Raw genomic sequence first — 144,179 nt, forward strand, 5'->3', positions numbered from 1 at the left:
TATAGTATGATGACTTTAATTCTTCAGGATAAATATTGAGATGTGGTGTAGCTGGGTTGTATGGTGTGGTTCCATACCTAGTCTTTTTAGGAACCTCCATACTGTTTTCCATAGTGGTTTTAGTACTTTATAACCTACCAATAGTGTAAAGCTGTTCCTTTTCTCCATATTCTTTCCAGCATTTATTATTGTTTGTATTCTTGATGACCACCATTCTAACTGGAGTGATATGAAATCTCAGTGTAGTTTTGATTTGCATTTTCCTAATTGCTAAGGATGTTGAACATTTCTTCATGTATTTGCTGAATACATGTATTTCATGTATTTTTTCTTCTTTCTTTTTTTGGGGGGGATGAGTGGGTACTGGGGATTGAACTCAGGGGCACTCAACCACTGAGCCACATCCCCAGCCTTACATTGTATTTTATTAGAAATAGGGTCTCACTGAGTTGCTTAGTGCCTTGCTATTGTTGAGGCTGGCTTTAAACTCGTGATCCTCCTGACTCAGCCTCCCAAGCCATTGGAATTCCACGTGTGTGCCACAGAGCCTGGCGAATATATTTTTCTTTTGACTAGTGTGTGTTTAATTCATTTGCTCATTTATTAATTAGGTTATTTGTTTTTCTGGTGTGAGGTATTTTTTTGGTCACTTCTTTATGTATTTTGGATATTACTCTTCTGGCAGAAGAGTAGCTAGCAAAGATATTCTCTCATTTTATAGGTTCTTTTTTTTTTCACATTCTTAATTGCTACCTTTGCTGTACAGAAGCTTTTTAAATTGATGTCATCCCATTTATTATGTCCTGAGCATTATGTCCTGAGCTTTAGGGGTGCTATTGAGAAAGTCGTTGCCTGTGCCTATATGCTGGAATGTATAGATTTCTTTAAAAATACATCCTGTAAACCAAAAAAGCTATTAATTAACTGGATTTATGCTACTCTAACGTTTATTGGACCTTTTAAAGAAATCTATACACTGAAGGGTATACATTTTCTTCTAGGAGTTGTATAGTTTCTGGTCTAAGGTCTTTGATTCATTTAAGTTTATTTTTGTTCAGGGTAGGAGGTAAAGATCTAGTTTCATTCTTTTGCATATGGATAATCAGTTTTCCTAGTACCATTTATTTAAAAGACTGTCTTTTCTTCCATGTACATTTTTGGTACCTTTGTCAAAGATTGAATGACTGTCTATGTGGGTTTGTCTCTGTGTCTTCTATTCTGTTCCATTGGCCTATGTGTCTGTTTTTATGTCAGTATCATACAATTTTGTTGCTATAGCTCTGTAATATAATTTGAATTCTGATATTATGATACCTCCATCTTTTTTTTTTATCTTAGAATTGTTTTGGGATCTTGACTTGTTATATTTGAATATGCAGTGAAGATTGTTTTATTGTCTTATGTTCAGTTGGCATCACGCTGTTGTTTGGTAACAATTATTTGAAGCAGAAAAAATTTACAAAAATTGCAGTAAACTGAATTCTATGTGAAAGAACTCAAGCCAAAAAATGATATTCTGTGTCACTGGATGATGCCTGAGGTGGTCTCTTGAAGGGAGAAAGGTCTTCAACTTGGCCTGGCAGATTTTTGACTTACACCATGGAAACCAATTTTAAGCTGCATCAAAAGAGACACAAGTGGAGACTTGTTGAGGAAAGCCAGGTTCATTCAGAAAAGCAAACTATAGCACAGGATACCGACTCAAAGGGAGGAGTAGTGTGGACACTGAAGAGGGAGACATGTTTTGGGGGTCTCAGGCTTCTTCTTTTGAAGGAAACCTTGCAAATAGTGATCATGACAATCATAAGGGGATGGCATCAGCCTGATGATCTCAATTCCTTTGATTGTGCTGCACAGAGTAGGTCATGGTGGTCTGGTTCTTCGTAAAGTCTTCTGGTTAATGTTACTAGTTACTATATAGCACTTGGACTGTGCCCACATCATGGGTCTTTAACAATCTCTCTCTCTCTCTCTCTCTCTCTCTCTCTCTCTCTCTCTCTCTTCTCTCAGCTTCTTTTAATCAGTCTAAAAATACATTCTTTAAACCAAAGAAAAGCTACTAATTAACTGGATTTATGGTACTCTAACATATTTGATCTTCTGGGGGTGAAGCCTAGGGCATTAATGGAGTTTTAAAGTTACAATCCCACTTTCCTTCCCTGTTGGTCTCCTTTTAACCTAACCATCCCGCCCCCCGCCCCCCCTACTACCTCATTATGTAATTAGTTCATCTTATCAGAGAGGCATGGGGAAGAAGTTCAGTCTGATTTATTAACCTGAAAAAGGATAATAGAATTCTAGAAATCTTGACTACTTACTAACATCTCTGATATTAGTTTCCTCATCTTTAAGATGAATAAGTAGCTTTAGTACCTTTAATAGTCTCTAACATCTATGATTTACCATTGTTAATAAATAACAAATGTTTATTGTTGTATTAGAAGTATTAAATCTAAAACGTGTTGGAAAAACCAGTGTTATTTCTAGAGTAAAAAAGTTGTGATGACAGAAGAACATGTCTGATGAGCTTACTAAGTGAGGTTGTGGGCCTTACTGATACTTCTCCACTTGAGTGGCAAGAGCTCAAGAGTTTTAGATGGGGGCTTCGGGCTTCAGATTAGTAGAAGACCAGGGCCCTGAAAATGTGGCTCTTGAGCTATTTCTGGGACATTGTTCTCTGAAGCCACTTCACTTCACAGGATGGCTCAGTTGTATATAATCTGGATGCAACAGACTCTCCTAAGGAGTTTTGCTACAACACACATGTCTGGCCCTGCCTTTCCCACTACAGCAGTACCTGCACAGCCACCCACCCCCATGAGGAACTCAGCAGGGCTGGATTTGGCCATTTCCAAGGTCTTTTCACTTCTGAAATCTTTAGACTTATGGTTTAGCAACTATTGTATCTGTCCCTGCACAGGATCCCCCAACATATACTTTGTTATTTCCATATGTTATCTTCATTCTAACCTTTATCAGTAATAGGAAAGTATTTACCAGTACTATGAAAGTGTTTTTAAACTCTTTTATTGAAGGGCTTTGTAACAAAAAGGACAGTGCAGTGAATTACCATAAAATGAAGACACGTGTGTAACCACCAGTGCAGGTCAAGAAGGAGAACACAGCCAGCACCTGGAGTCAGGCAGAAGCAGTGATGGGGGAGGTGAGTGCAGGGCTCCTGTGTGCTGGTCACATTCTACTTTTTTTGCAGAGGGCACTACTGGGGATTCAATTTAGGGACACACAACCACTGAGCTGCATCCCCAGCCCTTTTTTTGGTATTTTATTTAGAGATGGGCTCTCCCTGAGTTGCTTATGCCTCGCTGTTGCTGAGGCTGGCTTTGAACTGGAGACCCTCCTGTCTCAGCCTGCGGGGCTACTGGGATTACAGGTGTGTGCCACCACACCCAAACACATTCTACTTCTTGACCTGGACTGGTGGTTGCACATGTGTCTCACTCCATGGGTTGTTTTTGAAATGACACTGTACTTTGCTCTCTGTTGCTGTTATCAGAGCATCATTGCAGCTCAGATTTGTATTCTAGTGTGCACATATAGAGACTTAACCTTCTTCCCACTTTTTTTTTAGCTCTATGTACATCTTTATTAGAAAAGAAATTAACCATTACCACTAGTTACCACAGAATGAAATTAACAATCTTGCAATTCTAGAGACAAACTTCACAGTAAGGGAGTCTTAAATTTCCAACTTCTCTGTGTGTGTGTGTGTGTGTGTGTGTGTGTGTTATTTAGGACAGTGTTTCTCAAAATTTGGCTCCTTTCAGACATACTCTTGGAATTTGTTGGGACATATCAGTTTTCTATGCCAATGTTTTAATCTTATCTTTTAATTTTGCTTGAATCTAAATCCAATGATACACAGTTGTTCAGAGTGATCTGGAACGTGTTGCCACATGTTTGCCTCTTGCCCTGCTGCCTCTAGCCACATGACCCTGGTGACCACATGACCAACCCTATGCTCAACTTTTCCTCACAGGTTCTCAAATTGGGTCCTCATGCCCTTTCAGAATTGTGGAATGTTTCCAATGAGATGTGTGAGATGGCAAGGTGAGAACAATGGCTCCATGCAGTGATCCTCAAGGTTAGATGGGGTGAGTTAGGTTTGAAAAAACACACTCAAAATATCCGGGGATTTCATGATACAAATTGCATAAAGTTATGTTCAGCAAAATGATTTCAGCTGATGGGAAATGGCAGGAAACCAACTGTAGTTTCATCCTTGGAGCATCTGGATAAATATGGTTGAGAAACACTGGCTAGGAGGTAGAGGCATGCTGGCACACACAGAACGGTTAATAAGAAACACAAGCTAAAGAGAAAAAGAATTTTTTTTGGATCAGTGAATACTAAACCAGAACTTGTCATGGTTTTCTGGAATCCTAAGGATAAATCTAGAAGAAAACAGGGATGATCCATCAACCTTCTTGGCCCTGTGGTTAGGGACAAATTGATCCACTTTTTAATATGGAGGCAAATGAAGAAAAAGCCATTTGTGCTAAAAAATCCCATCCACCAGGAAATGCTGTCCATCTTTGGTGCTGCCATCCAGCTCTGTAGGAGGACATTGGTGTGGCCATTTGCTCCCACTGTAAGTACTTCAGAGCTCCGATCTGCTTCAGCCGCGTCAGCAGTTCCCTGTTCTCTTGCATAGTTATTAGATCACTGCATCCGCCTATACAATCTTTACCAATAAAAACCTGAGGTACCGTTCTCGCACCTGTGAGCTGTTGCAAATAATCTTATATTTCATTTGTGTCACCGGTGGCTGTGATATCGACAAATTCCAGAAGCCCTTGTTTGAAGGGCAGTTGACTGAGGATCTCCTGGGTCTTTCTGCAGTAGGGGCAGGTGGGCTTGCTGAACACAACGACCTTCCCTGGCTGGATTTTGCCGTTCTCAAACTCCTGAGCCATGTGGACAGGTTGCAGTCTCCTGGGAGGAATCCTCAGTTGAAGGTATTGCTTGGAGTGTTAAGCCGCCTTCTTCCCACTTTTAATAAATGCTTAACTTTGAAATAATTTTAGTTCTACAAAAAAGTTGCAAAGTATAGGAAAAAAGTTGCAACAGTATAGAAAATTTCTTGTGATGGTTTCAGGTTCCAGTTCAGGAGATTATATATTACATCTAGCTACCCTTCTTGAAAGCACATGCTTGCAGGAATAAGTGAGCTGGAATCAGTGGGATAGGAATCACTTAAGGCTGTGGTAATCTTGGCATATCATTTAGCACATCAGTGGTGTCCTTCCATATTGCTGCAATGAGTTTGGGGACAAAGCTTGATATTTTTATGTTTGAACTTTAAGGAACATATTTTTGTTTTTATGATATTTGATTAATGCATCATCTCACAGTGTAATATGTTTTTCCTATTTATTATATGAATGTCTAGCTGAATGATTTTTTCTGTTTTTGGTACCATCCAGTTTTTTATATAATCATACCTTACTCACAGTACCCTGTATACATGATTCCTTATTACACAGAGAAAAAATATACATTTATACTTGATGCACAAACTATACCCACCAGAACAAAGAACACAGTCAAAGTTACTAATGCTAACTTTTAAAATAAGAATTTAATAAGAATAGTATATATTTACATATATACTATTATATTTATCCCCTATTGTATTGTAATTGCCTTTTAAAAATTATTATTAGTTGTTCAAAACATTACATAGCTCTTGACATATCATATTTCATACATTTGATTCAAGTGGGTTATGAACTCCCATTTTTACCCTGTATACAGATTGCAGAATCACATCGGTTACACATCCACGTTTCTACATATTGCCATACTAGTGTCTGTTGTATTCTGCTGCCTTTCCTATCCTCTACTATCCCCCCTCCCCTCCCATCCCCTCCCATCTTCTCTCTCTACCCCATCTACTGTAATTCATTTCTCTCCCTTGTTTTTTTTCCCTTTCCCCTCACTTCCTCTTGTATGTAATTTTGTATAACAATGAGGGTCTCCTTCCATTTCCATGCAATTTCCCTTCTCTCTCTCTTTCCCTCTCACCTCTCGTCCCTGTTTAATGTTAATCTTCTTCTCATGCTCTTCCTCCCTGCTCTGTTCTTAGTTGCTCTCCTTATATCAAAGAAGACATTGTAATTGCCTTTTTATATACATTTTTATTTTGGTAAGAAACACATAACAAAATTGATCTCCTTTTTAATTTAAGGATGTTTGTAAAAGTATGTGCTCATTTCCTAAAAAAGTAGAAAGAAAAATGTTAATTTATAAATGTTTACTTAAGAACAGGTATATATTCTTTACAGCTTTATTTTTATATTTTCTTGGATGTCAGAATGAATCATGGGAACAAGTCAATTTGATTTAAAATAAAAGAAACCACAGGGACAATTGAATTCTAGTTGCTATTTATACTCTAGTTACTCTTATCAGGCTGTAAAGCAAGAATGCAAGAAGACTGCTGACATGGAAGGCTTCCTGGGGAGTTGGGAAGGAAGGCAGAATTAGGAGCAAAAACTAGTGGTTTGGAGAGAGATGAGAGATGTTCAAAATGAAGTGCACACCTACCTCTTTCCTTGTCTTTGAAGCCATCCTCCATGATCTTTAGGTTTGAATTTTACTAACATGTAAAGCATTTATAGATATTTGAAAAGTAGCATCTCTCGCTCATAAGATGTCTTTGGCCTACTCCCGTGCTTGCTCAATGGGCTTTAGAACAGAATTGTTCTGTGACAGGTGGGGCTGTCACCAAAACTGATGTACTGAGGGCTATTGCTGGTGCTTGAGCTGACAGCAGGGCTGATGCTGAACTTTCTCCATGGTCCTGCCCTTTCTGGAGACCAGACCAGCCAGAAACTTTGTGTCAAGATGACAATATTCAATGACTGAATGATTGTCCCCAATGTCAGTGAGGATCAGTGTCTTGGACTATAGGTCCTAAAGACAGCATTAACTTTGCAGACATTTTTTTGTATTATCTATGGCTATTTTTTTTTTTTTTTGCCCTTTGATAGCCAAGTAGTTGTGACAGAGACCATTGTCACTCACAAAGACTAAATTATCTACTATCTGTCCCTTTATATTTAGTTTATACACCCCTACATTAAACCAAGGAGTTCTGCTCCCAGTAGTTGGAATATCCAGGTCTGTGAACCAAGCAATATTGGTGTCTCTCCATACTGTTTACATTAACTCATTTGTAGAATTTATATTCCCATCTCTGAAGCTTTTGGGCCAGTTGGATTAAATATTCTGAATCCTAAAGAATAGAGGGGGAGATGCACCTATAAATGTAGTAAGCGTTCCATAGAATCACATAGTGTCTGCTACTTGGCCACTTAGGAACTTTCACACAGTGGAAGAGCAGTGAACAAAGGAGTTAAGTTCTGGCTTTCCCTGTCATCTTGAAGGTTCTGGTTACTGCTGCATAATGGGCATCGAATTCACAGAGGCATCTTGGTGTTTCCTTCAGCCCTCAGGACTGAAGAAGGTTGCTTAGTAGAGCTTGAGTATTGGCCAAGAATGAGGAAACTCTGGAAAAGATGGTAGAAAAGAGAAGCAATAAATAGTGACCATAGCCTGTGAGGGGCAGTAGCAATGGCCAGCTAGTATTTTTTTTAATGTTTTCTCAGTTGTTGATGGATATTACTTTATTTTATTTATGTGAGGTGCTGAGAATTGAACTAAGCACCTCACACATGCTAGGTAAGTGCTCTGCCATTGAGCCACAACCCCAGCCACAGAGACCAGTTAGTTTTATAAACCCTCTGGTATTTTGTTTTCTAGAAAGTATAAATGGCTTCTCAGTCAAATAGTCTAGAGTGGAATTCAGGTAGATGTAAGTGTTTAGTAAGGTGGATCTGAGTGATGTGATGGACGGGCTGAAGTGGGTGCTGTTGTACAGTCATATCTCCTCTGTGCTCCTCCATGTTTGGTTGCAGCTGTGGTGGACAGTTCCATATGAGCTGAGATAATTCAGACAGCATCTGTCCTCCAGCTGCACCACACCTCTCTCCACTTCTCTGCTCTTAGACCTGCTCCTAATCTGGAAGACACTTAGCTTTTATGCAAGCATAGCTGGAAGGTGCAGGGGTTAACACCCCATGAGCACCCACAACCAACAGGTATCAGGCCAAGGAGAAATGCCCCAGACTTACTGTTTTTCAGTGATTATGGGGGCATTCCTTTCTACTGTCAGAGAGGAATTCAGCCCCTGCTGCCTACAGAGACCAAGTCAACAGCACACCTGTGTATAGGTTTTCCTGATGCACTATGTTTTTTACTCCAGTTTCCTAATAAACCTCCCAGATAAGCTACCTATATCAAGTTCTTATCTTGGCTCTTCTTTCAAATTATTATGTTATGGTTAGATATTAGGTATCCCTTAAAAGTTCATGTGTGATACAATGCAAGGGGGTTTAGAGGTAAAATGACTGGGTTATGAGAGTCTTAACCTAATCAGTGAATTAATTCCCTAATAAGGAATAACTGGGTGGTAAACCTAGGAATGTAGGGTGTGGCTTCAGTAGGTGGGTAAGTGGGGACTGTGTCTTTAGGGTATATATTTGTCTTTGGTGGGAAGAGAACTTTCTCTGTGCTTCCTGGTGCCATGTTCCCAGATGCTTTCCTCTGCCACACACTTGAGCCACGATGTTCTGCTTCACCTCAGGCCTCAAGGAATGGAGTCAGCCATCTGTGAACTGAAACCTCTGAAACTGTGAGCCCCAAATAAACTTTTCCTCCTTAAAATTGTCTTGTCAAGTCTTTTGTTAACAGCAGTGAAAAAAGGTGACTAAAATGGAAACAGGTCCCAATAAGTGGGGTTATTATTGTGACTATTTGGTTTGGAAGCTTTTTGGAATTTGTGGGAGAAATTTTGAAAAGTTTAGAGATGCAAGATGGAAAAGCTTTAGAATTTTGTAAGCAGAGCTTGATGGGCAATTCTGGTGGGTGCTCAAAAGACCAGAATGCTGATAGGACTCCAGACAGTAAAGACTGGACTCATGAGGTTTTAGAGGAAAAAGGGGAGTGTATTCTGTCAGCGGCCAGGCTGACGAGATGAGCTGGGTTCAGAGGAGTTGGCTGTATCAATAACTATGAAAATGGCGAAGAAACCACACAAGCATGAAAATACCTTTTTCTCAATTGCTAGAGTCGGGGACTACTCTGAGACCTCAGATATCAGCTCCCATGCTGGAGGGCAAGGGGAGCAAGGGAGGCAAGAGGAAAGAGAGAGAGCACACCCCAAACCCCTCTATTTACTGGGGGGAAGGACATTCGATAGAAAGTTCCACCTAAATAAGGCAAGGGATTGGGTTTTGAAGGGTGGAGTCTTGCTTGGTGATGTCTGTGGTCAGCAGATTGATTGACATCTTGGCAAGTCACTCGCATCACTTCACATCTGTGTGGGATTATAGGCAGATCAAGAGAAAAGGCACACTTGTGTGGCACAGCCCAATCAATGTGCAACACCAGACCAGTCCCCTCATACACTCTAATGCACATAGCTTATACACACAGCCCTTGGAGGGCTCACAACAGTATTGGAAATTGAACTAGAGGCCATTCCTGTTACATTATGGCTAAGACATTGTCTAAATTTTCTGCGTGTACTGAGACTTTGAGACTCAATTTAAATGTGACGAACTAATTAATCTGGTGGAGAAACTTTCAAGAAAGCACAGCCTTTGTGAGGTGGAATGGGCATTGCTGGCAGGTTTTAGCCAAGTTTATTGTGATAATCAGGAGCAGACAGCAATGCCGAAGGATTTGAAAAACTTGCAGTTTGGCCAAAAAGCTGTGAGTGAAACTTGGGCTAAGGAAGCTGTAGCTTTCAAGGACATTACAACCACTAAGGACATGCTAACAGCATTTTGAGAGACAATAAGAAAGATGGCCTGTCAAGGGCCATCTTTGCTTGATGATGAGAGACAATGGAAGCACCTTGCTTATAAGAGGTCAGGGTGGTGGTGGCTAGGAAGTTGTTTCACCATGCTCAGCTGAGAGGCACTCAGAGGCTGGCTGCATCCAAGGTCCCTAGAGGCTTGACCTGGTGACAGACCTTGAGATCAACCACAGGTGCTGGTTCTGCAGGATTGCAGGATGCTGAAGATATGGAGTCAAGGAGGCTTCCACCAAGATTTCAAAGGAAGGCCTTGGAGGCCAGGTAAAGCACATCAGGGTTGGAGTCCCTGTGGGGAGCCCCTGAGAGAGGGAAGGAAGCTGAAACTGCAGGGGAGACCTCCAAGATTAAGAGATGCCAGTAATGTGGCAGTAATGTGGAATGTCTGCCAGTGTAAGCTTCAGGAATCAATTCTGTGCTCAAGCATAGACAAACCAAGAGAGAGGCCATGTGGGCTGCAACTGAGAAACTGATGTGACTCCATTTTTGAGAAACCAGCCTCTACCTCAGAGCAAAGCCTGTCCGAGGAAGGGGGTATGGCCCTTGTCCTTGGAAAAATCCACAGAGCACTCCTAGGCACATACCCACCCTGCTGAGTTGTTTGTCTGTAAATAATGGGAGAGATCTGCAGTGCCAGACGTCCCTGACTCAGTTAGTCTGGGTGAGGACCCATAGCAACCCCCTAGCAACCACCAATCAGCATGAGACAGGGAAAATACCTGAGATACTAGATGACCCCCCCAGTAGTTTATGGTGGTTGATGACCTGTTGGGAAACCACGAGTTCAGCACGCACATCCCTCGTGGTTTAAACCAATCGGTTCAAACGAATCGCCCTCTTGTACTAACCAATCACCCCTACCCAACTTGTTCCTGCCAGTGAATGTGCTAATCAATGTTAAGAGTTGTTTGATTTTCCAGCAGTGTGAAGTGATTTGCTGTGTGATGTTGTGATGCATAGAGCATCCCCCAAAACCTATAAAATCTCACTGAACAAAGGACCAGGACTCGCTCCCTGGGACCACTGCATCGTGAACGGTTGTGAGTCCAGGCTCGAGCTTGCAATAAAGACTCTTATGCGATTGCATCGGATTCGGCTCCTGGAGGTCTATTGGGGTCCCAAGAATCTGGCATTACACAACCAGCAAAGCCACAGGGGCAAAGCTACACAAGCCCTTTGGAGAGAATATCAGGATGCCATGTGCTCCAGATGCCAGACATAGAACTACCAGACTTGTTTGCCCAGCTGGACTTCAGTCTTAATTTGGTCGAATCCCTTCTTTCTATGCCTCTCTTTTCCCCTCATGGAATGGAAATTTATAAATTGGATATATGTCAATTGCTTTTGATTTTTACAAAGGCTCAGAGTGAGAATTTGCCTTGAGTTTCAAGGGAGACTTTGGACTTAGACTTTTGGGCAATCTTGGAACTATTGAGACTATAGGGACTCCTGAAAATGGACTAAATGTATTTTGCATTGTGAGATGACCATGAGCTTTTGGGAACCAGGGGTAGAATGTTATGGTTTAGATATTAGGTGCCCCTCAAAAGCTCATGTGTCAGACAATGCAAGAAGGTTCACAGGTAAAATGATTAAATTATGAGAGTCTTAACATAATCAGTACTGAATCCCCTGACACGGAATAACTGGGTAGTAAATGAAGGCAGGTGGGTTGTGGCAGGAAGAGGTTCATCATTGGGGGAACATGCTTTGGGGGTATATATTTGTCCTTGTGAGAGGAGAATTCTTTCTGCTTCCTGGTGACCATGTCCTGAGCCGTTTTCCTCCATGACACTCTTTCGCCTTGATATCTTGCCTTATCTGGAGCCCTGAGGAATCGAGTCAGCTCTCTATGGACAGAGACACCTGTTTAACCTTGAGACCCCAAATAGATATTTCCTTCTCTAATTGTTCTTATCACATCTTTGGGGCACAGCAGTGAAAAAGCTGACTAAAAACACAAATTGAAACACACTTACTCCCATTAAGGACAGAAACAAGCATGTCTCCTGTGAATGCCATTCCCAACACAGTACTATCTTTATGTATAGGAGAGATGGACAGGGCTTGGCATGGTGGCACACACCTGTAATCCCAGTGGTTTCGGTGGCTGAGGTAGGAGGATTGTGAGTTCAAAGCCAGACTCAGCAAAAGTTAGTGCTAAGCAACTCAGTGAGACCCTGTCTCTAAATAAAATACAAAATAAGGCTGGGGATATGGTTCAGTGGTCGAGTATCCCTGAGTTCAATCCCTGGTACCAAAAAAGAGAGGGGGGGGCAGGATGTTCTATAGATAACACAAAGAATCAACACAAATCCATAGCTAGTAAAGAAGTTCAACAAATGTGCCGAATGTAAGATTTTTTTAAAAAAATTAGTTGTTTTCCTTTATAATAGTCATATCAAACTGAAAATATAATGAAAGACAAAGTTATTTTCATCATAGCAAAACCACCATAAAATAGTAGTAAAATCATAGTGGCAACAAAGATTCATATTAGTTAATGCATAATATATTTAAAATTTAAGAAACAAAGTATATAAGGAAGGATCTGGATGAATGGAATACTATCATGTTTCTGATGTTATAAAGATGACAACTCTCTTCAAACTAATAAATCCAACACAATTCCATTTAAATTTCTGTAGAATATCTTCTTCTTTTTTTTTATTCCCAGGAACCAACCATACTTCTTTGAACATTTGTGTGGGAAAATACAGTTCATAAAAATAACAATTGATTTGGCAAAACAAAATCGTAGAAAAAAAAAGAGAGGATCACCTGACTATATATAAAGATGTACCACTTCACTTTTATGGATCTATATAGAAGGAAAATTAGTTCAAAACCAGACATATGTATGAGTGAATTTGAAGCTGGGCATGGTGGTACTCACCTGTAATCCCAGCTAGTTCAGAGGCTGAGGAAGGATAATTGCAATTCAAGGCCAGAACAATGTAGCAAGACCTTTTCTCAAGAAAAGGAAAAAAAATGTGAACTATGGGGAATGTAACTCAGTGGTAGAGTGCTGGCCTAGCATGTTTGACCTTCTGTGTTTGATCCCTAGTATCTCAAAAAACAAAATCAAAGCAAAACAAGAAAATCCAGTGAATCTGAACTGTATCAGTGATACCATGAACTAGTAAAAAAATGACTTTTTAAATAGAGCGTTGACAAAACTGGCTCATTATATGAAGAAAAATACCTATGGATTATGTTATACAAAGTCATTATTAACATATAGTCTATGTGAAAGTTTAATAAAAAGTTTAATAAATAAGAACATCAGGACCTTATGAAGGTCTCTTTAAGACTCTCTAAAACCCAATATAACAAGAAAAAAAAATTGAAGGATTTGACTACATGAAAATGAAGGCAACATTGTCAAACTTACCAAATAGAGGACAGGTATTAACAGTGTCCAGGACTGATAAGGGATTAATACTAAAAGGATTAATAATAAAGCCATACAAGAGATTTTTACAATCAACAAAAATGACCTTGACTCAACTGATAAAAAGGGGAACAAGAGCTTAACAACTGTATGAGGGGATGATCAACCTTATTAGGAATCAGAAATGCAAAGTAAAATGAAGTCTTACTTTAAGACCATTCCTTTAAGAGATGAGGAAGCTGGATCATACCGATGCTGCTGAAGGTGTGGCTAAAACTGGTATCCTCAAGCTTCTATTGGAATTAAAGACTGGGAAGTCACTCTATGGGCAGCCTGACAGATCTGGGGAAAAGTATCTATACACTGGCGTTCCAGCACAAGAAACTTGTGAAAGTCAACAAGGGAATATATGTACAAAGATGTTTAAGTGGAGGCATTAGAAGCAACTGTTCACTGCAGGTCTGGGTGAATAAAATATGATGGTGGCTTGCTAGGAATTACAACACAATCATCAGAATACTTGGTAGAACTATGTAATACAAAATACACCCTAATAACATAGTATAAGTGAGACATAAAAGTCCACTTATTTAAACATATATCAAAAATTATCAGAATTGGCTGATATGAGGGAAATGACAAGAGATGGGTATAGTCTGGAAATGAATAAGAAAATATAGTAGTCATGAACTGAATAAGATGTCTAGTATTTATTGGAGTTGATGTGAAAAGCATATGGCATAACATACTTCAAAAATATACATTGTTGCTGGGGATGTAGTTCACTAGTGGAGCATTGAGCATTGTTTTTTAATCTGTCTCTGATTTTATATGGACATTCACATTCAAGGGTGGGACCTGATGTCCCCTTCTAGTCATTCCTACTTGGTGCCTAGTTTTTGTTTCAAGGTATTCTCTCCCATTTTCTATGTGTTAAAGTATTTTTGAAGGGGGGTGGAGGGGGTCAGTTTTTGTGCAGAGGTTGTCATTTTGGTGTGTTGTGTTCAGCTATGGAGTCTCTACTATATGAACTCATAATGTACCAGTTGCTTCCCAGCCCCTTCAGGAAAAGGGAAAGCAAGCAATAACAACAATGGTGGTGATCAACATACAGCATTAGAATAAATGTTTGGTGTCTACTGTGGCATGTACACTAATAACTACCACATAAAGAGGACTGGCAGGGTCAGTCAGCATTTAGCCACAGCAATAACAATCAGTGAACATGAACTAGATATTGCATTAAAGTATTCAGCAGATGTCAACTGTGCCCTCCCTAGTAGGAATAACCAAAGCAACATGAAAAATGGGAGCATGAATTATATAAATTAAATCATTCTTAAAGGTAAAATTATAGCTCATTAAGAGAGAAGAAAATGGGATAGGAAGGAAAAAGAAAGTTTAAAATATTCAAAAGTGCATGACCAATGTGATTCTGCAACCTGTACACTCAGAAAAATGAGAAATTATACCCTATCTGATTCAAATGTATGATATGTCAAGATCATTGTACTGTCATGTGTAACTAATTAAAACAAATAAAAAAGAAAACAATATTCAAAAGCCAAACAGTTAATCAGGAAAGAGGTAATTAGAGATGTCTATAAAGACGCAGTAAGAAATAGCAAAAAGAAGTAAAATAAACAATGAGAGACAGAGACAAGAAGCATATTTGGTTATTGCAGGAGGAAGAGAGAAGGAAGAATAAGAGAAATGAAAACAAGAACCAAAACAGACAACAAAAAGATAAATCAGAGCATAACAGCAACAACAAACCCTACCCCTCAAAAGTCAAAACAAGGTGAAATAAAAGGTTTAGCAAAGAAAAAGAAGGAAAAAGCGATAAAAATGAAGAGAAAAAAGTATACATGAATATCACCAAGCCAATCAGCACACCTTAACACACATACACACGCACACTCATACTCATACTTGATGGAAAAAGAAGAAAAAAATATCTTAGGGGCAGGGAATAGAGGAGGAAGGAGAAGGGATGGGAAAGTGGAATGAAATTGACGAAATTATGCTGTGTACAAAATATGAATATATCACTGTGAATTGCATCTTTATCTATAAAGCACTAATTTAAAAAAGTATAAATAAATAAAAGCCAAACCAGTAGAATAGAGGAAGGGGAACAGGGTGAGGGAGAAGAGGAGGGAAAGGGGAATTACTGGGGCCAAAGTGGAGCAAACTATATTTCATGCATGTAAGATATGTCAAAATGGACCCTAATATTATGTAGAACTATAATGCACCAATAAAAGCATAAAAATGAAGAGATTATCTCTGCTGAGGTGGTCAAAACTGTTGACAAGAATGGATGTTCACTGCTTATGTCTCACTGTCCTTTCTGTTTCTTCTTGGGCTGTGTACTCCTTTTGAAGAGTGAGGATTGCAGGTTGTTAAACCCTTTTTCTGTGAGTTGCTTACTAAGTTGTCATCTGAAGTGGTATGAAAACTACAGAACACTAAAGAAAAAAATGGAAAAAGACTTTAGAAGATGGAAAGATCTTCCATGCTCTTGGATAGGCAAAATTAATATTGTCAAAATGGCCATACTACCCAAAGCACTATGCAGATTCAATGCAATTTCAACTAAAATCCCAACATCATTCCATTTAGAAATAGAAAAAGCCATCATGAAATTAATTTGACAAAATAAGACACCCAGAATAGCCAAAGCAATCCTTAGGAAGAAGAGTGAAGTAGGAGGCATCACTATATCAGACCTTAAACTATATTAAAGGTATAGTAACAAAAATGGAATAGTATTGGCACCTAAATCGACATGTAGACCAATGTAGAGAATAGAAGATACAGAGACAAACCCACATAAATACAGTTATCTTATATTAGACAAAAGTACCTAAAACATACATTGGAGAAAAGATAGCCTCTTCAACAAATGGTGCTAAGAGAACTGGAAATCCATATGCAGCAAAATGAAAATAAACCCCCATCTCTCACCATGCATAAAACTCAACTCAAAGTGGATCAGGGACCTGGGTACTAGACCAGAAACCCTGTGCCTAAAAGAGGAAAAAGTAGAGGTCTGGGGTTGTGGCTCAGTGGTAGAATACTTGCCTAGTGTGTGTAAGGCACTGGGTTTGATTCTCAACACCACATATAAATAAATAAATAAAGGTCCATCAACAACTAATAAAAATTAAAAAATATTAAATAAAAGTGGGCCCAAATCTTCATCACATTGGATTAGACTCTGATTTCCTTAATAATACTCCTAAAATACAAGAAATACAATCAAGAATTGATAATGGGATGGAATCAAACTAAAAAGCTTCTTCTCAGCAAAATAAACAATCAACGAGGTGAAAAGAGAGCCTACATTTTGGAAGCAAATTTTTGCCACATGCACATCAGATAAAGCACTAATCTCCAGGATATATAAAGAACCCAAAAAACTTAACACCAAAAAACTAAACAACCCAATCGATAAATGGGCTAAGGAGCTGAACAGACACTCATTAGAAGATGATACACAATTGATCAACAAATATATGAAAAAAATGCTCAACATTTTTAATTAGTAATTAGAGAAATGCAAATCAAAACTATTCTAAGATTTTATCTCAATGCCAGTCAGAATGGCAGTTATCAAGAATACAGAGAACAATAAATGTTGACAAGGATATGGGGGCAAAGGCACACTAATGCATTGCTGGTGGGACTGAAAATTGGTGCAACCAATCTGGAAAGCAGTATGGAGAATCCTTAGAAAACTTAGAATGAAACCACCGTTTGACCCAGCTATCCCACTTACTGGTCTATACTGAAAGAACTTAAAATCAGCATACTATAGTAAAATAGCCACATCAGTGTTTATAGCTGCTCAATTCACAATAGCTAAACCGTGGAGCCAATCTAGATGCCCTTCAATAGATGAATGGATAAAGAAACTGTGGTATATATACACAATGGAATATCACTCAGCATTAAAAGAGAATAAATTTAAGGCATTTGCAGGTAAATGGATGGATTTGGAGAATATCATGCTAACTGAAGTAAGCCAATCTCCAAAAAATCAAAGGCTTAATGGGGGAGGGCATGGGAAAAACAGAGGAACTTTGATGGGGCAAAGAGGAGGGCAGGATGGGGAGGGTGCATGGGGGCAGGAAAGATCGTGGAACAAGATGAACATCATTACCGTATGTATCTATATGACTGCACATGTGGTGTGATGCTACATCATGTACAACCAGAGAAATGAAAAGTTGTGCGGCAATTGTGTACAATGAATCAAAATACATTCTGCTGTCAAAAAAGTACATGAAATATTTAGAGAAGAAGTAAATATTAATAAAACAATAACAAACAAACAGCTGGGCAGTGTGCCGTGGTGCACACCTGTAATCCCAGCAGCTCTGGAGACAGGAGGATCCTAAGTTCAAATCAGCCTCAGCGACTGAGTGAGGCCCTAAACAATTCAGTGAGACTATGTTTCAAAATAAAATAGAAAAAAAGGGCTGGGGTGTGGCAAAGTGATTAAGTGCTCCTGAGTTCAATCCCCAGTACAAATAAATAAATAAATAAATAAATAGATAGATAGATAGATAGATAGATAGCTGATTCTTGGCAATATAAGTTTTGTAATAAATCAATCTTTCAAGCTCAAGTTGAGTAATGTGCTTGTCATGACACTTCATTAAGTGTTTTCTTATTGAATCTCATATAGTCATTAGCCCATCAAAAGCCTTAAGGAGCTCAATTTTATTCCAAAGCTATTGAGAGTAGAGTCAAAAACCTACTCCAGAGATCTCTGTCCACAGAGCCTGTGCCATCAGCCTTAAGTTCCCATGGCTGCCTTCCCTGGTAAGTGTCTGTACTCAGGGACTAAATGGTTGGAGATTCCCCCAGGGAATATTACAGCCAAAGGTAGACAAATCTACCAAGTGCCTCACAGTTTAGCTTTCGTTTTCTCATATGATATGAGTTTGATGCTATCTTGAGGTTTTTTTTTTAATATATTTTTTAGTTGTCGGTAGACACAATATCTTCATTTTATTTATTTATTTTTATGATGCTGAGGATGGAACCCAGCCCCTCACACATGTGAGGCAAGCGCTCTACCACTGAGCTACAACACAGCCCTATCTGGAGGTGTTTTGAGAGTAATAAATGAGATAATATATCTGTGAACAGGTAATTTTTTCTGGCACAGAGAAGTGGCAAAGAGTAGTGGTTATGAGATGATGAAAGATTTTGGAAATGATACTAGAGATTAAAGGTGTGCTTATGCTTTGAAGAAGCTAGAAAAAGGGGCATGAGAAAGTATAATCACTTTCATAAATTGGATAAATATCTTTCATTATTATTTAGTGTTTTCCTCCTAATACTATGAATTTTCTATATTGTTTCTAAATCTAGTACTAAGTAAAGTGCACACAAGATGGCAAATGAAAGTAACTATGGTAATTCTGAAAGTAATAATGTGTCCTTAATTAATACCCAAGATATTGAGGGTACGAGTAACAAAGGTCACCCAAAAAATCTCTGCAAATATGCACATGTACTAATAAAAACTTAAAAATCATTAATATACATTTGAGAAGGATGGGTTTTAAGCTAGACAGAAAACTGCCTCAATAGCTCACAGTTTTTTTTTTTTTTTTGGTACCAGGGATTGAACCTTATTGGTGCTTAACCACTGAGCTACATCCTCAGCCCTTTTTATTTATTTTGAGACATAGTCTTGCAAAGCTGCTTAGGCCTTTGCTAAGTTGCTGAGGCTGGCTTTGAACTTGTGATCCTCTTGCTTCACCCCCCACCCCCAACACCCCTGCCTCCTGCCAGCCACTGGACTTACAAGTGTGTACCTCCATGCCCAGAAATAGCTTGCACTTTCAATACTTTACTTTATGTGAGGGTTCTCTGGGGGAAAAAAATAGAAGTACTATGAGCCACCAGTCTCATTAGGTTCATACATGAAGGTAGTGAAATCAGCATATTAAAGAGACCTCTGTATTCTTATGCTTACTCCAGTGCTATTCAGAGTAGCAAAGGTATAGAACCAACCTAGGTATTCAGAACTGATATACAATGGGGCAAGCTCTACCAGTTGGGGACCGATTCTTTAACACAAGAATTTTTGGAGGATATTTAAGAGCCAAATCATTGCAACAGGTAAAATGAAATCAAGGTTTGACTCTTGGTCATATTCATTCCTGCCTATGTGACCTGAGCAGTTGACTTAAACTCTATGAACTTCATTAGCTATCCCATGAGATTGTTGACATAAATAAAAATAACTCAAATTCATAGAGTGGGGGGGTGACACTTAACAAATGTCCAATAATGGTGCTACTTCCTCTCTAACTGGGTTGCTACAAAACATCTATTGAAAATTTGAGCACTTTAACAACTACTATCTTGTGGTGCAATCTAGTGATTATAGGTGTAATATGCTACAATTCCTATGATTAGCTGATCAAATTCTTCAAGGGGAAGGGATATATTTGATATTTCTTTTGGATACAATGCTGTATCTTATCAGGTTATTAAGACTTATTCAATTCTGTAACAATTTTCAGATATCATAAAATGCATATTGAATCCTGTATTAAATTATTTGAGGATTAAATACCATTTAGTTATCTATCATATACTCTTCCCTAATCTAACATGCATATAATTAAAATTACTAAAGGAAAGAAGTTGGTAAGAGTGATCCCAACATGTGCATGTTTGGCAGTTCATCTCAAGCAAACAACTGATAATAAATATACACAATACACACAACTTGTGTAATGTATCAGGAAAAGTATGAATGATTTTCAGTACTCTTAGTTTGGTTCCCTGTTACCCTTATAATCCTTTTAAAATAGGACAAGAACAGTCTTCTCCAAATGTTACATGATCTATCATTTCTTAAACTATTGGACTTAAGTTAAAGGTTTAGAATTCTAACACATTCACATTCATGGAAGAAATACTGGAGATGAAGACGATCGATCAGGAGGTGACACCTCCTTCCAAAAAAAGAACTCATATTGTCCTCCAAGGAAGCCTGTCTTCTCACCTCTCACCAAGAGGTGGACACAAATCTAATATACTTGGAAGAACATTGTGATTTCAGAGCCAATTGATGGGACAAAGCTGATGTGAAAGAGGGATGTTTGAACTCTCCCCAAACCATTTAAACAACTAAGTTGGTCGCTTTCAGTTAAAGTGAAACCAAAATACACCTTGGATGGATTGATTAATATAAAACCTTCTGTTTTTGTTTTTCCTGTTGTGCGTAAGAACCCATGTATTGACTTTCTGTTTTGAAATTTTCAGGATCTGTCTGTCATCACTTTCTGAAAAAGGGAAGCAACAGATTCCCTTGGGGGCAGCACCACCTGCTGGAAGCAATGCCCTCCAGCTGGGAACCGTATTTATTCTAATAGCCCTTTAACTGGCAAACGTGAACTGTCTTTCTGTCCTTTGACAGGACCTGGGTTGTCTCAGATGTCTCTGATTGACAGTTGTACATACTCCAGGACTCAGCGCACCTTGAGTTTCCATAGAAAGTCTGGTGGCCCTTTTTCAGAATATAGTGTTCAGCCTTAATTGGATCCAATTATAGCAATTTTAATTATAACCCAACCCTTTGCCGAATTAGCCAATCACATAGATTGCAACCAACCCCGAGCTCCTCCAATCAGGGTAAAGGGCAGTACTGCCTTGGGATATAAGCAGACACACTGGCTGCCCAGGGTCTGTTGTTTTCCCTTCTGGCACAAATAAAAACTTTTGCCTTGCCAGTCACTCTCTTCTAAGCATGTGTTTGATTTTTTTTTTTTTTTTTTTTGTGTATGTGTATGTGGTTCTTCGTTATTTCTAACACAACGACCTCTAGTTTTGGAGTTAGGTGATTTGTGTCAGTTTCAGGTTTGCTCCAACCTAAAAATCTGCCTAAGGTGTACGTGAGTATACGTATTGGTGCCTTGAGATCTTGGATAGCTACTGACTCTCCGGAGTTTAAATTATTTTTATTTTTTATCTAGGAAATGAGCATATCTAAGGCTTGTATGAAGCCGAATTAAACAAAGGTCTGGGAAGACAGTGCACACTGTAAAATGCCTGGAAACGTTACCGCTACATCAATTTTTGGTGGACATGCGCGGTTTGCGCGCATGTCCTCTGTCTGTCCCTCTCCCTCCCTTTTCTCCCTCTTAATGCTGCTTCTCTCTTTGTTAACCATCCATGCACCTTCTGTTCACTTTTTCTATCTGTAAAAAACCGGGAGTTTTTGATTGTGCCTGTGCACTCAGTGACCCGGGTTCTCAAGTCCTGGTGTTTATTTTAGCATTTAAGGTTTGCCCCCTTCTCCTTCCTTCCGCTTTGCTCTCCGCAGGGCAGGGCTGGCCGCGCTGGGGTGGTGGTGATTGTGTCCCAGCCAGGGAAAAGCCGCAAGGCACTCTGGTTCCCTCAACCTCAGTCTCCCGGTGAGTGCCCCCCCTCTAGGGTAGCGGGCGTGGTGGGCTCTTTCTGGTCCTGGGAAGGGCTCTGACACGGCTGCGGGCCATGTCCAGGGTCCGCACACACAGCGTCTGCAGAGCCCTGGAGGAAAGAAGAGCCCCGCGCGCTACCAGCCCCGCACGCCACCACTGAGGTAGGCTTGATGCTTGTGACTTGTAGAATGGAAAGTGAATCGAGCGATTGCTGATTCACGTGGAGGCTGTATTGGGACCTCTCCTTAAACCAGAAAGAAGACGCAACTCTAAGAGTTATTATGCTGGCTCTTGGAATAAGGAAAGGGGCCAGTTTTTATCATGTGTAGGGGTTTGCAGGGATGGGCTTTGTGGAATTTAGGAATTTTCACTGGTTTGGGGCACAGTTTCAAAGGGTATTCCTTTCCTGTACAAACAGTGGGGCCTGGAGGTTTGGAGCCCAGGGGCATTTATGTTCCTCCAATCTGGACCACAGCCTGTATAAACCCTGTGGTATGTGTGAGTCCTGGAAGCTGTTAAGAGAATACGCAGATCAGGTAGAAGAAAGCACAAGTTATGCTGAGTAACAAGTTAAAGGTGCTGAGAGTTTCTTTGCCTTTAGCCTTTTGTGGCTTAAGGTTTCAATTTTGAACCAACAGCGGCCAAAGTTTTCATTCTTTTGTGTTGTTTATGCTTGGAGATATGTTGGTGAAGGCATACTGGTTTTAGTGCATCTGGGAATTGTTGCAATGCTGGGGATGGAACCCCAGCATATAGCAAGTGCTACACCCCAGCCGTGGATCTAGCTTTTATGGTCCATAAGACTGAAGAAGTAGTTAGGGAAGAACACACAAACACATACCATGCTTTTAATGGCTAACAGCCTCTGAGTTAATTGTCCTAGAGTGTTTTTTTTTTTTTTTTTTTTTTTTTTGGTGGTGGTGGTGGTGGGTGGGGTTTGTGAGACTGTCTCATTTCCTCCCTCAGAGTTTCTACTCCTTTATCTCTTAAGGTGCACTGTTTTTCCTGGGGATTGCTGATTGTCTCAGGGAGACTCATAAAGGAGGCAACCTGGAAAGGAGGCAGGGGTGTTGGGGGAAAGCACTTCAGGAATTGCACAGCACAGATGCCTGACATCATTGTTGAGAGGAGGCTCCTTCTTGGGGCCTGTTTGGAAGGTCCACAAGATTCCTCTCAATGCTTATATCAAGGACTGTTAATGCTCTACCTCTGAGCACACACATCCTGAAACTGGAGCTCAAACTGTGTGTGATTAGGCTGAATGAGGAAATTTGTATGGCAGGAAAAGTGGGGAGGTATTGTGTGCACATATTGTTAGAAAATAGCACAAATAGCAAGATTATCAGTGAAAATCAGGAAAGTAAGTTTAACTAGTGTAACTCTACTGGAGAGACAGAAGACCAATGTTTCCAGCCCTGTCTTGGGTACTGACATGAGTTTCTAGATTATATAGACAAGGTGACCAGAAATACATCTTGGTCACACTGTGGTCTGGTTGTTCATTATCTCAGAATTGGTCCAGTTGTCCAATCCTTACCTTGTCTTAGGTATGAAAGTTGCTATTGCCGGCTGGGGGAGTGTAGGTTCTACTTATTGCAAGACATTTATTAGTTAAATGTCTTGTTCCCAGAATTCAAGGTCACTGATCCAAAGAAAAGGGCACAGATGCAAACTGGAGGAACAGAGGCCAAGATTTTTATCCCTGCTTTTAGTTGCGTATTGGACACTTAAAGGTGGAAAAAAAGAGTCTAAGTCCTTGTTCATTGGAAGTCCTGGTAGCTTCATTTGAAAGTGAGTATGAAATACAAATTGACAGTTCAGAGTTGTTTTTCAGAAAAAGATGTGGAGGTGCAAATGATTACCATTCTGGAAGTGTATTATAAGTGGCTCAGTGAAGGTAAAAACCTTGCCTGTCTCCAAATGTGTGCAGGCAGAATGGAAATGGGATAGATAAAATCTTCCCAAGCTTAGTTGTTACTCCAAGTGGAGGAGAAATTTTGTTAATATTTTAAAGGTAGTTCCTGTTTTCATTGGCTTCCCAGTGCTATTAGAGATTTTGAACACAAATGTATGAAACTAACTTCATGAATGATAATTCTTTTTTGTAAGCTATATGAATTCTGTTCATAGATCTTGTTTAATTTGGGGGGATTTACCTCATTTATTTTGCTTGAGGAAGAAGATTGAGTTTAGCTAATAATGGACAGTTTTACAAAAATAGAAGCATTTTCTTTTAGACTTTGCCACACTTCCATTTTTTATAAGTTTGTTTTTCCTAAACTGAAGCATATGGTACTTTTGTTACTGAGCCTGCAGAATAAGAATCAAGCAGGAACACTATATTGCAGTAACAATAGAGTTTTATTTTTATTCTCTGAAACCAGGGAAGCAGCAGGTGAGGACAGAATTCCCAGGCAGATTCCCTAAGAGAAGTGCACAGCTTTTATAGCATCTCTAGGGCAGGCAGGGACTTTATCTTCTTTGTGTCATTACATGTAGGTGTGGAGTCTTAGTTGCACCTGAGCTCGCCTTCATCATGGGTCTTCATGAGAGGCTTATATCATTATCACCTTAGGTTTCTGCACCAGGATGTGATTTTTACTATGCTAATTAAGTAAAGGTTCTCATAGGTTATTATAGTGAGTACTGGGTGTATGCTTTCCCCCTTGTAATCAATACAGCCCCCAGCATTGCATTAGAGGAAGATAAGCAATTCTTTATAAGTCTTCCTGTGTTTGATGGATAATTAACTTAATGTCTGTTTTTCTTAATCTTTTCTATCATGATATGTTTGATCCCATTTTCTTGAGGACTGACCTAACAGAAATTTCTCACTTCCCTAGTTTTATTTTTTTTAGCACTTTCTTATATTTGAAAGAAAGATTATACTATCATAGCATTGTACTCTTTTGAAACCTAGAAAAGAATTTGTTATAAGACATGCCAAATGTATGTATCTTTTATGGCTTTACAAATTGCTTTATTTATAAATAAACTGATAATGAGAAATACAATTTAAAATCATCACCTGCATCACCAATATGGTAGCCCCAGACATACATGGAAGTTGAATTGAAATCAAGTAATGTTAAAAATTTAATTTCTCTGTCACATTACCATTTCACGTACTAAGTATCTACTGAATGTATCTAAATAGTGAACAGAATATACTTTCCCTTATTTTCTTTCCCTGTGTGTTACTGATGAAAGTAGAAAGATGCAAAACATTATATTGAGCTGCTTTGGGCAGTCTTTTTTGTAGACTTCTTTTTATAAACGTAGAATAATATTATTATAAGTAATTTGTTGTGTACTTTGTGGATAAAAGGAAATTGATAATTTTTAACTTTGCAAGTTCCATGCCTCTAGCTGGTGCTGCCTAATCTCTGCAGTTTCAGACTTAGCTCACAGACTCATTCCTTGACCTTTTTTGTCTGTAATGCAGGAAGAACATTTGCTTTCCCCTCTTGAGTGTCTATAGGCATGTGAATTTAACTGACAAAAACCAGTTTGGTTCTATGTTGTGGATTCCTCAATTCTTGTCTTCCTGAAAGAAAGATTCCAGTCAGGATATACAGCAAGAATAAGCAAGTACAAAGGGCTTATTTAATGAAATGAAAGTACACTTCAGAGAATGTAGAGTGGGCTGTGCCAGGAGAAGGGGTTTGGCCTTGTTTCTTTTGCACTCTGGGTTTTTATAGGCTGCCACCCCCATGAATCCTCCAACCTATGATTTTTTTCTTTGGGATGGTTACAGTCATTTCCTGCCTTGACTCAGTGGGCTTCCATCAACTCTGCCATGTCAGAAATTCTCCTATTAGTACTTAAGGGAAAGCCATGGGGAGGTCAAAATCACAATATGAATAGTATCACAGTGAATCAGGGACATCCAAAGGACACAGCCTCAGTGTTCTGCACATTCTCACAAGTTGGAAAGTCCCTTAATATGGTTCCATCCAGTTCTTTTTAGTTTTAAGGAGGTGGCATCTGGCTGTGAAGGAAATGGTTTATGAATAGGGTTCTCTGTCACCCAATGTAAAGTTCTGTCACTTAAGATGTAGTGAGAACTCCCTGCATGTGTCTGCCTAACTATCTACTTTAATATGATTAGGAAGAAAACTTAGCCATAGATTAAAAAAAAATTGAGTCTCAAAGTAGCGTCTAGCCCATGTCCTGCGCAGGAGGTGGAATTTGGGTTTCCTCTGCTGCATAATGGGCTGGCTGCGAAATAAAGCTAAGAAAGACAAAATGGCAAAGAAACCACAGGACACAGGAAGTAATTTTAGAAGATGGGGATGGGTCGGCTTTCTGATCTTAGGGATCGAGCTTCCCCACTGGGAAGAGAGAGCAAGAGCCCGAGTTCACTTTATTTACTGGGAAGCATCAAAGGTTTTCCATGGAAAGTGCCAAATGAGGTAGGAGGTGAGCTGTCCAGTTTCCAGTGGGTTCAGAGAGCAGTCTCCCTAGCTAAGCAAAGACAGAGGTCACATACCTTGCACAATTCATTGAGTGGGAGGAGCCACAAAATAGTTTGCAATGCCAAACCAAAATCTTCCTGGCTCAAATAATGTTTGGGTGGTGTCCCACAGTACTGTTTAGAATTTGGGGCCTATTTATCATCTTAATAATGAAGGGGTGCTGGGAGAAGGGCACTTATAGGAAAACAAATCATTTTGATACCGAAAGCTCTGGCCTTGTCCTTGATGCTGATCCAATAATATGGAAAAAGTTTTGAGAAAAAGGAAAAACAAAAATTCCCTTTTGCTAGCAAAGAATACACAGTAGGCTTCTGCCTCAGAGGCTGTGATTCTAACTGCCAGGAGGAACAAGAGATACCCAAAGGCTACCCTCCAGCTTTGCCCCAGTCAGGAGTCAAAATTCATTTGTAGCCTTGAGAGGTAGCTATTTCTTAACACCTCCAGTGCCAAACCCTAAGACTGGATTCCTTCATTCCTGGTGGTCTGTGAGCCAAGATACAGAATCTCAGCTTTGGATAGGAAGAAGGTTAATCTTACTTCCTCTGTGGTTAGGGAGGGACAGAGAAAAAAAAGGAAGGGAAAAAAACACACCACTTTTAAAATAAACTGCAGTGGCAGAGCAGCATGCCATGGGCCCCTATTACGACTGTAAGATGAGTGGATCCTTAGGACAGTGGATGTGAGGCGTGATAGTTTTGTGAAAATGTCTGGTAAGAGTTACTCTTCCCTGATTACTCCTGAGGGGAGGGATTTATGACAACTGAGTTCTTTGTGGAAGCTCTGCTTTTAGGCAAATCAGGGATTTTTGGATTTCGAGCACCTTAAACACAAAAGTTACTCCCAAACTTACCCTTCCTAGACTCAGGACTAAAGGCCCTCTGAGCTTCTCTAGGATGTATCTGATGAACTCTAGACCATGTGAAAATCTAGCTGTGTCCAAATGTCTAAAACTATTGAGAGTAAGAGAGGTGCCTGTTAATTAGAATGTCTTACTGGAAGGAGGAAACTGGAAAAACAGGAGTGATAGGATGTTGAGTTATTTACAATGAAAAGTTGGGACAATGCTTGACTGAAGGGAGCAGTTATGATCCTTATTGGAGAGAAGGTGGAGGGTTGGAAAGTCACTGACAAAGAGCTTCCGTATGGGTTTTAAATCGCCACAATTGCCAAAGTGTTCAATGTTAACATTGTGTGTGACAACGTAAATCCACTAGTGCAGATCTGAAAACAGATCTATCAAACATGGGTCTGTGTTGAAAGGTTCCAGAGAATTCTACCTCAAAATATTTCTCCTTGGTATTTGGGTTCTGTGTGAGATGGGAATTTAGGGGATACAGAAAAAAGAAAACTAGATTGAGTCTCAAAAGAGAAGCACCCATGAACTTTTGGAATGCAGGAGATACCCATGAGCCTTTGAGGTGCAGAAATTGCCCATGAATTCTTGCAACTCATGAGCTATCCAGACTGTGCACTTGGCCTGTGCTCTTGACCCATGCCCTTGCTTACACAAAATAACATTAGGGCAATGTGCAAAGATAAGGGAATTGGTGCAAAGTTGTGTAACTGCTCCACCTCTAATCTCTCCCCTAGAAACTGTCCCTGTATGAATGGACCCCTGTTATAGCCAGAGATTGCTGCTTCTCTTTCTGGAGATGGCCTACATTCTCCTTTGAATGTGTGTTCCTTGCTTCATTCCATCAGCTTCTCACTTTTGAGAAAGCCCACATCGTTTCTTGAATGTGCCATGCTTCCTTTGTCTGTGTCTCTGACTGGCACATGCTGAAATTCTTTGCCATCATGTAATCCAAGAACCCTACTAGTCCTGAGTGGAGGTTACCTTGTTTGAAACTCCTTGAACCTCTGATGATAGTTGAAGTTTAAGAGAATTGAAAGCTCTTTACCTTTCTCTGATTATTCTACAAATATTGTATAAATTTAAACTTTTCTAAAGCATATTTACATTTATTTTATTTTATTTAAAATTTTTAATCTTTATTTATTCTTTTTAGTTACATTTGACAGTAGAGTATATTTTGACATATTATATATATATGGAGTATAACTTTCCATTCATGTGGTTATACATGATGTGGAGTTATACTGGTCATGTATTCATATATGAACATAGGAAAGTTATATCTGATTCATTCTACTGTCTTTTCTTTCTATTCCCATCTCCTCTCCCTTCCCTTTATTTCCCTTTGTCTAATCCAATGAACTTCTATCTCCCCCCCACCTTTATTGTGTGTTAACATTCACATATCAGAGAGAACATTTGGCCTTTGGTTTTTTGGGATTAGTTTATTTCACTTAGCATCGAAGTCTCTAGTTCCATCCACTTATTGGCAAATGCCATAGTTTCTATTCTTCTTTATGGCTGAGTAATATTCCATTGCGTATATGTACCACAGTTTTTTTTATCCATTCATCTGTTGAAGCGCACTTAGTCTGGTTCCATAACTTAGCTATTGTAAATTGCTATAAACATGGATGTGACTGCATCACTGTAGTGTGCTGATTAAGTCCTTTGGGTATAGACTGAGGAGGATAGCTGGTCAAATGGTGGAATCTCCATACTCCTTTCCAGAGTTGTTGCACGAATTTTCAGTCCCATCAGCAATATATGAGTGTACCTTTTCTCCCATATCCTTGTCAATATTTATTATTACTTGTATCCTTAATATTTGCCATTCTGACTAGAGTGAGATGAAATTTCAGTGTAGTTTTAATTTGTATTTCTCTGATTATTATAGATGAACTAGTATCAAACTAAAAAGCTTCTTCACAGCAAAGAAAACAGTCAAGAGCATGAGCAGAGAGCCTACAGAATGGGAGAAAATCTTTGCCCCCTGCACATCAAAGCATTAATCTTCAGGATATATAAAGAACTAAAAAAACTTAACACCCCTCCCTTAAAAAAAATAACAATAAAAACAAATAACCTAATCAAGAAATGGGCTAAAGAACTGAACACACTTCACAGAAGAAGAAATACAAATGGTCAAAACTATATGAAAAATACTCAGCATATTTACATTTATAAAGGAAGTTTCCATTTCTAACAGGACTTCCCAAGACAGTCCTACCTTACCATACTTTTCCTCCTTCATCTTCCCAAAACTTGCTGCCAGAGACCCAAACTATATTCCTTTAGCGTAATTCCTATGTGCATGCAAAATTCCTATGTGACCGTACATGAAGTAAACTTTTTCTTTTATTAACTGTTATCAGTTTTTTTTTTTTCTTTTTTGAACCTCCAGCATGCAAACCTGTGCTCTACCACTGAACTGCACTGAATACACCTTCTCCTCAGTTTAATTTCCAGGAACTCAGCAGGAGAATTTAGAGGGAAAGGGGAAAGAATTTTGCTTTCCTCAAACAGCATTTAAGAAAACCCAAGAGCAACATGAATGCATAACAAAAACCCAGAGAGGGTGGAGAGGCTCACCATCCAAGAGTATCTTATTCATTATTCTTTGTTTAAATAAAAGTTTATCTCTTTGGCCCTTGAATTCGATGTCCTTCCTGCCACCACCCAGACCCATGCCCCTTGTCCTAGCATGTCTGCCCAGATTTTTGATACCAGCTCCCTACTTGGTCCTCATTTCCACAGTTGCCTAGCATTCTCCATAATTGATACCATGAGCCTCTCCTGATTGAAAGGCCTCAAGCCTCTTACTGAGTGTATATATCTTCCATGATCAAGTCTCTTCCAACCTGTTCAAAATATTTCTCCAGATAACAGTTGCAATCATATGAGGTCCTAGAGCACCTGAGTGGATTGACTTCAAAACTACTTACCAGGGGCCTTGAAGTACATAGTCAATCCTGGCTGCTTTAGGGTGGATCTGTCAAATGAGAGACAACATGAATGAAAACCAAATGCAAGGGATAAATTTTGGAATTTAAATTTACATTTTGTATTTCTCTTCCTTTCTATTTACAAGTTGAAGGAGCCACCTGACCGTGACTTGAGGCCCCTAACTCCTTGTCAGGATTACAATCTCTTGAATTTTTTTTTTTTTTTTTTTAGAGAGAGAGAGGAGGGAGGGAGGGAGGGAGGGAGGGAGAGAGAGAGAGAGAGAGAGAGAGAGAGAGAGAGAGGAGAGAGAGAGAATTTTTTAATATTTATTTTTCAGTTTTCGGCGAACACAACATCTTTATTTTATTTTATGTGGTGCTGAGGATCGAACCCAGCGCCCCGCACATGCCAGGCAAGCGTGTTACTGCTTGAGCCACATCCCCAGCTCCACAATCTCTTGATTTTAACCTCAACCAATAATTTAAGGAGGTGCTTAAACAGGAACCTAATGGCTCTGAGGCAGAATTCAACTCTCCTTAAACTAGAATCATCCCTAGGGAGGAAAAAGGTGAGGCCCTGGGCTCTTGGCCAGGTGGCCAAGAGGTGGCCCTCCTTTATTGAACTAGTACATAGGTTTAACTGGTGTTATGGTTTAGATATGAGGTCCCCCCAAAGCTCATGTGTTAGACAATGCAAGAAAGTTTAGAAGTGAAATGATCAGGTTATGAAAACCTTAATATAGTCAATGCATTAGTCCTCTTAAGTGGGTTAACTGGGTGGTAACTATAGGCAGGTTTAGTGTGGTGGGAGGAGGTAGGTCACTGGGGGTATGGCTTTGGGATGTATATTTTGTTTCTGGTGAGCTGAGCTCTGTCTGCTTACGTGGCTTTCCTCTCCTTACCCTTCTGTTGTGATGTTCTGCCTCATCTCTAGTCCAGGGCAATGGAGTTGGCCAGCTGTGGTTTGAGACCTCTGAAACTCTGAGCCTCAAACATTTCCTCCTTTCAATTCTTGTCTTTGTGTGTAGCTAAGAACTTAAGATCTACCTGGGTACTTTTTTTTTAAACCTATGTGTTATTTTCTTTGTATGATACCTGAAATTTGCACTCTGGTTAGAAAAGAGTGCACAATATGGTAGAAAGTAAAATGTAGAAAAAATGATGTTTTTAATGCAGATTATTGTTATTATTATAGGTATAGCAGGATATAGTGAAGGAAAAGGTCTAAACTTTTCAAAAATGTGAAAGTGTGACTTCACTGTTTAGAATGTGATAAGAGGGGAGGAGAGGGTGGTATATGTAAGTAGAACCTCAGAAAAGGTGTGACAGGCCCATTTAAGATTAGAAAATTTCAAAGGAGCCCCCAATTTTTTTCTCAGCCCCCAACTATTTCTTGCTAACTTGTTCTTTAGAGTATTTCCTCCATCCCAGCTTCCTACAGGCAGTTATCTTGTGCTGAGAATGGAAGCCCCAAGTGCCGCCAAAGCACTGACCTGGCACCAGTGTTACCAGATTCCTAAGTCTGGACAGATCACTGTCCTCTGTCACACTATGCCAGTCAGAGTATTAGAAGTGGTAAATGGAAGGAAAAGAACTTTAATTACTATGACCATGCTGAGAAGAATACATGTAGGAATACAGAGACCAAACCAGTCTTTAAGGGGCTGGAGGAAATTTTGATATTTGGTAGAAAATTGTTACAAGAATAGGGTTGGAGGCATGTGCAGCTGATGGGTTTGCGTAGCTGAAAGAGTAAGTCATCCTGGTCTCAGGCCGTGGTCTGGTTGTTCATTATCTCAGAATTGCTTCCGTGAAGCTCTGGAAAGGTCATAATCACTTGAGGAGGTGGTTTCATTTTTGTCATGAAATGATTACTCCTGCTTAGAGGGACAGTCTCAGTTTTATCATGGGGCAATTGTTCCTGCTTAGGGGGGCAGTCTCAGCACAGGGTGATTTGTTCTGGGAGTCTCACTGGTGCTTGGGGGATAGTCTTGATCCCTTGTCACAGAAATTCTTATAAACCAGGCCTGTTTTAACTGAAATTTGAGGTAAATGTAGAAGGAAGTGACTCAGAGGAAACAAAGTTAAAGAGGCAAATAGATTTAGAAAGGGGCAAAATGGAGTTAGTAAGGGATAATAAATCTGGAATCATCAGTGTTTAGATGAATATTCCGAGTGATTAAAATGACTACTTGCAGAGCAGAGAAGGGACCTAACCCCAAATTGAAGACGACGAAGGAGACAGAGAGGAAGTGAAAGCAGAGGTGCCAAGCTTTTTTCTTGCTTTAGTTACATATTGGGTATCTGCATGCCCAAGGGAAGGATCCCTGCTTTTAGCCAAAGCAGCTTCTGATTCTCTGTTACCCTAGGAGGGTGCAGCCAAAGTTAGAGCACTGAGAATGTCACGTATCTCTTGGCTCCGACAGTCTCACTGAATGGATATGTGTCTATTTCCTGGCTTTTTGTACCTATAAATTGTAATGCTTCTGTGAGATGAGTGAAGGCACATTCACTGTCTTTCCAGCTTTGGTCAAACTGTCATTAAATTCATTTTTCCTTTTTATAGGGTTTTCTCTTATAGCTGATGTAGGTGGATGAACAAATCCAGTCAGTCAGAACCCAAATTCAGGCCTCTATTCTGGCCACCAGTAACAACTCATCATCCATTTGGAAGGGCTTTTCAAGTTGGCTAAGACCCATCATCAACACAGCATGAGTAGGCGTCAGGGATTGGAAGGTGGGTTGCAAAGTTTTTTGGAGGCTTTTATCTAAGGACTCCAGGTCTTGGCAATGAGTCTGGGACACAGTGAGAAAATTTCAATTAGGATGAGCAGGAACTTTGGAAGCCAGCAAGCAACAAGAAGGTGGGCAGCTGATATCTGTCACACGGAAATCTAGATGTGATGGATATCCTTCTTTACATAAAAAGATTAGTCTAATCCAATGAGAGCTGTATATGTGACCAGAAAGTTGCTACCACAGGAGAGATTACTGTTCATTTGAAAACAGTTATTACCTTTTGTGAGTCACTGAAACCCAGTGTACTGGATTAATTGGAGATTGGGGACTTTGAAGTTAGCATGATGCTGAGACATTGTATTTTCTTTATTTTTGGTTTCGTCTTAGATTAATGCATTGCTCTATATTAGTGAGAAAAATGGACTTTGTTTCTTTCTTTTCCTTTATGCATGTTTTTCTGGTAATACAGCATTTCAACTAGATGTTTTGATGTTTTGCATTTGTTAGACCAATTTCATCACTTGTTATTTTTTGACTGGGGAATTATAAAGGCCCTATATCTCGTTGAGGAAGATTCCTAGCCAGGAACTGAGCAGCTGCTCAGTATGTGAGTTATAAATTTAACCCAGTTACAGGGAGGGAAACTCTACACATGCTTCTAACACTGTTACTTTATTTATATAATTTTTAGCCCACTGTTTTGCAACAACATGGGTAATCTTTCTTGGGTATTTTAGTTCCAATTGTTGTCTTTTATTAATGGCAAACCTCAAAATGTCTAATTTACATCTTGAGTCAATGAGGTATTTAAAGTCAAGCAATTGTTAATTCCTTGCATCTTATCAAATCATAATGGAATGAAATTAGAAATTAATATGACAAAACCTACAGAAACTACATAAACACATTGTGATTGAACAATGCTCATTTGAATGATGAATTTTTGATAGAAGAAATCAAGGTAGAAATTAAAAGATTCTTAGACTCACATAAGACTAGTGATACAACATATCAGAACCTCTGGGACCTGATGAAGGCGGTTCTAAGAGGAAAGTTTATAGCTGTGAGTATGTATCTGAGAAAATCAGAAACATTCCAAATACATAGCTTAATGATGTATCTCAAGTCCCTGAAAAAGAAAAACACACCAATTCCTAAACCAGTAGAAGGAAGGAAATAATTAAAATCAGAGCCAAATCAATAAACTTGAGAATCAAAAGAACAGTACAAAGGATTGGTGAAATAGGGATTTTTTAAAATAACTTTCTTTCTTTTCCTTCCTTCCTTCCTTCCTTCCTTCCTTCCTTTTTTTCTTTCTTTCTTTCTTTCTTTCTTTTTATGTGGTGCTGAGGATTGAATCCAGGGCCCTGCACTTGCAAGGTGAATGGAATCCTCTACTGCTGAGCCATAGCCCCAGCTCCCCCGAAACAGAGATTTTGTTTCTTGAAAAGTTAAACAAGATTGATAAGCTCTTAGCCAAACTAACCAAAAGGAAAAGAAAAAAGAAAAAACAAAAACCAACCAACCAACCAAAAAAACGAAATTAATAAAATTAGAGAGGAAAAAGGAGAAATCACCAGACATCTCAGATCCAGCAGATCATATACTCTAAGAAATTGGAAATCCTAGGAGAAAGGGATACATTTCTAAACAAATAAAATGTGCCAAAACTGAATCAAGGAGACAGAGAAAACCTAAACAGATCAATTAATAACTTGTAATAAAGTACAAGCAGTAATAAAATGTCTTCAAACAAAGAAAATCCCAGGACCAGATGAATTCTCAACTGAATCCTATGAAACCTTTAAAGAATAACTAATGCCAATACTCCTCAAATTATTCCATGGAGTAGAAAGAGAAATAAAACCTCCAAATTCATTCTATGAAGTCAGTATCACACCTACACCAAACTAGATAAGGACACATCAAGGAAAAACAACAACAAAAAACTACAGACCAATATCCTGATGAACATAGATGTAAGAATTCTTAATAAAATATTAGCAAATTGTGTTCAACAACAGATTAAGAAGATTACACACCATGACCAAGTTGTTTTTATTACACAGATGCAAGGATAGCTTAATATATGTAAATCAATAATTGTAATTCATCACATAGATAAAAATAAAGACAAAATCATTTATTAGCTCAATAAATGCAAAGAAGACCTTTTACAAAATTCAGACACATTCATGATAAATACATTGAAGAAGCTAGGGATGGAAGGAACCTACCTCAACATATAAAGTTTACATATGAAAAACCCCAAGCCAACCTCATAGTAAATGGGGAAGACTGAAAACATTCCTTTGAAATTTGTGACAAGACACTGTCACCACTATATTTAATATAGTCCTAGAAATCTAGCCAGAGCAATCAGGCAAGAGAAGGAAAGGAAAAGGATGAAAATAGGAAAGGAAGATATCAAATTATCACTGTTTTTAGATGATATGATTCTTTACCTGTGAGATCCAAAGAGTTTTACCAAAAGATGGCTAGAGCTAATAAAGATCAATGAAGCAGAATAGAAGACACAGAGACAAACTCACACATCTACAGTTATCTGATCCTTCACAAAAGTGCCAAAAATGTTCACTGGAGAAAAGATAACCTTTTAAACAAATAGTGCTAGGAAAACTTGTTATCCTATGTAGAAGAATAGAACTAGACCCTTTCTTCACCCTTCACAAAAATCAACTCAAAATGGATCAAAGACATAGGAATTAGACCAGAAACTATGCAACTCCTCGAGGAAAATGTAGGGTCTAAACTCCAGGCACAGAGAAGGACTTTCTCAATGGGACCCCTAAAGCTAGGAAAGAATGGGAAGAGTACCCTAGTGGGATGGCATCAAATTAATAAGGCTTCTGTACAGCAAAGGAAACGATTGGGAAGGTGAAGCGAGAACACACAGAATGGGAGAAAATCTGTGTTAGCTCCTCTTCTGCCAGAGAATTATATCTAGAATATATAATGAACTCAAAGACTTCACACCAAAAAAATCCAATAACCCAATTAATAAATGGGCAAATGAATTAAACAGATACTATTCAAAAGAAGAAACACAAATAGCCAACGAGTATATGAAAAAATATTCAACATCTTTAGCAATTAGGGAAATGCAAATCAAAACTACACCGAGATTTCATCTCACATGAATCAGAATGTCAGTCATAAAGAATACAAACAATAAATGCTGGAGAGGATGTGGAGTAAAAGGGACACTTTTACACTGTTAATGGGATTGTAAATTAGTATGACCCCCATGGAAATCAATGTGGAGATTCCTCAAAACACTAGGAATGGAACCAATATATTACCCAAATATCCCACTCTTGACACCTAAAGAATTAAAGTTATCATACTACAGGTTTCCAAAGCTCCTCATGTTTTCTGACACAATACTCCAGTTGTATCTCCCAGCTGAGATGCATACCCATTTATAGAAGTACAATTCACAACAGCCAAACTATGCAACCAGTCTGGGTATCCATGAACAGATGAATGAATAAAGAGAATATGGCATATATACACAATGTTTTTTTTTTTCTACCATAGAGACAGGAAAATGGATCAAACTAGAGACCATTATGTTAAGCAAAATAAGTCAAATTTATAAAGTCAAGAGTTATATGTTTTCTCTCAGATGTGGAAGCTAGAGAGGAAAAAGGAAAAGAAAGATGGGGAATATCTCATGAAAATCAAAAGGAAATTAGTAATGAGACCCAAGGCATGGTAAGTGGGGAGGGAGGGAGGAAGTGGTTGGGAATGATGTTGGTCAAATTACATTGTTATATGGTGTACATATATAAATATGTAACAATACATCCCATCATTATGTACAGCTACACTGCACCAATTAAAAAAAAATGTGTTTTCGGGAAGGAAGGCCATCACTAGATGTGTTCCTTGACCTTGAAATCAGAATGATGAGCCAAAATAAACCTCTTTTCTTTATAAGTATAAAACAGAAATAAAAACAAAAAATCAAAACTAACAAAGTCAAACAGTGTGTTCCATAGTTCTCTTAATATATCATAGGAGGTTGGAAAGATCCTCAGTGGTTGAACATGATGCGGGGGCTTGGGTGGTGGTGGCAGTAGAAGTGATTGCAGGTGTTGGAATTGGCGTGGGGAGATGGCTTACAGTGTTTTAAAAGTAAAGGTGCAAATTTCACATATTACTGTGCCACCTCTTTCATTCCTTCAGGAGCATGGAATTCTGGCTAATTATTACCATTCATTGTGTTCACAGATGAAAACTCAGCTATTTACCTTTAATATCCTATGTGCCAATATTTAAATGGTTTCTTTCTTTTTCAGTTTCCAAAATGAATAGAAAGTTCTAAATGCTAAATTTGGGGTATAAAAACAGTTGTTCAGAGATTACTCCCCCCCACCCCCGCCAGATTAACTGTGACACGCCTCGCCTCTGTGTTTCTTATCCCTACTGGTTATGCTTCTCCTGTTTCTTGTCCCTACAGGTTGTTGTTAAATCTGTAGCTCAGTACTCTCAGTTTTGGAAAATACTTGGGCAGTATATCTGTAAATATTGTTCCTGCCCCGTTTTTCCTCTTCTTCTTAGTTTCTGGACCCTTTTCATCCTGTCCCATGTTTCTTTCTTTTTTTTTTTCTTTTTTTTTTTTAGTTTTCGGTGGACACAACATCTTTGTTTGTATGTGGTGCTGAGGATTGAACCCGGGCCGCACGCATGCCAGGCGAGTGCGCCACCGCTTGAGCCACATGTCCCATGTTTCTTGTGCTCTTTTATATAGTTCTGTTCCTTTTCAATCAGGAGCTTTTCCCCCTCTTTTTTCATTTACTTATATGTCCCTCCCTCCCTCCCTCCCTCCCTCCCTTCCTTCCTTCCTTCCTTCCTTCCTTCCTTCCTTCCTTGTGCGAGGTGTTGAATTTAGGCCTTGAGCTTGTGTTTGACCACTGAGCTATAATCCAAGTCCCCTTATTTTTCTTATAAGTGACAGGGTCTGGCCATGTTGCCCAGACTACCCAGGCTAGCCTGGAACTCAGTCATAGTGCCTGAACCTCTGGTTTAGCTGGGACTGTAGGGGCCTCCTTGTCCATAGCTTAAATTCTTAGTTTTGATTTTTTTTTTAAGAGACTGGTTCTTCTGTGATAATCTAATTTTTCATTATATTCATGAACATATTAATCGGTGGTTTTAATCCAGTTTGGATTACCTGTGGTCTGCATCTATGTTCTTGTTTTGGGAATTTTAAGTTCTGTTTTTGGGCATACTTGTTATGTTTTTTTTTTTTTTTAAATTGAAAAAATAATTGAGAGTGGATTTAACTTTCTTCTAGCAAAGTCCGAGTAGAGCACATTGATTGAGCCAAGGCTGGTTTCTTTTTAGTTTGTCCATATTCACAGACTGTAACACTTCTGATATCTTAGAATCTGGGGTTTCCAGGGCTCCTTATGTTTTCTGACACAAAACTCCAATTGTATCTCCCAGCTGAGATATTTGCTCAGATATATTAGAGGCTTTAGGAAGATGCCTCTAGCAGTTTCTCTGCCTGGTTGTCCTGAGTGTTGTCCCATGAGTGTGCAGTCTGCACATGCCCATACCTGGAGAGGTGTCACGATCAGCAAAGGTGTGACTTATGCAGTCAAGCGGAAGAAATAGTGTTCATGTGCTTCTGCCCTTTTCAATGCTACATTCATTCAAATCCTCAATACAATTTCACTCTAGAGGTTCTTAATAAAAAAAAATGAGAATCCTTAATGCTAGACACTGCAATAGACATAACCAATTCACAGCAAACAATTGTAGATTAATTCTAAACATTGCAAACACTCTTAATCATGACAGGCTCATGAAAGACATTCCCTCTGCATGTTAAGCTCAAGTGCCAGAACTAAGTCCAGCAAATGCATATCGCTCAGACAATGGTGATCAGCTCAGGAACTGAGGCAGGTTTCTCCTGGGGTGGACCTGACAGTTGGTTGAGGAGAGGGTCATACAGAGATACTGCATTTCTCACCCGGGTCAAGATGTAGCTGTAGAATCCCCAAAAAACAAATGCTGAATGTTTTCTCTGATTTAAGGTGGCTGACTCATAGTGGGGTAGGGACGGGGAGCATGGGAGGAATAGATGAATTCTAGATAGGGAAGAGGGGTGAGAGGGAAAGGGAGGGGGCAGGAGATTAGCAAGGATGGTGGAATGTGATGGACATTATTACCCAAAGTACATGTATGAAGACACAAATTGGGTGTCAACATACTTATATACAGAGATATGAAAAATTGTGGTATATATGTCTAAGAAGAATTGTAATGCATTCCGTTGTCATTTAATTATTTTTTTAAAAAATCAATTAAAAAAGTATTTGTCCAAGTACAACTAAAAACCAAAATATTAAAAAAAAAAGAAAGAAAGAAACTAGTACCAAAGGGTGTGTCACAGTGAGAACAGTTTCTATTCCATTTGAGAGCAGTGAGGAAGATGCAGAGGATCGGGCAAATGATGAGAAGAGTTGGGATGTCAGTCCAGGTCCTCATCAGGCTCTCCAGCGTGAGGGCATCAGTGTCGGCTGGCTGATTTATAGTAAAATTTTGGGGCTTCTGACTACATTAGCTACTGGATTTCTCAGTGATGTCATCCGCCCTGAGGTTAAATCATCTGGTCTGGTGGTCCCCACCCTGATTTTTTGCCTCTCACCCTTATTGGGATGAGGGCAACATGACAGAGACTTCACTCTGAGTTTGTCAAGGTGGGGAGAAGTGACTTGTTTATGTCAGGGCTGTGCCTGATGACCCTTTTGGAGGGCTCTGTAGGTGTTCCTGGTGAGGCTATAGGTTTCAAAGTGGAGTTTTAAAATGGAGTTGCTTAGGCTAAGGCCTAAGGCCATCCTTACAAGAGGGAAGGTTATGGGGTGCTGGGACTGCCTAGTGCTGTTCTCTCCTTGCTAGGACTTTAGTTTCTCAAGTCCTGGTTGGTTTGTTTGCTCTCATTAGAAAACTCTTCACATAGCCACTTCTTATATTTTGTCCATTTTTATGTTTATTCCCAGGAGGATGATTAGTTTGGAGCAGCTAGTTCACCATAGGCAGAGAGAAAGTTCTTCATGGATGCTTTTGGCTCTTAAAAAGGAAAACTAGGTTTATTGCAGTTAGCATTTCAAACCTAGTTTGCAAGCTCAGTTCAACATAATGTAAATCTTTTTCAGGAGCCTTTTATAAGTTGTTTAATGAAATATTTTAAGCTTCATTTGTAAACTTAGTATTCAGTTTTTGCTTTAAAATCTTGAGTTGCTTAAGTATTAGTATATTTTGCTTTAATTATTTTCATTCTTATGGCTTCTTAGAATTTAAATATGTTTGCCAACTAAGGAAATGATTAAGTCATTGCAAACAATGAGAGTTAGTCAGCTTTCCATTGCTGTGATAAAAGGCTGAGAAAATCAACTTAAAGAAGGAAAGGTTTATTTTGGCTCATGGCCAGCCGGCTCCATTGCTTTTAGGCCGGTTGTAAGATAGAAACATCATGGTAAGAGGGAATGGAGGAGAAAATCTGTTCACCCCAAGGCAAACCAGAAGCAGGGAGAGAAAGTAAGGGAGGGACCAGTGACAAGATATATACTCCGAAGCACAGCCTTAGTTCATGGCCTTTGGGGACATTTATTACCCAAATCATAATAGCTTCTTAGCTAATTATGCATAGCAACCAGAGATGTAAAGTCTGGGACTTTAATTAAGAGAAGTTTTTCCTGTCCCTGACTGGTTGGCTAAATCCCTTTTGGTCAAAACATTATAATAGTCTCTAAAAATTAAAGAAAAAAAGGGGGGATATGCAAACGATCATGTCTCTGACCTTTGGTTGCATTATGGTATGCATTTCCACCTTTACCTGTGTTTTTCCTGCTTTATAAGTATTGGGTAATTTTCATACTACTAACCCTTTACTTATTAGGAATTTATTCAACATTGAATTGGAGTGCAGCTGTATGAAGTGTGTCTTCCCTCATTGTAGGTTCTAAGGTTGTTCTTATCACAGTGTCATGGGCCATTCGTTGAAAAGGAATCTACTCACTGGAGCACAGTTTAAAACAGCTTGTTTTGATTGTTAACTTAATTTTTTAATTGTTTTGTTATCTAATATTTACCATCTCTTTTATGTGGACAGTCAACTTACTACTGCATTTTTCTCTACAGAAAATCAGAAACTTTCCAGATGACTTCCAGTAATGACCAGATTTGGATCTCAATGTTACAAAGGAAACCCAGTGACCTGCCTTGGATGACCTCCAGTGACATGCAGACATTTTCTGAAGGGCCTGTGTTGAGTTTTCAAAACATCTGCTATCGAGTAAAAGTGAAGAGTGGCTTTCTCCTTGGTCGGAAAACAGTTGAGAAAGAAATACTATCCAATATCAAGTATGTGCTTGAACTTTTTAAAAGACCATTTTATTGGCCTACAATGAACTTCACAGGTTTGCCTATTACCAGTAAGCTACTGTGAGCCTTTGCATTTAAGTCTTTGTACATGTTGATACATGCTTTCATTCCTTTTGGCTAAAGTAGGACTGAAATGATTAAATCACTTATTAAGTATATGTTTAACTTTGAAAGGAACTGATGGAATTTTTAAAAATGGTTGTATCATGTTTTAAGAGACTGAGCAGTTTTTGTGTCATTTAGTTTTTTAAGTGTGGAGAGAAGGACCATGTCTGTAGAATCCACTATCAGGTTTCTCTGTGAGTTTGCAAATGTTAGTCTTTATGTGTTTTTCTTTTCTAGAGAATAGAGCTTATATTTTTCCCCTGTGGTGACAGGAAGTGAATTTGGGTTAGGCCAGACAGCATGCCCTATGTGTCATGTTTTTTTTTTTTTTTTCTTTCTTTCTTTGGGTAAATTATTACTGATAGAAAAAGCAAGCAACTTTTTTCTGACTCTCCAAGGAAAGGAGTTGGGGAAGTAGTTATAAAAGGGTTCTTTCACCCAGTGTGGATGTGGATCCATATAAAGTCAGATGTGTTTTCAATCTTAGTGTCTTATATGCTATATCACTGCAGTCTTTCATGTTAGTTGCCTCCAACTTCCTTCAGAGGACAAGGAAATGACAAGTTGGGTACATATGTTTGTATGTGGGTGAAAGAGAAATGATCAAGATCTGAATTGACTGGGCTGAGGCCAAGAGCACCGTGCAGAACTGGAACTCTCCATGCTGCACATCTGCTGTTGTGCCTTCTCATCTCTTTCTTGTATTGGTTTGAAATCCTGACCAGAATAAGGAGAAGAATGGTGGATGCAAAGCTATCATCTTTTTTTTTTTTTTTAAGATAGAGTGAGAGAGGAGAGAGAGAGAGAGAGAGAGAGAGAATTTTTTAGTATTTATTTTTTAGTTTTTGGCGGACACAACATCTTTGTTGGTATGTGGTGCTGAGGATCGAACCCGGGCCGCACGCATGCCGGGCGAGTGCGCTACCACTTGAGCCACATCCCCAGCCCAAGCTATCATCTTTTACTGCATGACTCACTAGAATTGTCTGAGAAGTTGACACACATTTTGTGAAACATAATCAAGTACATATTGGTCCCTTCAGATTTTGCGCTAAAAGAGGTAGAATTGGAATATGTGCAGGTTTGAATAGATGTAAAGTGCATCCTGTGCGAGGGTGCATTAACTTTGCATATCTTCTCAAGCTAGTGGACTAGTAACTCACTACACTAAATGTCTCTTCTGCTCAAGGCTTCTCAATGTGTGTATTTCTGACTGAATAGTGTGTGTCTCATTGAAGGAGGAGGTCATTGTCTTATGTTTTCCTAGGCTCATAAAAGTGCAATCAAATCTTGTGATTCTTTGAATTTTTATAATTAAAAGAACAGTAAGGATTGACATTCATGCTTACTTATATTTATGATTTAGTTATCCCCGAGACTTTGGGATGGGAGAAGGGTTGCTCTCATTATTTTATTTTTTGATTAATATTTGATAGCATCATCTGAACTCAAAATGGTAACTTTATTTCCCAAACTGTGAAGAATCTTGATTTTATTTAGTTTTTCCCCCTTCCTTTTGTAAGAAGAAAATAAACAAAATTTTGTTCATGAGAATTCCAAAGATTTTCTTATTTTATGAAAATCCTTTATCTTATGTGCCGTTTGTTTCCATAATGAGCACTTGAGCTTTCCCTCACCAGTGCTGAAAATCTATGGAAAAAAATATTGATTTCAGCAGATGTTGATATTCTATATTCATGAAGGAGATTCATTATATTCTTTGGGAAACTTAAAAATTAATAATTAAAAATGGAAATAATTTTGAACATGAACCTGCATGCACATAACCCTTTTACCAGAGTCCTTGACTGTCCACACTGCACTATGTTTGCTCCTATTAACTGTGTCTTTTTTGTATCCATTGTCATAACTTGTTTTGGGGAATCATTTGAGAGCAGGCTGCCCACATGATGCTCCTTTATCCCTAGCTCCTCCTTCAGCATTACTTTCCAAAAAGTTGGTCTCTCATTTGTGTATCGCTTAGTTTGGCAGCAGCCGAGAGGGGACATGTAGCTTCAGAAAGAAGGCAGGCAAGATCCTGAAGGCTGCCTGTCCCTGTGCTCCTCATATATGTGACTGACCACCTTATCATGTCTCTTCGGACTCATCCAGCCTGCTACTTTCTAGCTGTAACCCATTCCAGGTGATGTTAAAATTGATCACCTTGTTGTGTTTCTGTCTGCCAAACTTCACCATAATGCTACCATTTTCCTCTGTGTGCCTGATTTTTATGAGGGGAGAATGCTTTGACATTATTCAGTATCTTTTTCTTCACTAAACGTACAAGCATCAGCTCCATTGATGACTCCTGTTTGATCAACAGCCCCTGTGATAGATGCCAAAGGGTGATTTTCCATTTTATCTTCTAATAGTTTGCATTCTAGGAAATAGCTTTATTCGTGGTCTCTTCTTTCATTTTCTGTATTGACTCATGGATTTCTATTTCTTTCAATAGTATTCAGTAGTTATTGTTATACATATTGATACTTCTAGTATCCCTTATTTGGTCAGTGGAACACCTTTCAAAATGAGTTCTTTTTGTCCCTCATTCTTTTAACTCATGTCCTAATTCTTGAGGACTTCCTTGGCACAGTTTAAAAGTTTCAGATTCTAATGGGCATGTTGATGCTGGTCTGTAATCCCAGACACTTAGGAGACAGAGGCAGGAGGATCACAAGTTTGGGGCCAGCTTGGCAACTTAGCTGTCTAAAAAGGGTTGGGGATATAGTTCTGTGGTAGCATGCTTGTCTAGCATGCACAAGGCCCTGGGTTCAATTCTCAGTACCCCATTTACTTCAAATAAAGAAGTTTCTGACTCACTGTGTGGTTATCCTGCTAGTACTGGAGTCAGCTGATGTTTATTCTTGTGGAGGATGTTTATTGCAAACCAACATCTGGGTACACATCATTGTCCCCAGGCCTTCTCAATGAACATGCCTAGGGAATACATGTATGTACATACACACATGCATGTGCATGCTCATGCATCTCTATTTTTGTTCAAGAGAAACAACAATAATGACAACAACTGCCTCTGTGTGTAGATGCATATGGATCTCATAGGAGGAGTAAGAGGAGCAGTGGGTGGCAGGCAGCTGTCCCTGCAGCACCCTGAGAGTTGTCCATATCTACTTTTATAGCTTTCTATGTAGATTAAGGCTCATGACTTCTCATGAATGCAGCAATGACAATTCAATACTTTGGATTCTTTCTATATTTCCATATTTGTCAAATCTTCTCAAAAAAATAAAAAAACTGGCTGTTATTATTTTTGTTATTCTTACTGATTTGCTAAGTCATTTTTTAAAATTCCCTAGTATAAGCACCTGCCCTACCTCTGACTTGCTTCTCTTTTCCTCTCAACCTCCTTGCAGCCTGTGTTCCTGGGTGCTGGTGGTTGCTCTCCGCCACCCAGATCTTTCATCATCTTCCTACTAAGAAAGGAAGGGGAAGGGCAAGTCTAATAGGATGACTGATACATTATGTGAACATAAATTCACAAATGGGAATGTAACTAAGTTTCCTTTCCAGTCAGTACATACCTATTTTTGGTAAGCTATTTCCTACTTCTTTTTTAATTCATTGAATTTTTTAAAAAAAAATTTGTGGTACTGGGGATTGAACTCAGTGCCTTGCAGAGGCTGGCAAGTGCTCTACCACTGAGTTACATTCCCCAGCCTTTTTTTGATTTGCTTTTGGTACAGGTACTCCATATGTTGCCTGTGCTGGCCTCAAACTTGTGATCCTCCAGCTTCAGCCTCCCAAAGAACTGGGATTACAGGTGTACACTATCAAAGCTGGCTTGAATTTATTTTTTTAACTCATACATAAAAATGTAAAACTTGCACATCTTAATTGGGTCATTTCCTACTTCTTGAATTGTGTGTGTGTGTTTTTTTTTAAATATATGTAAGAAGTTTTTGGTGTCTTCAGAGTAATTTCAAATTTACAAAAATGAAGTCACTCATTTATTCCACAAATGTGGGTCAATGGCTACTGACATAGACAACTCCTCTGTTCTCATAAGTATTATAGACTTATTAATAGATTTGGGCAATAAGAAATAGCTTTTGAGGGATGATAGATGGGTGAGGAAACCAGAAAATTTTGAACATGTAGCAGAACAGGGGTCAGCAAACCTTTTCTACAAAGGGATAAATTGTAATTATTCTCTCTCTCTCTCTCTTTCCCTCATGCTACTGGGGACTGAATCTTGGGCCACTCTATCACTGAGCTACATCCCTAACTCTTTATTACTTTATATTTTGAGGCCAGGTCTCACTAAATTTCTTGAATTTCACTAAGTTGCTGAGGTTGGCCTTGAACTTGCCATCATCCTGTCTCAGCCTCGCGAGTTGCCGGGACTGCAGGTGTGCGTGGCAATTTTATTTTCAACTTTCTGGGTCATACTTCTGTGTTGCAATTAAACTGTCTTTGTAGCATAAAAGCAGCTATAAGCACTATGTAAACCAGTGGGCACGGCTCTGTCCCAGTCACAGGCTTTATAAAAATAGAGAAGAGGTGATCTCCTTAGTGTATCCTGGACTACAATGTAAATTTCAGGAGGGCAAAGGACGTTGTTTTTTCATTTCTTTATCTGCTTATTTTGTTCTCAGCTCTATTCCATGTCCTAGAATTTTGTTCTCAGCTCTATTCCATGTCCTAGAAGAGTGTCTTGTCTGTATGTCATAGACACTTAATATCGAGGTGAGTCAAGGAGGTGGAATTAGCCTCTGCTCTACATTGGAACCCTTGATATGTAGTTGTACATTATTGTTTTTAGAACGATAGAGTTTAGTGTCAAAGCAAGCAGTCTTCTTTGTCTTAACATATTCAAGTTTAGTTTATGGTAGAAGAATTCAGGATTGCTTGGTCTTTATTTGAGTAGGTATTATAAAAATCTGGAAAACTCTTCTGGCTGTGAAGCCTTCATGAATACCAAGCTTGTTTCTGGTGATTTTAGTAGCAGATACTAGGTAGCTGGTAATAGAAAAGGTGCATCGAGCACTATAGATAGATATACCTTACAGTTTACCCAGTCACTGGTATGTTTTTTCCCTTGGGAAGTGAAAAGACACAAAATAATAAGTGATGTCTTGTGTTCTGGCTTGTTCGAGCTTTATGGGGTTCTGTCTTTAATGTTTTAGGGAGAGGTATCTCAGTTAATGAGCAAAGCAAAAAGTACATTTCACTTCAGCCCCCACTGGCCACAGTGCATTTGTGACAGCTCAAAGGTGAGTGCTGAGGTTCTCTTGGATATAAGCACTGTGGGGTAACTACATTGGGAAGTTCATCACTGATGACAGTTAAGAAATCATAGCATTGACCTCTGTGGGAATCATTACCTGAGAATGCAGCTGTCAACTTGGAACTCTCACTGTTACTATTTTTCTCTGTTGAATACATCTTGACCTCCTTACATATTCTCAGTGGGCTAAGCCAGGCTCTGTTTTATCATACCTGTGTAACCCATGGTGGCTCTGCTGTATTTTTCCCCCCTTCCTGCTGTATCTGAATATATACTATCCCGACTCATCCATTTTGTTTGAAACATACTGTTCTGGGACTGGACATGTTTAAAGATATCCCCTACTGGCGCAATGGCTCCAAATTCTAAATTGAGCATTTTCCAGTTGTTCATGCTGTGCACAAGTTTTAGACCTTTTCTAATCCATAAAACATTTTTAAAAATATTTTTTGTTGTCAATGGACCTTTATTTTATTTATTTATATATGGTGCTGAGAATCAAACCCAGTGCCTCACACATGCTAGGCAAGTGCTCTATCATTGAGCCACCACCCCAGCCCCAGTAAAACATTTTTCTCGAGTTTCAATTGCTTGTCATGCTTTCTTATCTTCTGGATTGCTTCATGCTAGCCTTTGGGTTTCTATCTAAGATACATTGTTTTTTGGTCTGGTTAGATTTTAGTAATGAGACCACTGCTGTTGATATTCTATGAATTAGTCATTAATTTATTGTGTAGGCCTTGACTACATTGCAGTTGAGGCTATTGAAGAATATTGGTGTTCAAACTTTTCTCAGAAGCTGTTACGTACTTTACAGAGTGTTAAGAGGAGTAAGTGGGGGGCTGGGGTTGTGGCTCAGTGGTAGAGTGCTTGCCTTGTACATGTGAGGTACTGGGTTTGATCCTAAGAACCACAAAAAAAAAAAAATAAACAAAATACATTCATTTAAAAAAGAATGAAAATCATGTCTTCATTAAAAAAAAAAAAGTGGAGTAAGTGGAACTCTGAGGCTTCAAGAGAATCTATTAGTTATTTCAAGAAACTTTTGTTGTTATTGTTGCTGGGGATGCAACCCAGGGCTCCTGTGTGCTAAGCACTGGGTCTTGTGTTGAGCTGTATCCTCAGGCTAATTTGAAGAAACTTTGATCATCAGATGTGCCACTTTCCAAAAGGAATAAGTGGTTTAGAAAACAAATGAAAGGAGATGAGAGGTGCCTTATTCAGCTTTCTTATAACTCTTGACTAGTGATTGACACCTTTTGTCTACTAGGCTTTTATTAATCGATAATTATTTTTTCCACTTTGACTTAGTTCTTGTTTTCTGTCTGCAATTTCATCCACCTTCCTTGAGTGTATTCGATGCAGACCTCAACTGAACTTTGTTTAAAGTGTAGCAATATATTGATATATGTTTTTGTGTTTCCAGTGGGATCATGAAACCTGGCCTCAATGCCATCATGGGACCCAGAGATGGAGGCAAATCCTCGTGAGTGTAATAAAGTATAAGCAAGTCTTTTCTGCACTATTTCATTGTGCTTTAAAAATCAGTTTATGGAGCAGATGTTGATTGAGACTCTGCTGTGCATGTCCAGTCTAAGTGCTGGGGATTATATGTGGTCAGGCTACCTTGTGGCTTTATTCCAAGTAACAGGAAGTATTATTGGGTCAACTTTATAAACACAGTATGATAATGTAATTGATATTCCATTGTTGGTCATATTATGAGCTAATGAGGAAGAAAAGAAAGGGGATGATATGAAAGCAGGGAGATGGAGCTGAAGGTATATTTGAAGACATAAGTCTTAGAGAAAGTGTATTGCCTGGGTTGGATTCTCCAAGATCTGTCAGTCACAAGGGTCATTTGGAAGATATGTGCTGGATAAGCCAGTTTGCCTTGATTTTATATTTTCGGGTTTTCTTGCAACTTATAATGAAAGGTAAGGTGAAAATTTAAATATATTCATATGTGTTATATATATATGTGTGTGTTTGTGCACATATATGTATATGCAAAATTTTAGTTGAACCATAGACTTTGTGACTAGTTCATTGTCCAACTTGCAGAAAATTTTAATTCAGAATAGCTGAGAGGTATGGCATGTGTACAGGGAGAATAAGACCCATAAAATGTCCTTTTATAGGTTGTTGGATGTCTTAGCCGAAAGGAAGGATCCACATGGATTTTCTGGAGAAGTTTTGATAAATGGAGCCCCTCGACCAGCCAGTTTCCCATGTCATTCAGGTTATGTGGCACAAGTAAGTGGGAAATTCAGATTTCCCCTATTTCTGTATGGGCAAGAGTCTTGGCTTATAGTTTACCATGCTTCCAATTGAATATAGGACATGATCCAGGAACCACCTTTCTTTACACCAGCTTTTCATAATCTCCCATAAGATTGAGGGTGGAATTAAATGAAAAGACTGAGAGTACCTGGAATATGACCCCTGTAGGGTGATGGTGTTGATTCTAGCTGTGGTATTATTTCCAAAATTATCTACTCTTCTCCTTTTTAGCCTTTCCTGCACCTTTCTACTTCTGGGGGGCCAGAAGATGCATTTGTTAAATCCTCATACTAAACAATCTGGAAGTATCTGGATAGAGTGAGCATACCTACTCTTGCTCCATCTGGGTGTGCAGATAGGGATGAAATGCCTCCTTTAGGCTCTGCAGTTGTCTGTAGGTGGAAGCTCTGTAATTTGTGGAGCTGAAAGTTTACCATCAGCTGTAACTTTACCTTGGCTTTGTTATTTTCATGGACTAAGTTACTTTTGCTGGAGGGATAGTCTTAGAAAAGACTCAGTATGTCTCATTAAAATACTGTTTGCCTTCAGGATGGTGTTGGGATGGGCACCCTGACAGTGAGAGAAAATTTACAGTTCACAGCGGCTCTTCGGCTTCCAACAAATATGACAAATCACGAAAAAAACGAGAGGATCAACAAACTCATTCAAGATTTAGGTCTGAGTAAAGTGACCGATTTTAAGGTAAAGTGACAAAGCCTGATAGAATCAGCCAGCAAAGAGGACCTCCCTATGTGGACAATGTGACCTTAAGCAGAAGTTTCCTAAGGTCTGTGAGGTCAAAAGTGGCTGCTTTCTGTAATGATGAGAAAAGTCAAGTTACATAATATGAAGGTGGAAATGAAGCTGGAGAAGCAATCTTAATGATGGTTGAATCCCAGGAATGCGCCATGCTCCTCACACGGCCTTTTCCATGTGGTCTTCTCACCCTTGTTGTTAAGTCAGGGCTCTTTGACGTCTTTCCTCTAACTTTTCTTCTTCCTTTTTTTAATTATCCATTTAGTAGTTCTTCTCCCTCTTCCTCTGGGCTGACTTTGTTCTTATGCTTTTTTTTATGGTATATTTCTGGAATTGATAAGTGATAGGAATCCAAGGATTCTAGTTCTGTGGAGTTCATTTTTGGGGTAATTTGGCTTTGAAAATTATATTTGGTCACATTAGGATTTAGTTATAATTTGTGTAGTGATCAAGTTATTTTTCTATAGCCTTTTTTTTCTTTGACATCCCCTGTTATCACCTTTCCTTAGAGGCAATGAAGAATTAAGGGGCTGTCCTCTTTGCTGCTTCCCCTGGTACCTGTTGATAGTATTTTATGTGAAGTGTACTTTGTTTGGAAGAAGAATCCTGGGATGCCACCATTTAGCACTTATTTTTGTTTTATGAGTCATTGAGTTTTCTTTCCTTTGGCTCTTTATTTATTTGATTTTGCCTTCCCAGTAAGGTAGTCTTTTGCTATGTTCTTTAACTTTAAGCGGGCACTGCTCAAAGTTACTTATTTGGGTTTTTCAGGGAAAATATGTTAAGGCAGTTATTGACTTGTTATAATTTATTTGAAATAATTTTATTATGTAATGAATTTTTATTTTTTTATTTTTTTTTTTTACATTTTTTTTATTGGTTGTTCACAACATTACAAAGCTCTTGACATATTATTTCATACATTAGATTGACATGGGTTATGAACTCCCAATTTTACCCCAAATGCAGATTGCAGAATCACGTCAGTTACACATCCACAATTTTACATAATGCCATATTAGTGACTGTTGTATTCTGCTACCTTTCCTATCCCCTCCTATCCCCCCTCCCCTCCCCTCCCATCTTCTCTCTCTACCCCATCTACTGTAATTCATTTCTCTCTTTGTTTATTTTCCCATTCCCCTCACAACCTCTTATATGTAATTTTGTTTAGCAATGAGTGTCTCCCTTCATTTCCATGCAATTTCCCTTTTCTCTCCCTTTCCCTCCCATCTCAAGTCTCTGTTTAATGTTACTCTTTTCTTCCTACTCTTCCTCCCTGCTCTGTTCATACTTGCTCTCATTATATCAAAGAAGACATTTGGTATCTGTTTTTTAGGGTTTGGCTAGCTTCACTAAGCATAATCTGCTCTAATGCCATCCATTTCCCTGAAAATTCTATGATTTTGTCATTTTTTATTGCTGCATAGTACTCCATTGTGTATAGATGCCACATTTTTTTTATCCATTCGTCTATTGAAGGGCATCTGGGTTGGTTCCACACTCTAGCTATTGTGAATTGTGCTGCTATGAACATCGATGTGGCAGTGTCCCTGTAGCATGCTCTTTTAAGGTCTTCAGGGAATAGTCCGAGAAGGGCAATAGCAGGGTCAAATGGTGGTTCCATTCCCAGCTTTCCCATGAATCTCCAAACTGCTTTCCAAATTGGCCGCACCAATTTGCAGTCCCACCAGCAATGTACAAGTGTACCCTTTTCTCCACATCCTCGCCAGCACTTGTTGTTGTTTGAATTCATAGTGGCTGCCAATCTTACTGGAGTGAGATGGTATCTTAGGGTGGTTTTGATTTGCATTTCTCTGATTGCTAGAGATGGTGAGCATTTTTTCATGTACTTGTTGATTGATTGTATATCCTCCTCTGAGAAGTGTCTGTTCAGGTCCTTGGCCCATTTGTTGATTGGGTTATTTGTTATCTTATTGTCTAGTTTTTTGAGTTCTTTGTATACTCTGGATATTAGGGCTCTATCTGAAGTGTGAGGCGTAAAAATTAGTTCCCAGGATGTAGGCTCCCTATTTACCTCTCTTATTGTTTCTTTTGCTGAAAAAAAACTTTTAAGTTTAATTAAGTCCCATTTGTTGATTCTAGTTGTTAACTCTTGTGCTATGGGTGTCCTATTAAGGAATTTGGAGCCCGACCCCACAATCTGTAGATCGGAGCCAACTTTATCTTCTATCAGACGCAGAGTTTCTGATTTGATATCAAGCTCCTTGATCCATTTTGAGTTAACTTTTGTGCATGGCGAGAGAAAGGGATTCAGTTTCATTTTGTTGCATATGGATTTCCAGTTTTCCCAACACCATTTGTTGAAGATGCTATCCTTCCTCCATTGCATGCTTATAGCCCCTTTATCAAATATAAGATAGTTGTAACTTTGTGGGTTAGTCTCTGTGTCCTCTATTTTATACCATTGGTCCACCCGCCTGTTTTGGTACCAGTACCATGCTGTTTTTGTCACTATTGCTCTGTAATATAGTTTGAAATCTGGTATCGCTATACCGCCTGATTCACTCTTTCTGCTTAGAATTGCTTTTGCTATTCTGGGTCTTTTATTTTTCCATATGAATTTCATGATTGCTTTATCTATTTCTACAAGAAATGCCGTTGGGATTTTGATTGGCATTGCATTAAATCTATAGAGAACTTTTGGTAATATCGCCATTTTGATGATGTTTGTTCTGCCTATCCATGAACAGGTATATTTTTCCATCTTCTAAGATCTTCTTCTACTTCTCTCTTTAGGGTTCTGTAGTTTTCATTGTATAAATCTTTCACCTCTTTTGTTAGGTTGATTCCCAAGTATCTTATTTTTTTTGAGGATATTGTGAATGGAGTGTTTTTCCTCATTTCCATTTCAGAAGTTTTGTTGCTGATATACAGAAATGCCTTTGATTTATGCGTGTTGATTTTATATCCTGCCACTTTGCTGAATTCATTTATTAGTTCTAGTAGTTTCTTTGTAGACCCTTTTGGGTCTTCTAGGTATAGAATCATGTCATCTGCAAATAGTGATAATTTAAGTTCTTCTTTTCCAATTTTTATGCCTTTAATTTCTTTCGTCTGTCTAATTGCTCTGGCCAGTGTTTCGAGAACTATATTGAATAGAAGTGGAGATAGAGGGCATCCCTGTCTTGTTCCGGATTTTAGAGGGAATGCCTTCAACTTTTGTCCATTCAGAATGATGCTAGCCTGAGGCTTAGCATAGATAGCTTTTACAATGTCAAGGTAAGTTCCTGTTATCCCTAGTTTTTCTAATGTTTTGAACATAAAGGCATGCTATACTTTGTCGAATGCTTTCTCTGCATCTATCGAGATGATCATATGGTTCTTATCTTTAAGTCTATTGATGTGGTGAATAACATTTATTGATTTCCGTATGTTGAACCATCCTTGCATCCCAGGGATGAATCCTACTTGATCATGGTGCACTATTTTTTTGATGTGTTTTTGTATTCGATTCGCCAGAATTTTATTGAGGATTTTTGCATCTAGGTTCATTAGAGATATTGGTCTGTAGTTTTCTTTCTTTGAGGTGTCTTTGTCTGGTTTCGGGATCAGGGTGATGTTGGCCTCATAGAATGAATTTGGAAGAGCTCCCTCTTTTTCTATTTCCTGAAATAACTTGAATAGTATTGGTATTAATTCTTCTTTAAAGGTTTTGTAAAACTCCGCTGTATACCCATCCGGTCCTGGGCTTTTCTTGGTTGGTAGTCTTTTGATGGCTTCTTCAATTTCATCTATTGATATTGGTCTGTTCAGATTGTCTATATCCTCCTGACTCAGTCTGGGCAAATCATATGACTTAAGAAATTTATCGATGTCTTCACTATCCTCTATTTTATTGGAATATAGGTTTTCAAAATAATTTCTAATTGTCTTCTGTATTTCTGTAGCATCTGTTGTGATATTGCCTTTTTCATCCCGTATGTTAGTAATTTGAGTTCTCTCTCTTCTTCTCTTCGTTAGCATGGCTAAAGGTCTGTCGATCTTATTTATTTTTTCGAAGAACCAACTTTTAGTTTTGTTAATTTTTTCAATAGTTTCTTTTGTTTCAATTTCATTAATTTCCGCTCTGATTTTAATTATTTCTTGCCTTCTGCTACATTTGCTGTTGTTTTGCTCTTCCTTTTCTAGGGCTTTGAGTTGGAGTGTGAGCTCATTTATTTGTTGGTTTCTTCTTTTTTTGAGGAATGACCACCAGGCGATGAACTTTCCTCTTAAAACTGCTTTCATTGTGTCCCATAGATTCCGATATGTTGTGTCTGTATTTTCGTTTATCTCTAAGAATTTTTTGATTTCCTCCTTTATGTCTTCTGTAACCCATTGATCATTCAGTAACATATTGTTCATTTTCCATGTGATGTAGGATTTTTCCTTCCTTCTTTTATCATTGATTTCCAGTTTCATTCCATTATGATCAGATAAAATGCATGGTATTATCCCCACCCCTTTATATTTACTGAGGTTTGCCCTATGGCATAATATATGGTCTATTTTTGAGAAGGATCCATGTGCTGCTGAGAAGAAAGTATATCCATTTGATGATGGTTGATATATTCTATATAAGTCAGTTAAGTCTAGGTTATTGATTGTGGTATTGAGTTCTATAGTTTCTTTATTTAACTTTTGTTTGGAGGATCTGTCCAATGGTGAGAGAGGTGTGTTGAAGTCTCCCATAATTATTGTGTTGTGGTCTATTTGATTCTTGAATTTGAGGAGAATTTGTTTTGTGAATGTCGCAGCACCATTGTTTGGTGCGTAAATATTGATAATTGTTATGTCTTGTTGGTGAATGGTTCCTTTTAACAGTATATAATGACCTTCTTTATCCCTTTTGATTAACTTAGTCTTGAAGTCGATTTTATTCGATATGAGGATGGCCACCCCTGCTTGCTTACGAGGACCATGTGCGTGGTATATTTTTTCCCATCCTTTCACCTTCAGCCTGTGTATGTCTTTTCCCATCAGATGTGTCTCCTGGAGGCAGCATATTGTTGGATTTGTTTTTTTAATCCATGATACCAGCCTATGTCGCTTTATTGGAGAGTTTAAGCCATTAACATTCAGAGTTACTATTGATATGTGGTTTGAACTTCCATCCATGTTTGATTGTTTATCCTTTTTTTAAAAAAAAAAAAAATTTAGTTTGTCTCTCCATGATTGTCTTTCCCCTTGCCCTCTGTCTTTACTGCGGCACTTCCCACTGATGGTTTTGGTTATTGTTTTTCATTTCTTCCTCGTGTAGTGTTTTGCTCAAAATGCTTTGCAATGCTGGTTTTCTGGCTGCAAATTCTTTTAACTTTTGTTTATCATGAAAGATTTTTATTTCGTTGTCATACCTGAAGCTTAATTTTGCTGGATACAGAATTCTTGGTTGGCATCCATTGTCTTTCAGTGTTTGAAATACATTGTTCCATGACCTTCTTGCTTTCAGTGTCTGTGATGAAAAATCCGTGGTTAACCGTATTGGTTTACCCCTAAATGTAATCTGTCTCCTTTCTCTTGTAGCTTTTAATATTTTCTCTTTGTTCTGTATATTGGATATCTTCATAACAATGTGTCTTGGCGTTGGTCTACTGTGATTTTGTGTGCTCGGTGTCCTGTATGCATCTTCAATTTGTATATCTGTTTCCTTTTTTATTTCTGGAAAGTTTTCTGTAATTATTTACTTCAGCAAGTTTCTCATTCCCTTGGTTTGAATCTCTGTACCTTCTTCTATCCCGATGACTCGTAAGTTCGGTTTCTTAATGTTATCCCATAATTCTTGGATGTTTTTCTCGTGATTTTTTACCAGCCTTTCTGAGTTGGCTAGACTCTTTTCAAGATGGTGTATTTTGTCTTCATTATCTGATGTTCTGGTTTCTACTTGCTCCACTCTGTTAGTGATACTCTCAATTGAGTTTTTAATTTGGTTTATCATTTCCTTCATTTCTAGAATTATTGTTTGATTATTTTTTATAGTCTCTATCTCCTGATAAAGATACTTAACTTCTTCTTTTATCTGTTTGTGAAATGCATTCTCAATGTGTTCTTTCGCTGCTTGAATTTGCTGTCTTGTATCCTCTTTAAGGTTCCATTCCATCTGTCTTAGGTGTTCCTTGAGTTCTTTATATGACCATTTTTCTGATGACTCTAGGTCCTCCTGAATATTTAGGCTGTCCTGCGTTGTTTGTACTCCTTTTCTTCCTTGTTTTTTGAAGCTGCTCATGTTGTTTCTTGTTCTGTTTGACTGCTGAGTTACTGTTTACTCCTATAAATTAGTTTGATGCTTGGGAGGAAAGGTATTTGAAGGGAAGGGAAGAAGTCTCTAAAGAGAATGAGAGTAGGCAGGTAGAATTCAAGAAAAAAGGGGGGATAAGAAAAATGAGAAGACTAAAGAAGAAAAAGAATAGGAACTAAAAAAGAAAAAGATTAAAAAAATAATAATAATAATTAAAAAATTTAAGTTAAAATTAGTAGAAAAAAAAATTTAAAAAAATATTTTGTAAAAAAAAAATTAATAAAACAACAAGAAAGAAAAAAATGAAAATGAAAGAAAAACCTAAATCAAAAAAAAAAAAGGAGAAAAGAAAAAGAAAAAAAAAAAACCTAATAAATGCAGTCTTAGAGTTTGATTAACTTCTCTTCCAGTAGATGGCGCTGTGCCCACCAGGTCAAGTTTCTCCTGTCAATACGTGGGAACCAATCACTGTGCAGCAGCTCTTCCCAGACTGGGCGAGTCTCCAATCCTGAGTGTCTAGGGCCTCCTCTTGTGCCTAGTCACTTCCCACTTTTTCTCTAGCCAGGCCCCTCTCACCACAATACTGGCTACACGCCAAGTCTGCTGCTCCCGGGAGCCCTGTTTTCATGAACGACTGGGCACACTCTTCCAGTTTGCCATTCCCTCAGACCCTAAGCTTGTAGAGTTTGGGGCTGAGAATCCTCAGCGGCTTTTACTTGCCCTCTGGTATCCACTTCCCGTAGGTGGTGCAAGAGGCCTCAGCAGTCAGCCCTGGTGGGAGCGGTATTTCCGCTTGTGGGACCCGCACCACCTCTGATTCCCTCGGGCTGGCTGAAGCACTCACAGGAGAGCTGGGAGGTGCCCTTACGGGAGAGCTGGGAGGGGCTCTTAGAGTTTTCCCGATGTGTGGAGAGGGAAGGCTATGGGATCACACACCTGTTTCAACGCAGTTATCTCCTCCGCAGCAGTCTGATGACACGGTTTCCCTTTGCCGGGAGACTAATTCAACGGGTGGGTCCTTCTCTCCCAAGCCCCGTTTCAAACCTGTGGCCACTACTTATGAAGGCTCGGTAGGCATTTACCTTCGTAGGATGAGAAGGGCTGACCAGTTGTTTCAGCGGGATGAATTAATGCCGAGTCATAGCTGTTTGTCTGCGGGAAGCAGGTGGCCGGGAGTTTGAATTCAGCGGGTCAGAGCTCAGTGCGTGTTCTTGGATCACTTGGATTTTAAATTGTCGCTCATCTTATCAGCTGTTTCATATACTTCGGCAGTTCATTCGCGCGGTGAAGAGTCTGCTCTATGGTGCTCTGTGGGAGGCGGCGGCAGCGGCGGCGGCAGTGGCGGCGGCCTTCGGGACCCCCGGGGAGGGGGTGCGGGTTGGGGGAGGGGAGGCGGCGCCTCAGGGCCGCGCGGTCGGGGTACCGGACACGCAGGAGAGCGGGCGGGGTGGGGGAAAGAAGTTGAGATCTAAATTTAGAGACTGAGCTTGGGAGGAGAGATGGCTGGGGAGAAAGAAGCAAGGTGGAAAGGCGGAGAGGAGAAGGGGAGGGAGAAGGAGAAGGGGCTGATGGAGCCGGGCGGCTCGGGCTGCAGCCTTACTGCTCGCGATGAAGTCGTGCTGTACTCCCTTCACCTTGGCTGGATTAGTGGCTGATTCACTCCACCTAGGCCCCTATCTTGACACGGTGCTGGGTTTTTGTCGACAGATCTCCTTTAATGATCTTTACCTCATCTTTTCAGACGCCGCGGCGCGGGGCTCAGAGCGGCTTACTCACTTCCCGCCGCCATCTTCTTCTCTCCCCTGTAATGAATTTTTAAAATAACAGAAATGTAGAGAAAATAGTCAACGTGATAATGATATGATTGTCAGATCATATGGTACTATACTTACTCACACTATTCACCTTGCTTTATCAGTTGTAAATACCACCTGCCATAATTACTTCAGCAATTTCATGCTGAGTATTTTAAAGAGAATCATACGATGTTTCTTCCCTGAATACTTATTTTACATCTATAAAATGACATTTCCTTACTTTACCACGATACCATTACCAACTAACAAAATGGACTGTATGTTCATATCATCACCTATGTCAAGCCCATATACATTCACATTGTCTCCAAATATCTTTTGTAGTACCATTAACAGGACCAAGTCATGGGCCTTGGATAGCATTTGATTATTATCCTTTTGGAGACTCTGAATTTCAGAATTGTTTTCTACTTCCTGTCTCCCCAAAACCTTCCTACTTCCCTCATCACACAAAATTATATAGACTGGTTGAAGACACTGAGTCAGTGGCCCTGTGGAATATACCACCTTCTAGATTTGTCTCAAAGAATAAATGTGAGGAATTGTGCAATGAGTTGGGGTGGACATACTGTCAATTTAGAAAGACTTGCAGTGATTGATGTGCTGATGTGCTGTGGTAGAAAGCACACTTTTTTGATTGTGAGTCTATTCTTTGTAAATCCACTTGGAGACTTTTGGAGGTCTCCAAAAGTCCACAGTGTTTGGGACATTGATAGAAGACTAATAATTACTAGAGAGACTTTCCTTGTTCCCCTCCTCTCTTTATTTCTTGTTTTATTGTATGATTCCACTATCAGGGACATTTCGTTTAGTGTTCCAGTTTACTTTGGCTAAACTTAAATATTTGACTTGATAAGAAAAATATGTATGTTTCTTACCATATGCTGGGGACTTAGCTGTTAAAAGCACAGCCTTCATATCTGGTCCAGCCATCCAGAAGCTATGCCCTGAGCCTCATTTTATTCATCTGGTAAAAGAGAAACCCTCTCTTCTCTCAGATGTCTATTTATTTGCTGCTCAGAATACTGAGGACAACAATATAAAGTGTCTTTAATAGGACTGGCACAGGTTAATCTACCAAATGACAGTGACTGTGGTTGTTTCTGTAGATAATAACAATAACTTTATGTTTTAGGCTGGAACCCAGTTTGTATCTAGAGGAGAAAGAAAAAGGACCAGCATAGCAATGGAGCTGATCACGGATCCTCCCATCTTGTTCCTGGATGAGCCCACAGCTGGTTTAGACTTGAGCACAGCAGTTGCTATCCTTTTGCTCCTGAAAAGGTAAATGCTATGAGAATATTGTTCTTTCATTTATTTTATATTTGGTCATTTCTGTATGCCAGATATTCCTACTGAGTATTTGGAAATGAACAGCAGAATTTCTTCCTTCCTGATTAGAGGGAAACAGCCAATGAACAAAGTAGTGTTATCAAGAATAAAAAAGCAATAGAAGAGGGAGGGACGGCAGTGGTGGAGTGGGGATCTTTTTTAAAGAGCTGGGAAGACCATAGCATGTGACGCATGAACTGGGAGTTAGTGAGTGAGACCTGCGGCAGCTGCAGTGGAGAGTTGTAGCTGGAAGGAGCAGCTTGTGGCCCTGAGGCAGAGCATGTCTAACGCATGTGGAGCACTAGAGAGTTTAGAGGGACAGAACCTGTGACCAGTGTGGGTGGAGGCTGGCTGCAGTACTGCCATAATAATACCACATGCTGGGGATTTAGCAAGAGAAATTTCTTTTTTCAGTTCTCGGGGCTGGCAGTTGAGATCAAGCTGTCCACAGGGTTGTCTGCTCAGAGGCCTTTCTCATTGGTTTGCAGATGGCCATCTTCTCCCTCTGTGTCTATGAACTTATCTCTAAAATTGTCCCAGTCAGATGAGGATTCCCCTTAATGACCTCATTTAAGGTTAGTGACCTCTTTGATGACTGTGTCTCCAGATGTAGCCGCATTCTGAGGTACTGGAGGGTTAGGATGTCAACATATGAGTTTTGGGGAGACCACAGCTCAACTCATCCCAGTTAGAATCCATGAGAGTTGGAGTTGGGCCGGTGGCAGGTTGCATAGGTCTCCTGGGCCATTGTAAGAAGCGTGGCTTTTCCTGTCCTTAGAGGAGATGGCAAGCTTTGTGAGAGTTTCAGAGAAGAACAGTGACTGCTGTGGAGAACATTTGGCATTTGGAGAATACTTGGGCAAGGGTAAGTGTGAGGACACTGGGAAGGAGCTGCTAAAGTAGGACAGCTTTGACTAGGAAGCTGACAATGGGAAGAGCCTGGTTTCTGGATCTGTTCTGAAAATGGAACCAACAGGGTCCGCTCAGAAACTGGACATGGAGTGTGAGGATTGAGACAATAACTCCTAAGATTTGGGGCCTGAACAAATGGAAGAAATTAAAGCGATGCTTTTACTTTATCAAGGAAGAGAACAATGGAATTGAACAGTGTTTCATGCCAATATCCAGTTTCTGCAACGTCTCCCCACACACCACGACTCCTGTTCTTGTGGTAGCAGCCAAACATGCCGTCGTTGACATTCTCTGGAAGGAAGAGGTTTCTCTCCTTTCCCATTTTGTGAAATGGGTAAAACCTGATGTTTTGCACTCTTTTAATGTTGAAATTAACCCAAATTTGAACAGTGGAAGTCTCTTCAATGTGGCTTATGTGTTTTTATAATGTCTCCCTAATCATTCTTCAAGCATTTCTATTCTTCTCTTCTTCTTTCTTCTTTCCACCCCCCACCACCTCTACCTTCTCATTCTCCTCTTCCTCCTCCTCCCCCTTCTCCTCTTCCTCCTCCTTCTTTTAATTTTTTTTGTCTTCCTCTTTTTCTTCTCCCCTTCTTCCTCTTCTTCCTTCTTCTTTTAATGGGGATTGAACCTAGAGGTATTTTATTACTGAGCCACATCCCCAGTTCTTTTTATTTTTATTTTTTTGTGTTGAGACAGTCTTGCTAAAATGCTTAGGATCTCACTAAATTGCTGAGGCCATCCTTGAACTTAAAATCCTTCTGCCTCAGCTTCCTGAATTGCTGGGGTTATAGTCATGGACCACCATGCCCAGCTAAGCACTTCTATTCTTTGTGGTCATTGTAATGTTTCTATCTTGTCTTGTACTTTTCTTGTGTCTGCCAGTTCTGCTCTCTTTTTGTGTATTCGAAAACCAAGGTCTATTTTTAGAAACCAACGTCTGTTTCTTTACTGTTACTGCTACTGGCATTGCCAACAGACCCTTGTAGGCAAACATCGGAAAACACATGTATGAGTATGTATGTTTATATTTGTATACTATGTAGAAAAAGTACTTCTATATTTTACTTAGAAATATGTGGAATATAAATATTTTATGTGCATGTGCCTATATGTGTATACACACATGCACATCTATATTTGAAAAGAAAGAACCCTGTAAAAATACATCTGTCACTGTTGCTGTTTCTGTTATTGTGTACGAATTAAAAATTTCACAATAATAGTTGAATTCCAGTCTAAAATCTCCTTGTCATTTTGAGTCTTTGCCATCTTCATATTTATCAATGATATCAGACAGGAGAGAGTGACTCCCATTTTCTCAATATATTCCTTTATTTACTCAAACAAGTAATTTAATTTTCTAATGCAACCAGACCTCCAATTGCTCTGCTGTTTACTTTGTCCTCCACCCACTTTGTAAACATTTCTGACTCATTTTCTTTTCATGATAATTGTTTACTTTAGAATTAAAGGGAAACAAAAACATCAAGCTTTGGAATACATTGACTGAAATACAAGTATCTCACATCTGAAATCTTGAAAAGTTACTCTGACTACTTAACTGAGGTAGATTTATGTTGGCAGTGCTTCAAGGGAACCTCCATCCATCAAGAAATTACCTTCTAGTTTGGGTTACAGGCTCTCCAACCTCAGGTCATGCTATGAATAATACCAGTGCCTTTTCCCCCTGGATTAAAAGCCCTTAGACTTGTTTCACACCCCCAAAGTTCTTCACTCGAGAGATGGTCTGTAGTCAATTTGAAGGCTAGAGACAATTATCAGATAGATTGGTTGACAGAAGGGGCAAGGCGTTGCCCTGCTAATGATACCAACCTTGTCCCTTCTTCAAGGTCTAATTATTAACAGACAGCCCTGAGTACTAATTGTCATCACTGCTATGCCATACATCCAATACTATTAAGTATTATAATTGTCATACTGACTATAGACATGATTTTCATCAAAGAGGAAAAAAAATACATCTTGTGTATTTTATCACACTAGTCAATTTTTCACAGTATAAGAGCTATTTATAATAATTACTGAAATGTATCAAATCAAATAAAACTTAAAGGATTTGTTTTCTAAAAGAAAAAAAAAGTCCTATAAGCAGATTATTTATTATCATTAAGAGTTATATCCACTGGTCCTAAGAATATCATGACTCATCCAGTCATTAGGATAAAAGCTGATAGTCATATCCAAGGTAGCAGTTGGCCAACTCCTTCAATCTAAACACCAGTACCCTCTGGGTCCAGGGCTCTGCTAAGATAAATCAAACTCAAAATAGGGGAGTCTGACCAGTAATGAAATATTTGTTCACCTGTCTCAGGGTCCCAAATACTATAGGAATCTGAAGTATTTGTACTAAATGTCTTTTAATCTGTTGGGAGAGGAAAAAACAGAGAAGTGACCATTTATAGAAGCTTGACAACAGTATTTCTAGAGTATATTAAGGACAACTATTACCTTGTTAAATTGGAAACAAATATTTATTCTTAAACCTCTGGTGGATCTGTCAACTACTTATTTTCTTCTAGCATTTAGAGGCCTTCATTCCAAGACCTGAAGTGGCCTCTGCAGTCCCCTTTTGGCCCACTTTTTAAGCTTCCAGACACACCACTTTCATGGCTTCTCCTCTCTATCAATACCTTCCTCTTCATCTGTGGCCCATGCCCCTGTAAACAAGTTTCTATGCTAGAAGAGGAGAAACAGAAGAGTGGGAATATGTGTATGGTTTAAACTTTTTAAGATTTCAGTTGCACACACAAGTGGAGATGCCAAGTCATGGTATGCAGTTCAGGTCCCTTCATGGAACATACCCATGATATTTTTATTATCTATAATTCTGTTAGTAGTATTTGTTAGAGAATGATGAATTTATACCCAATACTGTAACTATTTTCTTTTATGAGGGGCTGAGACAGAACTCGGGGCCTTGGAAACACCGGGCAAGCACTTGACCACTGAGCCACACCCCAGCCGTTTGACTGTTTTCTTGTTTTGCCCTGTGTAGTGCACAGCTAACTTGCTCCTGCGAAGAGCTCTACCTAGTCCTTCTCAAGCACCACTCTGTACTCAGGCTGCTTAAATATGCAGGTTCTGTTTCTCTAGAAATGTGATAAAGCCCCAGTTACAGGAGATTCTAACAGGAGGTACCCATACTGATGCTGCTGGTCCTCAGACCACACATTGGGTGTCAGGGCTCTCGGGTAATCCCACTTCCTGCTCTGAGTCCTTTACCAGCTCCCTCTTGCCTAGGAGCAAAGTTCTAATTTCTGAGTGAGGGATCAGCCTCTGCCTGTTCTGTTCTTTCTGTACTTCCTTTTTTAACTTCTTCATCCAACACCCTCACACACACACACACACACACAAAGCTTAGTCCTGAACACTGAGCTTCTTACTGTACTTTCCCAATGAGATCTTTTTATTTCATACTTAGTTCACCTTGTTCTCACACGAGTGCTTTTCTCTTCTTAGCTCACCACTGCTGTTGGACCTTTTGATATCTACTTAAATCACTTAAATTAACTAAGGAAACTTAGTTAATTCTATTCCACATTATATTCAGATTATTGGTCTTATGTCCTGATTCTCTTTGAGGCAGAACACACTCTGCTAGTGTATACTAGGTAGTTTTTAAATGCAATTAAATTAAAGGGATTTTTCTCGTGAAATATTTTACTAAAAAATTTGAACATGGTTTTGGCCTTTGTTTTCTCTTCCCATTAGTAATAACTCTCATGAAAAAGTAGTTAAGAACTATTTCTCCCATTGGATTGAACCAGAGATCAAATAAAAGCCTTAGTAACTGTGATCTCTTGGACAGTTGCTTGATTTTTAAGCCTTATTTATAAAAAAAAAATTAAAAGTAAAAATTGAAATAAGATTATCTCTAAAGCATTTCATATAAATATAAACATAGTAAGAATTTAGGAATATTAATTATATTATCAGAGCAGAAAAATGAAAACCAATCCTAAAGATATAGAAGACTTAAGCCATCAGTGAGAATTGGGTATACAACCATAGTTTGAATATTTAGTCCATAATTAATTCTCAAATATGGATGCTTTTTAAAAATATGAGCTCCCTGTACCCATTCTCAGAGATTTCACTTCAGTGTATGGGAAAACTTTCTAGGAATCTGCATTGTCACTGAACATTCTAGTGGATTCACTAGAATGTTGATGCACCATTCTTTAAGAAGCCTTAGTGTGCCCGCACCGGTAATCCCAGTAGCTCAGGAGGCTGAGGCAGGAGGATCAAGGGTTCATTGCCAGCCTCAGCCTCAGTGAGACCCTGTACAAAAAAAAAAAAAAAATACAAAATAGGGCTGGGGATGTGGTTCAGTGGCTCAGTGCCCCTTAGTTCAATCCCTGGTACCTAAAGAAAAAAAAAACCAAAAAACAACAACCTTAGTGTTCTCAATAAATACACTGAATTTATGTTCCCTAAGTATCAAGTAGAAAATAGGAGATGAAAGGGGGAAGTTCATAAATGAAAATTAAGAAAAACTGGGTGACAGCAGAAATAAAATATTTTACTAAGAAGTGCAAGAATCAGATATTTAATGGCTAATAGTTTTCCTTTTTAAACTTAGTATTTCTGAGCAAGGAAGAACAATCATCTTCACCATTCATCAGCCTCGCTACTCCATCTTCAAGCTGTTTGACAGCCTCACCTTATTGGCCTCAGGAAAACTCATGTACCACGGTCCTGCCCAGAAGGCTCTGGAGTACTTCGAATCAGCAGGTGTGGTTGACCTTTTTATGCACTAGATCCTTCCTTCACAGACTCCTGTGGAGAGCGGAGGTATCAACAGGAGTGTTACTTGATCTCTGTAGAGATGGACCTCAGGTTCCACCACTGCAAATCATCTTCAGTTTGGTGCTAAATTTTGCTTCATTGTGCAGCACTTGCTTGTTCTGTAGGTGTTTTTGTTTTCATATTAGAGTGTGCGTGTGAGTGTGTTTCTACTAGGCCTTTGTTCTGCTTCAAAATTATGATGTTCTTTCCCTGAAAGTTCTGTGCTTAACTGGTTGGACCGACAGCCAGTTATTCCATCAATTGAATATTATGGAAAGGCCCAACATTATCTACTTCTTGACCATATAGCAGATTGTGGTTTTTTTTCAGCTGTCCCTCTGACATGTGATTGTATTCTGCCTTCATGAGGCTCAGGGACATGCTATTTTATTTCTAGTAAGATTAGATTGCAGATTTAGGCCCTGAATGAATTTGAGTGACCTGCTAGTCATTAGAGTGGCTGGTTCTAAATCTGACTTTGATGAACCAAAATTTCTGAGATACCTGGATCTTTGTATTTCAGGTTGAATTATGTGATTTTTTAAAATGGCTTATAGATTTGGATATGATTATAGATGTTTCTCTATGGTCCCAAATGAAGTTTAAATATTCACTAGCTATTTTCTTAATTTTTATTTAATGTCTGTCATTTAAAAATGATCAAGTACTCATGACTGTGTGGAATCCAGAGTAGATGAACTTAAGAGTTAGACCTCAGGCCAAGTTCAGATGATTGTGCCACAAGAAGTTGAGGTAAGAGCCCAGATGTGCTATGCTGGTCACCTTCTCTTGATAATGGTGCTTTGGAGATTTGTCATCTATGTGGAATTATGGCAGCTTGAGAGGTGATCATTTGAACCTCTATTTAAATGGCAGAGAAGCAATAATTGCTAATATGTGTATTGCCATTACAAGAATTTTCCAGGTGAACTTAAGCCCAGTGCACCCTCTGGAGGTGATCTACTTTTCTTTCTGAGACCATCAGGTTGGTTTCTTTGGTTTTCTTTCATAGGTTACCAGTGTGAGCCCTACAACAATCCTGCATACTTCTTTCTGGACATCATTAATAGAGACTCCTCTGCTATAGTGTTAAATAGAAAGGAAGAGGACTGTGAAGGTATGTGAGTCTCAGATTCACATGTTGTTGTGTTCTGACACCAATGAACAGATAGGCTTCACTGTCCATGAGTGTTGTATTTTTAATTTAACTTATTAATGTATATTTATATGGTACTATGAGTTATAAAGTGAGTTTGCATTAAAAAGAAATATGCTTGTGGTTTTTATTACATTAAAAATAAGAAACTTGGCACTTTATGCATCTGTACATAGAAGAAAGCAAGGACTAGATTTTATATTAAGAATTATGGGTGTGGTATGATGTCTATTTTAGGAACAAGAGTCCCAATAGTTAGGACAATGTCAGTTTTCTGTATCCATAAGATTATGGCAGAAGTCAGGTCAATTAGCTGTGCTTACTAATGTGTAAAGCAATGACAATCCTTGTGATTTTTCTATATTTAAGCTTTAGAGTTAAGGTGTTATCCAAAAAACGAGTCACAGAAAAACAGGTTAAATCAGCTGTTATCTTTTAGTAATGCTTCTTTTCTTTATCCCTTTTATTCCAAAGCCAACAGGGCTGAACAGTTTTCGAAGAGAAAAAAGCCAGTCGTAGACACATTAGCTGAATTTTATGCCAACTCCTTCTTCTACAGAAACACAGAAGCTAGATTACAGGAGCTCTCAGATGGTCAGAAGAGGAGCTTAGGCTTTAAGGAGATCACTCATGTCACCTCCTTCTGCCATCAGTTCAGATGGATTCTCTGGCGAGCATTCAGAAACTTTCTAGGTTTCCCCTCGGTCACTATTCGTCAGGTAACCTACCAGATCTTTGTGCTCTTTTATAGTAATGTGGGAACAATTTGGTTCTGATGTAGTCTCCATCCGGATTATATGTATCTTCTACCCACCATTCCATTTATTTGTTATCTGCACTCCTCTTTGGATATAGAAACAGTCAATAGAAAAAGCAAAACATTAGTTTTTACATATGGAAAGCTGTTTTTTGTTGTTTTGTTTGTTTTTGTTTTTGCACGACTGAGGATTGGACCTGTGGGTGCTCCACCACTGAGCTTCCTTTCCAGCCCTTTTAAAAAACTTTTTATTTCAATACAGAATCTCACTAAGATACCAAGTCTGGCGTTGAACTTGTGATCTTCCAGGCTCAACTTCCCTAGTTGCTGGGATTACAGGTGTGCACCACCAGACCTAACAAGGCTATCTACTATCTCATTACTTCTTTAAATTAACATGAGATACTGTTCCGTTTTTCTTTTGGTTGGCTCTGGGTGGTTGTTAATTATCATTCTTTAAGGTTTTGTTTTTGTTGTTGTTATTCTTAATCCCTATGTCGCACAAAACACTAGTTCTTCCAGACATTGGTCCATCATTTATATAAGTATATCAATTTTACTCATTGCTTTGGGGTTACTATTTTTATTATTAGTCACTGAGTCTCTGCTGAGTGCTGAAAGATGTTATGTGGTTTGTTCTAATGAAAGACTGCTGGCTACTTATGTACTGTAATTTTCATGCATAAGTATTGTCACCTTCCAAATATATTTGAGCATCTACATGCCTTTTGAATTATACTATAAATTTTCCCAAATATTTTGATCCTTGAGATTTGGCATTTCTGCCAAAATGTGAACACTTTTGTGTCCTGTCAGTCAAGGGTCAAGTTTTCTTCTTTGAGAATAGATTTGATGTCATTTGGAGCATGTTAGGTGTGTTAGATCAATCAACTTGAGTTAACCATTTTCAAACAGTGATGCAATATAGTGAGTTGATTCTTCTTTGTGATTTGGGCTTTACTTTGAATTACTTGCCTATAAATTGGCTTATAAATGTCTTATCCAAAACACATATGCATATATGGTAGTTAGTTGTGGGCAGGCCTGATCAAAGCATAGCTATTTGCAGTGTACCTGAATTGTGTGAATTGTGCTTTGTTTTGGTTCTAGGCTTTTTTTTGTTGTTGTTTCTATTGATGCCGAGCCACATCCCCAGGCCTTTTTATTTTTAATATTTTGAGAAAGGGTCTTACTAAGCTGCTTAGGGCCTCATTAAGTTGCTGAGGCTGGCCTTAAACTTGTGATCCTCCTGCCTCTGCCTCCTGAGTCACTGGGATTACAGGCATGCACCACTATGCCCTGGTCCTAAGTGCAAACAGCAGGCACAGAGCTTCCAGGTTGCATGTTAGCTTATTTACCTCATCAGTGAACTCAGTTCCACAAAAGCAATTCTAGCAATATTCAGAGAATAATAAGGGTAGAAGCTTGTAGCTCCCTGAGCTCTGCAGGACAACTATTGTTATGGTTCTTAAACACTGGAGTTTTAGCATAGGAATAGGCAAAACCTTTTTGTTCAAGAGCCAGATGGTATATATTTTAGACTTTTCAGGCCAACATGGTCTTTGTCTCAGATAGTCCACCTTATCATTTTAATGTGAGAGCAGCCATAGCAAATAAACATGGCTGTGTTCTGATACAACTATATTCATGAACACTGAATATCTAGTAAATTTCATTATCAGAAAAATATTATTCTTTACCTTTTTTTTGGTAACAGTTTAAAAACATAAACACCATTCTAACTTTTGAGTAGAGCAAGAATAGGTGGCTGGCCCTATTTAATGGCCCGGACGCTTCAGTTTACTGACACTTGGCCTGATGTTTACAACCTTCTATGTTTTTTTCGTTCTCTAAATTTTGAACATGGAATTGTGAACATGTTTTTTGACTCTCTGTTGATAATACCTTGTATCTGCTCTTGAGATATTCTTTTTAGCTTAGAAGTTTTCAAGATACATAGTAGGATATTTTATTATCTTCAAACTTACATTTTTATAATTTCCCCAGGAATAATTATAATTGAAATTACTTGAATAAATTATATTATAATGTAACTTTTCATCCCTGTGGCCAAAATACCTGACAAGAACAACTTAGAGAAGGAAAAGTTATTGTGGGCTTACAGTTTCAGAGGTTCAGTACATTTTCAGCCAATTCCATTACTTTGGGCCCAAGATGAGGCAGCAGTTGTAGCAGGAGAGCATCGTAGTGAGGAAAGCTACTCAGCTGTTGGTGGTCAGGAAGTGGGGGGCAGGGGTGGAGCCAGGGACAAGATATAATCCCAAGGGCATGCCTCTAGTGTCCTACTTCCTCCAGTCACTCTCACCTGCCTATAAATTATTAATCCATCAATTTGATCAAGCCACCAATGAAGTTCCAGCTCTTATAAACTAATCATTTTACCTATCACTATTCCTACATTGAGTAATATATGAGCCTTTGAGAAAACAGCACATATCCAAATTATAACAGTTACCCTTAAGCCTTTGCTAAGTGAGGCATCCTTTTGAGAGTTTTTATCCTAAAAACAAAGGGGATGTTTGTCAAGTCTCCTTGGGAGCCATTCACACTGACTGAGTAGGTGAAGGTAGGTGAGGCTGGGGGAATGGGCCACTCTAGTGGGACATGTTGACTGTAGGTCTCAGTGGCTGAGGTTGAAGGACAAGCAGTGATGGAGGAGGTGAAGGAGGTGGTAATGGAAGCACTTGGGTGTCCCCAGAGAGAGCTGGCTTAGTGCTTTGGTGACAGTGACAATACACTTTCTCATACAAATGGAATCTTACCAGAGGTAAAGTGAAATGATCCTGCTCACTCTTCTTCCTTTTTTATACAAAATGTTAGAAATTGTGTGTATAGTTTTTAAATTTTATTACTTGTTAATTTTGTCGTGCTGGGGGTGAAATCCATTGTCTTATGCAGGCTAGGCAAGCATTGTACTCCTGAGCTGCATTCCCAGCTGTGAACCCTCTTAAAGGATGAAACTATGCATGTTCATGGACACAAAAGTTGAGAGTTCAGTTAAGTCTAAAATTTTAGCCACTTGGACTTTATTTTTTGCCTAAAAATGACTTCCCTAGCACATGCTTGACTTTACCCTGTATGGCATTGTGGGTACAGAACCTCAACTGGCCCTAAACCAGGAGAGCCTTTTGGACCCAATCTTAGTTTGTCCAATCATCTGCTCTTGTCTTGTCAGTCCTCCCAAAACAACAAATACCTTAATTTTCAATTTAAGTTAGAAAGCAGTCTAATAAGTACAGTGCTTTATATTCTCCCAGGGATTTTGTCCATGCCATTTAAAGTGTTGCCCTCAATAGAGAGATTTGATTATGTAACCACAATCTTGTAATAATAAATTATGTACAAAAGTTTTACCTTTAATTGAAATTCTTTCCTTTTTATTTTCATTTTTCTTTTTGGTAAGATGTTTGGCATAGCCATTCTGGGATTGATTGTAAGTGCCACATTCCTTGTGCTAAAAAATGATTGTACTGAAATCCAGAATAGGTAAGTAAATTTGAATCTCAATTTGAAAAAAATTCTGTTACTTTTTTCAAGCTTATGAATATACTTTAAATATTTGAATTTATGGTAAATAAATGTCATTGTTTTATTGTGGGTAGAAGGAGTTAGTGCATTGATGAATGAATGGAAAAGATCATTTGTTTTACAGATATATCTATATGTAATAGTAAACTGTACAACTCAAATTTATCCTTTTCACCATTCTTAAGTGGACAGTTGGGTGGTATCAAATATATTTACATTGTGGGAGTACCATGACCACCTGACTCCAGACCATTGTTTTCATCCTCCCATAATGGAATCCCCATGAATCAGCTACTACCAAAACTCACTTCTCTGCAGACTGTCTAACACCATAGTACTCTGAATTTCTGAATTTGACTACTACAGGAATCCTACATGTGTGGATTCTTGCAGTATTTGTCTTTTGGTGATGATTGGCCTATTCCCTTAGCATCTCCAAGTTGTACCATGTGTTGGAATTTCTTTCCTTTTTAAGTCTAACTGATTGTCTATTATATCTATATATTACATTTTGTTTATCTATTCATTGGTTCATGTAAATTTGGGTTACTTCTATCTTTTAGCTATTATGAATAATGTTGCTATGGGTTTATAAATATCTCTTTGAGTCCCTACTTTTAGTTCTTTGGGGGTAAATACTCAGAAGTAGAATGGCTGGGCCATATGGTAATTCTGTTATTCTTTTGAGGATCTGCATCCTGTCTTCCACTGGAGCTGCACCATTTTACATTCTAACCAGTAGATAACAGGGGTTGCAGTTTCTCCATGTCCTTATCAAAAGTTGTTACTTTTTCCTTTGCTGAATAATAGGCATCTACCGGATCTCTGGTATAATGTCCTATATCCATTTTAAAATTGAATTAATTCCTTTTGGGATATGGGATTTGTAAATATTTTCTCTCATTGTGTAGGCTGTCTTTTACTTTCTTGATAGTGCATTTGGTCCAGTGTTTATTTTTCTGTTACCTGTGAGCCAATTTCCTTTATGGTTTTTGATTCATATGACTTCGGGGTATAAGTAGGGTTGGCTGGTAAGAATCAGTGTTTCCTGTTTTATGGATAACACTTATCTTAGTGTTGTGATCATTACCTAGTTTAATCATAATATGTCCTTAAAAATCTAATTTTAGAATGAGACATTTTATGTTCATAGCATAGGTGCTTAGCAACAAGTTTCTCATCATAATTCATGTATGAGAACTACTCCTTGCTAGACATTGGATTCCATGCTTGACATCCACAGCCTCAGGTACCTCCTAACATCCAGAGGGGTACATGGTCCTATCCCCACTTTAATATTGAGGACGTTGAGGGAGGTTATAGAAAATCTTTTTTGATGTCTATTAAAGGCTGATTATTTTTTAAAGAAAGAATAAGTGTCAAAGTCAATTCTCTTTTTTCTTTTCTCTCTTTCCTCTCTCACTTCTTCTCTTTATTTCTCCCCTCCCCTCTCCTCTCTTCTCCTCTCCTCTTCTTTCTTTTTCTTCTTCTTCTCCTTCTCCTCCTTCTTCCTCCCTTTCCCTCTCTCCGGCTTCCTCCCTGGCACTAGCACTAGGGCCTAAGTCCTCAGGCACTCTACTATTGAGCTATATCCTAAGCACTTTTTATTTTTATTTATTTATTTATTTATTTTGAGAAAGTTTCACTATGTTGGCCAGGCTGTGATCCTCCAGCCTTGGCCTCCACAGTAGCTGGGATTACAGAAGTATATCACTGCACCTGGCTAAACATGGATTCCTCACGTAAGAAACATTTTTCATCGGTGTGGAATCAGATAATGTTATACTATAATATGATTATACAGAGATTTTCCTGAGTTATGCCATACTTCTACTATCCCTAGAGGCTTAGATCTCTGGGTTATTTCCAAACATGCTAATATTTAGTTTGTTCCCTGTGTAGATTCCACTTCTTAATCCAACAGGACCTAGAGACTGTGTCCATATTATGTGTCTGGAAGCATTTGAATAAGATATTAAGAAATCTATCCTTAACTGAAAATAAAGACAAACTAAAAAGCCAAGCATTAAAGGTCTTAGTAAAAAATTCTAGAGAATATAAGAGAGCTTTAGTAATTTCTTCAGATGATTTCTGGAGAAATTGGACATTTTCCTTGTTTTAATTTGTATTTTTGCCTATATTTACTACATTTTTTTTAAATAAAAAGGTGAACTATGTGAAAATGGCCTCTCTGTGTAGCTTTTCTAATCTGTCCTGGGGTGATCATTCATTGCTTCTTTTGATTGGAAAACAATGTTTCAATTTCATTTCTGGAATTAAGTATTTAAAGCTTCCTTCAAGGGTGAATATCAGTGCCTCATCTTTTGAAATTGCTGGGGAGGCCAACCCTTTAATTCTTCTTTGGGATCAAGCACTGTCTTTGCATTTTCTCTCACCTGTGTAGCTGAGGAAATGGGTTTCAATCCTTTATGGAGTGTGAACTCCTTTAACTCCATAGCCTTATAGGCTTATGATAACAGATAAACGAATCAGAAAAAACAGTTAAGGTATTTAAAAATAATTGGATCCAGTTGTCTCACTTCTGGGTATTAACATGAAATATTTAAAATCAGTTTGTTGAAGAGATATCTGCACTTCTGTGCTCACTGAAGTACACTTCACAATAGCCAAGTTGTAGATTCCATCTAAGTGTCCATCCTAGGATAAATGAATAGGGAAAGTGAGATGTGGATACACAGTAGAGTACCGTTCAGCTCTAAGAAAGAAATTCTGTCATGAGTCTGGTGGGGCCGTGGGCAACACAGAGGGACGCCGGTGCGCGTGGCGAGCCCAGGCCGCAGCCGCAGTATTTCACAGCAAATCTGAATGTTTAATTAAAGAATGGAATACAGAAAACCACAAAAAACTTCAGCTATTGATTTAATCTCATCTGAAATTCTACAGGTGTGTCTTCTACCTCAGCATTTCAAGGCAACAGGCTTCCCTTTCCTTGAGGCTTGAATGAAAGACATTCTTCCATACATCTCAGAATACACCCGAGAGTGGTACTGCTACAGCCAGCGGGAATTTCAAGGGCAAAATTGGGCAACGGAGTAAAGGTGTGTGTCTTATAAGCAGTTTATAGCAGAATTTTAAGCCAGTCTGTGAAGACCTCCTTTTTAGTAGGTTGCATTCAAGCAGTGGGAGCACAGGATATTTTTGAGCTTGACCTATCTCTGTTATCATCATCGCAATGTCATCAACTTTAACTCAGAGACGACTCCTCCCAGCTCCTGCCTCTAGCCATCTGCTGCGGTAGCGAGGTTTACACAAGAGGCCAGCACGAGAGAGAGAAACACGCCAGGGAAGCAGACTCTTCACCGCGCGAATGAGCTGCCGAAGTATATGAAACAGCTGATAAGATGAGCGACAATTTAAAATCCAAGTGATCCGAGAACACACACTGAGCTCTGGCCCGCTGAATTCAAACTCCCGGTCACCTGCTTCCCGCAGACAAACAGCTATGACTCGGCATTAATTCATCCGGCTGAAACAACTGGTCAGCCCTTCTCATCCTACGAAGGTAAATGCCTACCGAGCCTTCATAAGTAGTGGCCACAGGTTTGAAACGGGGCTTGGGAGAGAAGGACCCACCCGTAGAATTAGTCTCCCGGCAAAGGGAAACCGTGTCATCAGACTGCTGCGGAGATAACTTTGTTGAAACTGGTGTGTGATCCCATAGCCTTGCCTCTCCACACATCGGGAAAACTCTAAGAGCCCCTCCCAGCTCTCCCCTAAGGGCACCTCCCAGCTCTCTTGTGAGTGCTTCAGCCAGCCCGAGGGAATCAGAGGTGGTGCGGGTCTCGCAAGCGGAAATACCGCTCCCACCTGGGCTGATTGCTGAGGCCTCTTGCACCACCTACGGGAAGTGGATACCAGAGGGCAAGTAAAAACCGCTGAGGATTCTCAGCCCCAAACTCTACAAGCTTAGGGTCTGAGGGAATGGCAAACTGGAAGAGTGTGCCCAGTCGTTCATGAAAACAGGGCTCCCGGGAGCAGCAGACTTGGCGTGTAGCCAGTATTGTGGTGAGAGGGGCCTGGCTAGAGAAAAAGTGGGAAGTGACTAGACACAAGAGGAGGCCCTAGACACTCAGGATTGGAGACTCGCCCAGTCTGGGAGGAGCTGCTGCACAGTGATTGGTTCCCGCGTATTGACAGGAGAAACTTGACCTGGTGGGCACAGCGCCATCTACTGGAAGAGAAGTTAATCAAACTCTAAGACTGCAGTTATTAGGTTTTTTTTTTTTCTTTTTCCTTTCTCCTTTTTTTTTTTTTTTGATTTAGGTTTTTCTTTCATTTTCATTTTTTTCTTTCTTGTTGTTTTATTAATTTTTTTTTACAAAATATTTTTTAAATTTTTTTTCTACTAATTTTAACTTAAATTTTTTTAATTATTATTATTATTTTTTTTAAATCTTTTTCTTTTTTAGTTCCTATTCTTTTTCTTCTTTAGTCTTCTCATTTTTCTTATCCCCCCTTTTTTCTTGAATTCTACCTGCCTACTCTCATTCTCTTTAGAGACTTCTTCCCTTCCCTTCAAATACCTTTCCTCCCAAGCATCAAACTAATTTATAGGAGTAAACAGTAACTCAGCAGTCAAACAGAACAAGAAACAACATGAGCAGCTTCAAAAAACAAGGAAGAAAAGGAGTACAAACAACGCAGGACAGCCTAAATATTCAGGAGGACCTAGAGTCATCAGAAAAATGGTCATATAAAGAACTCAAGGAACACCTAAGACAGATGGAATGGAACCTTAAAGAGGATACAAGACAGCAAATTCAAGCAGCGAAAGAACACATTGAGAATGCATTTCACAAACAGATAAAAGAAGAAGTTAAGCATCTTTATCAGGAGATAGAGTCTATAAAAAATAATCAAACAATAATTCTAGAAATGAAGGAAACGATAAACCAAATTAAAAACTCAATTGAGAGTATCACTAACAGAGTGGAGCAAGTAGAAACCAGAACATCAGATAATGAAGACAAAATACACCATCTTGAAAAGAGTCTAGCCAACTCAGAAAGGCTGGTAAAAAATCACGAGAAAAACATCCAAGAATTATGGGATAACATTAAGAAACCGAACTTGCGAGTCATCGGGATAGAAGAAGGTACAGAGATTCAAACCAAGGGAATGAGAAACTTACTGAAGGAAATAATTACAGAAAACTTTCCAGAAATAAAAAAGGAAACAGATATACAAATTGAAGATGCATACAGGACACCGAGCACACAAAATCACAGTAGACCAACGCCAAGACACATTGTTATGAAGATATCCAATATACAGAACAAAGAGAAAATATTAAAAGCTACAAGAGAAAGGAGACAGATTACATTTAGGGGTAAACCAATACGGTTAACCACGGATTTTTCATCACAGACACTGAAAGCAAGAAGGTCATGGAACAATGTATTTCAAACACTGAAAGACAATGGATGCCAACCAAGAATTCTGTATCCAGCAAAATTAAGCTTCAGGTATGACAACGAAATAAAAATCTTTCATGATAAACAAAAGTTAAAAGAATTTGCAGCCAGAAAACCAGCATTGCAAAGCATTTTGAGCAAAACACTACACGAGGAAGAAATGAAAAACAATAACCAAAACCATCAGTGGGAAGTGCCGCAGTAAAGACAGAGGGCAAGGGGAAAGACAATCATGGAGAGACAAACTAAATTTTTTTTTTTTTTAAAAAAAGGATAAACAATCAAACATGGATGGAAGTTCAAACCACATATCAATAGTAACTCTGAATGTTAATGGCTTAAACTCTCCAATAAAGCGACATAGGCTGGTATCATGGATTAAAAAAATAAATCCAACAATATGCTGCCTCCAGGAGACACATCTGATGGGAAAAGACATACACAGGCTGAAGGTGAAAGGATGGGAAAAAATATACCACGCACATGGTCCTCGTAAGCAAGCAGGGGTGGCCATCCTCATATCGAATAAAATCGACTTCAAGACTAAGTTAATCAAAAGGGATAAAGAAGGTCATTATATACTGTTAAAAGGAACCATTCACCAACAAGACATAACAATTATCAATATTTACGCACCAAACAATGGTGCTGCGACATTCACAAAACAAATTCTCCTCAAATTCAAGAATCAAATAGACCACAACACAATAATTATGGGAGACTTCAACACACCTCTCTCACCAATGGACAGATCCTCCAAACAAAAGTTAAATAAAGAAACTATAGAACTCAATACCACAATCAATAACCTAGACTTAACTGACTTATATAGAATATATCAACCATCATCAAATGGATATACTTTCTTCTCAGCAGCACATGGATCCTTCTCAAAAATAGACCATATATTATGCCATAGGGCAAACCTCAGTAAATATAAAGGGGTGGGGATAATACCATGCATTTTATCTGATCATAATGGAATGAAACTGGAAATCAAGGATAAAAGAAGGAAGGAAAAATCCTACATCACATGGAAAATGAACAATATGTTACTGAATGATCAATGGGTTACAGAAGACATAAAGGAGGAAATCAAAAAATTCTTAGAGATAAACGAAAATACAGACACAACATATCGGAATCTATGGGACACAATGAAAGCAGTTTTAAGAGGAAAGTTCATCGCCTGGTGGTCATTCCTCAAAAAAAGAAGAAACCAACAAATAAATGAGCTCACACTCCAACTCAAAGCCCTAGAAAAGGAAGAGCAAAACAACAGCAAATGTAGCAGAAGGCAAGAAATAATTAAAATCAGAGCGGAAATTAATGAAATTGAAACAAAAGAAACTATTGAAAAAATTAACAAAACTAAAAGTTGGTTCTTTGAAAAAATAAATAAGATCGACAGACCTTTAGCCATGCTAACGAAGAGAAGAAGAGAGAGAACTCAAATTACTAACATACGGGATGAAAAAGGCAATATTACAACAGATGCTACAGAAATACAGAAGACAATTAGAAATTATTTTGAAAATCTATATTCCAATAAAATAGAGGATAGTGAAGACATCGATAAATTTCTTAAGTCATATGATTTGCCCAGACTGAGTCAGGAGGATATAGACAATCTGAACAGACCAATATCAATAGATGAAATTGAAGAAGCCATCAAAAGACTACCAACCAAGAAAAGCCCAGGACCGGATGGGTATACAGCGGAGTTTTACAAAACCTTTAAAGAAGAATTAATACCAATACTTTTCAAGTTATTTCAGGAAATAGAAAAAGAGGGAGCTCTTCCAAATTCATTCTATGAGGCCAACATCACCCTGATCCCGAAACCAGACAAAGACACCTCAAAGAAAGAAAACTACAGACCAATATCTCTAATGAACCTAGATGCAAAAATCCTCAATAAAATTCTGGCGAATCGAATACAAAAACACATCAAAAAAATAGTGCACCATGATCAAGTAGGATTCATCCCTGGGATGCAAGGATGGTTCAACATACGGAAATCAATAAATGTTATTCACCACATCAATAGACTTAAAGATAAGAACCATATGATCATCTCGATAGATGCAGAGAAAGCATTCGACAAAGTACAGCATGCCTTTATGTTCAAAACATTAGAAAAACTAGGGATAACAGGAACTTACCTTGACATTGTAAAAGCTATCTATGCTAAGCCTCAGGCTAGCATCATTCTGAATGGACAAAAGTTGAAGGCATTCCCTCTAAAATCCGGAACAAGACAGGGATGCCCTCTATCTCCACTTCTATTCAATATAGTTCTCGAAACACTGGCCAGAGCAATTAGACAGACGAAAGAAATTAAAGGCATAAAAATTGGAAAAGAAGAACTTAAATTATCACTATTTGCAGATGACATGATTCTATACCTAGAAGACCCAAAAGGGTCTACAAAGAAACTACTAGAACTAATAAATGAATTCAGCAAAGTGGCAGGATATAAAATCAACACGCATAAATCAAAGGCATTTCTGTATATCAGCAACAAAACTTCTGAAATGGAAATGAGGAAAAACACTCCATTCACAATATCCTCAAAAAAAATAAGATACTTGGGAATCAACCTAACAAAAGAGGTGAAAGATTTATACAATGAAAACTACAGAACCCTAAAGAGAGAAGTAGAAGAAGATCTTAGAAGATGGAAAAATATACCCTGTTCATGGATAGGCAGAACAAACATCATCAAAATGGCGATATTACCAAAAGTTCTTTATAGATTTAATGCAATGCCAATCAAAATCCCAACGGCATTTCTTGTAGAAATAGATAAAGCAATCATGAAATTCATATGGAAAAATAAAAGACCCAGAATAGCAAAAGCAATTCTAAGCAGAAAGAGTGAATCAGGCGGTATAGCGATACCAGATTTCAAACTATATTACAGAGCAATAGTGACAAAAACAGCATGGTACTGGTACCAAAACAGGCGGGTGGACCAATGGTATAAAATAGAGGACACAGAGACTAACCCACAAAGTTACAACTATCTTATATTTGATAAAGGGGCTATAAGCATGCAATGGAGGAAGGATAGCATCTTCAACAAATGGTGTTGGGAAAACTGGAAATCCATATGCAACAAAATGAAACTGAATCCCTTTCTCTCGCCATGCACAAAAGTTAACTCAAAATGGATCAAGGAGCTTGATATCAAATCAGAAACTCTGCGTCTGATAGAAGATAAAGTTGGCTCCGATCTACAGATTGTGGGGTCGGGCTCCAAATTCCTTAATAGGACACCCATAGCACAAGAGTTAACAACTAGAATCAACAAATGGGACTTAATTAAACTTAAAAGTTTTTTTTCAGCAAAAGAAACAATAAGAGAGGTAAATAGGGAGCCTACATCCTGGGAACGAATTTTTACTCCTCACACCTCAGATAGAGCCCTAATATCCAGAGTATACAAAGAACTCAAAAAACTAGACAATAAGATAACAAATAACCCAATCAACAAATGGGCCAAGGACCTGAACAGACACTTCTCAGAGGAGGATATACAATCAATCAACAAGTACATGAAAAAATGCTCTCCATCTCTAGCAGTCAGAGAAATGCAAATCAAAACCACCCTAAGATACCATCTCACTCCAGTAAGATTGGCAGCCACTATGAATTCAAACAACAACAAGTGCTGGCGAGGATGTGGAGAAAAGGGTACACTTGTACATTGCTGGTGGGACTGCAAATTGGTGCGGCCAATTTGGAAAGCAGTTTGGAGATTCCTGGGAAAGCTGGGAATGGAACCACCATTTGACCCTGCTATTGCCCTTCTCGGACTATTCCCTGAAGACCTTAAAAGAGCATGCTACAGGGACACTGCCACATCGATGTTCATAGCAGCACAATTCACAATAGCTAGACTGTGGAACCAACCCAGATGCCCTTCAATAGACGAATGGATAAAAAAAATGTGGCATCTATACACAATGGAGTACTATGCAGCAATAAAAAATGACAAAATCATAGAATTTTCAGGGAAATGGATGGCATTAGAGCAGATTATGCTTAGTGAAGCTAGCCAAACCCTAAAAAACAGATACCAAATGTCTTCTTTGATATAATGAGAGCAAGTATGAACAGAGCAGGGAGGAAGAGTAGGAAGAAAAGAGTAACATTAAACAGAGACTTGAGATGGGAGGGAAAGGGAGAGAAAAGGGAAATTGCATGGAAATGAAGGGAGACACTCATTGCTAAACAAAATTACATATAAGAGGTTGTGAGGGGAATGGGAAAATAAACAAAGAGAGAAATGAATTACAGTAGATGGGGTAGAGAGAGAAGATGGGAGGGGAGGGGAGGGGGGATAGGAGGGGATAGGAAAGGTAGCAGAATACAACAGTCACTAATATGGCATTATGTAAAATTGTGGATGTGTAACTGACGTGATTCTGCAATCTGCATTTGGGGTAAAATTGGGAGTTCATAACCCATGTCAATCTAATGTATGAAATATAATATGTCAAGAGCTTTGTAATGTTGTGAACAACCAATAAAAAAATGTATAAAAAAAAAAATAAAATTTTTAACAAGTACAAAAAAAAAAAAAAAAAAAAAAAAAAAAAAAAGAAATTCTGTCATATTTGACAACATGGATGGAAGTGGACAACATTATGGTAAATAAATTGAACTCTTAGAAGCAGAGAGTAGAAAGAATGGTGGTTGCCAGAGGCTGAAGGGAAGGCAAAAAGGGAGAAGGTGGTCAAGTGTTCAAAGTCTCAGGAGGAATAAGGGTTTTTTTTTTCCTTTGAGATTTTATTACACAATGTGATGAATATAGTAAATACTAATATATATCTCAAAACTGCTGAGAATTAATTTCAAAGGTCCTTACCATAAAAATGATAAATATTTGAAGTGGTAGATATTCCCTTAATTATCTTGTTTGATTATTTCACATTACGTTCATGAACCATAACTTCAGTTTGTACCCATAAACATGCAAGTATAATTTGTCAACTTATCATTAATATTTTAAAACAAATCAGATAGTTAAGTAGATAATACAGATATGGCTTACCACCTTGGAAAGAATTTGCACAGAATTCTATAAACATGAAAAAAATTTAATATAAAATAAATTATCCTATGTTTTAGAAGGAATTTTATAATCTCATATTTCAGAATCATTAACATCACTGTACTGTTAGATGTAACACAACATATTGAACTGAATCTTTGCCATGTCCCACATTTCTCAAATTAGCTTTTGACTTGATGTTAGATTTATTCCTGGCTCAAAAATTGTGTAGTTGATTTTCTGTTAGGCCTGGCTGATTGCCATTCGGTTTAATCATTGTATAAACATTTACATTTAAAATAGCCTGTACACTTAGTTCTTTATTCTGTAGGTACTATGGAAAATTATTGTCAATGGACTCTTATTTTTCCCTTAAAGTACCTGTGATTCTCTACTTGCGTTACAATTTTTAAATGCTTTATTGCATTTGTTATTTAAATGATGTGTCACATCATCTCTTTTTTTTTTCAAAAAGTTACAACTAACATCCTCCATATTAATTAAAATGTTTGGTTGTGACGTGCAGCCCATCCACGTTTGAAGTACATGCAGTTGCTTTTATGACATCTATGTATCTATCAAAATGTAGATTAACTGAACACTTTCCTTTTTAAACCTCTATCATTTTTCTAAAAAGCATTGAAAGACTTCCTTTTCACATAGATGCAAAAATTAATTGTTTTTCACGAATCAGGATCAGTTTGATTTATTTTCTTTGGAAGCCTGGGTAGGAGGGTAGTTGTCCCGTGTCAAGGCTAACTGTCAAGGCTTTGCTGATGGTCAGGTGCTGGTGTCTGTAGTATAGATCTGAGTGCGGGTTCCCTCCACTGTCTGGCATTTTCCTTCCCCATGTCTTACTTTTTTCTTACTCCACTTGAAGACCAGATTAGCTAAGTGAATGTTTTAATACTTTGGGGCTTTATTGATCTTCCAAATATACATTAGAATGATAGTGGTCATTTTCTTTTTTAATTGAAGGTGATACTATTTCTATGACCTATGAATTAGCCCAGGTTGCCATGACTAAATGCTATAGATGTGGTGGCTTAAACAATAGGGGTTTATTTTCCCTTAATTCTAGAGTGTGGGAATCTGAGCTCAGGGTTCCATTCCAGGAGGGTCAGTCTCTTCCTGGCTTTCAGGTAGCAGCCTCACTCTGTACCCTCACAGTAGAGTATGCTATGATGTTTCTTCTTCTTATAAAGACTCTTGGGATCACATCTTGGGATCTGTACTCTGATGACCTCATCTAACCTTAATATTTTCCAAGTCACTTACTTCCAAATACCTGCATTTTGGGGGTTATTGCCTCCATATATCAATTTCAAAATAGGAAGATAAAAAATCAAGGGTATATGAAGTGTGCCACAAAAGGAAAGAGAGTTTTGTGGTGGTGTCAGAAGCAAATTGGAGGTGGGAAATAAAATGGGCAAAGAATGTGACATAGTTTAGCCCTCAGCGGATAGAGGAGTGGAAAGAACCAGAGGGCAGCCTTATAGCAAAAGGCAGGTTGGTTTTGTCTCTTCTGCTTTTCGAAGATTCAGTTTACAGTCAGCTAAGACTATGAGTTTCAAATAGGGGTATAATATGGAATTACAGGGGCACTATGGTGGAGATAGAGATGCAGAGAGACCTTAAGGATTCATGCTTCCCTTTAGTGTTAACCAGAATAGTTCTGCAACCTGAAAGGAAAAAAAAAATCTATTTAATGTTATGTCTTTTATGGAAACAGTTTGTGGGTAGAAAACTGAGCTAATGGCATTGACTTGACTGCAATACTTTTGTTCCTGTTCTGTCCTGGCAGAGCCTGGGCACTCTACGTGCTGGTTGTCGTCCAGTGTTTAAGCAGTGTGACAGCTGGGGAGATCTTTGAGCTCCAGAAGAAAATTTTCAAGTGAGTTGGTCTCTGTTTCAGAAAGGGGCATCAGTATCTATTGGTCATACAGTTCACTTCTAGGATTGGGACAAGGATGTGATCTTGGAGATTTGTCATAAAATGCGTAGACTTACCAGTCACAGTGTGAACTTTTGAGATATAGCTAGGGATTACCAATATTGATTGAGAAAATGCAGTTGTGAGAGGGTAAAAAAATCAAGAGTGTGCCACTAAAGGAAAGAGAGTTTTTGGTTAGATATGACCAGCCAATCCCAAAGCTGCAAGAATGCAAGCAATAATCGAGGTGGAAAGTATCTTTATGTTTTCAGGAAATAACAGCTCATTGTGACCCTTGCAAGAAAAGTTTGGTAGAGAGTAAGAGGTAGCCTCAGCAGCAAATTGGAGATGGGAAATAAAATTGGCAAAAATGTGACTTAGGTTAGCCCTCTGCGGCTGGAGGAGTGGAAAGAGCCAGAGGGCAGCCTTACAGTAAAAGGCAGGTTGGTTTTGTCGCTTCTGCTTTTCGAAGATGCAAGAGTTAGCCCATATATACATGCCAAGGACAGGAATCTTCAGAGAACAAAGGAATGAGGACACTGGTGGAAGAATTTGAAATTATGGGAGAGAGACATCAGGCAGAGGAAAGATGAGGATTTGGTATCTGAAAGGGTGTATGTTGAAAGACATGATCGTTGAAGGAAGTCTTTTTTAAATTATTTTTGAAACAAGAGCAGCAGAAGTAAAAAGAATTTGGGAAATTGCACCTGCATTTGGGGGCCTAGGAAAATAATAAAGTCACCTTTTTCACAATCGGAAGTGGAGAGAAGAAAAGCCTCTTACTATTGAGTTTAGCCTCTCAAGTGCTGCTGCTCAGGCAAAGCCAGCCTCAGAGGAGAAGGAGGGTCTCTGAGGAGAGTGAGGAGACACAGACTCTCTCCTTGGAGGGGTGATGTGGGCCAGAGTGCGCAGCAGCAGGAGAAGTGCTAACATGAGAGAGGGTCACAGTAAGAGCCTCATGGAGCTGATACCCTGGGGAGGCTGCCCTGAGATACAGAAGGGCATGGGGGTCAGTCTGGAGCCTGTGGGCAGCTGCAGTGTCAGACCTGGTGGCAGCAGGAGTCTGCACAGCAGCATCTCATCTGGGCTGTGTGGTGTGTGTTTTTGTTCTGCAGACACGAGTACCTCAGTGGATACTACAGAGTGTTGCCTTATTTCCTTGGGGAACTGTTATCTGAATTAATACCCCGGAGGTTGTTTCCAACTATTATATTTACTTCTATACTATACTTCATGTTAGGTAAGTAGCAAGATGAAGAAGATGTGTCTTTAGTCTTGAATATGACGTGATGCTCATTTCTCTCTGGAGCATGTTCATGGTTATTAAAACTACAAACCAAGCTGTATTTAAGCTATGGAAGTACATATACCCTCCATGCACTCTGGTAAAATAAGTGTTCACTGATGGCATTGTTGTCAAGATTTTTCCCACCAATTTTTTTTTTTTAACAAAAACTAGGAATTGAAACCAGAGTGTGAGCATGGTAGGCAAGTGCTATAACCACTCTGCTATATCACCAGAAGCTTTATTTTTGTTTTGTTTTGAGATGAGTCTTGATAAATCGCCCAGGCCTACTTTGAACCTGGGATCCTCCTGAAGCAGCTTCCCAGAGACCAGGGATTGCCAGCATGCACCCTGTGACTGGGCCAACCAAACTTCAAAACTGTTTATAAGACTTCAATTTACTGCTCTCAGTATAGAGAGAATAGATAAGCCAAGAATACCAAGTAGTTTATAATTCCTTCCATGTTTGTGTGTGACACACCGAGATGCTGTGTGTCTTAAAATCCTGATCCCTGACACACAGAGTTGCTGGGTGTCATACACAAACATGAAAGAAATTATAAACTAGTTGGTGTTTTTGCCTTATCTATTCTCTCTATCTATAGGTCTCCATGTAGACATAAAATACAGAGAGGTAATATCTCTACTGTGTATAGGGATGTATTGAGAGGGATAAAAATATCAATATACACATATATTGTCTCCTTCTCCTCTCTAATCAGAGAAAGGAAGATGATAACTTTGGTGTTCATTTATGTAATAAAAATACTTATTTGGGCTGGGGATGTGGCTCAAGCAGTAGCACGTTCGCCTGGCATGTGCAGGGGGCTGGGTTTGATCCTCAGCACCACATAAAAATAAAAGATGTTGTGTCCACTGAAAACTAAAAAATAAATATTAAAAAATTCTCTCTCTCTCTAAAAAAATATTATTTGATGGCTGTAGATGGATTCCTTTGTGCATTAGACTCAGGTTTCACTTCAGATACTGTATCAGAATTTCTCTCTCTCTCTCTCTGTCTCTCTGTCTCTCTCTCTCTCTCTCACACACACACACACACACACACACACACACACAATATCTGTTTTTGACAACATACTGCAGGATAACAACCACTGATAGATCTTAAGCATTCCATTTTACAAATCAGGTTTGTCAGAAAGAATTAATCATGGAATTGTAACCTCTAGACTTCTGATAAGTGTTCTTACAACTCTTCCCAAACCCTCAGGTGATATGACACAGAACATTAGCTCATTGTAGTGTATAGAATACTTTAGGAAACTTAATTAGCCCCTTTCAATCAGAACTATGTGGTGGTTTGTTTAGAGGGTCTTAGGTTATGAGGATAACTTTCCTTCCCCCGGGTATTTTGAAAATGTTTTATTAGTGTATTATAGTTATACATAATTTTGGGGTTAGTGCAGACATGATTATGCAAGCATGGAATTTAATTTGCTACAGTTCAGTCCCTAGTAGTCTCCTTTTCCTCCCACTGTGGGATCTTAAAATTCTGATCCCTGTTTCTTCACTAATCATTTACAGAAAACAATGAACAAAGTGGAGATGTCTGGGTACATGAATGGGCTGTTGAGGAGTTTCCTGTGACAGTAGAATTTTGGCCATTTTTGTTGCCCGTATCCCTCCATCTCAGCCACTTAGAAGTTATTCATCATTACACATAGAGGAGCATGGATGTTACATGGAAAAGTGCTTTTGCAGTAAATGTAAAAAAGAAAACTATATGATAACTTTATGTGGTTACATGGAAGGAAACAATAATGATAGTTCCATAGTGGGTGACTTTTTTATTCTGATATTAGTTTATCAGAATGTTGTAGTGTTATTGCCAAAATAAATAATTTCAAATACAAGGTGACCTAGGAAGCTGGACTAACTCTTTCTTTTCCTTCTAAGGCTTGAAACCAGATGTGGGGGCTTTCTTCATGTTGATGATTATTGTTTTGCTGGTGGCTTATGCCACTGGTACCATGGCAATGATCCTGGGAGCAGGGGAGAAGGCGATGGAAATAAAGACATTTCTTGTGACTGTCTATTTTGTGTTTATGATGGTGAGTGTGAACTGTACTGCTTTGAGAGGGAATCTCTTCCCTTCTTGTTCTTTCCTGCTTCTTCAATTGTCCTTAAAACTTGCTTTTAGGATCCTGTGTGGGACTCCAATGTTTTCAGAGGCCACACAGTGGCTATTAGAGAATGTACCACTTTCCTCCTGGTCCTTATGCAATCTCTTTGCTTGAGTCCTAATTTTGTTATTCTAACTTTTAACCAATCCTCACTAATGAGCTTTCAAAAATACTTCTGGGTGGTGTATCATGAAACCTTGATAAATTGGAAACTCAAATCCCAGAAGAATTATGATTAGCCAAGTCCCTCATAAAAAACAGATTCTGTGCCTGACCTTCATGCTGGTGTTAGAGAATTGCCAGGTCTGTAATGAGCAGAGATGGTTTGGTTTTTGGATTATGTAGGCTTCAAGGCAAAAGTGAAGATCCATGAGGAGTTTGACAGTGTGTGGCATGGGAAGTCTAACTGGAGCGCCTCTTATATTTTGAAAAGAAGTGTTGAAAGCACTAGAAATTCCAAAGTCCACGGTCCTGGGTTCCCTCCCTTGTGGGATCCCGAGGTTCTCTTATATCAAAATATTTCTACATCTTTTGGGATTTTTTAATGTTTATTTAGTTCTAATCTTATATGCTTTAAATTTTGCACTCAAAATGATGAATCAGCAGATAATTGCTACCAACCTTCTCCCTGTGACATGAACTAAACAGGAGTGCTCATCCTATTAATACACATGTCCCTTCTGCTTCAGTAGGAGTTGTTTTTCAATGATACATATTTAGCATAAGCTCTTGCTAAAGTTTAATTTATGAATTTGGCAACTACAATGTATATCATTGAGAAAGGGATCTTGTTATAGTTCCTATGCTGTTGTACAACAAACAAAATATCTTTCAATAAATGAACTTTTCTTTGATGTGATGCTTTAATTATTATATAAAGAATTCCATATGTAATTTAAAAAACCAATCATAAAACCATATTTCGATCAAGAGTTGCTAGTGTATACTAAGCACTTAGTTAGGTCCAGTCTAAACATATGCACACACACCCTAACATTGTTCTGCATATCCCAGTGCACTCACACCAGTTAGGACAAGTGTTATGTGAACCTTGTAGCTGTCTCTTGTTAGTCTATAGCAGTCCTTTCTGGTATCTCCACTGTTATACTGCTTTCTGATAGCTTAAAATAGAGGTATTGACTTTGTTCTGCTGAATTCACATTATTGTCATTATTATTCTTTTTGAGTTTTAGGGCTTTGGGGTATTTAAGCTGGCATTCTGAATCCCAAATTGTTCCTACAGGCATGGGTACAAAAAGCAAACCCTTGTAAATGACAACTCTTATTATTGTGTAGAAGTAGAGAGGAGCATGTGATGCTCAGGATTTTAGATGTCCAGGTTTATGAGGGGGACAGATAGTGGAGGTATAATTTGAGTAGTCAGTACCATCAGCTCTTCTTGTCCATGGGTTCCACATCCAGAGATTGAAACAACCACGGGGATTGGGGGGTGTTAAAACAAAATTTGCATCTGTACTGAAAATGGACACTTTTTCTTTTCTTGTCATTTGTCCCAAAACCATACAGTATAAATTTTTACTTGGTGGTTGACTTGTATTGTGTTTCAAAAGAAATATGGAAATGATTTTTAAAAAAATACAGAATTTGCGTATTTAAAGCATAAAGGATATACATAATTGTATCAAATATTATGCCATTTTAAAAATTAAAGATATAAGATTGTCAGATATTGGTATCTGTGGGTGGGAGTTGCTGGAGGCTTCTGTAACTAATCCCTGTCAGATACTAAGAGATGACCTTAGTTCTTAATCTTTATTGTATACAGTTGCAGAGCAATTTAAGGACAGAGTCTTGATAATAAAGAATCTCCCAAAATAAGTGGAGTACACTATATAGATTACAGGTACATTGTTCTTAGTTTAACACCATAAACTGCCTTAAGCATGCAGAGGTATATACATGCAAAGGACTAAAATTAGTATTTAGAAGTAAGTGGAAGAAATTTCAAGAAAGAGTAGGTCCTAGTAGAAATGTTTAGAATGTTGCAAAGTTCTTATATAGGGTCTTGTCTAGAGTCCTCATAACACTTGGTTTTGCTTTTCTTAGGTGATCTTGGGTATGACTCTGAATTTTGGCACCACAACACCTTGGCTCTCATGGCTTGAGTACTTGAGTATTCCTCATTATGGCTATATGGTAAGATGTCCACGTCTGCCATTGTGACAGAGCTTCCAAAGTAGGAACAATCAAAATAAATCCTAATCATCTAATTTCCATGGGCATGAACTGTGAACCTCTTTCATCAAGGAATTGTCTTTTAGGGAGTTATCTGGATTTTCCCAATCACATCATTGTTTGACGAAGAAGAAATCTGGGGGAAAATCTAATTAATAGAAAAGGTTAACTAATTAATGAAAAACATATTTGGTGTTAGTTCAATAAGGGAATCAATAAGAGGAAGGGAGACTGAAACACATTGTTTATACTGAAAGTGAAATTAAAAGAGAATCAGAAGACCATCTAATACCCAGAGCGATATTGGCAAGTTAATGAACTCCAAAGGAAGCTGTGTCTTAACACAGTGTAACCAAATTTCTAACTCCCATAATTTCAACTAGTTTTTGATGAAAACAAACAAGCAAACATTGTTATTATAAGTTGACAATTTTCACTAAACACTATTGTATCATTTTAATTATAGTTTTTATTAGGGTTGTAAAATTGAGGGAGAAGAAAGAAGTTTGGGCTATCTAGCCATAGGTATCCCTTTTTTGCCAATGAGAAGCAATATACCAAACTGCTGTGCTGTGACAAAAGCTGTGAATGTAAGACTTGGTTTATTTTTAGAAACAATAATGAAGATTAAACTTGAGGGCCTAATTGTGATAATTCTCTGGCAACTTTTAATTTTTGCAATAATAGGGATTTAACCTAGGGACCTGTGCATGCTGAGCAAGCACTCTGTCATTGAGCTATTTTCTCAGCCCCTTTTATTTTTTGAGACAGGGTCTCCTTACCTTGAGTTGCCCAGGATGACCTTGAATTTGCTATCCTCCTGCAATAGTCTCCCCACCAGGAGGGTTTGTAGTACGAGGTTCTGTACCTGGCATCTGGAAACTTCTTGAAATGTAAAACTATATTTCTTGCCTTTCCCCTGCCCCTTATGATATAGGCTTTGCAACATAATGAATTTTTGGGACAAAACTTCTGTCCAGGACTCAGTACAACCGAAAGCAGTGGCTGTATCAGCTATGTGATGTAAGTTTCCATTCCATGTCATATGAGATTTCTTACCACTGTGATGAGATATAGAAAGTCCCCTGGGTTTAGAGTCCAATCTCAATGAATCTTTCTGAACGTAAGTCTTTTCACTCACAAAGCGAGATCTTGTACACTAGTGCATGTGAACATGCTCTACTTGTATTCCACTACAGTCTCAATGTTGTATTAAATGTGGAGAAATGTTTATTTTCTCCCTATGGAAAATTTATTTTGATGTTTTGATTGTGAGTTTGAGTTCTTATTTTTCAGAATATTTGAATTTGAAATGGTGCTTCAATAGTTTATCAAGGGTTCGTAGTCTCTGAACTGAACAGATTTTATGTTGTCTGTGAGACCAGCCCATGGACAGTAGTAGGAATTAATGAGGCAGTAATGGCATCAAGGGAGGGAACAATGGCCTCAAGTCCAGGCTCATCCCTTTGCTCACACATGTAGGAGACATCACGAAACCAAAGACTACTCGTGTGTGTGTGTGTGTGTGTGTGTGTGTGTGTGTGTGTGTGTGTATAAACTGGCTTGGAATACTTTCTCTCATAGGATGTATCCTTTAAAGGAAAAAAATCAGTAAATTGAGAGGAAAGTCTTATTTTTGTACACTGTCATTAAAACAGAAATGCAGATTTTAATAAAATTGGAGGATCTTGCTTTAAAATTTTGATGATGCCTATCTGTTCAATGATTGTTACTAATGGTTTGACTTTGATTCTTAAGTTAATAAGAAAGAATCAAAGTCAAACCATTAGCAACAATCATTGAACAGGTAGGCATCATCAAAAAAGAGAATCCTGGAATACTAATACTCTCCTGGATTTTTCAAATAGTATAGAAATAATTATATACCAACCAGAAAATCTGTGAAGAGGTGTTTTCTTTACTTGCCTGCTCTCTTGTATTTGATCAGGGTGTGGCACAAAATCAGTGCCAAGCTGCTGATAGAACAAAGTGGATGGGGAAAATGGGACCAGATTAGGAGGAGCCACCACAGGCTTCAGGATCACGTGGGCTCATCCTCACAAGAGGAAAGACAGAGCTCCTCTTACAACAAAGAGAAGCCATAGATATTTTTGTAACTGCCAAATTCTAAGAGATGGAACAATAGGCACGAGAATGGCAGCAGGCAATTATTGTGGCTGCAGCAGGTGTTTTTAGTGTCAGGTGCTTTTCTACCTGTGGCAGAAATGCTGCATCCTGCTCTTCTCCAGCTGGAGTTCAGTTCTGATTCCTGGGCTTGCAGGTGACATCCTGGAGCTGAATATGTGTGATGTGCTCCACGGTCTTGATGCAACAGCTGACAGACATGACTTGCTGGAAGCTTTTGCTCCCCTTTGGTCCTAGTTTTAGAATTCTTAGCCTGTATAGTTTACTGTCTTGTGGGTAAGCAGAACTGTGGGGAGTTTTGATCATCTTAGCAAGGGTCATAAGTGTCATCAGTTAAAGCTGACGGTGACCCATAGAAGTTAGCTCTAATGGGGAAACTCTCAGTGAAAGTTTACCCTATAGAATATATCCTTTGAAGAGAGCAGCATTATAAATTTGTTAATGAAAGAATCAAAAGGCTAGAAACTTGCTTCACAGCATGTCTCTGTAGGCTTGGCCAAGTTTGTTAAGTCTACTCCCTTTCTCTTTCAAGTGTGTATATCTATATTCCCTTGGATTGTTTTAAGATATAACTAAACTATTAGATCCAAGTTGCTTAGCACAGTATCTAGCAAAATTGTAAGCACTCAATGACTTTTAGCTATTATATAAGAAAGACTAACTCCTATTGAATTGGATAACATATCAGTTCCTTTAGATACTAGGAATTTACAATAAATAAAAAAAAATTTTAATTGAATTTCAGATGTACCGGTGAAGAATTCTTGACAATCCAAGACATTGATCTCTCATCTTGGGGCTTGTGGAAGAATCTCCTGAGTTTGACTTGTATGATTTTTATTTTCCTCACAATTACCTACCTAAAACTGGTATTTCTCAAAAAATATTCTTAAATTCCCCTTTAATTTACTATGAGTGACCCTTACATTCAAAAGGAGCACCTGGATTTATTTTAAATATCCGATGAAGACTTTCTATAGTTTTTTGATCAGCTGCCATCACACAGTTGTATAGCAACAATTTTTAATATAAACATTTAGAAAAACCACAGCAAACTGTCTCATACAAGAGAGAACCCAAACTGAAAGCTAACGATATGCATTACATATTAGCTCATCTCTACAGACAGTGACCAAGAAGAAGAAAATATAGGCTACTTTATTGATGTCAAAAAGGAAAACTGAATTCTAGAAATGCTCGTCAAGCTACTAATATCTCTAGTATCAGTGTTCTCATCTTCAACGTGAATAAGCCAGTTGATAGTCCTCCAGTTTTAATAGGCTATGAATCTCTGATCTGCCATTGTTTAATAAGTAACACATATATGAATGCATTGTGGAAAGTATTAGATATAAAATATATTAGGAAAACCAGTATTATTTCTAGGAGAAGAAAAGTCACCATGACTGAAAAACATGTCTTTGATAAGCTTATTGAGGTTGGTGGAATTTACTGATACTTACCTACTGGAATTGTAAGAGCTCAATTGGAGTAGAGGGCCAGGGGTCTGTAGATGTGGCTCTTGTGCCATTTATGGGACATTCTGCTCTGAAGTCACTTCACTTCCTGGCGTGGTTCAGTGGTATATAATCTGGTTGTATCCAAAGCTCCTGCAGAGCCTTGCTATGCTACACGTCTGGCCCTGCCTGGCCCACCACAGCAGCACCTGAAGAGACATCTCTCTGAAGAACTTGCCAGAGCTGGATTTTGCTATTTCCAACATCCTCTCAGCTCTAAACTTGGGGTTTAATAACTTGTGTATCTTTGGCTACACAAGGTTCCCCCACCACTTGTACACATTTATTTCCACAAACGGCCTTTTCCAGGAATGAGGAAGGATTTACCAGTGTTATGAACATGTTTTTGTACAGGAATATATAACCAGGCCTCATTCAGGATTCCCTATGTTCCCACTTCTTCAGTCCACAGAGAGAACCTTATATATCAGTATTTATTCACAAAGCGTGCCTTCCAAAACAACCAAAATCATTAATGCCTACTTTTTCAATTAATAAGACTGTAAACATATCTTTTTATATTTGTCCTCCCATTTTATTGTAAAATTGCCTTTTACTACTTTTTATTGTATTAAGAAACTCATGGTATAAATTCATTACAGGAATATTTTTGAAAGTGTTTATTTTATTTTCTGTAAGATGAAGAACAAAACATTACTTCCTTAAAGTTTACTTAAGAATATGTGTATATTCTTATGAATTTTGTTTATATTTTATGAGATATTTTATCATATTTAATATATAACGGAGGGGCCAGTTTGGTTTAAAATAAAAGAAACCACAAGAATAAATGAATTCTAGTTGTTATTTATACTCCAGTTACTCTTGTCAGGCTATCAAGAAAGACTACAAGAAGACTGTGACCATGGAAGATTCCTTGGTATGATGGGGGTGGGAGGGAGGAAGGGGAGGAACAGCTAGAAAGAGATGTGTGGAGAGAGATGTTGAAGAGGAAGTGCATATACCTTTGTGCCAGTCTTTGAAGCCATCTTCATTGATTTTAAATTTGAATTTTATTAACATTTATAGCACCTATAGACTTGAAAAGTAACCCCACTCATTTATGAGATGTCTTTGTCCCACTCTAGTGCTTGTTCAATGGGATTTATGACAGAATGTCAAGGTGGCAGGAATAGAACTTTTGTTGGGTCCTGTGACAGCTCAGGCTCTCACCAAGGCTGATATACTGATGGCCACTACTGGTGCTTGAGCTCTCAGTAGCAGGGGCTGACACTGAGTTCTCAGTATGGTCCTGTCCTTTTTTGGAGATCAGATTATCTGGCAGCTTGGTGGCAAGATGATTACATGTAATGACTGAATGATTTTTTTCTGACATATATGTAGACTACTGACTTGGGAAATAGATCCTTATAGAGGCATTACCTTTCTAGAAATGTTTTTGTTTTATATATGGCTACTTTGGCCCCTTGATGACAAAATACTTTGATAAATACCATTATAACCTACAAAACCTAAAATATTTATAATCCTTTTGTTTATATATGCTTGCAGACCTTTACCAACACAGTTTGTTCCCAATAGTTGGAATACTCAGGTCCATGAATCAAGCAATATTGCCCTCTCACAATATTGGAATAGCAAAAGCAATTCTAAGCAGGAAGTGTGAATCTGGAGGTATAGCAATACCAGAGTTCAAACTGTACTACAAAGCAATAGTAACAAAAACAGCATGGTACTGGTACCAAAACAGGCGGGTGGACCAATGGTACAGAATAGAGGACACAGAGACTAATCCACAAAGTTACAACTATCTTATATTTGATAAAGGGGCTAAAAGCATGCAATGGAGGAAGGACAGCATCTTCAACAAATGGTGCTGGGAAAACTGGAAATCCATATGCAACAAAATGAAACTGAATCCCTTTCTCTTGCCATGCACAAAAGTTAACTCAAAATGGATCAAGGAGCTTGATATCAAATCAGAGACTCTGGAAGAAAAAGTTGGCTCCGATCTACATATTGTGGGGTCGGGCTCCAAATTCCTTAATAGGACACCCATAGCACAAGAGTTAATAACAAGAATAAACAAATGGGACTTACTTAAACTAAAAAGTTTTTTCTCAGCAAGAGAAACAATAAAAGAGGTAAACAGGGAGCCTACATCCTGGGAACAAATCTTTACTCCACACACTTCAGATAGAGCCCTAATATCCAGAGTATACAAGGAACTAAAAAAATTAGATAATAAGATAACAAACAACACAATCAACAAATGGGCCAAGGACCTGAACAGACACTTCTCAGAGGAGGACATACAATCAATCAACAAGTACATGAAAAAAATGCTCACCATCTCTAGCAGTCAGAGAAATGCAAATCAAAACCACCCTAAGACACCATCTCACTCCAGTAAGATTGGCAGCCATTCTGAAGTCAAAAAACAACAAGTGATTAATACTCTAGGAATGTGGGGGTCCAGGAGTTACCTTGATTTATATGAACCGTGTGATGTCACATAGCTGTCATAGATGTGGGACGCGGTTCTAACAGTAACAGGGTCCATTGGTTCCATGCCATATGTATTCTGTAGGATTTTTATTTTACATGAAAACTCTTTCTGAAATATACATGTATGTGACTTGAGAGGCAGGGCAGAGTGGATTAGAGGGTTAATGTAAAGATTAAATAAGTTTAATCTAACACATAGTAGCTTCTAAAGCATAAGCCATTATCATTAGAATTATTATGAGTGCTTGTTGCTATGTCATTCAAAACATGTCCCATGTAGTTCTTTTTTATGCCTAATGTTCTCTCACGCCCACTATATTTTATTAACTAATAACAGTGATTTGATAGTTACTTGATATAAATGCTTTGCAAATGCTGTGTTGGTTAGTTTTTCATCACTGTGACCAAAATAAAATACCTGACAAGAACAACATAGAGGCGAAAAGATTTATTGTGCTTCATGGTTTCAGAAGTCCTAGTTCATGGTCAGTTGACTATTGCAGAAATGTCATGCAAGTGCCTGGCAGAGGAAATCCACTCAGCTCATGGCAGCTACAGAGCAGAGACAGAGCCGGGCAGGGGCAGGGAGGGAGGCCAGGGAAAGATAACATGTGCTATTGCTTCAAATAATAGGCCTTTATTGAGTATCTGTGAAACATAGACTCTGGGAAAGAGAGGAAAAATTATTTAAAGACAAATTATTCAGGGATAATTAGGTTTTACCTACTGAATGAATGGATGAATGAGTGAGAGATATCTTTATGTACTACAGAATATATATTCTGCCAGGCGCAGTGGTGTACACCTGTAACCCCAGTGGCTTGGGAGGCTGAGACAGGAGGATGGCAAGTTCAAAGACAGCCTCAGTAAAAGCAAGGCGATAAGCAACTCAGTGAGATCCTGTCTCTACATAAAATACAAAAAAGGGTGGGAATGTGGATCAGTTGTTGAGTGCTCTTGAGTTGAATCCCCAGTACCCACCCACTACCCCAAAAATCTCTATGTATTTTTCTCAAGCAGATTATATGTGTTTTCAGTGCATGGTTTGTATTTCTTTATGCTCTTCATGTTGCTTAGTAAAATTATGTGCAACTAATAAAAGTCTTAGGCTTCTTGGTTGATTAACATTCCATTTAAAAATTACACATAATTTTAGGTGGTATAATACCAGGAGAATAGAGGGAAACATAGGGGGGGCAAGAAATCCTTTGTGATAGGAGGCCTTGGGAAGTTATTCCTTCATATCAAAATTATTGAAGGTACGGATTCCAAAGGGCACAAAAAACCCTGCAAATAAACACATGTATTAATATAAATTTAAAAATCATAAACATACATTTGAGAAGTATGGACTTTAAACCAGACAGAAAATTGAGATTAACTACATGGGGATTCTCTTAAAAAACAAAAATAGAACTCCTAAATGGGCCAGCATTCTCACTACTAGAAAAATATACAAAGAAAATGAAAATCAGAACACTAAAGAGAACTCTGCACGCCTGTGGATATTATAGCACTATTCACAGTGGTTAAGATATGGAATCAACTAGTGTCCATCAACTGATGTTCCTTATTGTCTATGTCACCTGAGCAGGTTTGGTGGCTTAAACAATATGATCCTCAGTTTCTTCCTCTGTAAGATGGAATACTTAACTACACCACAGTATTTTTTGGTGTGTAAATAGTAATAACTATTCATATAGTACAAGGTGGACCCTTAAGAAATATCTAATAGCAGTGCTTCTTCTTTCCTAACTGGTCTGCTACAGCACATTTATTAGAAACATCAGCACTTTAACATGTACCGTCTTATGCTGGAATCAAATGATCATAGATTCAATGTGCTATATAATTCCTATAATTAACTGATAAAAAGCTTCAAGGGCTATGTTTTCTTCAGTGAATATTAATGGCACCTTTGTCTAATATGAGGTAACTCTATGTATGTGGATTTGTCTCTGTTTCTTCTATTCTGTACCATTGGTTTGTTTGGGTGTCAATATCATGCCATTTTTTTTTCCACTATTGCTCTGTAGTATAGTTCAAGGTCTGGTGTTGTGATGCCTCTTGCTTCACTCTTCTTGCTAAGGATTGCTTTGGCTATTCTGGGTCTCTAATTTTTCCAAATGAATTTCATGATTGCTTTTGCTAGTTCTATGAAGAATTTCATTGGGATTTTAATAGGAATTGCACTAAATATATATAACACTTTTGGTAGCATAACTATTTTTATTCTGTATTAGTTCTGCCTATCCAAGAGCATGGGAAGTCTTTCCATCTTCTAAAGTCCTCTTTAATTTCTTTCTTTAGTGTTCTGTAGTTTTCATTGTAGAAGTAATTCACCTCTTTTGTTAGGTTGATTCCCAAGTACTTTTTTTTTAAGGCTATTGTGAATGGGGTAGTATTTCTAATTTCTCTTTTAGTGGATTCATCACTGATGTATAGGAACACATTTGATTTATGGGTGTTGATTTTATATCCTGCTACTTTGCTGAATTCAACAAATGGTGCTGGGAAAACTAGAAATCCATATGTAGCAAAATGAAATTAAATCACTCTTGTCCTGCACAAAAGTCAACTCAAAGTGGATCAAAGACTTAGGCACTAGAACAGAGACCTTGCACCTAATACACGAAAAGGTAGGTCCAAATCTCCACCATGTCAGTTTAGGAACTGACTTCCTTAACAATACTCCTAAATCGCAAGAAATAAAATCAAGAATCAATAAATGATTCAAACTAAAAAGCTTATTTTGAGCAAAGGAAACAATTTCTGTAATGTGAAGAGCCTACAGAATAGAAGAAAATATTTACCACCTGCAGGTACCTCCAGGACACATACAGAACTCAAAAATCTTAACATTAAACCCCTTGCCCCCCAAATAATCGAATCAATAAATGGGCTAAGGAAATGAACAGACACGTCACAGAAGAAGATATACAACCAATCAAAAAATATATAAAAAAGTGTTTAACATCTCTAGCAAAGATTTCATCTTACTCCAGTCAGAATGGCAATTATCAAGCATACAAGTAACAATAAATGTTGGCAAGGATGTGGGGAAAAAGATACACTCATACATTGTTGGTGGGACTGCAAACTGGTGAAAAAATGGAAAGCAGTAAGGAAATTGCTCAGAAAATTTCAAATGTAACCATCATTTGACCCCACGATCCCACTCCTCAGTTTATACCTGAAAAACTTAAAATCAGTGTAGTAATAGTGACATGGCCACTTCAGTGTTTATGGCAGCTCATTTCACAATAGCTAAACTATGGAACCAACCTAGATGTCCTTCAACAGATGAATGGATAAAAGAAAATTAAAGTGATTTAATTTCATTGTATGTATATGCACAATGGAATATAACTCAGCCTTAAAAAAGAATGAAATCATGGCATTTACACGTAAATGGATGGAACTGGAGAATATCATGCTAAATGAAATAAGCCAATCCCCTAAAACCAAAGGCCCAATGTTTGATATGCAGGTGCTAATTCACATTAAGGAGGTGGGGCCTAGGGACTAATAGAGGTACTCTGATAGGCAGAGGAAAGTGAAGAAAGGGGAGGGGTATAGGGATAGGAAGGATAGTAGAATGAATTGATCATTAATACCCTATGTTCATGTGTGACTACAGGACCTATGTAACTCTAAATCATGTACAACCAGAAGAATGTTATACTCCATTTATGTATGATGTGTCAAAATGCATTCAACAGTCATGTATAACTAATCAGAAAAAATTTTTAAAAAGCTTCAAGGGGAAGAAATATAACATTTTTTTTTTTTTTTTTTTGCTATACGGCTGAAAATCCAGCAGTTTATTAATACTTACCTGATTCCTAAAGTACATACTAAACCCTTTATTAAATTATTTGGGGATTAAATACCTTTTAATAAATTAGCCCTCTTTCCCCCTTAAACTATGTTGATAATTAAGATTACTAAGACAAATGAGTTGACAGTAGTCATCCACACTTGTTGTGTTCAGCAGTTCATCTTAAGACAACAATTAACATCCACAATACTCACTACACGTATACTGCATCAGAGAAGTAGGAATGGCTCCCTCGCCAGTCGTCCTTGAACCAAAGTACCAAGAACAGTCTTCCTCAAGTGTTACATGACCTGCCACATCTCAAACTATATTTGATCTGAGTTAAAGATTTAAAATTCTAACCCATTCATATTCATGGAATGTGAATGAAACTGAATAAGATATGACCTCTCCCTCTAAAAGAGAAACTCAGAGTGTTCCCAGGGAACACACTGCCTGCTCAACTCTACCAAGGGATGGACACAGAATGCAGAGTCCTTCTGTGGATTTGGAGCAATTTGAGTGAACAAAGTTGACATGAAATTGTAAGGTTGAGGCTCCAAAGCCAACTAAACAATTCAGTTGATTATTTTCAACTAACATAAAATTAGAATACATTTTGGGTGGATTGATTACTATACACCATTCTGGGGTTTTAGCCTGTTGGTTTGTTGTTTTTAAAGGGATTTTTAAAAATTTAAATTATTTAAAAATTTTGACTTGTAAATATAGTATAGATACAGGTAAATATGTAAATCAAAGTGCTTTGGGCACTGATTTAAAAATGGATCTTTCTTATTTTCCTATTGTGCTTAAGAACCAATATACTGACTTTTGGTTTTGAAATTCTCATAATCTGGCTTTTGTTGCTTCAGTGAAAGGGAAGCAACAGACTTCCTTGGTGTGAGGCAGGTTCTCCAGCATTCTTCCAGCTTTGAAGAATGATTATTGTAACAGACCTTTTACCAGCAAACAGGAGCTCAGTGCTCTCTTGTATCATGTCTGGGTATCCCAGATGGCTTCGAGTGACAGTTTTGTACACTCTAGGAGTCAGTTACATCCTTAGTTTGAGGGGATGGCAATTCAACTGTCCCTCAATGACCCCTGGATATGGAATCAGATGATTTGGCTCAGAGTTTGTTTACCCTAACCTGAGTATCTGCCTCTGGAGTTCATGATTGTGGTTCTTTGTGTCTTGGGATACTGGACAGCTATTAACTCTCCTAAGATTGAATTCTGTTTTCTAGAAAATGAGCATAATAATGACAGCTTTTGCGAAGCCCGATAATAGAAATGTATGTTAAGACGGTTGCACACTGTAAAATGCCATGGAAATGTGACAGAGTTATGTCTCTTCTTCATTCAGTTCACACCACACACACACACACACACACACACACACACACACACATGGCTGCTTCTGTGTGAATCACAGATCAATAGGTCCACCTCCTGTTCACTTTTCTTATCTGTAAAAAACCAGTGTTTTTGGTCTGTCCCTGCATGCTCTCTGTGACCGGGGTTCTCAGTCCCTGGTGTTGATTGTGATCATTGTCCTTGGCTGCATTCGTCTTCTTCCTTCCACCCGCCCAGACTGGGTAAAAGGTTGGGGAGCAGACCGGTCGGGGAGAGGCCACCAGTGGCCTGACCTGGCAGGTGAGGTCCGCGCCTAATCCAGCTCACAGCCCCCAGCCAGGGAGTGCAGCCTGCCTGTGTCTGCTTGTGCAGGTGCTGTCCGCGGTGAGTGCTGGGGGTGGGAGGGGTGTGTGTGTGTGTGTGTGTGTGTGTGTGTGTGTGTGTGTCAAGGGTCTGCAGACCGCATCCCCAGAGCACAGGAGGAAAGGGGAAACTGACAGCCCTCTCCCCTGGGTAGGCCTGATGTCTGAGGAGGAAAGTGAATGCATCCAGCGCCCATACATAGGGAAGCTGCATTGAGCCTCTGCTAGAGCCAAAAGGGAGAGACAGCTCTGACCAACAGTGCTAGGCTGGCTCTTGGATTAGCAGCAACAACAAAAAAGGTAAAGTTTTTATTCGTGTGTGTGTGTGGGGGGGGCGGGTTGCGGGGGGGGGGCGGGTTGCAGGGGTGGGCTTTATAGAGTCTAAAAATTCTCCCTTATTTTGGGCACATTTTCAAAAGGTGTTTTCATTTGCACACACTGTGGCCTTGGGGCGGGAGCCTTTGCAGTCCTCTCTATTGGACTCACTCATGTATAAACATCCTTGCCCAGGGTAAGAGTGAGCTGCTGAATCTGCTAAGACAAGATAGGAAGAAAGCATGAATCTCCAGAGGACCACTTTAAAGGTTCCAGGAGTTTGCCTTTAGCCATTTGTGGGATGTCCCAAACAGTTTTAATATTGAAAGCTCAGTCCTTGTCTCTGTTGCCAATCCAATAATGAGGAAAGAGTTTTGAGAAATGGAGAAACTGGGACTGCTGTCCCAGAGGCTGGGATTCTCCCTGCCAGGGGTAAAACCAGGCTTTTAAAAGAGGAACAAGGGCTGGGATCCAAATATTACCAGCAGATAAAAAGAGTGTTCAGTGCAGTCCTCGAGAGAGTCATTGTTCCAGTTTATTCATGTTTCCACTTCTCATTTTTACAGTTTATTCATGTGGGATAGCAGGACAGGTAGCTTATTAGGGGATTGGAACGGTCTTAGTCCCTGCTTAGTCTCTTTGCTTTTAAGGAGGGAGAGATGAGGAAGAAGAAGAAAAGAAAAGAAAGACAGGTCTGGTTTAAAACAACCCACTGGAAGTTGGGCAGCAAAGTTTGTTCTCAAAGAATAAATTGGACTCCTGTTACATTTCCCCACTGTCAACTTCTGGCAATGGTTTATATCCTGATGTTGGGATTCACATGACTACATTTTTGAGAGTCTGAAAAGCTCACTTAAAGAGGGGGAATTTTACTGTTTATAATTCTGTTTACTGTTGTCATGTTTGTAATAAACATATTTATTAAAATGTAAGGATATTCCTAGCTAGAAGTATATCCTGCATTGAAACAGCAGAATCATATTTTCTGTGATCTTGAACTGTTAATATATTGAGTTCTTAGGTAGTATTGTTTGGAATTTGTCTTTATCTTTAAAAAATAAATATTATCTGCAGGTCTAAATATTCTCTAAGGAAGCTAAATATTCTCTATGTGTGCTTATTTTTTCTAAATTTTACATGTGGTTTAGTACTCATACTGTTACCAAAAACAAACAAACAAACAAAACAAAACAAAACAAAAACCCAAAGGAATCTTTTAATTTCACTTGCTTTTAAGTTAACTTAAAAATCACTAATTTTGGAGGTCACACAGGTGGGCAATAATTATTAGTTTCCCACTAGCTTTGCTGTAAATAACTCCTCTGATATTTGGGTTGTAATGATAATGGTTGCCTGATTTACTCTTCAGGAACCTTAAGGTCATTTTCCTGAAAATACTGACTGTTCCCATGCACCTGTACCCCTGATAGGTGCCTAGAGTGAGAGGAAAATGTTTTGCATCTCTGTCTTCCTGTGTATCTCCTCTTTGTTACCTTGACCTTTGCAACAGGTTCTACCCAGCTCTGAGTGTAGATATGTTGATCATTTTAAGAAATATTTTGCACAATACTAAAATATGGAGTTACCATGGCATAGGCTTGCTTAGTCTTTCTCTTTCTCTACTCCAGGGATGAGAGTGCCCACCATGCACCAAATACAGAAACTCCAGAACTTGAAAGGAGTAACAAGAGGTAGCATCAGAAATTGCAGAAGATTTCTGCTTATTCCCAGAACAGACATGACTATTCCTCTCTTTTATCAGCCTTTTCCCCTTGTTGTTCTTATTATTTATCTGTAGCCACTCAACTCCCCAGAGTTGTGAAGCTGATTTGTGAACAAGGCTTCCTCTTCTCCAGTCTTTGGCCACTGAATGAAGTCTTTCTTTGTATCCAACACTTACCTGTAGGACGTATGTTTCTTGGGGGATTATCTTCCGAGGCTAAGTTAAGGAACACTATCAGAATTGAGTATCCCTAGAATAATTCTGTAAGTCTACTTAACATGATTTCCACTGACTTCTTGCTATAATTATAATAGATGTGACTTGTGATTTAATTTTTCTTTTAATAGGAATCATTGAGAATAAGGTATGCAGAGATATGGAGGATTTAATAATAGTGGACTTTACAATATTATTGCTTTTATGTTAGCTATCATCTGTTGGAAAATTCAATTTTCAAAGTGCAAATATAATGTTTAGAGATTTCATTTTTGCAATGAAGTCTAAGGAAGATACTTTTATAAATATATTCTTTTATTTACAGACAATGTAGAAGAAAGGTAAGGGCAAAAATTTCTGCTCTATGGCCTGGGCTTCAAGAACATTTTAGTGCTAAATTACTGAAATTATAATGCAAATACTGGCACACATGCTTAGGGATCTTTTTGACTTTTATAGGAGAGCCTTGGGGTATTCCTGGAAGGGTTATAGTTACTGAAATTATTCTTTATTACATTGGCCTCCCAGTGCTAAGTGGAAATTTTGTATAAAAGAGTGTGAAACTTGCTTCAGGAATGAAAAGAATATGTTTTGGGTTTTGAAAAGTGAACAGATTCAGTGATTAGGTTTAATTTTTTGAGATTCACTGCATTTATTTTGCTTGAGGTAAATGAATATAGTTAACAGGACAGGTCTAAAAAAAACAAAATTAATTTCCTTTAGACAATTGCCACACTTGCTAATTTTACAAATGTGTTGTTTTCAAGCTGAAGTATATAGCACTTTTGTTATCAATACTGCAGGATGCTGTGTTTCCTAAAAGTACAATCAGGTAGAAACACTGTTGTGGGAAGAAGGCTTTTATTCTTATACTGTCATACAAGGGAGGCAGCAGGTGTGAATGGAATTCCCAGGCTATCTCCCTAGTTTTCTTAATAGTATCTATGGGGCAGGCAGGGCCTCAGTCTTCCTAGTGTCAACATGTGTGGAGGGGGGGTCTTAGTTGCTTCTGTGCTTTCCTTCATTGTGAGACTTCATGGGTGGCATTTCTCATTATCATCTTAAACCTCTGACCCAGGGTATGGATTTTACTAAAGTAAAGGTTGTTATAGGGTATTCCAGTGACTAGTTTTCACCAACTTTGCCTCCTGTAATTATATAAATCTATGAACATCTTATTAGAGGAAGGTAAAATATTAATATTTGTTCTTATGTTTGATAATTAGCTTAATAACTTTGCTTTTCTCAATCTAATTTTTCCTGATATACATGTTGATCTCATAGTCTTGAGAACTGATTGAAATGACTCTATTTCCTATTCTTTTCTTTTTTAGTGTTTTCCTATTTTTGAAATGTATATTTAGCATCATAGTTTGGAGTTGTTTTGAAACTCAGGAATTAATTTGTTTTAAGATATAGCAAATATATGTATCTTTTATGGTGTCACAAAATTGCTTTTATTTTTAAGCATATAGTAATGAGAAATACAAAATAAGAGCATAAACAGAGATTCAACTTTCTTCTACCAAAGTCTAAGTAGCTTTCCTTGATCTAACAAATTATGGCCTATTTTTTGTTTGTCCATATTCCCATATTTTTAAAAAAATTTTTTCCACATTTTTGACCTCAGAATTTTGTGTTTCCAGGGCTCCTGATCTTTTCTGACCTGCAAGTCCAAATTTTGTTTCTTTCTCTGAGAGATTGCTGAGATATTTGGTCAGAAATATCAAGGGCTTCAGGAACACTCCTATGGCAGCTTTTTTCTTCATGGTTTTCCTGAATGTTACCCACTATGTGTGGAATTTTCATGTACAAAGACACAGAAAGTAAAGAGTAGGTTTGATCTAGTGCTGCTCCTTCCTTGCAGATATTTTAGTTCCTCAAGTCCTGCTGCTTTGGTTGCTTTCATGAAAACTGTTCACATTGCAGATGCCAGAAGCTGGGTCCTTGTCCCTGATGCTGGTCCATTAATGAGGACAAGGTTTTGAGAAGAATAAAAAAGATGTTGTATTGCTTTTCTAGCAAAAGAGAATGTACAGGGGATTCCTGACCCAGAGACTGTGATTCCAAATGCTAAGGGAAACCGCGGTCTTTTAAAGAAGAAATGCAGGGAGATTTAAGATGGTGGTCTAGAGAAAGGCTACATTCCTAGTTCCTTCAAGGCTCAGGGTCCAAGCATCAGGAGTACTTCTTCTGAACAGATGGATAAAAGAGGTATTTCACTAAAACTCAATATTTGACAGTAAGAGTGTCTTGGAGACTTAGAAATTTGGGAACATTAAACAAAGAAGAGTGAATGCATTGGAGCCAAGCTGGTTGCTGCAGCAGTGGCAGCCATGGTAGTGGTGTCGGTTCAGCACAGAGGAGGGAGAACATAGACAGAAACACAGTGGACAGATTAGTATGGAAGAATCTGAGATCAGGAAAGCAGCCTGAACTTAGTGGACCCAGAGGCTGCATTGTGCACTGGTGCTTGAAAAGTGCTCTGTTTCTCAACTGGCTGCAGAGAGCAGAGGCAGAGGCATCTTGAAGGCAGAGCCACACTGCGGAGGCTGTCTCAGAGCCAGGAGATCATAGCAAACACTGCCACACTGTTCCAGCGAGCACCTACAGTGTGACCTAGGGGGTACCTAGCAGAATAGGAGTGAAACAGGCACAGAGAAGATTGTATCCAGGGGGATTCAAGTCAGAAAAGTGAAGGGGAGTCAGCTTACTTCTTCTTTAAGTGTGGCTTTTCACATGACCATCTGAAGTGAGCTGGGAATCTGAACAAGGGGGTGGGAATACATTCAAGAACTATACCTAGTAAGGCTGTGTTCCTGGGCAGCATAAAGTGTGGAGGATTGGCTCCCATGCCCTATGAATACAATTCCTGGGAGGCCCCTGAGATCCAAACTCCTGACAGAGATCCACAATAGTATGGACCTAAACTCTTCAGAGTATACACCATCCAAAAAATCTCTTAAAGTCTGAATCAATTTAAACTCCACCTGCCAGAATTCTCATCATAGAACTCTGCAACAGCCCCACCCTGGAAATGCACTGATCTGTGCAGACAAAACTCCTATTGATAGTACTTCCCATTCCATCCTACCTTGTACTCGTGAGAAGGGAAACTGAGACTTATTTGAACAAGCTTCAGTGTAAGGCCATTCCCAAAGGCAGCTCAGAGAGCAAAACACACACACAAAAGGAAGGGGTTAACAATCTCCAGTCCTTCTCTCACTCTTAGTACATAACTCAAGGAGAAATGGAAAGAAAGATAGGTACAGACAGTGGTTATCTATGCTCAACTATTTTGACCATTTCAATGGAAATGGTTTCTTCATTATTTTTTCTTATTTATTTAATTTATTTATTATTTGTGTGTGTATTTTAGTTGTGCCAGTTGATTCATGGACATATATGCATTTTTCTTTGTTTCTTTTTTTCTCACTTTTAGCATTTTAAAAATGTAGTTATTTTTCCTTGCCTTGCCTTTTGAGGGTTAGGGTTTGGGGTTTGTATATTTTGGTTTTGTTTTGGATTGCTTTCTAATTCTCTCTTTTCTTCTCCTACTAATAGCCAAATTCCATTTTTCTCTCTTCCATTACATTATTACCTTTATTTTTTTAACCTTCTCCTTACAACCATCATCTGCTACATCTCTTCTGCATTCTCTGTTTACTTTTTAAAATTGTAAACTCTTTTTTACATTCATATTTTATTTTGTCTTAACTATATTCTTACCATTTTAGAACCAATTGGTTTATGTAACTCCTGCCCCCACTATTAATTCTATTGCATTTATTTTTTTCTGTGGATAACGTAGTCCACAACTACTGTTTTATTTACTGCCAAAAAGTTCATGGTTACTTATTGTTTTTGTTATTGGCAATTGCTAAACCCACCACTTCTTATTTTTAATGTAGTTAACACTGTAGATATCATATTAGGAACCAAGTATTTATTTTAATGCTGTATATTGTTTGCATTGGTTATTGCTATTGTTTGTTTCCCTCCATTCTGTGAGATGCTGGGAACATATAGGGGCACTACATGTTTACAGGGTAGACACTCTGCTACTGAAGTAAACTCAACCAAATGATAGCACACCTTGCTTCAAAATAATAATAATAATAGCATTCAATTTTCAGCTATACTTTAACAAAAGAATAGAATACACAAAACCAACTAGTGACCAGGCCCCAAGTCAAAATGGCTAGGCTGAAGCCCCAGACACCACCTATGGACATCCAAACTTGCTGGGTTTTCCTTCGGACACTCGTCGTCAGGTAACCTGCAGACTCATAACTGTGCTGTAAAATGCTAATGTGGGAGCAGTTTTGTTCTGATGTAGTCTGCCTCAGGATTATGTGTGTCTTCTACCCACCCTTCCATCTATTTGTTGTCCCTACTCCATTGAGGATATAGAGATAGTCAATAGGACAGGCAAAAATTAAGTTTTTACTATGGAAACATTTTTAGTGGTTTCTAGGACACTGTCAGAAGTTTTGTTGTTTAGAAGAGATATAATATATAATCTAGTAGAAAAATATTTTGGGGGTTCAATCAAGAATTGAACCCAGGGAGGCTTAACCACTGAGCCATATCCCCAAACCCTTTTTATTTTTTATTTTGAAACAAGGTCTCTAAGTTGCTTAGGGCCTTACTAAGTTGCTGAGGCTGACTTTGAACTTGAAATCCTCCTGCTTCAGCCTCCAGAGTCACTGAGATTCTAGGCATGAGCCACCATGCTCAGCTAGAAAAAGAATTTTTTAATTAAACTGAAACCAATGTCAGTCACATTTGGGGTGTTCTATTAGTTGGTGTCCTTCATATATTGATTTATTCCACAACTTGCACGCAGATCATTTGCTGCATTTTGGGGACTCTAATATGGTTGTGAACAAAGTGAGTAAAAATAACAATCTCTGCCCTCATGGAACTTACTTTCTTATCAGGGTAGAGAGGTGGTAATTGGACAAATAAAATATACAGCATTTCAGATGGCAGCAGGACTATGCAGAAAATTTAAGCAGAGAAGCAATAGAGAAGGGGAGGGAGAGGGCAGGCAGTTGGTGGAAGAAGGTTGGTTTGAAGCTGAAATCAGGCAATGAGGGACACCTGGTGGCACTTAGTACACCTGAGGGAGGTCTGGGATGGACACTTTCTGACAGAAGAACCTGTAGGCAAATGTTCTTCCTTATAATTGACCCTCCTCATTGAGAGATTCTAATCTTTGAAAATAGATATTTGTAAATAGATATTTCAAAGAGTGTGCTATTTATACACAGGTAGTAACTAGAGTTAATAAGGCTACTCATTGTCCCATTATCTTTCTCAACTAAAATGAGATAATAGTCTTTTGTCTTTTATACTAGTTCTGTAGTGGTTGTTGATTATCACTCCTTCCTTTTTTTTTTTTTTTTCAGTGGTGGTGCAGAGGATTGAACACCAGGCTTTATGCATGCAAGGCAAGCACTGTACCAACTGATCTATGTTCCCCGGCCCTCCTTAAGGTTTTTTGTTATTCTTAACCCCTGTAACACAGGAAACACTAGTTCTCCCAATTTATTGGTCTGTTACTTATAAGGGGGTTAATTTGCTGGTGGTTTTTCAGTCATTTTACTATCAGTCATTGAGTTTCTGCTGCGTACTGAAAGATTACTGAGTGCTGAAAGAATATTGTTGGCTCTAATGAAATATTGCTAACTACTTCACATGTACAGTGTAATTTTTATATACAAGTCATCACTTTCTGAACATATCTGAGATCTTATATCCCCATTTGAATCATACTGTCATTGCTCCAAATATTTTGATCCCTGTGACATTGGCATTTCTGTTGGAACATAGGCAATTAGGTGTCCTGTCAACCAAGGTAAAGTTTTATTCTTAGAGAATAAGTAATGTCATTTGGAGACACATCTGGTGATTTAGATCCATCAACCTGGATTTCCCATGATGGAACAGTGAGCTGCAATGAGTTGATTCTTTAAGGTGATTCATGCATTTAATTTTTCCTACTTGCCCCTCAAAGTGATTTATAGTGCTTTGTACAAGACACGTAGGTGGTAGTTATGCGCAGAGCATAATTAGAACAGAGCTACTTTCAATAAACCAGGATTGTGTCAGGCTCAGTGTCTTGAGATTGCACATTCAAACTCTTTGTCCCATCAGTGAACTCAGTTCCCCAAAAGGAATCCCAGCAATTGTCAGAGAAGTAGTAGTCTCTAGAAGAAGGGTAGAACCTTGTAGCTCCCTGAGATTAAAGGAACAACTCTTGTTCAGGTTTGTAATAGGTGTAATGTAGTACAGAAGTATAATTTTTAGTAAAGCGCCAGATAGCAAATAATTTAGGATTTTAAAATATGAAATTACACATTGACTGGCACAAAACTTGGGAGTTCAGTTCAACTCTGAAAATTTGCTCCCCAAGTGTCTTCAGCACTCTGCTACCCTTTGTGGCAGTGCCCGGTTGACACTGAAAGGAATGTTAACTTTCAGAATCATCTGCTCTGTTGCCCAATCAGCTCCCAGAACAACAGATGCCTTAATTTTCAATTTAATTTAGAAAGCACACTAATAATATACAGTGTTTTGTATTCTCTTAGGGACTCTGGCCAAGCCATTTAAAGTGTTGATCTCAATGGAGAGATTTGATTATATAGCCACATATCTTGTAATAATAAATGATGTACAAAAATTTTACCTCTAATTAAAATTCTTTCCTTTTTTTTGATAAGGTGTATGCCACAATCCTTCTGGCAGCAGTTGTAGGTAGCACTTTTTGGGTGCTCAAAAATGATTGTACTGAAATCCAGAATAGGTAAGTAAATTTTGATCTTTATTTGAGAAAATGCTGTTACTTTTTTCAAACTTGTGAACATCTTTTAATAATTTGAATTTATGGTAAGTATAGAGTAAATGTTACTGTTTAATTCTGGGTAGGATGAGTTGGTACATTAAAAACCAAGTGGAAGAGTAAGCTTTCTTTTTAACAGATGCATATATGTATGAATGTCCTAGTAAACTATGTACAACCCTGATTTAGTCTTTTAACCATTCTTTTAAATTTTTTTTATTTGTTCTAATTAGTTATACATGACAGTAGAATGCACTTTGATACATCATACATAAATGGAATATAACTTCTCATTCTTCTGGTTGTACATGATATAGAATCACATCCATTGTGTAGTCATTTATGCACATGGGATAATAATAGCAGATTCATTCTACTATCTTTCCTAACTCAATCTCCCCTTCCCTCTCTTTAATCCCCTCTGCCTAATCCAAAGTAACTCTGTTCTTCCTTAACACCTGCCTCCTTTATTGTGAGTTAGCATCCACATATCAGAGAAAATATTTGGTCTTTGGTTTTCTGGGGATTTGCTTACTTCATTTAACATGATATTCTCCAGCTCTATTCATTTATTGTCAGATACATCATTTCATTCTTCTTTAAAGCACAGTAATATTCCATTGTGTATACATACACCACATTTTATTTATCCATTCATTTATTGAAGGACACCTAGGTTAGTTCCATGGTTTAGCTATTGGGAATTGAGCTGCTATAAACATTGATTTGTCTGAATCTCTGTAGTATGCTGATTTAAGTTTTTTGGGTATAAACTGAGGAGTAGGATACCTGGGTCAAATGTTCGATCCATTCCAAGTTTTCTGAGGAATCTCCATACTGCTTTCCAGAGTGGTTGCACCAATTTGCAGCCTCACCAGCAATGTGTGAGTCTATCTTTTCCCCCATATCCTCACCAACATTTATTGTTGCTCATATTCTTGATAACTGACATTCTGACTAGAGTGAGATGAAATCTTAGAGTAATTTTGATTTGCATTTCTCTAATTGCTAGAGATGTTGAACACTTTTTTCATATATTTGTTGATTGATAATATTTCTTCTGTGAAGTGTCTGCTCAATTTCTTAGCACCTTTGTTGACTGGTTTATTTGTTTTTTTAATGTTAAGTTTTTTGAGTTTTTCTTATATATCTTGGAGATTAATGCTCTATACGAGTACAGGTGGTAATAATTCTCTCCCATTCTCTAGGCTCTCTTTTCACATTCTTAATTGTTTCCTTTGCTGAGTGAAGCTTTTCAGTTTGAATCCATCCCATTTATTGATTCCTGATTTTACTTCTTGTGCTTTAGGAGTCTTGTTAAGAAAGTCAGATCCTAAATTGACATGGTGAAGATGGGGCCTACTTTTTCTTCTATAGACACAGAGTCTCTGTTCTAGTGTCTAAGTTTTTGATTCATTTTCAGTTGAGTTTCATGCAGAGTGAGAGATAGAGGTTTAATTCCATTTTGTTACATATGGATATCCAATTTTCCCAGAACCATTTGTTGAATAGGCTATCTTTTCTCCATTGAATGTTTTTGGTGCCTTTGTCTAGTATGAGATAACTGTATTCATGTGGATTCGTCTCTGTCTCTTCTATTTTGTACCATCAGTGGCATCAAGTACATTTACCCTGTGAAAGTATTGCCACCATCTAACTCCAGACCATTTTTTCATCTTCCAGAGTGGAATCCCCACAAAATAGTAACTTCCCATATGTATTTCTCCTAAGTCCTGCCTAACACCATTCTACTTTGTGTTTCTGAATTTGGACACTCTAGGAACCTCATATACATGAATTCATAGTATTTTTCTTTTGGTGACCGACTTATTTTCCTTAGCATTATGTACTTAATGTTCATTCAAAATGTAGCATGTGTTAAAATTTGGCTTTTCAGTCTGTAAAATAGTTATTTATTTATTATATTTGGTTTACCCATTTATTTACTGATAAAAATCTGGGTTGCCTCCAGGTATGAGCTATTATGAGTAATGCAGCTACAGGTGTAGAAATATCTCTTTGATTCCCTGCTTTCAATCTTTGGGGTAAATATCCAGAAGTGGAATGGCTGGGTCATATGGTAACTTTGGTAATTTTCTGAGGAATTGCCATGTTGTCTTCCACTGTAGCTGCAGCATTTTACATTCTCATCAGTAGCACACAAGGGTTCTAGTTTTTCCACATCCCCACCAGAACATATTTCTTTATCTTATTAGAGTTCCACTGGATCTTTGTACAACTCCATTTCAAAATTGGATTGTTTGTTGTTGTTATTGTTGAGTTAAAGTTCTTTACATTTCTGGCTTATTAACCTCTTATTAATCTTATTAATCAGGATCACTTTCATTTTTACGTATTTTAAAATCCTAGTCAAACATAATTAAAGGCTTTTGGATGGTTGTATGGTTGATGTCTCTAGTAATGAGCTGACTGAGGATTCCCTCCATTGTCTGCCTTTTCTTTCCACAAGTCTTGCTTTCATTATTCCACTTTAAAACTGTAAGTTAGTGTTATGGTCTAGATATGTGATACTCCCCAAAGCTTCTGGGTTAATGCATGAATATTTGGAGATGAAATGATTGACTTATGAAAACTGTAATCTAATCAGTCCATCCTAGTTTGAATTATTACATGGGTGGTAACTGTACGCAGGTGAGGCCAGAGGAGGTCAGTCAATGGAGGGTGTGCCCTGGAAGACCTGGATGAGTTTATTACACCAGAATCTCCTTTCCCTTTCTCTCTCTGCTTCTGGCCATGATTAATTATGCGGTACTCATTTACCACATACCATGATGTTCTGCTTCTATACATAGACTTACATTGTGTTAGGTATTTACATAAGACATGGAAATGATTTAAAATATGCAGGATGTATATATTTAGAGCATAAAGAATGTACATAGGTTACATATAAAACTATGCCATTTTTAAAATAAGGGACTTAAGTGTCTGGAAGTTTTGGTAACTGTGGGTGAGATGGGTGTGTCCTGGAAAAAATTCCTCAGATTCTAAGAGATAGCTGTATTTCTTAATCTTCCATTGTGTGCAGTTACAAAGAAAGCTGATATCCTAGTCCTGATAATTAAGAATCCTCCAAATAAGTGGAACATATTATATAGATTATAGGCTTATTTCCCCAAATCTTCAAAATAATTGAAACATGAAATATAGTTTATACATATATTATCCTTCCTTTAATATCATAAACTGCCTCATTTATGCAGAGGTATAGACATGCAAAGAACAAAGATTATTGTTTAGAGTAAATGGAAAGAATTTCAAGAAAGTGTAGATCTTAGCAGAGATGTTTTTAGAAGGTTGTGGAGTTCTTGTAGAGGGCCTTGCCCAGAGTTCCTCATGAAAACACTGAACCAGTTCTGATACTTGGTTTTTCTTTTCATAGGTTTTCTTGGGTATGTCATTGAATTTTGAAACCATGGCACCTCAGCTCTCCTGGCTTCAATACTTCAGTATTCCTCATTATGGCTATATGGTAAGTTGTCTTTATCTGCCATTGTGACTGGGTTCCTAACCTGGGAACAAACAAAATCAAGCCTGACCCTCTCATTTCCAATCCATGAACTGTGACTGTCTACTATCCATGAACTGTCAGGAACAATGCATGAGTATTTCCTGTTAGCCTTGGTAACCACAAGGTCAGGGATTCATCTGAGGTTTTTCTCAGTCACCTCATTGTTTGAGGGAGATGAAAGGTGAAAAATATTTTCAGAATAAAAGAAGGGTGGGAGACTGGAAAACAGCTTATTCTAAAAGGCAAATTAGAAGAGAAACAAAGACCATGAAGTACTGAGTTGCCCAGGCTGACCTTGAACTTGCAATTCTCCTACCTCACCTTTGAAATTTGAAAGTGTTTACCTTGTCCTGTTCCCCCTTGTATTACAGGCTTTGCAGCATAATGAATTTTTGGAACAAAATTTCTGTTCAGGATCCAATACAACAATGAGCAACTGCCATCCCAGCTTTTTGATGTAAGTTTGTGTTCAGTGTCCTAAAGGATTTGATTACTTTCTACTGTGGTGTGATATTGAAAGTCTCCTGGGCTTAGAAAAAATTTGAGTCCTTCCAGGGTCAACAAGAGTTTCTGAATCTATGTTTTCTCACTCTTAAAGTAAGCCATTGTGCACTGCATGGGAACATGCTGTGCATGTATTTGACTGCAGTCAAAATTGTATTTAATGTGGAGAATTATCTGTTTTGAGCTTTTGAAAGATTGATTTTTTAGTTGTGGTTTTGAATTAACAAGAGAAAAGAGAATGCCAGTATGTTAAACTCATAGATTTTCCAAATAGTATTAAAATGATTCTTAGTAATAACAAATTTTTATTATTAATTCCTGATAGGAAAAAATTCTGTGAAAATTTTCTTTCCTTCCCCTTTAATCCTGGTTTGATCTGGGTGTGACATCTTTGTAACACAAAGTCAGTGGCACATTGCTGGTCAGGATGAAGTGTATGGGAAAAGAAGGACCAGATAAGGAGCCACCTTGGGCTTCACAATTACATAAGGCTCATCCTCACAAGGGGAAGGAGGAAGCTTCTCTTCAGCAAAGAGAGGCCATCGATGTTTTTGAAACTTCTAAATTTGAAGAGATGCACAAGAGTGGCAGCAGGCAATAATTTTGGCTGCACCAGGGTTTTTTTTTTTTTTTTTTTTTTTTTTTTTTTTTTTTTTTTTTTTTTTGTAACAGCTGCTTTTCTAAGCTGTGGCAAGAACACTTCATCCTGCTCTGCAGCTGCTTTTGTAACCTGTGGCAAGACATTGCATCCTGCTCTGCTCCAGCTGCTACTTAAGATCCGACTCTGATTCCTGGCCCTGAGGGTAGCTTTCTGTAGCTCAGTATCTGTGATGCTCATCACAGTCTTGGTGCAAAAGCCTCCAGAGTATAACTCTGGCTGCAAGCCTTTGCTCCTCCCTGGTCCTAGTTTTATAATTCTTAGCCTGTGTTCTTTGAATGGCTGCCTTGTGAGAAGAACTATGGGGATCTTTGATCATCTTAGCAAGGGCCACAGGTGTCATCAGTTAAAGCTGAGGGTTCCCTACCAGGAGTATGTGAAAAATTACCTGAACAATATTTCCTTTGAAGAGAGCTGCATTACAAATTTGGAAATGAGTTCATCTTTGAAGGCTAGACACTTGGTTCATAGTATGACTGCAAATTTGGTCAAGGTTGTTAATCCTAATTCTCCTCTTTAAAATATGTGTAATATTAATACCCCTTTAGATTTCTTTAGGGTTTAATTGAGTGTTTAGATGCAAATTGCTTGGCATGGTGTCTAGCAAAATTGTAACCATTTAATGATTGTTAATTATTAGATATGAAGGGATAACACCTGGTTAACTGTAGGCTTCTTGGAAAAAGAAACAGTAAATATATTGAGTAAAATCTAACAGATACTAACAATGAAATTATAACTTTATTTGTGTTGAATTTCAGATGTACTGGTGAAGAATTCTTGATAATTCAGGGCCTCAATCTCTCACCTTGGAGCTTATGGATCAACCATCTGGTTTGGCTTGTATGATGTTTGTCTTCCTCGTAATTGCCTATCTAAAAATGTTATTTCTTAAAAAACATTCTTAAATCCCTCTTTAATTTACTATGAATTACCCTCACATTAAAAAAGAGAACCTTGATTTATTTTAAATATTCAATAAAGATTTTATATTATTTTCTGACCAGTTGCAATCAACAATTATTTTAATTAGAAAAATTTCACAAAAATTATAAACAAGCCATATTTTACATGACAGAACCAAACAAAATACTGATGCTATTATGTATTGTATAATAGTTTATCTCATGAGACAGGAATGGAGAAGAAATCTAGTCTAATTGATTGACCTGAAAAAGAGGAATTGAATTTCAGAAACTCTTGACAAGTTGCCAACATCTCTGATATCAGTTCTCATCTTTTTAATAAGTAGGGAGGTTAATATCACTCCAATTTTAAAAGTTTGTGACTCTGTAATTTTCTAATTAATTAATTAATAACTATGCAATTATTTAATAATTAATAAATAATATTAATATTAATGATTATGTTATTAATTAATAACATATATGTTAACATCTGAAGAGATCTCAAGATGACAGAGAATGGCTGAATTTCCAATTGCTCATTGGCTTGGATACAAGCAGCAGGAGTACTGCATCTCAGCAAGGTAGGTGAAAAGGAGGAATTCACTGAAATTCAGTATTGTACAGTCAGAATCTCATAAAGACTCAGAATTTCGAGTGCATTGAAGAAAGAATTAAAAAAAAATCATTGGATTCAGGCTCTTTGTAGAAGTTGCAGTGTACCTAGTTTATCATGGAAGGGAGGGAAAATACAAACAGAAACACAATGGACCAATTTTTCAAGGAAAAAAAAATTCCTAGATCAGAAAAACAGTATGAACTTAGCTGGTCCAGAGACTACACAGCAAAATGACATTTAAAAATGATCCATTTTGTAAGTGGAAAGCGGAGAGCTGAGACTAGAGACATTTTGAAGAGTTCATGCTGCACCTTCTGCTACTGGAGCATGGGAGATTGTAGCAAATACTGCCATACTGTCTTGGCGAGCATCTACTGGGTGGTCTAGGGTGTACCTAGCAGAAAATGATTGAAACAGGATCAGAAAAGATTATACCCAGGGAATTGAAGTAAGAAATATGGAAAGGAGTGCTATTTGCTTTCATTTTGAGTGTGGACATTCACATGACAAGCTGAAGGGGACTGGGAAATTGAACAGGTGGGTGTGAATACACTCAGATGCTAAACCTATTAAAGGCATATTTGTGGGCAGCAGAGTGAGTGTGCCCAGTAGTGGGTTGGCTCCCCTGCCCTATAAATAAAATTCTTGGGAAGCTCATGAGATCCAGACTCCAAGCAGAGATTGGCATCTAGAGGTGTATTGATATAATCACTCCAGAGCATATACCACCCTTCAGAGTCACTAAGTCCTAATTAGACTAAATCCCAGCTGCTTAAACTGGTAAGAAGAAAAGCTGAAAGCTATCTCTACCAGCTTTGGTTTTAGACCACTCCAGCTGACAGCTTCATGAGCAACAAAAAGAGGAAGGTGTTAACAACCCCCAGGCCTCCCTCTCCCTCTCTCTTTCCTCCCTTCTCCCTCCCTCCATAACCCTAGAAGAAATGAATAGTGAGATAGTTGGACACAGGTAGTGACCATTTAGCCTCATTGACAGTTTTGAACACTTCAGTGAAGACAGTTCTTTCATTTTTCTTTTTTTAAAATTTTTATTGTTAGTTGTTCAAAACATTACATAGTTCTTGACATATCATATTTCACACTTTGATTCAAGTGGGTTATGAACTCCCATTTATACAGATTGCAGCATCACATGGGTTACACATCCACTGTTTTACATATTGCTATACTAGTGTCTGTTGTATTCTGCTGCCTTTCCTATCCTCTACTATCCCCCCTCCCCTCCCCTCCCCTCCCATCTTCTCTCTCTACCCCATCTACTGTAATTCATTTCTCCCCCTTGTTTTCTTTCCCCTTTCCCCTCATTTCCTCTTGTATGTAATTTTGTATAACCATGAGGGTCTCCTTCCATTTCCATGCAATTTCCCTTCTCTCTCCCTTTCCCTCCCTGTTTAATGTTAATCTTCTTATGCTCTTTCTCCCAAGTCTGTTCTTACTTACTCTCCTTATATCAAAGAAAATATTTGGCATTTGTTTTTTAGGGATTGGCTAGCTTCACTTAGCATAATCTGCTCTAATGCCATCCATTTCCCTGCAAATTCTAAGATTTTGTCATTTTTTTAATGCAGAGTAATACTCCATTGTGTATAAATGCAACAATTTTTTTTATCCATTCGTATATTGAAGGGGCATCTAGGTTGGTTCCACCAGTCTTGCTATTGTGAATTGTGCTGCTATGAACATCGATGTAGCAGTGTCCCTGTAGCATGCTCTTTTTAGGTCTTTAGGGAATAGACCGAGAAGGGGAATAGCTGGATCAAATGGTAGTTCCATTCCCAGCTTTCCAAGAAATCTTCATACTGCTTTCCAAATTGGCCGCACCAATTTGCAGTCCCACCAGCAATGTACAAGTGTACCCTTTTCCCCACATCCTCGCCAGCACTTGTTGTTGTTTGACTTCATAATGGCTGCCAATCTTACTGGAGTGAGATGGTATCTTAGGGTGGTTTTGATTTGCATTTCTCTGACTGCTAGAGATGGTGAGCATTTTTTCATGTACTTGTTGATTGACTGTATGCCCTCCTCTGAGAAGTGTCTGTTCAGGTCCTTGGCCCATTTGTTGATTGGGTTATTTCTTTTCTTATTGTTTAATTTTTGAGTTCTTTGTATACTCTGGATATTAGGGCTCTATCTGAAGTGTGAGGAGTAAAGATTTGTTCCCAGGATGTAGGCTCCCTATTTACCTCTCTTATTGTTTCTTTTGCTGAGAAAAAACTTTTTAGTTTGAGTAAGTCCCATTTGTTGATTCTAGTTATTAACTCTTGTGCCATGGGTGTCCTATTGAGGAATTTTGAGCCCGACCCCACAGTATGTAGATCATAGCCAACTTTTTCTTCTATCAGGCACCGTGTCTCTGATTTGATATCAAGCTCCTTGATCCATTTTGAGTTAACTTTTGTGCATGGCGAGAGAAAGGGGTTCAGCTTCATTTTGTTGCATATGGATTTCCAATTTTCCCAGCACCATTTGTTGAAGATGCTATCCTTCCTCCATTTCATGCTTTTAGCCCCTTTATCAAATATAAAATAGTGGTAGTTTTGTGGATTGGTTTCTGTGTCCTCTATTCTGTACCATTGGTCCACCCGCCTGTTTTGGTACCAGTACCATGCTGTTTTAGTTACTATTGCTCTGTAGTATAGTTTGAGGTCTGGTATCCCTATACCGCCTGATTCACACTTCCTGCTTAGAGTTGTTTTTGCTATTCTGGGTCTTTTATTTTTCCATATGAATTTCATGATTGCTTTATCTATTTCTACAAGAAATGCCGTTGGGATTTTGATTGGCATTGCATTAAACCTATAGAGAACTTTTGGTAATATCGCCATTTTGATGATGTTAGTTCTGCCTATCCATGAACAGGGTATATTTTTCCATCTTCTAAGATCTTCTTCTATTTCTCTCTTTAGGGTTCTGTAGTTTTCATTGTATAAGTCTTTCACCTCTTTTGTTAGGTTGATTCCCAAGTATTTTATTTTTTGAGGATATTGTGAATGGAGTGGTTGTCCTCATTTCCATTTCAGAGGATTTGTCGCTGATATACAGGAATGCCTTTGATTTATGCGTGTTGATTTTATATCCTGCCACTTTGCTGAATTCATTTACTAGCTCTAGTAGTTTCTTTGTAGACCCTTTTGGGTCTGCTAGGTATAGAATCATGTCATCTGCAAATAGTGATAATTTAAGTTCTTCTTTTCCTATTTTTATGCCTTTAATTTCTTTCGCCTATCGAATTGCTCTGGCCAGTGTTTCGAGAACTATGTTGAACAGAAGTGGTGATAGAGGGCATCCCTGTCTGGTTCCAGATTTTAGAGGGAATGCCTTCAATTTTTCTCCATTCAGAATGATGCTAGCCTGAGGCTTAGCATAGATTGCTTTTACAATATTGAGGTATGTTCCTGTTATCCCTAGTTTTTCTAGAGTTTTGAACATAAAGGGATGCTGTACTTTGTCAAATGCTTTTTCTGCATCTATCGAGATGATCATGTGGTTCTTATCTTTATGTCTATTGATGTGGTGAATAACATTTATTGATTTCCGTATATTGAACCAACCTTGCATCCCAGGGATGAATCCTACTTGATCATGGTGCACAATTTTTTTTTTGATATGTTTTTGTATCCGATTCGCCAGAATTTTATTGAGGATTTTTGCATCTAGGTTCATTAGAGATATTGGTCTGTAGTTTTCTTTCTTTGAAGTGTCTTTGTCTGGTTTAGGAATCAGGGTGATGTTGGCCTTGTAGAATGAATTTGGAAGTTCTCCCTCTTTTTCTATCTCCTGAAATAGCTTGAAAAGTATTGGTATTAGTTCTTCTTTAAAGGTTTTGTAAAACTCTGCTGTATACCCATCCAGTCCTGGGCTTTTCTTAGTTGGTAGTCTTTTGATGGTTTCTTCTATTTCCTCAATTGATATTGGTCTGTTTAGGTTGTCTATATCCTCCTGACTCAATCCGTGCCTGCAAAGTTCTTCCACTTTTCATTTAGAATTTTTTATTTTCTTTTTTGGTGTTCTTGCTGTGCTGATTGGTTCATGGATATATATACCTGTATTTGTTTCTTTTTTCTATTTTTATAATACTAATTTTTCCTTGTCTTTGAGGGTAGGATTTTTGTTCATTTTGATTTTGTTTTCTTTTTATATTTTTTCTCCTTTCTCCTCCACTAACATAATTCTCTTCTTTCTTTTTCACTTTACTTTGTTTTGTATTATTATTATTATTATTATTATTATTATTATTATTTTTGTAGGGTGGGTACTAAGGATTGAATTCAGGGACACTCAACCACTGAGCCACATCCCCAGCCCTATTTTGTTTTTTATTTAGAGACAGGGACTCACTGAATCGCTTAGCACCTCACTTTTGCTGAGGCTGGCTTTGAACTCACAATCTTCGTGCCTCAGCCTATCAAGCCGCTGGGATTACAGGCATGTGCCACTGTGCTGGGTCTATGATTTATCATTTTAATGTCCTCTACTTGTTTCATCTCCTCTGCATTCTCTATTTTCACATTTTGAACATTCTAAATTTTCTTGTACCTTCCTACCACATTTTATTTTCTCTTGATGAACTATGTTTTAAAAATCTTTTAGAACTATTTGGTTTATATTCTTCTGTGCCTTCCATTCATGTCAAAGTTATTAGTATTGTGGATGGCATAATTGACATTTGCTGTTTAATGCTAGATCTATTTCACAACTATTTATTGTTTTTTGCTGTTGGAAATTTCTAACCCCACTATTCCTTTTTTGGTGGTAATTAGTATTGTTAATGTCATAGTAGGCACTGGGCATATATTTTAATATTGTATGTTATTTCTTTTGATCATTGCTATTATTTGTTTCCCACTTTTTTGAGAGATTCAGGGAGTCTACATGGACACTATAAATTCAGAGGGCAGAGATGCAGCTGGTGAACTAAACCCAGCCAAGAGAGAGTGTACCTTGCCCCACATATAAACTAAGCACAGTGAAAAAAGCTGTTAATGACCTCAGCCTCCCAAGCTGCTGGGATTACAGGCATGTGCCCCTGTGCTTGGCTATGTTTTATCATTTTAATATCCACTACTTGTGGGTATTAGAGCTTCAGAACTTCAGAACTGCCTTGAAGACAGGGTATATGAACTTGAATCCACAGAGTGCAATAAAGGTAAAAATATAGAACATGACTAGAATATATAAGAACTCTGGGACAACATTAAAAGACCAAACCTATGAATCATTGGGGTAAAAGAGCATATGGAGATACAAACTGAAGGCATAAAGAATATTTTCAGTGAGACAGTTACAGAAAATTTTTCTTTTCCCATATCTGAAATAAAGTAGACATACAGGTGACTTGCAGGACCCCAAATAAATTATTCAGTGAGAGTCTCACCAAGACATTTCATAATCAAAATGCCTAACAGAAAATAAGGAAAGAATGTGAAAGATAGAAACAAAGGTAAATTGAACAGTTTCTATCCTCCTTCACCCCCCCCCCCTTTAAGAAGCTTAAAGTCTACAAGAGCCTTAAGCCAGAATCTCACCATAAGGAAGCCCATAGGAAAAACACTAACTCTTGTCAGCAAAATAGATGAAGAAGTCTTAACAGGTTAATGACAAGAAGTTCATCAAATGTTCCTGTGAGGAGAAGTGTAACTGATCAATCATATATTTATCCAAATATATACAATGGCTTTAAGTAGTTGCATTCACTTGATGAGAAAGAAGAAACCACAAGACAACAATAGAGGAGCAGGAGAGATTTTGCTATTACAAGCACATAAAGTTATGATTGAGAATGGTTTGACTACTCACTGTTTTTCTTGTACATCAGAATTTCATAGGAATTCATCTCATATTTCTCAAAGGTTTGCCACACCTTTTCACTTGTGTCTTTATGAGTCAGCTCCCCATACATAAACCTGCAAATCAACCGAGGAGCTCAAGTTAGCAAATCAACAGGTATTTATTATTCTATAAGCACATGTTAAATATCTGTTCTGTTCCCAAACTCTATGCTAGGCATTGTGATGTGCACACATATGTGAAAATGTTTGTTGGATCGAAAAGTCTTAGAGATTTAACTGTGAATAAGAATTTCTCACTGTCCAAAAAAAACTAAGCCTAATGCGAGACACACATGAAGAAACAATACATCAGAAGAGGATACAATCAGTGCTACAGTGGTGGCACACATAGAATAGGCAAAGATCATGCTTCAATTGGTGAAAGAAAATTGCCAAAATTTAAGGACAAATGAGATCCAAAGTGTAGAGGGAAAATAGCAAGAAAGAAGGGAAGAGAAAATTCAAAGCAAAAGATGAGCATGTGAGCTTTAACCAACAGTCAGGTTAATTCAACAATATAACAGCCCAATATGACTGAAGGTAGGCATGGAAGGGGAAATCTGCTATAGATAATACAGAGAAGCAAGCAGAGGACAGATGAAGGAGGAGACTATGGCATTAGAAGCCATGGGAGGCAATTCAAAGTTTATCCTGAAAGCAACTGGAGGACATGGAAGGTTTTAAACAAAGGAGAAACCTAATCATATTTCATTTTAGAAATGTAAATCTGGAATAATTCCGATAAAAATGACCAAGTAAATATGGACTAAGATATTGCCTCTTCTAATTCCTAATAAACAAAAAATTAAAAGAGGGGCAGGGAGACAAAAAAAAAATATTCACCAACTAAACAAGAAAGTGAGTGCAATTGGATGCTGTAAACATTAAGACACAGCTAAGGAAAGAAACAAGATTCAGTCACTGTCTGTGCAGCAACTTTTCCTGATCCTGCCCCACCAAACAGAAAAGAAAAACAGCATTGGGTTAAAAATAATGTTGACAGCATAAAATCCTACATGTTATTAATAATATATCTCCCTGATGCTCAAGTTTAGAGACAAGTAGCCTAAGAGGGTAAATACAGAACATGAAACAGAGAGAGAGAGAGAGTTCTGGTCTGAATACCAGAACTTATCCATGCAGGAACAGAATAGTCCCTCAACTGAGTAGAATGAACCTTTCCACTGGACACTAACAGAATGCAAGAGGAGGGGCCATCTCTCAAGGGAGCTGGAAGCCCAGCTTCCAGATGAAGGAGGCTCAAGGTTTCTAGTAAGCATTTTCTCTTCCCACCCCAGGTCTCAGGCAACAATGATAAGGAAGGACAGCTCTGGTCAATCCTCCAAGTCTTAAGTAATGCAGAAATGGTGATATGGGTTCCCAAAACATACAGGTCCCAAAGAAACTCAGAGCTTATCTGATCTAAAACTAAACAGCCAAGTCAAGCACTATACTTAGCTTGACACTGGAACGACTTTAGACTTACTATAGGCTTCTGAATTCTGGCACCCTAGCTGCTAATTTTATGAATTCTGTGTCATTTTATGAATACTTTTTTTATTTCACTCTCCAGCCCACTGAGGGACAAGATTATCTGTGGTTGTCTTTGGGCATTACCTCATGTAGCTCTCTGTTTTTAAGTTGTTCTCTTTACTTATGTACTATGAAAAGAGAATATTGACTTTGTTAAACTATCTTTTAAAAGAAAAATAGATCAACGCTAAATTAGCCCTACCTGAAAACAAGGGAATTTCTCTTTATTTTTCTCTGAGTTAATTTTCTAGATATGTGGCCATCATTTAAGTGAAGCGATGGTACATGTGATAGCAATTTTCTTCCCAAGTTAACATAAATTGCTTCAAAATTGAGTCTTCATATAGAAGAAGTGCCATAATTACCTCCAATTTTCACTGGTCTTGGTTACTCTTTCAAGCAGAGCAGATGTAAATTTCCTTAACCTGAACATTATATTACAAATATCTACAAAGCAGGAAATAAGCCAAAGAAGTTCCTGAGCTATCAGGAACATAGCTAGTACAAAGGTTTTTGTATTCTTATAGTAGGGGCCATTCAGGTAATTTATAAGTTGTTTTGAATTGTGCATAAATGTTTGCTAGATTAGCAAAATATTTTATCTGATTTTTGAAAGTATTTATATGCAATAAGAAGGAAGAAAAATAAGAAAAAGCTGTTCAATTTACACCAAAAAAATGAAGCTAATCTTCTTGATTTATTGATTGTACATATGAAGTACAGATGCAGATGTATAAATATATAGATACTTAAGAGAAAACCAGCACAGAAAGAATATAACAGCATTCTATTGCAGTTAGAGTCATAATTTCTAAACCTCTGAGAAGTGGGGAGAAAATCTTAAATTTTCCATTGCTCAGTCTTCAAAGTAAAAAATTTAAGAAAATTAAAATACTTCCAAACATTTCATATTTTTCACCAAACTTTTTATTTGTCTGATTTAATACATGAAAATGTAACTTCTGAGAACAGACAAGTATGTCTGAACAGACAGGCTTCTCCACCCTTCACAGATGAGTTTATTTCTTAATTTGGCAGGTGTGGGAAATGGTTCCACTTCATGCAAACAGTGATGAAGAGAAAAAGATGAAAAAGGAGAAAAACAGGAGCCTGAGGCTATGCTGTACCAAGACCTTGGCAGGGCACAGCAGAGGAATGTCTGGCAGGATCCAGGCTACATGCCCAGCTCAACACCTTGAAGATGCTTTGAAAGGATTTTCCCAATGCCCAGGTCCAAGGGGAGTCCTCAAATACATAATATTTGCCATTAGCACAATTTGCTAAGAGAACAGAAAGAGAGGTCTAACAAAGCCACAAAATATTAGTTCTCTTCTCTTTTTCTGAAATAAAGAATTTTAGCTGATTAAAAAAACTCTTTAGAAAAGGCTCTTGTCTCCAACATTATAAATTACTCTTCTCTAAAATGTTCATAAATCTTAAAATTAATCCAATCATCTAGATTTTCTTTTCATTTACTTTTATTTGATATATTTTTCAAACTTATTCAATATAAAATTTCATAAGCTTTTGAGTTCACATTTTTTATAGATAAAGTTTTCCCAAGCTTTTCTAAGTTTCTCCCCATCTTACTGACTACAAATTTGTCAGTTGTAGCTACCATGCCCCACATAGGCTTTGATTTTCTCAGCACATTCATGAATAAGAGAACATATTACAATAAAAATTCTTCAATAAAAATGGAATGAGGGGAGCTCCCTTTGTGAGTGGGTAGAGGTGAGTCCCTGCTCAGAGCAAGCCCTGGGCTGTCAGTGCTCCAACCCTCCGTGGTCTGCTTCCACTGCCCTGAGCGCCCCTGACTCTCTCCCAGCTGTTGCATGTCCACCACTGTGGCCCTGTAGCGCTGTCGCTTGCTGCCTGGCCTCTTTGTCTTGGCTACTCTTGTTCACGTCCCTGGGCTTTTCATGGGCGCACTGTCTGCTGTTGGCTTCTCTGCTGTTGCTATGGTGGCCTTGCACTTTCCCCTGTGCCTCACCTAGAACTTGTAGCCCCCTGCACCTTTGGCCATGTGGTTTCAATCAGAGCAGTGCTTCCGTAGGCTGTCAAAAGACAGCATCTCCAGTCTGAGTGTGTGTAATGAGATGGAGGTAGGAGTGGTGAAGTGAGAGCACTGGATCTGAGTTGACACTCTTCTGTGGCCTAGGACAGTCACTGAAAGACAGAATTCTCTCCTGCACAGCCAGAGAGGACTGGTGGGCTGTACTGCCCCCACTGCATGTAAATTCTCCCCTTGGTTGACTCCTCACCACACTGAAAACTTTAGGAAAAATCCTTAAGTTTAACAGCAGAGGCTTCAGAGTGTAATCTATACTCGGACCTAGAAACCATTTTAACTGGCGACTGATATGTCTCAAGGTGAACTCCTCCATCCAAGGCACTGCCACTTATAGTGGGAGCTCAGCTGATCCACCCGGACAAGATAGGTGAGGTAGAAGATAGCACCATGCAGATTCATCAACCTGTGAATTCTACCTGGGAAACTCTGCTCAAAAGCAAGCTTGCTGAAGGTAAGGAAGAAAAGGAAGAAAATAATGGAAAGAAGGATTGTGTGGCATAGGTAGTAAATATCTGTCCTTGTTCACAGTTTGGACCACCTCAGCAGAGACAATTCTTTCATTTTTCATTAAGAACTTTTTTGTTTTGGGGTTGGGATTATACTTCAGTGGTATAGCACTTGCCTAGCATGTGTGAGGCACTGGGTTCAATCCTCAGCACCACCTTAAAAATAATAAAGGTATTGTGTCTGTGTCCATCTTCAAATAAAAAATACTATTTTTTTTTGGTTTTTGTTGTATATGTTGATTCATTCATGTTACACATATATAAAGATATTTTGTTATCATTTTTCTCTTTTTATTACCTTTTACTATTTTGTTTTATGGGTGTTTTTTATTTTTTTGTTTTTCGTTAATTTTCTCAGCTTCTCCCTCTAATAGTTAAATTCTCTTGTTCTCTCTCAACCTGTCAATCTACATTGTTGCATTTTTAAAATTTTGTTATTTTCTCCCTTCATTATGGCCTTCACTTTCTTCTACCTCTCTTCTACTTTATCTTTTTCACCTTTGGAATATTTTAACCATTCTTTTGACTTCCTTTCTCATTTTCTTCCTTCTTAATGAACTGTATTTTTGCCATCTTTTAAAACTAGTTTATATAATTCTTGCTCCCACCATTCATGTTTTTGAATTTATTAGTACTGTGGATGTTGTAGCTGACATTCAGTGTTTACTTTAATTCTAAATCTAGTTCACTGCTGCTTATGTTGCTGTTTTAATTTCTGATTATTAGTATTGTAAATATCATAATTGACACCTGATATTTACTTGAATTTTGTAGATTCTTCCCTGTTATTGTTGCTGTTCTTCATTTACCCTTTTCCATAGTGGCTGGGCATCAAATATGACACTTTAAATTGTTGGGGAATATGCTCTGCCCCTGAGTTACACCCCCAATCCAGCTAAGAGATTGTGTACCTAATTCCACACATAACAACTATTCTTAACCTTCAGCAATAATTTAACACAAAGAATATTGGGGACCTCAAACTGGCAACCATGGCCTAAGTAGACGTTGGAGAGAATGCTCAACTTACCCATGGACATATGCTCCTACAGCAACAGCAGAGAGAAATAACACAATGACCTCAACATAGGTTACTCTTATACATTCTTAGAATATACAGAGTTGCCATATCTAGAAGATCAATCATGGGTGGTATGTATATACAGTGATATAGGCAACACAACTGTCGATCTACTAGAAAGATCCTGTGAAATCTACAGAGAAAGTGGAATCCTCAAGCTCTGATATACTACAAAACTTGGAATGATCACTTTGATCACTAATCACAACCAAAAACATTAGTATATTAAATATACTACAAAAAACACTGGGAAATATATTCAACAATTCACAACAACATGATATACCAGAACACTTTGCCAAGAAAAGGCTATTCCCTAAGAATACCCTCACATGAAAGTGAAAAAGAGGTGGCTGGAGTTGTGGCTCAGTATTAGAGGACTTGCCTAGCATGTGTGAGGTCCTGGGTTTGATTCTCAGCACCAATATAGAGTGAAGGTACATCAACAGCTAAAAAAAAAAATAATCAAAATTGGAAAAGAAACCCATCTCAACAGATATGCAAATCTCATCATAAGAATATAAGTGATACAAAAAATAACGTAATAAGACACCTCTTAAGGTCTGTAATTCATCAACAACAGACTTCAAAAATATCTAAATACTGGATACAAAATTTTTAAAAAAATGATCATTTAAAAATTATAGGATTCTCAGATGATAAAAAAATAAATAAATTAAGAAAGTCAGTACAGGATATAAATGCTAAATTCAATGAAGAGATAGAGATATTGAAAAATAACTACACAGCAATCTTGGAAATGATAATCAAATCAAAAATCGAATTGGATATGTTTCCAATACATTAGATTAAGTAGAAGACAGAATTTTAAAGACTGAAGATACGGTGGACATCCTTGAATATTCAGACAGTATTAAAGAAAAAAAGTAAGAAACTACAAATCTAATAAGAACTGAGAAAACATTAAGAGACCAAACTTAATGCTCACAGACATTACAGAAGGATCAGGGATACAGGATCATGGCAGTGACATAATGGCAGAAAAATTCCTGCAGACTTAGGAATAAGATGAACATCCTGACACTGGAAGCATTTAGAACCTCAAATAGACCAGACAAGAAAAAAAAACTTCTTCACATCCTATCATAATTACAAAGCCAAAATTTCAGCTCAAAGAAATAATTTTAAAAGCTACTAAAATTTTAAAAGCCAGGTCACATTTAAAGAAAAAACAATCAGATTAACATCCAATTTCTTGACAGAAACCCTAATGTCCAAGAGGGCTTGGAACAATGTATTTCAAATCCTGAAAGAAAATAACAGCCAACCAAGATCATTCTATCGAATAAACCATCAGAATTGTACTATCAGAATAAAATAAAAAATAAACCTATCGAGATGAGCATAAATGAAAGAAATTCATTATTACTATTCCAGCATTGCAGCAAACACTCAGAAGAATTCTACGCATAGAAAAAGATTATAAACCACCAAGAGATCTTAAAAAAATGAAATACATTACAACTGGGGGTGAACATATACCAATCAGGATACAAGCAAACATTAAATGTAAAAAAAAAAAAATAGATGAGAAGTAACACATTCCTCTCTAATGACACTGAATATAAATGGTCTCATTTTTTCCAAATAATAAACATAGATCATAACACGGGACAAAAAAAAAAGACCCAATTAATTGTTGCCTGAAAGAAATATATCTATGGTCAAAGATATCCACAGGCTAAAAGAATTAAAAAATGACATTTCATGTAAATGAAACTTGAAAGCATGCAGGAATACCTATTAATACCCAACAAAGCAGATTCAAGCAAAATTAGAGGAGAAGTACAGATCACCATATCTTGGTAAGGGGAATAATCCAGAAAGAAAATATAAAGATAGTAAACATTTATGCCCCAAACATTGGTGCACCTGATTACATAAAACACAATGCAACATAAAGGTTCATATAGGGACCAATATAATAATAGTAAGTAATTGCAATATACCTCGGAGAGATCATCCACACACAAAATCAACCACTGTAAATCAAATGGATTTAACAGGTATTACAGAGTATTTCATCCAACACAGCTGAATCCCCTTTTTTCAGTTTTCTCCAAAATAGATAATATTTTAGTCAACAAAGTAATCATTAGCAAATATGAAAAAGTTGAAATAATTCCACATATCCTGTTTCAATGAAAATGGAATAAAATTAAAAATCAAGAAGAAAACCACATATTCAAAGACATGGAGAATAAACAATACACAAAAAAAATCAAGAAGAAAACCACATATTCAAAGACATGGAGATTAAACAATACACATTGTAATGATGAGTGGATCATCAAAGAAATCTGACAAGAAACTAAAAAATTCTAAGAATCAATAAGATTAGAAATACAACATACAAGGGCCAAGAAGCTGCTGCAGCAGCCACTATTTAAAATCTGGTGTCTCTGGGGGCCGAGGGATCTGCTGGAGGACGGAAACCAGAGAAGCCTCGTGTCCTCAGCATATCCCAGTGCTCAATACCTCTCTTCAGATGCACAGCATCCTCCATGGGAGTGCATTTAGCTGATACTGTGGTTTCCAGATGCGGAGGTCCTGGGTTCCAGGTAGCGATGAAGGGATAGCAGTGCCCTGCTGCTGAGCTCCTTCCTGCCGCCTGTCTGCCTAGGCACAAAGGAGTGTCAGAGGAAGGCCTTGCAGTGTGCCTGCCTCTATGCCTCACAGCCTCCCACCCCAGGGTCACTGCCTAGGGGCACCTGCTACCCAAGCTTTTGCACTACTAGCTGTGCAGGGGTGCCTGCAGGTGCCACCTGCCACCCTGAGGCAACCACCCTCCACTCAAGCTGACACTGCTGGTGTTCCTGGCCATGCTGCCGATCGTCCTGTTGCTGCTGATGTGCAGAACTAGCCTTAAGGCCATAAGCAACAAACCCTGTGCCAACATTGTACAGAATAGGGAAAGCCTGAAAGCATTTCCTCTAAAATCAAGATCAAGTCAAGGATGTTCACTCTTACCACTCCTATTCAATACAGTTTTTGAAACTCTAGCCACAGAAATTAGATAAGAAAGGGAAATAAAGGGGATTCAAATAGAAAAGTCAAATTGTCTCTGTTTGCAGATGATATTATCCTGAACTTAGATGATCCAAAAAGCTCCACCAGTACACTTCTAAAAAAGTAAGCAATGTAGCAGAATACAAAATCAACATATAGAAATCAATAACTTCTCTATATACTACTGATGTATCTGTTGAGAAAGAAATTAGGGGAAAAATTATTAACAATAGCTTCCAAGAACATAAAACAGCAACAAATTTAACCAAAAAGGTGAAAGACTTCTACAAGGAAAATTTACAAAACATGGAAAAAATAAGATGGAAAGACTACAAATGTTCATGGTAGGGAGATTTAATATTGTTAAAATGACCATACAACCAAAATCAATCTGCAGATCCAATGTAATTTCCATGAAAATACCAAAGATATTCTTTTCAAAACCAGAAAAACAAATCCAAAGATTTATACAGAAGAACAAAAGACCCTGGATTGTCAAAACAAATCTGAGTAAAAAGATTAAAGCTGGAGGTATCACAATGCCTGACTTTAAATTATACTACAGAGTCACAGTAATGAAATCAGCTTGGTACTAGCATACATATAGATATGTTGATCAATGGAACAGAATGAAGACACAGAAACAAACCCACAAAGGTGCCAAAAAGTTACACTGGAAACAAGACAGCCTCCTTAACAAGTGATGCTGGAAAAACAGGATACCATAAGATTAAAAATAGATACCTATCTATCACTCTGTAACAAAAGTCAACTCAATTGGACCAAAGACCTAGGAAAAGACCTTAAACTTTGCAACTGATAGAAGAGAAAAAAGGAATAGCTCCAACATATAGGTACAGATAATGACTTACTTAATAGGACATCTCCAACTCAGTAAATATTAAGGACTTCTCCAAAAAACGCATGCCATAAATGGGCAAAGAAGTTAAACAGACATTTCTTAAAAGAAGTACAAACAGCCAAAAATTATTTTAAAAATGTTTGACAACTAGAGTCATCAGGATAATGGAAATCAAAACTACACTGAGATTTCATTTCACTCCACTTAAACTGACAGCCATTAAAAATACAAATAACAATAAATGCTGGCAGAATGGGGTGGGGGAGAGAACCATCCAAATCATTTGTAGGTATCTATATTAGTACAGCTAATATGGAAATCATTATGGAGATTCCCCCCAAGACTAGGATTGGATCCTGTAAAGGAACACCTTTGTGGGGAGAATTGTGGAAGAGGCGCACAAAGGACAGACACAGACACACAGGGAAGGGTACAAACAGACAGAAGGATGGCAACAAAAGGAATGCCTACCCCTCTCTGCCATCATCTTTAATAACCCAAAATGTTACATATTACCCACTACCAGTAATTACACTTTGACCAGTATTCCTTTAACCCTGAGTGCTAGCTAACTAAGATAAGGTCCAGGTTAATGCAAACACATAGCCTCTCTCCTTCAAAGGATGTCACTATGTAAACCAGGTAGTGCATCCACATAGTTATCTTAATAACCTCAGCAGGGAATAGCTGGGCATTCCAATCATGGGAATCAGTTACCTCCTGGGAATTTGCTCACTGGGAGAATGCTTCCCTATTTCTACTGTCAGAAATACCCACAGGAACCACCATCATCACGTATAACCATTTACTCCTCAGTATCTATCCAAAGAACTAAAATCAGCATACAACTGTGACACATGCCTCTCCATGTTTATAGTAGCACTATTCACTATTGTGAATTATTGATTGAATTACCAATTTATGGAACCAGTCTAGGTATAAGTCTATAGATGAATGGATAAAGGAAATGTGATATACAGACACAATGGAATTTAATTCAGGCATAAAGAATCACAAAATTATGTCATTTGCAGGGAAATGGATGGAACTGGAGAACACTGTGTTAGAAAAAATAAGGTAGACTCAGAAAATCAAGAACCATGTTTTTTCTCAAATGTGGAATTTAGCAAGAAAAATGGGATCTCCTGAAAATAGAAGGAAGAGAAGTAAGGAAGAGCAGTAAGGTAGAGAAAGGGAATGAGGAAATGGAGGAAGGAAGGGCAAGGGGGTACTAAGTATTTAAATCGATGAAATTTTGCAAGGTACATGGGCTTGGGTTGTAGCTCAGGGGTGGAGTTCTTGCCTTGCATATATGAGGCACTGGGTTTGATCCTCAGTACCACATAAAAATAAATAAAATAAAGGTGTTTTGTTTATCTACAACTAAAAAAAAAATTTACAAGGTACATATACAAATATACCACCATAAAACCCACTATTCAGTGTAATTTTTTCTCTTTTTAAAAATTTCTTAATTGAGTTTTAAAAAACAAATGACAGCAGAATGCATCACAATTCTTATTACACATATACAGAACAAGTTTTCATACCTCTGTTTGTATATAAAGTATATTCACACCAATTTGTATCTCCATACATGTACTTTGGATAATGATGCCCATCACATTCCACCATCCTTGTTAACCCCCTGCCTCTCTCTTCCCCTCCCACCCCTGTGCTCTATCTAGAGTTTCTCTAGCAACACAGAGACCTCACACAGTTTTCAAGAGATCCCACTCAAGTACTTCATAGATTTCCCAAAAACCTGACATATGAGACCTTTCACAGAGATGCCAAATCCATTCTTCCTTCCAAGTGGACCTGAAACCACTTAGCCAACTGAAGGATACCACCAGCCTGGTTCTGCCCTCAGAACCCAGAGACACTGAGACACTGTCAACATGGTCTCCAAAATGGTGTTCTCTGCTTAGAAAAATCCTTGGGAATTTCTATTCCTTTGTAATGCCACTGCCTCTGAACAAAAGAAATGCAGATTCCAAATATAGACCTGCAAAATTCCTTCTTCTCTAAGTTTCCACTTCCTTAGCTCTAACCCACAGTTTAGAGAAAATGTGGCCAACCTTCAGTGAGAGAACTCATTTCTTTAGCTTTAGTTATTCACAAGCCAAATGTATTAATATCTCATTTTACTCCACTGAAGATAAGAACTGAATTCAAGATGGTTGACCACTTTGGAAACACAATAAAGACCTGTAACAAATGGACTCTAGGAATGAAATAAACAAGCAAAGAGGCATCTGGACTCACTCTACCTCCCAGGGGGGCTGTCCAACCAGCATATTATTCTGCACACAGCAGGTAGTAACAAGTTTGGAGAATCTGCTTTATTTTCAAATGAAAGAAGATAAAAATCAAGGAAAGAATTTTTGCAATAAGATTTCTGGAAATACTCTTATTTTATCATCTAGGAAGATTATATTTAATCCTATAATGTTTTGTTCCTTAAAATATGATAAAGCCCTCAAATAATATTACACATTTCCAAAACATGAAAGTGTTACTGTTCAGTTAACATAGCTTAAACTGATGGACTAAGTATAAGATTTCATTTTGAAAAGAATTCCAACAAATGCACATTTTTTTAAGACTGAGGCAGTCAAGTTGTTATATGTTCATTATAGAGCAAAAAAAGGACATAGCTTCAAACAGTTTAAAATCCTTCAAAATATATCAATCCATGTTTGAGATACACATAGAGCCTAATGAAACTACTAAGTAATATTTAAACACTGGAATTGAGAAAACTGTACATTTAGTCATATTTATATTAGAATAGTCCATAGTGAAAAGTCTCATTTATCATACCTCAGCATTTTCCAAAGGATGCAATTGTTAAGACTACACATTACTTATCACTCATAAGCAACCCATTGGTTCTATCTTATTTACTTTAAAATAAATAAGAATGTGTCACTGGTTGTGTCTCTCAGATTATTCATCATGATAACAGCATCACAGTCTTTTCATTAAAAGTAGTGGAGCTGACATAAGAGCTCTTTAAGTCTATTTGTTTAAAGAAGTCCCCTTCTCCATAATTACAAACTTATACTTATTAATTTTCCTACTATATTACCTTATAAAGCTATCAAATCATAAAAAGAAGCAATGTGATCATGGATGTCCTCATAAGAGGATTATATAAATAATTGGACTATTTGGTTTTTGATAGTTGAACTTATACAAGGTAAGTTACAGGAAACAAATTAGGAAAAATTCTATACAGAAAATATTTTATAAAGAATAGTGTATCCTTTTCAAATTGATTTTTTTGGAGGGAAGGGTAATCTGGGATTGAACTCAGGGGCACTCATCCACTAAGCCACATCCCCAGCCCTATTTTGTATTTTATTTAGACACAGGGTCTCACTGAGGTGCTTAGCACTTAGCTGTTGCTGAGGCTGGCTTTAAACTCTTGATCCTCCTGCCTCATTCTCCCCAGGTGCTAGGATTATAGGTATGCACCACCATGCCCAGCTCAATTTGATTTTTAACATGGTTAAATTAAGTGATTACTTCTGGATCTTTAGAGGTGGCTGTAAAGTCTGAAAATACACAAACATTCATAAAAAATAATCACTGACATGCTGAATATATTGTCCGTCAGTAGCAATTTGTAGTTCATTAAGCTATGCAAAACAGCAATAAACAATTTGCATTAAAACAACATTCCCATCAGTCACTGCACATGCATCTGTCACATATCACCTCAATGATTTCTGTGTCCAATTTTCATGACAGAAATCATAACTTTATCCAGGGCCCTTCAATCTATTATCCAGATACCTCTAATAACCCAGGGGCTTCAATCTATTACAAAGATATTTACATTACAGACTTTGTTGCCACTGGTATTTTAAGATTTACCCACTATACATCTTATTAATATTTCAGCATTTTTATACATACAAAGAAATAGATAACCAAAACAGTAAGATATTGGAGAAAATAAAAAATTATATCATCTTTGTCTTCAAAATTTTTCACATCAAAACATTTTGCTGCAAATAAAAATAATTTGTTTTGTTTTGCTACACAGTATAGAGATTGAATTTGGGGCCTACCACAAACACATCCTCTACTGCTGAGCTACACCCCAAATCCCCTTTTTATTTCATTTTGAAACATAGTCTTTCTAAACTGGGGAGGCTGGCTTTGGACTTGCAATCATCTTTCCTGAGACTCCTGAGTAGCTGGGATTACAAGGGTGTACCACCTTGCCCAGCTTGAAGTGACTTTTTAAGTCTACAGATGAAAGACTTTAAATGACATTTAGAATTTACTGCAAATTCAGTTTTGAAATAAACTTTTCTTAAACAGATGGTTCACATTGACTTCCACAAATCAGGCACTCCAGAATACAATGTAGAGTAGTAAAATATGTGATGCCTTCTATATACTCCAAGGAAAAAAGGTCTTTTGCAAATAAGCAAAACCAGAATTGCAGTTGTCTCTAAGAACAATTCCCTCCCATTCATAGACTATAATGCTGTTGACAATTTCAAGCACTTTCACTTCTAAAGAACTCCCACAGGAAGAAATTCCTCCAAGCTTTCCAGACACAGCTGCACTTTCTGTCCTTCTCACTACCTTAACAGTGTGACACATCCAGCTCCAGACAGTCCCAATAGCTTCCCCCTGTGTTCTCTAAGGTCAGTCACTTTCATAACCATTCTTGTAACACAATAAATTGCTATAATTATTTCCAGGGCCTACATGTATTGCTGCATTTTCCAAACAGGTGCAGGTCTCTGTGGTTACTCAGAGGTTTGCTAGGGCACCCTTCCCTGGGCTGAGCTGTCAAGACCAGAAAAGCCCATCTACCCATAAACATGTGCCCCATCCCACTACCCTTTTTTATTCCTGTCATAATTTAATGCTAGGAAAACTTTACATACCTATTTCCAACAAGAAAAACTTCATAAGGTATACAAATTTCTTTTGTACACTGTGATCCCTGGAGTGAGAGAAACTTTCCATATTCCAGCTCTATGACTTAGGCAAGTCTCTCAGGGTCTTCGGACATCACTTTCTAAAATGAAAATGAAAGTCAATAATATTGTAGTGAAGTTACAACATTAAAACACTTTGCATAATTCCTATTAGATTATTTTGATGTTATCTTTATTTTCATTATTATTACCAATGAAACTGGATGATTTTGATATTATCATTGTTTTTATTTTCACTGCATCATTATCAATTTAACTTTTACTTGCTAAATAAAGTATACACACTTGTGGTATACTGTTTCCACAATTAAACAACTGATTTTCTAGCACAAAAGCTAATGTTTAATACATACTAGACATTTATAGTTCTAAGAAAAAAATGGATATTCTTTCAAGTCATTTTTCAAATCGCTTTTTTGAACACGAATAAGCTCCAGAAGCCTGTCTGTCATCCTCCTGTGTGGTTAGACAGGGATAAGAAGACCCTGCCTGCCAAGGGAGCAGTCCACAGAGTCTGACCTGGAACTCTCAGGGAGGGGGCCTCTTGGCTCCTGGAGGTCGCTCCAAGGACTGAGTATGTGGAGGTGCCTGAGGGAGTCTTTATGTCCCCAAACTGAACCTCTTCCATTGCCGCAGCAGGGTAGGACCCTTTTGGAAACCCCTTTCAACATCACCCCCTCCAACAGGCCTGCCTGTCCCCAGGAGCTTGTCTCTCTTTTAAGATCCCCTCACTGAGACCCACACACCTGTTCCTCCACCTAAATGATCCTCACAGGACACCTGCCCCTTAACACAGCTTACCGACACCAGCGATATCCCTTTGCCTCTACCCCACAACCCCCAAACTCGCAGGCCACACCTCCAGCCCTGTAGAGGTAGAAGCTTCCAATAGATGAGCTGCCCTCTAAAATGGCGGCTTCTGCTGCCAAGGAGCACCTCTAGAAAAGCTGCTGCACCTCACCCAAAGAGCCTGCACCCTCCCCGAGTGGGTCCCAGTACCTCCTTCTTCAAGGTGCTCCACATCTTCTGCTGGGTTTCTGCCCCTGGGGGAGCAGCCAGGAATGCGCGGGTGAACTTGCGGTGGGAATGACGGAGGCTGTCCTTCCCGCTCCCTAACGGCCATGGCCAAGCCTTGCGCAGCGTCCTTTTGGCTTGGGTCCTGTCCTGGGCAGCTCTGAACTCACCGAGGCCGGCCGTGGCTCCAGCGTTCAGTGGCTCCTGTGCCACTCCGGTCCACCCTGCACCCTTCGCGCATGCGCACGCCCTTGGCTGGAGGCGCTTTGGCGCTTGCTGGCAGCCACCCAAGGGCTCCAGTGTCAGTTGGGGCTCTGGCGTCCGTTGGGGCCCCAGCAGGGCAAGGCGCAGGCGCGAGCACGGACCGCAGGTTCCCAACGGCCGGCCGGGCTCCCATGGCGGCGTCCAGACTCAGTCCCATAGGCCCGGAGGTACTGGACCTCTCCTGTCCCCAGGGTGTCCCTGCCTGGTCCTGTGCTCCCAGGGCAGCCCAGGAGCCTGCCTTGCCTCCCCTAGGATGCGGACCATCAGCACCAGACCCAGAAGTGAGGGGTGTGTTGTCCAGTGCGACATCGAGGCATCGTCCATCCATGTCCTTTGCAGCCTGTGCGGCCCCTGGGCTCCAGGGCACCTGTGCAGTGCTTGAGAAGCAGGGTCCCAGTCAGCAGGTCCTCGACTTGGCTCCTGTTGATGTCAGACGAAGTGGTGATGATCATCTTCTTGTTCCCTGTGAAATCTGTGAATGTTGGGGACACTGTCAGCTGGCATCTGGGTTGTTAGCTGAAGGACGCTCTTTTCCTGTGATCTTAGCGGCTTTGCACAAGGGAATATAGTGAGCCGAGTTTGCTGAGTGGGATGTGGTCACACCGTGACTGACGTGCTGTCGTAAGTTGGCTGTTGGTGCGAGCCTCTGGACAGAGCACCTGAATGGTTGTGGGAGAACCGTGTGACTACAAGTAGTGTGCAATAGTCATGTTTTATTATTATTAAATTTTGTGGTACTCATCTTTTACATGAGTAAAGTTATGTGTTCTTTTTTGTAAATGTTCATTGGCACTGGGGTGTCAGAGTTTGGTTTTGGGGATGCTAATACGTTTTGATTTTGCCTTTGCCTACTGTGTAAGAATTGTGGCGTGCATGGTTGCATCTGACTATGTTGCAAACTTTTTTCCTTCTTGGGGATTGTGGAAATTTAGAGGCCATGAATTTTTGGTTGCATGTCCATTTTGAAGATGGTATTCCTAATGTGTTATTTGCATTCATAGTTTTAGGTTAGTTATGTTTCAAGTTGGCTGGTGAGAATATGAGATTTGTATGTGTCTGGATGGATTATTGAAAGAAAGTTGTATCTCTAATGAGAGAGTAGGACTGGTTGGTTACGTTTGGAGGGTGTGGGAAATAATACATATAAACTCAGGGAGTTTGGTGTAGGTGTTTGTATTTTGGCTTTGGAGTATTTCACCTGTGGTTCTCTGCAGTCCCCCCTCCCCCCAATGCTGCAATTTTTGTTTGTATCATGGGTTATTTGGAAAAGATATGTGTATGTGCATGTGCATATGGGCAATGTTAAGTAACATCATTGGGTGTATTTTTGGTGGGTATATAGTCTATTTTGGGAAATGCAGTGGGAATGTTTGCCTATTCAGGATATCATGTATAGTTGTGGGTTTGCTTGTTGTTGTTTTATGGATTTTTGTATTTCCTTGTGTGAGGTCAGGTCTATGACTAATCTTGAGTGGCAGAATGAATATGTGTGATTGTGAAGTGTATGTTATTCTCCATTTTGGGAGATGGATAATTTATATCTTTGTGAATATCTGGAAAGGTGTGACTTTGTATATGCAGGTAGTGTGAGATAATAGGATATTTGCATATTTATATGTAGCTATTTGATGCTTGTGGAGATTTACATGTGTATTGAATTTGTAGTTACTAGCATTCCTCAGGTGTCTGTAGGGTGTTTTAGGAACAGAGTTGTGTGAAGTAAGATTGTTCAGGGGACATGGGTACAAGTATTCCAGGGGTCTGGCAGTTTTGATGAATATCTTCTGGGGGAATGCATTTTAAGTGAGGACTTACTAGTATGTAACTGGGAAGTAAGGCTGTCTGTATCTGATGGAATGCTGGGCTTGTGCATTTATGCCAAAAAGTGGGAATTATGTTTGTACGTATTACAGGAATGTAATATGCTACAAGTATTTCTTAGTATTTGGGGGATGTAGGAGCTGGTTTCCATTTTTAAAAATTAAATTTTTTTAAAATTTATAAGTGGTTTGATGTATATTTTTAAGTGGCATGCTATAGAATATTTTGGGTCTTTGGCATGTGTACTATTTTATGTATATTGATCTATGGGGTGGATGAATCACGTAAGTTTATTTTCAGAAATGTGGTTGTTATATCAAAGTGTATTTGTTTGGAGAATGCTGGGGTGTCTACATGTGTGTGGAAATATTTGGGGATAAGGTTTATGTTGTGTTCTGAAGATGTGGAATGTGGCATTGTTTGAGAGAGGTCTCTATATTTCAGGTATTGGGAATGTTTGTGTATATGTGTTAGTGTGTGGGAGTTATGTGTGTATTAGTCATTGTACCTTTGTACATGTGTTTGCTCTTCTGACTGTATTATTTTGGTACTGTGATTTGAGCCCAGGGCCTCACACTTGTGTAATTAGTGTTTTTGTATGTAGGCATAAGAGTGTTTGGGTATGTTTGGGCTCAAGGGTCCTGTTTCTGTTTATTCTGGAATGTAATGTTTAGAGAGATTGGTGATGTTGCTTGAAAGCGTGGTCCTGATGTTTGTGTTTGGTCTTATGTATTTGAAACCTATAGGCTATTGGTGGTCATGTGAGTATTTTAACTCATGGATTTTTGGTGAGTATTCTAGGGTCGTGGGAGGTTCCTTGTGTGTGTTTAGAAATAGAGAAGCCATGTAGACTGGTTGTGCATTTGGAATAGCAGATTGTAGGAATTTTAGAGCTTTAGGCTTTTGCTTCAGTCTTGGCTGGGCATGGTGTGTGAGACAACTTGTGTATGCTAGGTGGTTTTCTGGAGTCTGTGCCCATAGTATTTTCACAGTGTGCATATGAACAGTGTGTCTATTATATGTTTGTATCTAGTGCATGTGTATGTGTGTGTATAGTTATAGGAATGATGTGAACATTCAGGGTACTAGGGTTTTCTATTTTATGTAGAAACGGGTAATTTATCTATGTGTTGATGGTGCATGTGTCACCAGTGAAGGGTTTGAGAATGTCTTCAAAAATGTAGGATCATCTACTCAAACCTTCAGGTTTCTTGGCAGAGAAGAATTTAAGGCCCAGATTTTAGGGAAAGTGAAAGAGCTTGTTTGCAAAGCAAAAGTATACACTTGAAAGGCTGAGTGTGGGCATACTTAGAGGCCGAGTAGCCTCCCAGTCAGATGGTTGGTGGCTTATAATGTTCAGGGGAAGTAATATTTATAAGCAGGGGTTGAATATGAAGGGGATTCTCTTGATTTGGGAGGTCTTTTGTGGAACCCTGCTCAGTTTCATTAGCATCTATTTATGCAACCGACGGGTGTATACGTACATGTGTTAAACAGCCTCAATAAATAAAAAGGTGAAAATTAGGGTTAGGAATGTCTCTGGAGCATCTGCATGAGGAACCAACCTGAGCTTTCTCAAGATTGTAGTCGCTTTGTAGTTAGGTAGAATACTGGCTCTGGGCTTGCTGTGTGAGCTATCTTGCTTGGAGTCCTCTTTTTGTTTTTTTTTCTATCATTGACAAGAGGACATCATGAGTCTGATTGCGGAGGATATGGCCTTGGGAGAGCTGCATGTCCCTATCACCTGAGTGAGGCCAGACTGGGGAAGGAGAGCTGTCTGGCAGAGCCATCCCTAATACTGACCCTCAGATGCCGTGCCTGAGAGGATAAATGCCTATCACTTTGAATTGCTGAATTTTCCAGTGTTTGTTAGTCTACAATATCGGTTCACTAGGTAACTAGGACTCCCCAAAATCAATACACACCATAAACTCAGATTTCAGGTATCAAGTGAAGAGAAAACCACAGAAATTGAAATCATTTTGTACCAGGCAATGTATTCTTCCATTTGCACTTTTCCTCAAGCCTATATTTGTAGCTCTTCCCTTCTTTCTGTAGAGACCCTGTCCTTTAATTGCTTACTGATTCTCTCCAGAAATTCCATGTGTGAATCTATAATACATATATTTGTTTATTGTCTATTTTCTTCTGTGGGATGAAATATCCATAAGAGGGATGGTCTTTCAGTTTCTCTTGGTGCTTAATAAGTAATCATTGAAGGAATCAAAGAATGCTGTCTTATGTTGAGTTCCTTACAGTTCAGTCCCTGAGACAGTTTTGTAAGCAGGTTTTTTGTTTGTTTGTTCATTTTTTTTTTTGTTTAAAGTGTTATTCAAAGAGAGCATAATCAGGCTGAGGAGAAGTTGAAATATGACCCAGACCCCCAAACAGTCTCAGCTAGCCTTATGTGTCAGTGGAGGATTAATATTGTTATTAGGGGTGTGCTCAGCTTTTTATTACCCATTTATCCATGAAACCACCCTAGAAAGTTGTAAGAGCTCTTGTGGGTGCTCTCTATAGCTGATGCAGATGTCAAGGGAGCTGACAGCTAAAGCTGTTTCCAGCAGCATTCCCAGAAATTGGTAAAAGAGTCCCTTCATTGAGAATAGATCCAGGTTGCAGATGTCAGTATCCAACATAGTCTACTTCTGTTCAGCTCAAATTCATTACTTTCATTTACATTTTGAGGAAGGAAAAAACAAATGTGTGTTTGTGTTCAGGATTGTGGGAGTTTTTTATGTATGTTCAGAGTGCTTTAGGCTTATATGTTTAGGTTTATATGTATGAATTTAGGGGCTGTGAGAACTGTGTACGAAAGGGTTAAAAGCTAGCATGTATATATATATATATATATATATATATATATATATATATATATATATAATTTTCAGTTGTAGATGCACACAATTCCTTTATTTATTTATTTTGTGTGATGCTAAGAATAGAACCCAATGCCTTACATAAGCTAGGCAAGTGATCTACCACTGAACCTCAGCCCTAGGCCCAGCCCCTAGCATATACATTTTTGACACAAAAGAATTTCAGGGGAAAATTTGCTAGTTTTTGTTGAGCATTTTACGTCATGTGTGTGTTTTTTCACTATACCCCAATAGAGTCAATGACTTGAGAAGTAGTTTGAATGAGCTTTATTAGCAACAAGCTGGCCTGATGGAATGGAAGATGGTAGGCTCAAAGAAACATATAATGGTCCTAGGTGGGTGCATCAGTTGTCTAGTGTTTCAGAAAAGTAGCCTCTTATGGAGTGTGGGCTGTGTATGTCTTATCTTATTCATGTATGTCACCAAGAGTTCCAGTCCAGTAGGTCTAAATAAGACTTAATTGATCAGAGTTTCTGTGTTAAAATTCTTGATTAGAGTAGTTTGTGGGTTTTGTTGTGGTCAACATTTCTTTTTCTGTTATTGGGGGGAGGTTATGGTTACTGGGGATTGAACTCAGGGGCACTTGGCCACTGAGCCACATCCCCAGCTCTAGTTTGTCTTTTATTTAGAGACAGAGTCATACTGAGTTTCTTAGTTCCTCGCTGTTGCTGAGGCTGGCTTTGAACTCTAGATCCTCCTGCCTCAGCCTCCCTCCAAAGGTGCTGGGATTACAGATGTGCACCACCATGCCTGTCATGGTCAACATTTCTGGCAAGCATCTTTTCAGGTCTGACCTTCTCCCATAACTTTGGACTAGGAGTTTCCAAGAAGAGAGGATCTTGTGCATTTCTAGCTGGGTTTATAGTGTGCAGATAATTTGTGACAGACAGGGCAGGTATAAGCTAAGAGAATTGGATTTTCATTGGGTGAAGGGCTTATATGTTCTTTCAAGATGTTTCTTTGATTATAATTATTATAAGAGAGCCATTTGACCAAAAGGCATTTTGCAATAAAAATTTCTTATCAATTTTTGTGGTTCTCATGTATTGTGCAGTGAAATTGGCGATATGCTCTTATGTGGTATTGGTGGGCTGTTGGGCAGTCCTTGTATGTATTTCTGGATGCTAGGAAAATTTCCTTTCATTTTGATGGGCATGAGAATCATGGGGTGGTTATTTGTATGAGAAAATGAGATGCTGTGCTTTTCCTGGAAGGATGGTAAGAATTCAGAGGGCTTCAGTGTTTTTTTACTCTTTTTTTGTGGGTTACTGGTTTCCCTAAAATGTTGATATGCATTCAAAGTTTAGGGTTTGTTTTATTTTCAAATTACCCATAAGAATCTGATATATATTCACCTGTGTGTGTGATGGTGTCTGCGTGGCTGTTTGAGAACAAGGGAAAGTCATGGTGTCTTGTGAGACTGTGCAGGGTTTGGAGTATTTAGAGGGCTGTTGTTTATTTGTTTAGGCTCATGAATGCACCTTGGGATGTTTGGGTGTAATATGTGTGTTTGCATATGGGCTATGTTAATTAATGTGTTTGGGTATATATCTATGGGTTTGTCATGTGATTGATATTGAGAAATGGAGGAGTGGTATTTGTGTACTTGAGATATGGGATATACTTAGTTATGTGGGGTTTTATAAAAAAAATTTCTTTTCTTTATTCATGTATATGTACTTGTGTGCTTGAAGGCTGGTCAGTTACTAAATTTGTGGAGTAGTAGGATGAATAAGTTTAAGTGTGGTGTGGAGTTGGTAGGGTTCTGCATTTTTATAGATAAGGAGTTATTCATATTTGGGAGTGTGTGAACTTGTATATGAAGATAGTATAATATTTTGTGTATAATTTGGTATATTTGCATATTTTTATGTAATGGGTAACTGTGTAGAAATTAGATGCCTATGGAGAGTTATTTGTGTCTTCAGTTTGTATTAACTACCACAGCTTAGGTGTGTGTGGGTGTATTTGTGTTGCATGTATCAGTAATAGTTGTGAGAAGGAGAATATTTAGGTGTCAATTAGTATGTGTGCTTAAGGGACATGGTAGTTTATGTCTGCTTTCTGGGGCCATATATGTATGAATTAGAAAGTTCATTGTAACTGGGAGGTGAGGAATTTATTTGTAACTTCCTGAAGCAGAAAGTTATTTGTAACTGGTATGTGATGAAGAGGTGACATTGTGCATATATATGGGGATTATGAGAATTTTGTATATATGTTTTAGGGATACATGATACAGCTATTTGTTAGCATTTGAGTAAAAACAAAATGTGTTTTACTCGCCCGTGATAATTTGGATTTTGTAAGTGAGCTTATGTGTATTTTAGATGATATTCTTGAGATATTTTTTGTCTCAGGCATGCAAATTGGTTTGTGGATTTGTAGATGGATGGTTGAATTCTATAAATTTCTTCATTGGGAATGACGTTGCTAGGAGTATTCAAAGTGTATTTCTTTGGAGAATGCTGTACCATTTCTAGGTGTGGATAGGAATGTTTGGCTGGTCAGGTTGGCAGGTTGCATTCTGGAGATGTGGAATACTGTGTAATGTTTTAAAGACACTCTATATTCATGATTTGGATATATTTATGTGCCTCTCTTTCCTTTCCTGTTCGGAAATTATCTATATATATATATTGATCCATAGATAGAGATTAATGTATGCATGCTTTTTTATGTGTTGTGGTATTGAACTCTCTGTGTGACTGCATGCAAGACTAGCATTTTTGTGTTTTGTGTGTATGTAGGCACCCAAGTGATTAGGTGTATGTTCATGGATTTGTGGATGTGTGTATTTAGAATCTTTGTATACAGGATTCTCAGGAATTGTGTTTTGTGTTTATTGTGGCATGTAATTCTTGATGATTTTGGTGATGTTCGTAGAATGTGTGGTCCTGATATATAATTATGTTTAGTCTCATGCATTTGAGAAGTATAAATTGTTGGTGGCTGAGTGTGTTTTGAATTCATTGGGCTCTTGTGATGTGTACTCTGGCAGATGTGAGAGGTTCATTGTGTGCTTGAAAATATATTTGGATGTTATGGAATGTGTGTATTTTAGAACTGTGGGATTTCATGTGGGTCTGTTGTGTAGTTCAAGA

General features: G+C 38.3%; 1 protein-coding gene, 2 long non-coding RNA genes and 1 pseudogene across 6 annotated transcripts; 3 read left to right on the forward strand and 1 right to left on the reverse strand.

Annotated features, from left to right (window-relative positions):
• Window positions 1-4,400: 4,400 nt before the first annotated feature.
• On the reverse strand, window positions 4,401-4,947 carry LOC308654953 (glutaredoxin-1-like; annotated as a pseudogene). Its single transcript has one exon. The product of its transcript is annotated as a glutaredoxin-1-like (transcript).
• A 16,135-nt stretch (window positions 4,948-21,082) lies between these two features.
• On the forward strand, window positions 21,083-92,482 carry LOC308654350 (broad substrate specificity ATP-binding cassette transporter ABCG2-like). Of its 2 annotated transcripts, XM_081303608.1 has the most exons (16): window positions 21,084-21,912; window positions 40,945-41,166; window positions 47,967-48,026; window positions 48,682-48,796; window positions 49,373-49,525; window positions 58,770-58,918; window positions 64,485-64,636; window positions 65,703-65,807; window positions 66,321-66,565; window positions 70,028-70,110; window positions 82,454-82,543; window positions 83,698-83,822; window positions 85,785-85,939; window positions 88,079-88,168; window positions 89,145-89,230; window positions 91,098-92,482. In XM_081303608.1, exons 2-16 carry the CDS (start codon window positions 40,964-40,966, stop codon window positions 91,243-91,245), a joined length of 1,959 nt encoding a protein of 652 aa, XP_081159734.1. In that variant the 5' UTR covers window positions 21,084-21,912; window positions 40,945-40,963; the 3' UTR covers window positions 91,246-92,482. The 2 variants fall into 2 exon arrangements, with proteins under 2 accessions (XP_081159735.1, XP_081159734.1); XM_081303609.1 differs by lacking the exon at window positions 82,454-82,543 and having other exon boundaries at window positions 21,083-21,912.
• A 7,424-nt stretch (window positions 92,483-99,906) lies between these two features.
• On the forward strand, window positions 99,907-108,941 carry LOC308655047. 2 transcript variants are annotated; one of them, XR_014023371.1, is made up of 3 exons: window positions 99,907-100,176; window positions 107,545-107,631; window positions 108,859-108,941. It is a non-coding gene; the product is annotated as an uncharacterized lncRNA (long non-coding RNA). The 2 variants fall into 2 exon arrangements; XR_014023372.1 differs by having other exon boundaries at window positions 107,545-107,586.
• Window positions 108,942-112,362: 3,421 nt separating this feature from the next.
• Window positions 112,363-114,898, forward strand: LOC308654947. Its single transcript, XR_014023351.1, has 3 exons — window positions 112,363-112,470; window positions 112,881-112,966; window positions 114,433-114,898. It is a non-coding gene; the product is annotated as an uncharacterized lncRNA (long non-coding RNA).
• The last annotated feature ends 29,281 nt before the right edge of the window (window positions 114,899-144,179 follow it).

This window comes from Spermophilus citellus (assembly GCF_964194105.1).
Source record: "Spermophilus citellus genome assembly, chromosome: 8".
Taxonomy (NCBI): Eukaryota; Metazoa; Chordata; class Mammalia; order Rodentia; family Sciuridae; genus Spermophilus; species Spermophilus citellus.

Bases quoted from the DNA above. Each gene is read 5' to 3' on its own strand.
- LOC308654350 (XM_081303608.1), top strand. From the start codon at position 40,964: ATGACTTCCAGTAATGACCAGATTTGGATCTCAATGTTACAAAGGAAA. The intron at 65,808-66,320 runs GTATGTGAGTCT...TTTATTCCAAAG, and splicing joins AAAGGAAGAGGACTGTGAAG to CCAACAGGGCTGAACAGTTT. The intron at 66,566-70,027 runs GTAACCTACCAG...CTTTTTGGTAAG, and splicing joins CCTCGGTCACTATTCGTCAG to ATGTTTGGCATAGCCATTCT.